General features: G+C 41.1%; 1 protein-coding gene and 1 long non-coding RNA gene across 2 annotated transcripts; both read left to right on the forward strand.

Annotated features, from left to right (window-relative positions):
* Nucleotides 1-232: 232 nt before the first annotated feature.
* Nucleotides 233-67,340, forward strand: LOC115186638 (zinc finger protein 135-like; the record flags this gene model as incomplete). The annotated part of the gene is made up of 3 exons (XM_029746207.1): nucleotides 233-797; nucleotides 25,112-25,132; nucleotides 66,643-67,340. Coding segments are annotated over 3 exons (1,284 nt in total), but the record flags the coding sequence as incomplete, so codon positions are not given.
* Nucleotides 67,341-141,053: 73,713 nt separating this feature from the next.
* Nucleotides 141,054-141,623, forward strand: LOC115186633 (uncharacterized). The gene is made up of 2 exons (XR_003875811.1): nucleotides 141,054-141,254; nucleotides 141,359-141,623. It is a non-coding gene; the product is annotated as an uncharacterized LOC115186633 (long non-coding RNA).
* The last annotated feature ends 2,556 nt before the right edge of the window (nucleotides 141,624-144,179 follow it).

Below are 144,179 nucleotides of genomic sequence, written 5' to 3' on the forward strand. Positions count from 1 at the left end.
CCGCTGTTGTGGGCCTTTAACCATCTGTCTGACTTTGTTGTTCACACAGGAGAGAGACAGGACTATCCTGGGTGCGCTGGAGAACCTCAACAACCTCATGATGCTGACGAGGCAGAGAAGGGTCTCTCCAGATCAGAACACCTCAAGAAACACCTGCAGAGATCCACAGGGAAGAGAACTCACTGCTGCTCTGACTGGGAAGAGATTCACCTCCTCAGCAGGCATTAAAATTCATCAGAGAATACACACAGGAGAGAAATCTTATAGCTGTAGTCAATGTGGGAAGAGTTTTACTCAGTCAACCAGCCTGATATCACACCAGATAACACACACAGGAGAGAAATCTTATAGCTGTGATCAATGTGGGAAGAGTTTTACTGAATCTAGCAATCTGACTCTACACCAGAGAACAGACACAGGAGAGATACCTTATAGCTGTGGTCAATGTGGGAAGTGTTTTGGTCAATCTAGCGATCTGACAGTGCACCAGAGAATACACACAGGAGAGAAACCTTATAGCTGTGATCAATGTGGGAAGAGTTTTATTACATCAAACATTCTGACTAGACACAGGAGAACACACACAGGAGAGAAACCTTATAGCTGTGACCAATGTGGGAAAAGTTTTACTGAATCTAACAATCTGACTCGACACCAGAGAACACACACAGGAGAGAAATCTTATAGCTGTGGTCAATGTGGGAAGTGTTTTGGTCAATCTAGCGATCTGACAGTGCACCAGAGAACACACACAGGAGAGAAACCTTATAGCTGTGGTCAATGTGGGAAGAGTTTTGGTCAATCTGGCCATCTGACAGTGCACCAGAGAAGACACACAGGAGAGAAATCTTATAGCTGTGACCAGAGATACTCTGATAAAAGATCTCTGATCAAATATCAGAAAATACATACATGAAGGAGTTGTTTCATGATATCAATGAAATAATGTCACAATGTAATAATGTCACAATGTAGAATGTTTTAACATTGTACTAGGAGTATTTTAATAATGTCACAATGTAGAAGCCTAAACGTTTGCCATTTATCAATTGATTTCAGCATGATATGGTTATTAGCCTCAGGGGGACAATCCAGGCTCTGAAATGGTAGAGTACTATTTATGTGATTTAACAAAAAGTGACGCCAAAATGTAGCTGACTGTCTTCTGCAGGTTGTCCTCTAACCAGTGAGGTAAAAGATATCTCCCATTTCCATGTGTTTTTTTAGTTGTGTTAGATTCAACATCACGTACAACCTGATTTCCCCCCTAATCGATATCAGTGATTTATTGCTACTTGTCAAAACAACAGTGTTTCTGGTGCTTTTGCAGTTTATAAGGTGATTGTTTAAAAAAATACAAGTAATATGATTATTGTGGCAGATGTTTGTGTACATAGCACATTTTATGTTTAGGTTTTTAATTTATCCCAAACTGTTTCTGCATATTGGTTATTGATTTGGACACTTAAAACTGTGTTTTGACACTGGGGCTATTTCATATTTACATTTCATGTAACATTTAGTAATGATAATTGTTTATGTAACCAACTGACAATTTTTATGTACAATTATATTGACATTGTTGCCCTGCTTTTAGAATATCAGGATTCATTCCCAGATGTGCCAACCCAAATGTACTAGAGCATGACATTGGGGACTGGGCCCCGATCCAACAACATGCCTATCAAGTTGGTTTCTGATTGTCTCAAGGGTGGGCAGTCAAAAAGTTTAGTGTTTTGTGTTTAGCCAGTGCGTTGCCATGGATCACAATTTATTTTTGACTGCACCTTTTTCCTGTATTGGAGATGAGTTTTGTTTGGGCTCGTTCCGGAAGCTAGTGAGTTTTAGGAAGACGAGAGTTCTTGAAGCTAGTGGGGAAAAAATACGTCTAGCTCGTTAGCACGTCTAGCTCGTTAGTACGTCTAGCTCGTTAGCCCGTCTAGCTCGTTAGCCCGTCTAGCTCGTTAGCACGTAGGACGCACTGATTGGTGTCACCTCGTTAGTCAGTATGTGTTACACCTGTGCTGGCTTGTCCATCTCGTTATGGTTGAATATTGCATCCAATTGTTAATATTTTAAATCAATGGATTTTCCTTAGGGTGCTCATTAGTCTTTCTGTTGTTGATCTTCAGTTTTTTATCCTCTTATGTTTGTTCTGTAGTAAATATTTCTGTTTATTTTCATAGTTTTTTATTCGTTTTTTCCTGTGAAGTCATTGTGTTGCATCCATGTCTGAAATGTGCTGTATAAATAAAGCTTGATTTGATTTGAACATATTGCAAAACAAATTAACCTCATGACTGACAGTCAACAGACTTAATTTGTGTTTGTATTTTATTTAACCTTTATTTAACTAGGCAAGTCAGTTAAGAACAAATTCTTATTTACAATGACAGCCTACCAGGGAACAGTGGGTTAACTGCCTTGTTCAGGGGCAGGACAACATATTTTTACCTTGTCAGCTCTAACCACTAGGCTACCTGCCGCCCTCTTGCATAACCAATGAACACATATTTTAGTCCATCTTAGTATGAAAAACAGTATCAATTCAGTGTATCTTCCACTATGTCAAAACAGTATCACTTTTCAACCAACCCAGTGCATTTGTTGAAACTGAAACATTTTAAAATCAACAATACATCAAAATCAGACGTTTCATTCAGACCCTGCAGGGCTTAGATTAAGCCAGGACTTGATAAACTAGGACAATTAAGTAGCTTTCCTGAACTTGGCTTAAATTTGCCTTAGTTAGTCGGAGACTGGAGTCCTGGAATCAGGTAAGTAAGCCTAAATGAGAACACCTGGGTTAATGCTGATTAGGTTCAGTATGAACACCTGGGTTAATCCTGATTAGGTTCAATATGAACACATGGGTTAATCCTGATTAGGTTCAGTATGAACACCTGGGTTAAGCCTGATTTAGGTTCAGTATGAACACCTGGGTTAATCCTGATTAGGTGCAGTATGAACACCTGGGTTAAGCCTGATTAGGTGCAGTATGAACACCTGGGTTAATCCTGATTAGGTTCAGTATGAACACCTGGGTTAATCCTGATTAGGTTCAGTATGAACACCTGGGTTAATCCTGATTAGGTTCAGTATGAACACCTGGGTTAATCCTGATTAGGTTCAGTATGAACACCTGGGTTAATCCTGATTAGGTTCAGTATGAACACCTGGGTTAATCCTGATTAGGTTCAGTATGAACACCTGGGTTAATCCTGATTAGGTTCAGTATGAACACCTGGGTTAATCCTGATTAGGTTCAGTATGAACACCTGGGTTAATCCTGATTAGGTTCAGTATGAACACCTGGGTTAATCCTGATTAGGTTCAGTATAAACACCTGGGTTAATCCTGATTAGGTTCAGTATAAACACCTGGGTTAATCCTGATTAGGTTCAGTATGAACACCTGGGTTAATCCTGATTAGGTTCAGTATGAACACCTGGGTTAATCCTGATTAGGTTCAGTATGAACACCTGGGTTAATCCTGATTAGGTTCAGTATGAACACCTGGGTTAATCCTGATTAGGTTCAGTATGAACACCTGGGTTAATCCTGATTAGGTTCAGTATGAACACCTGGGTTAATCCTGATTAGGTTCAGTATGAACACCTGGGTTAATCCTGATTAGGTTCAGTATGAACACCTGGGTTAATCCTGATTAGGTTCAGTATGAACACCTGGGTTAATCCTGATTAGGTTCAGTATGAACACCTGGGTTAATCCTGATTAGGTTCAGTATGAACACCTGGGTTAAGCCTGATTAGGTTCAGTATGAACACCTGGGTTAATCCTGATTAGGTTCAGTATGAACACCTGGGTTAATCCTGACTAGGTTCAGTATGAACACCTGGGTTAATCCTGACTAGGTTCAGTATGAACACCTGGGTTAATCCTGATTAGGTTCAGTATGAACACCTGGGTTAATCCTGACTAGGTTCAGTATGAACACCTGGGTTAATCCTGATTAGGTTCAGTATGAACACCTGGGTTAATCCTGATTAGGTTCAGTATGAACACCTGGGTTAATCCTGATTAGGTTCAGTATGAACACCTGGGTTAATCCTGATTAGGTTCAGTATGAACACATGCTGTTGGTCTAGTGGTGCTCATTAAAACCCGGAATAGAAAACACCAATACTGGTGTGAATCTGGAGACGAAACAATGGCAGAGGCAAAAATAATTTAGTGTGTATGAAAAAACCCTCCAAAACAAACGTTGTCAAACCATCCAGTTATTGAAGGTAAAAACCACACTGCTGCTACTGAGCAGTAGAACAAGTGGGTTGGGCTGCAATTTGCAGTGAATTCAATGGAAATGTAACCACAAGAAGAGTACAACAACTAGAGGTGAGATATCTGCATTATTATCAGGACTACAAGAAGAAACAACAACTAGAGGTGAGATATCTGCATTATTATCAGGATTACAAGAAGAAACAACAACTAGAGGTGAGATATCTGCATTATTATCAGGATTTCACATTTCTCAAATTCATATTTTTGTGACATCACTTTTATTATTAATTAAATTATATCTGCCTTTTATAGACTCTGTGGAAGAACCTTAAACTGGCTTTAAAAAGAGAGAAAGCAGAGATCAGAAGAGAGAGATTTACTACTGGTGGTGGACCACCAAAACAAGACAACACTGATGAATTGAGTGACTTCCTGTCAGGAATAATAGAGCAGCAGCAACCTCTGGATGGTATACCAGATGATGACCAACCTCTGGATGGTATACCAGATGATGACCAACCTCTGGATGGTATACCAGATGATGACCAACTTCTGGATGGTATACCAGACGATGACCAACCTCTGGATGGTATACCAGACGATGACCAACCTCTGGATGGTATACCAGACGATGACCAACCTCTGGATGGTATACCAGACGATGACCAACCTCTGGATGGTATACCAGACGATGACCAACCTCTGGATGGTATACCAGACGATGACCAACCTCTGGATGGTATACCAGACGATGACCAACCTCTGGATGGTATACCAGACGATGACAAACCTCTGGATGGTATACCAGACGATGACCAACCTCTGGATGGTATACCAGATGATGACCGACCTCTGGATGGTATACCAGACGATGACTGACCTCTGGATGGTATACCAGATGATGACCGACCTCTGGATGGTATACCAGATGATGACCGACCTCTGGATGGTATACCAGATGATGACCGACCTCTGGATGGTATACCAGATGATGACCGACCTCTGGATGGTATACCAGAAGATGACCATTTGGACAGTTCAGATGAAGAACTGAGCACTAATGGTACATAAACCAAAGACAGTAAATTGGTTACTTTCTTTGTTAAATATATTCCACTGTCTGAGTCAATCTTTATTCTTCTTCATTATAAGGACCACATGAGTTTATTTGTGCTTCTAACCATGTTCTTTTTCCAGAGGAAAGGAATGTGAACAGGTTGGATAAGCCAGTACACAGTGAGGGTGGAATGTGAACAGGTTGGAAGAGCCAGTACACAGTGAGGGTGGAATGTGAACAGGTTGGAAGAGCCAGTACACAGTGAGGGTGGAATGTGAACAGGTTGGAAGAGCCAGTATACAGTGAGGGTGGAATGTGAACAGGTTGGAAGAGCCAGTACACAGTGAGGGTGGAATGTGAACAGGTTGGAAGAGCCAGTACACAGTGAGGGTGGAATGTGAACAGGTTGGAAGAGCCAGTACACAGTGAGGGTGGAATGTGAACAGGTTGGAAGAGCCAGTACACAGTGAGGGTGGAATGTGAACAGGTTGGATAAGCCAGTACACAGTGAGGGTGTAATGTGAACAGGTTGGAAGAACCAGTACACAGTGAGGGTGGAATGTGAACAGGTTGGAAGAGCCAGTACACAGTGAGGGTGTAATGTGAACAGGTTGGAAGAGCCAGTACACAGTGAGGGTGGAATGTGAACAGGTTGGAAGAACCAGTACACAGTGAGGGTGGAATGTGAACAGGTTGGAAGAGCCAGTACACAGTGAGGGTGGAATGTGAACAGGTTGGAAGAGCCAGTACACAGTGAGGGTGGAATGTGAACAGGTTGGAAGAGCCAGTACACAGTGAGGGTGGAATGTGAACAGGTCGGAAGAGCCAGTACACAGTGAGGGTGTAATGTGAACAGGTTGGAAGAGCCAGTACACAGTGAGGGTGTAATGTGAACAGGTTGGAAGAGCCAGTACACAGTGAGGGTGTAATGTGAACAGGTTGGAAGAGCCAGTACACAGCGAGGGTGTAATGTGAACAGGTTGGAAGAGCCAGTACACAGTGAGGGTGGAATGTGAACAGGTTGGAAGAGCCAGTACACAGTGAGGGTGGAATGTGAACAGGTTGGAAGAGCCAGTACACAGTGAGGGTGGAATGTGAACAGGTTGGAAGAGCCAGTAAACAGTGAGGGTGTAATGTGAACAGGTTGGAAGAGCCAGTACACAGTGAGGGTGTAATGTGAACAGGTTGGAAGAGCCAGTACACAGTGAGGGTGTAATGTGAACAGGTTGGAAGAGCCAGTATACAGTGAGGGTGTAATGTGAACAGGTTGGAAGAGCCAGTACACAGTGAGGGTGGAATGTGAACAGGTTGGAAGAGCCAGTACACAGTGAGGGTGTACTGTGAACAGGTTGGAAGAGCCAGTACACAGTGAGGGTGGAATGTGAACAGGTTGGAAGAGCCAGTACACAGTGAGGGTGTAATGTGAACAGGTTGGAAGAGCCAGTACACAGTGAGGGTGTAATGTGAACAGGTTGGAAGAGCCAGTACACAGTGAGGGTGGAATGTGAACAGGTTGGAAGAACCAGTACACAGTGAGGGTGGAATGTGAACAGGTTGGAAGAGCCAGTACACAGTGAGGGTGGAATGTGAACAGGTTGGAAGAGCCAGTACACAGTGAGTGTGTAATGTGAACAGGTTGGAAGAGCCAGTACACAGTGAGGGTGGAATGTGAACAGGTCGGAAGAGCCAGTACACAGTGAGGGTGTAATGTGAACAGGTTGGAAGAGCCAGTACACAGTGAGGGTGTAATGTGAACAGGTTGGAAGAGCCAGTACACAGTGAGGGTGTAATGTGAACAGGTTGGAAGAGCCAGTACACAGCGAGGGTGTAATGTGAACAGGTTGGAAGAGCCAGTACACAGCGAGGGTGGAATGTGAACAGGTTGGAAGAGCCAGTACACAGTGAGGGTGGAATGTGAACAGGTTGGAAGAGCCAGTACACAGTGAGGGTGGAATGTGAACAGGTTGGAAGAGCCAGTACACAGTGAGGGTGTAATGTGAACAGGTTGGAAGAGCCAGTACACAGTGAGGGTGTAATGTGAACAGGTTGGAAGAGCCAGTACACAGTGAGGGTGGAATGTGAACAGGTTGGAAGAACCAGTACACAGTGAGGGTGGAATGTGAACAGGTTGGAAGAGCCAGTACACAGTGAGGGTGGAATGTGAACAGGTTGGAAGAGCCAGTACACAGTGAGTGTGTAATGTGAACAGGTTGGAAGAGCCAGTACACAGTGAGGGTGGAATGTGAACAGGTCGGAAGAGCCAGTACACAGTGAGGGTGTAATGTGAACAGGTTGGAAGAGCCAGTACACAGTGAGGGTGTAATGTGAACAGGTTGGAAGAGCCAGTACACAGTGAGGGTGTAATGTGAACAGGTTGGAAGAGCCAGTACACAGCGAGGGTGTAATGTGAACAGGTTGGAAGAGCCAGTACACAGTGAGGGTGGAATGTGAACAGGTTGGAAGAGCCAGTACACAGTGAGGGTGGAATGTGAACAGGTTGGAAGAGCCAGTACACAGTGAGGGTGGAATGTGAACAGGTTGGAAGAGCCAGTATCCAGTGAGGGTGTAATGTGAACAGGTTGGAAGAGCCAGTACACAGTGAGGGTGTAATGTGAACAGGTTGGAAGAGCCAGTACACAGTGAGGGTGGAATGTGAACAGGTTGGAAGAGCCAGTACACAGTGAGGGTGTACTGTGAACAGGTTGGAAGAGCCAGTACACAGTGAGGGTGGAATGTGAACAGGTTGGAAGAGCCAGTACACAGTGAGGGTGTAATGTGAACAGGTTGGAAGAGCCAGTACACAGTGAGGGTGTAATGTGAACAGGTTGGAAGAGCCAGTACACAGTGAGGGTGGAATGTGAACAGGTTGGAAGAGCCAGTACACAGTGAGGGTGTAATGTGAACAGGTTGGAAGAGCCAGTACACAGTGAGGGTGTGATGTGAACAGGTTGGAGGAGCCAGTACACAGTGAGGGTGTAATGTGAACAGGTTGGAAGAGCCAGTACACAGTGAGTGTGTTCCCTCCACATCTGCTATAACATCCCTGAGAGAAGATGCTGCCACCACCTTTCAGCAGAGAACAAAGTAGATGACCATGCATGAAACGTTAACCAGAGAATTCCATGAGCATAAAATGAAATATCTGAAGGAAGAACATGAAATGAGAATTGTCCAGGTTGAATTGGATATGAAGTTGGAAGAGAGAGGTATGATCCAACAAAGAGACAGTAATGAGACAATAGTGATGACCAGTCATGGTGTAACGTGGGTCGTACAAAGGGGACCAAGGCGCAGCGTGTAGAGTGCTCATCTTCTTTTATTAAAATAACATGAACACTTAAACAAAAATAACAAAACGACTCACGACAGTTCCGTAAGGCAAACACAGGCTATACAAGAAACAACCACCCACAAAACACAAGTGAAACAACATCAACTAAATATGGCCTCCAATTAGAGACAATGACAACCAGCTACCTCTAATTGGAGGTCATGCCAAAAAAAAACATAGAAATAGAAAAACTAGATTAAACCATAGATATAGAAAACATAGATCCTAAACCAAAAACACCAAAAACACAAAACAAACACCCCCTGCCACGCCCTGACCATACTATAATGACAAATAACCCCTTTTACTGGTCAGGACGTGACACATTGTGAACAATATGATATGTAAAAAATATAAATGTTTTGTCATTTGGATATTCATGAGAGAGACTATTTTAATCACCACAAACTACATTTTAAACCAGCCTTGGTTTAGTCACTCATTTCATTTTGCTGCACACCATTTGAATTGTGTACAGAACAAACATTATCAAAGCAAAAATAATCCATAATGAATACATTCCATATTTAAATGCATCTCATCTAGTCGAAGTGCTGCAATGTGAAGCATCTCCCTGTGCAAGTCCTCGTTGGTCATTGACTGCCTCAGTCATGAGCACATCTGCCTCAGCCAAGGACACATCTGCCTCAGTCACATCTGCCTCAGTCAAGGACACATCTGCCTCAGCCACATCTGCCTCAGTCACATCTGCCTCAGTCAAGGACACATCTGCCTCAGCCACATCTGCCTCAGTCACATCTGCCTCAGTCAAGGACACATCGGCCTCAGCCACATCGGCCTCAGTCAAGGACACATCGGCCTCAGCCACATCGGCCTCTGTCAAGGACACATCTGCCTCAGCCACGGGTACATCTGTTTCAGTCATGGGTGGGTTCAGTCATGTCATGGGTACAGCATCTGCTTGATGCTGATCATGATAAGATCAGGACAGTCATGCTGCTTCAGGTAGTTGTGCAGCACAGCTGTAGCAATGATCACCTTGCAGCATCTTCTTGGCTTGAAACCAAGTGTATTGTGAAAACACTGGAATCGATTTTTCCATTCTCCAAACATACTCTGGACCATCCCTCTCGTGTGGATATGAGCTCTGTTGTATCTTTGCTGCATGGCTGTTGTGGGATTTATGTCTGGAGTGAATAAAAAGTTATTCTGACCATGTTATTATGTAGTAACTATTAGTAGACCATATTACTATGTAGTAACTATTAGTAGACCATATTACTGTGTAGTAACTATTAGTAGACCATATTACTATGTAGTAACTATTAGACCATATTACTATGTAGTAACTATTAGTAGACCATATTACTATGTAGTAACTATTAGTAGACCATATTACTATGTAGTAACTATTAGTAGACCATATTACTATGTAGTAACTAGTAGACCATATTACTATGTAGTAACTATTAGTAGACCATATTACTATGTAGTAACTATTAGTAGACCATGTTACTATGTAGTAACTATTAGTAGACCATATTACTATGTAGTAACTATTAGTAGACCATATTACTATGTAGTAACTATTAGTAGACCATATTACTATGTAGTAACTAGTAGACCATATTACTATGTAGTAACTATTAGTAGACCATATTACTATGTAGTAACTATTAGACCATATTACTATGTAGTAACTATTAGTAGACCATGTTACTATGTAGTAACTATTAGTAGACCATATTACTATGTAGTAACTATTAGTAGACCATGTTACTATGTAGTAACTATTAGACCATGTTACTATGTAGTAACTATTAGTAGACCATATTACTATGTAGTAACTATTAGTAGACCATATTACTATGTAGTAACTATTAGTAGACCATATTATTATGTAGTAACTATTAGTAGACCATATTACTATGTAGTAACTATTAGTAGACCATGTTACTATGTAGTAACTATTAGTAGACCATATTATTATGTAGTAACTATTAGTAGACCATATTACTATGTAGTAACTATTAGACCATATTACTATGTAGTAACTATTAGTAGACCATATTACTATGTAGTAACTATTAGTAGACCATATTACTATGTAGTAACTATTAGTAGACCATATTACTATGTAGTAACTATTAGTAGACCATGTTACTATGTAGTAACTATTAGTAGACCATATTACTATGTAGTAACTATTAGTAGACCATATTACTATGTAGTAACTATTAGTAGACCATATTATTATGTAGTAACTATTAGTAGACCATATTACTATGTAGTAACTATTAGTAGACCATATTACTATGTAGTAACTATTAGTAGACCATGTTTCTCACCCTAATATCCACTGTCACCAAGTAGTAGTCCACTATGTTGTCCTCTCTGAAACTGAGACCAATGAAGTGTTGAGGGAAATCCTTCAATGGTGAGTTGCACCTTTCCAACAGGCAACAACGTTTGAGAACTCTAAATTAGGATTAGCATCCACCCTGAACATTGATGGAGAACCAGTTGTTATGGTTACGGTACTCCTCAGCATCAGGAGTTGATGGGAAACCAGTTGTTATGGTTACGGTACTCCTCAGCATCAGGAGTTGATGATAAACCAGTTGTTATGGTTACGGTACTCCTCAGCATCAGGAGTTTATGGTAAACCAGTTGTTATGGTTACGGTACTCCTCAGCATCAGGAGTTGATGGTAAACCAGTTGTTATGGTTACGGTACTCCTCAGCATCAGGAGTTGATGGTAAACCAGTTGTTATGGTTACGGTACCCCTCAGCATCAGGAGTTGATGGTAAACCAGTTGTTATGGTTACGGTACTCCTCAGCATCAGGAGTTGATGGTAAACCAGTTGTTATGGTTACGGTACTCCTCAGCATCAGGAGTTGATGGTAAACCAGTTGTTATGGTTACGGTACTCCTCAGCATCAGGAGTTGATGTAAAACCAGTTGTTATGGTTACGGTACTCCGCAGCATCAGGAGTTGATGGTAAACCAGTTGTTATGGTTACAGTACTCCTCAGCATCAGGAGTTGATGGTAAACCAGTTGTTATGGTTACGGTACTCCGCAGCATTAGGAGTTGATGTAAAACCAGTTGTTATGGTTACGGTACTCCTCAGTATCAGGAGTTGATGGTAAACCAGTTGTTAAGGTTACGGTACTCCTCAGCATCAGGAGTTGATGGACACTTGATGGGAACATGACATCCATCTAACCAGCCAATCACTCCTGGGAACTGCCCATATTCAGAGAATTGCACTTTATAGTTGGCTTGACCAGCAGCATCAGGAAACTAGATATAAAGACTCCTCCTGCAGACTTTATAGTTGGCTTGGCCAGCAGCATCAGGAAACTAGATGTAAAGACTCCTCCTGCAGACTTTATAGTTGGCTTGGCCAGCAGCATCAGGAAACTAGATGTAAAGACTCCTCCTGCAGACTTTATAGTTGGCTTGGCCAGCAGCATCAGGAAACTAGATGTAAAGACTCCTCCTGCAGACTTTATAGTTGGCTTGACCAGCAGCATCAGGAAACTAGATGTAAAGACTCCTCCTGCAGACTTTATAGTTGGCTTGGCCAGCAGCATCAGGAAACTAGATGTAAAGATTCCTCCTGCAGACTTTATAGTTGGCTTGACCAGCAGCATCAGGAAACTAGATGTAAAGATTCCTCCTGCAGACTTTATAGTTGGCTTGACCAGCAGCATCAGGAAACTAGATGTAAAGACTCCTCCTGCAGACTTTATAGTTGGCTTGGCCAGCAGCATCAGGAAACTAGATGTAAAGACTCCTCCTGCAGACTTTATAGTTGGCTTGGCCAGCAGCATCAGGAAACTAGATGTAAAGACTCCTCCTGCAGACTTTATAGTTGGCTTGACCAGCAGCATCAGGAAACTAGATGTAAAGACTCCTCCTGCAGACTTTATAGTTGGCTTGGCCAGCAGCATCAGGAAACTAGATGTAAAGACTCCTCCTGCAGACTTTATAGTTGGCTTGACCAGCAGCATCAGGAAACTAGATGTAAAGATTCCTCCTGCAGATTTTATAGTTGGCTTGACCAGCAGCATCAGGAAACTAGATGTAAAGACTCCTCCTGCAGACTTTATAGTTGGCTTGGCCAGCAGCATCAGGAAACTAGATGTAAAGACTCCTCCTGCAGACTTTATAGTTGGCTTGGCCAGCAGCATCAGGAAACTAGATGTAAAGACTCCTCCTGCAGACTTTATAGTTGGCTTGACCAGCAGCGTCAGGAAACTAGATATAAAGACTCCTCCTGCAGACTTTATAGTTGGCTTGGCCAGCAGCATCAGGAAACTAGATGTAAAGACTCCTCCTGCAGACTTTGTGAACAATTAAACACAGTTGCTTCACTGGCACCGACACAAATCACCAGTTTCACAATGAAAGATTCCAGATGCCAAAAACCTCAAGGATTTAACTCCTATCCAAAAGTTAAATCTACCACTATCTTTTAGTCTGGGACTAAGCTTAAGCCTTTAATGTGAAACCGGCCCTGAGTGTTTTATATGACTAAATGTGTTTCTGTGTTGCATAGATGCTCCATATCCATTACTTTGAATGTTTTATATAATATGACTAAATGTGTTTATTTCTGTGTTGCAGGGACAGTCAGTAAATGCAACAGCAAGGCCACAGAACATGACATAATCAGAGCTGTGGGAGACCACCTCAAGCCCCTGGTAGAGCCGGGGGTGGTCGACCACCCCACCACGCCTTCAGCAGGCTGGAAAAGTGGGATTGATCTGTTTGATCCATTTGTTTGTTTCAGTTTTCAGTAGTTGAATCCTTTGACATATTGATTTCAACAAATGAACTGGGTTGGTTGAAAAGTGAAACTAAACGTACAGTGGGGGAAAAAAGTATTTGATCCCCTGCTGATTTTGTACATTTGCCCACTTACAAAGAAATTATCAGTCTATAATTTTAATAGTAGGTTTTTGACATGCGTTTTTCTGGATATTTGTGTTGTTATTCTGTCTCTCACTGTTCAAATAAACCTACCATTAAAATTATAGACTGATCCTTTCTTTGTCAGTGGGCAAACGTACAAAGTCAGCAGGGGATCAAATACTTTTTTCCCCCACTGTACATATCATGCACTATTTTGACAGTGGAAGATATACTGAATTTATACTGTTTTTCATACTAAGATGGACCAAGATATGTGTTGTTTTTGCACATATCTGTTCATTGGTTTTGCAAGAGTCTGTTGATTGGTCAGTCATTGGGTTCATTTGTTTTACAACATGTTCAAATCAAATCAAGCTTTATTTATTTATACAGCACATTTCAGACATGGATGCAACACAATGGCTTCACAGGAAAAAACAAATATTTACCACAACAAACAAGATTAACAACTGAAAGACTAGAGAGCATTCTAAGGAAATTCCATTGATAAAAATATAATCAATTGGATGCAACATCCAACCCAAAATATAAGCTTGTTTTACTACATTGTTTGTTACGTTCCCCAGCAGTAAACCAGAAATGTCCCTTAAATAGAAGAGGGAACTAACAAAGAGTCACTGACAACAACCACAACTAAACAGGAGGGCCTCTGAATGACACTATGGGGGTGTCCACTGAAAGTTGACTAGTAACAACAACTGGGACCTAAAAGACACCCACCATGAGACCCACTAAATCTGCCCAAGAAGAGGCAAACAAAAGAAAAACCCACACCAAACTTAAAGACAGGAAGTAAACCAAAAAGGTGGAGCAACTAAAGGTGTTGACTCTCCACATGTATCAAGACAACTGGAGCACTGGACAAGACACTCTTAAATAGAACCTGGACCAGCTCAGGTGAAACACCTTCCCACTAACGAGATGGACAAGCCAGCACAGGTGTAACACATACTGACTAACGAGGTGACACCAATCAGTGCGTCCTACGTGCTAACGCGCTCGACGGGCTAAAGTCCAACCTCAAAACATAAATTGAAAAACCAAAGCCTGTAACACCTTCCCCATTAAGACAACAAATATATCCTATGTTTTTGTTGGACAAGTTTGCTCACCAACAACAGAAAACAACTTCCATTTCTTATTATAATCAACTACAATGCTTCACCTTCTACAATATAAACACGGTGTCTACTGGCTGTCAACAATTAAAAACAAAAAAAAACTTTTTTAAATAATAATATACAATAGTATTATTTTTTTCTCCTTTTTCTTTCTATAGAATCCTAAAACTCACTAGCTTCTAGAACTCTCGTCTTCCTAAAACTCATTAGCTTCTAGAACTCTCGTCTTCCTAAAACTCACTAGCTTCTAGAACTCTCGTCCCCCTTGGAACGAGCCCAAACAAAACTCATCTCCAATACGGAAAAACGTGCAGTTAAAATCAATTGTGATCCATGGTAACGCACTGGCTAAACACAAAACTTTTTGACTGCACACCCTTGAGACAATCAGAAACCAAGTTGTCCTTACCACAGACATGTCTGATTTCAAGAGGAAACTCCTGCAATATCCATAGTAACTTTCCACCTCACTGCAGAGCTTCTCTCTCTTTTCAGGGTTCACTAGATAGGCATGTTATTGGATCGGGGCCCAGTCCCCAATGTCATGCTCTAGTACATTTGGGTTGGCACATCTGAGAATGAACCCTGATATTCTAAAAGCAGGGTAACAATGTCAATATAATTGAACCCAAAAATTGTCAGTTGGTTGCATAAATAATTATGATTACTAAATGTTACATGAAATGTAAAAATGAAATATTTGGTTGCATAGTCCTTTTTTCAAAGTATTTTCAATGACATGTTGCTAGGTGTGATAGCCAAATGTTAAAACACAGTTTTAACGTGTACAAATCAATTACCAATATGCAGAAACAGTTTTGGATATATTGAAAACCTAAACATAAAATGGGTCATACTATATACACAAACATCTGCCACAATAATCATATTACTTGTATTTTTTTAAACAAGCACCTTATTAACTGCACAAGCACCAGAAACGCTGTTGTTTTGATAAGTAGCAATAAATTACTGATATCGATCAGGTTGTACGTGCTGTTGAAACTAACACAACTAAAAAAACACATGGAAATGGGAGATATCTTTTACCTCACTGATTAGAGGACAACATGCAGAAGACAGTCAGCTACATTTTGGAGTGATGCATTTAAATTTAGGGGTCGCTAAACAAAGGAACGCAACACTTATTTGTCATCACTCATCGATATCACGTTGAAATCAATTGTACCGAGAGGAGGGAGATGAGGTTGCACGTCCTGTTAAACTAACAGCTCAAAAACCACATGGAATCTGGGAATAATGTGTACATCACTGGTTAGAGGAACCTTTGTAGAAAACAGATCGCTACATTTTGAAGTGTTGCATTTTGATTCAAGTGGGTTGCCAATGCGGTAAGTGTAACACAACTCTTTTTCTGTTAGTCACTTTCTGTTAAATCACATAAATAGTACTTTTCCATTTCAGAGCCTGGATTTTCCCCCTGAGGCTAATATCCATATCATGTCGAAATCAATAGAACAGGGGACAAACGTTTAGGGTTCTACATTGTGACATCATTAAATTACTCCTACTACAATATTAAAACATTCTACATTGTGACATCATTAAATACTCCTTCTACAATGTTAAAACATTTGACATGAATTCATTGATTGAGGTATTTTATCAGATTATCTCTGGTCACACTGATCACAGCTGAGGTTTCTCCTGTATGTGTTATATGGTGTGTAGTCCGCTTGCTAGACGTAGTAAAACTCTTCCCACATTGAGCACAGCTATAAGATTTCTCTCCTGTGTGTGTTTTCTCTGGTGTGATATCAGGCTGGTTGACTGAATAAAACTCTTCCCACATTGATTACAGCTAAAAGGCTTCTCTCCTGTGTGTTTTCTCTGGTGTTTAGTCAGACAGCTAGACTCAGTAAAGCTCTTCCCACATTGAACACAGCTATATAGTTTCTCTCCTGTGTGTGTTCTCCGGTGTTTAGTCAGACTGTTAGATGTAACAAAACTCTTCCCACATTCATCACAGCTATAAGATGTCTCTCCTGTGTGTGTTCTCCGGTGTTTAGTCAGACTGTTAGATAAAACAAAACTCTTCCCACATTCATCACAGCTATAAGGTTTCTCTCCTGTGTGTGTTCTCTGGTGTTTAGTCAGACAGCTAGACTCAGTAAAGCTCTTCCCACATTGAGCACAGCTAAACTGTTTCTCTCCTGTGTGTGTTCTCCGGTGTTTAGTCAGACTGTTAGATGTAACATAACTCTTCCCACATTCATCACAGCTATAAGGTTTCTCTCCTGTGTGTGTTCTCTGGTGTGATATCAGGCCGGTTGACCTAGTAAAACTCTTCCCACATTGAGCACAGTTAAAAGGTTTCTCTCCTGTGTGTGTTCTCTGGTGTGATATCAGGCTGGGTGATTGAGTAAAACTCCTCCCACATTGAGTACAGCTATAAGGTTTCTCTCCTGTGTGTATTCTCTGGTGAAGAGTCAGATTACGTGATGTTGTAAAACTATTGCCACATTCATCACAGCTATAAGGTTTCTCTCCTGTGTGTGTTCTCTGGTGAAGCGTCAGATTGCTCGAAGTAGTAAAACTCTTCCCACATTGACCACAGCTATAAGGTTTCTCTCCTGTGTGTGTTCTCTGGTGTGATATCAGGCTGTTTGAATGACTAAAGCTCTTCCCACATTGAGTACAGCTATACGGTTTCTCTCCTGTGTGTGTTCTTTGGTGTACAATAAGATGGTTAGATGTATCAAAACTCTTCCCACATTGACCACAGCTATAAGGTTTCTCTCCTGTGTGGATTCTCTGATGAATTTTCATGCCTGATGAGGTGGTGAATCTTTTCCCACAGTCAGAGCAGCAGTGAGGTTTCTTCCCTGTGGATCTCTGCTGGTGTTTCTTGAGGTGTGCTAATGTGGAGAGACTCTTCTCTGCCTTGTCAGCATCATGAGGTTGTTGAGGCTCCCCAGAGGACCCACGGTAGGTCCGTCTCACTCCTGTGTGAACAACAAAGTCAGAAAGATGGTTAAAAGCCCACAACAGCGGAAATCCACTGTAAAAAAGTGATGCCAACAGCGTAGCCATGATGTTGTACAACAATTGACGTCTGTAATGAATGTAATGATTATTTGACATTTGTCTTAAAATGAGCAAGAACAGTCATATTTTGTCTTGTTTTCACATTAGTAGTAACATCTAAGACGATAAATGAGTTACTCATGTTGTTGAAACTCTAAGCAGTGTGCCAGACGACCTTTGGTCTCCAATATAGGCCCCTTTCTGTGTTTAATAAAATTGCGTCACGAGGGCGATGCACATGCAATTTGGTTGTAGAAACTCCTCCTTGCTAATGAGGAAACCGATAGTTATGGATGTAGTATATCTGCCAGGAGCAAAAATGGTGAGCAAAGATTTTAGTTTTTCACCATGTATTCTGAATGTGAATATGGGAAACCTCAGGGGAGTAACTTCCATTTACAGGTTGCTTATGAGTACATTTCACACTACTTTAGATTATAATTGTAAGGCTCGTTTGAATGTCCTGCTTAAGATAATGTTAGTGTCATCATTGCAAATCAAACGCTTTGTACTTAAAAAACACTTCAACCAGTAAAATGCTCTTTGGCTTTTCCATCAGCCTGACAATGAGGGTTTGCACACTGTTTGCCAAATTGGCCCATAACTTCACCTAACAACAAATATACCTATGTAATGAACGAAGAAGCACTTTGGTTGTTGTTGCATGACATACATAGTGTCCTCTAGGACCCATAACAATAACATAGACCTACTGTAGGACCCATAACAATAACATAGACCTACTGTAGGACCCATAACTTCACCTAACAATAACATAGACCTACTGTAGGACCCATAACTTCACCTAACAACATTGACCTACTGTAGGACCCATAACAATAACATAGACCTACTGTAGGACCCATAACTTCACCTAACAACAACAACATAGACCTACTGTAGATCCCATAACTTCACCTAACAACATAGACCTACTGTAGGACCCATAACTTCACATAACAACAACATAGACCTACTGTAGGACCCATAACTTCACCTAACAATAACATAGCCCTACTGTAGGACCCATAACTTCACCTAACAACAACAACATAGACCTACTGTAGGACCCATAACTTCACCTAACAATAACATAGCCCTACTGTAGGACCCATAACTTCACCTAACAATAACATAGCCCTACTGTAGGACCCATAACTTCACCTAACAATAACATAGACCTACTGTAGGACCCATAACTTCACCTAACAACATTGACCTACTGTAGGACCCATAACAATAACATAGACCTACTGTAGGACCCATAACTTCACCTAACAACAACATAGACCTACTGTAGGACCCATAACTTCACCTAACAACAACATAGACCTACTGTAGGACCCATAACTTCACCTAGCAACAACATAGACCTACTGTAGATCCCATAACAACAACATAGACCTACTGTAGGACCCATAACTTCACCTAACAATAACATAGCCCTACTATAGGACCCATAACTTCACCTAACAACAACATAGACCTACTGTAGGACCCATAACTTCACCTAACAACAAATAAAGGAAAATAGCTCTGTGTGTTGTACAATAGCCTGTCCATCAAGGAACACACTGAACTCTGTCTGAGAAGCAGTTGGTAAACCAGGCGAGTCAGTCATTTGAGAAACCAAGGCTGTTGAGTCTGCTGATAAGAATACGGTGATTGACAGAGTCGAAAGCCTTGGCCAGGTTGATGAAGACGGCTGCACAGTACTATCTTTTATCGATGGCGGTTATGATATCGTTTAGTACCTTGAGCGTGGCTGAGGTGCACCCGTGATCAGCTCGGAAACCGGATTGCACAGCGGAGAAGGTACGGTGGGATTCAAAATGGTCAGTGATTTGTTTGTTAACTTGGCTTTCGAAGACTTTCGAAAGGCAGGACAGGATGGATATAGGTCTGTAACAGTTTGGGTCTGGAGTGTCACCCCCTTTGAAGAGGGGGATGACCGCGGAAGCTTTCCAATCTTTAGGAATCTCAGACAATACGAAAGAGAGGTTGAACAGACTAGTAATAGGGGTTGCCACAATGGCGGCGGATAACTTTAGAAAGAGAGTGTCCAGATTGTTTAGCCCAGCTGATTTGTACGGGTCCAGGTTTTGCAACTCTTTCAGAACATCAGCTATCTGGATTTGGGTGAAGGAGAAGCTGGGGAGGCTTGGGCAAGTAGCTATGGGGGGTGGGGAGCTGTTGGCCGGGGTTGGGGTAGTCAGGAGAAAAGCATGGCCAGCTGTAGAGAAATGCTTATTGAAATTCTCGATTATCGTGGATTTATCGGTGGTGACAGTGTTTCCTATCCTCAGTGCAGTGGGCAGCTGGGAGGAGGTGCTCTTATTCTCCATGGACTTTACAGTGTCCCAAAACCTTTTGGAGTTAGAGCTACAGGATGCAAATTTCTGTTTGAAAAAGCTAGCTTTTGCTTTCCTAACTGACTGTGTGTATTGGTTCCCGACTTCTCTGAAAAGTTGCATATCGCGGATATTATTCAATGTTAGTGCAGTACGCCACAGGATGTTTTTGTGCTGGTCGAGGGCAGTCAGGTCTGGAGTGAACCAAGGGCTATATCTGTTCTTAGTTTTACAATTTTTGAAAGGGGCATGCTTATTTAAGGTGGTGAGGAAATTACTTTTAAAGAACAACCAGGCATCCCATTTTAGGTCACCTAACAGAACGAACTCTAAAGATAGATGGGGGAAATCAATTCACATATGGTGTCCAGGGCACAGCTGGGAGCTGAGGGGTGTCTGTAACAGGCGGCAACAGTGAGAGACTTATTTCTGGAGAGATTCATTTTTTTATTAGAAGCTCGAATTGTTTGTGCTTAGACCCGGAAAGTATGATAGAACTTTAAGGCCATCTCTGCAGTAGATTGCAACTCCTCCCCCTTTGGCAGTTCCATCTTGACGGAAAATGTTGTAGTTTGGGATGGAAATGTCAGAATTTTTGGTGGCCTTCCAAAGCCAGGATTCAGACATGGCAAGGACATCAAGATTGGTGGAGTGTGCTAAAGCAGTGAGTAAAACAAACTTAGGAAGGAGGCTTCTGATGTTAACATGCATAAAACCAAGGCTTTTACGGTTACAGAAGTCAACAAATGAGAGTGCCTGGGGACACACAGGACCTGGGTTAACCTCTACATCACCCGAGGAACAGAGGAGTAGGATGAGGGTACGGCTAAAGGATATCAGAACTGGTCGTCTAGTGCGTTGGGAACAGAGAATAAAAGGAGCAGATTTCTGGGCGTGGTAGGATAGATTCAAGGCATAATGTACAGACAGGGGTATGGTAGGGTGCGGGTACAGTGGAGGTAAACCTAGGCATTGAGTGACGATTAGATAGGTTGCATCTCTGGAGGCAACAGTTATGCTAGGTGAGGTGTCAGGGAAATTGCAAGATTATGTTATAATGCTTGTATTGCATTATAAGTCTTTGATATTAATTAATAGTCTGCAGCTAGAATAGTCTGCAGCTAGAAATTTGATATCATCGAACGCGAAGACCGACGAAACATCCATTCTATAACGACATTAATGAATGTCGCTTTGAAAGATCCATTCTAATCGAGAGATAGAGAGAGAATGCGGACAAAACTCTCCAACAGGACAAAAACTCTCCAACAAGGATCCCGACGACACACTGAGCGTAAATATGTATTGATTGCAATTGTTCCCGAATGAGTGAGCGTTCATGTGCAAAGGATTAGCATATCAATTGTTAATATTAATGAACTCTGTGTGCCTCCTCAGCTGCCCTTTATGACCCTTTGTTTATTAACAAGACACCAGCCATGCCGGTTTAGCCCACAAGGGCACATTACTCTACCAATTCTTTGTGACGATAATTACTGTTTGTATGTTTTCTGTGAATTACTTTGTTTAGTAAATAAATGACTTTAAGACAGTTGATGTATGGATGACTTAGTAAAGACTGGATTCGTGCAGATACAACAATTTACGACGTTTGTAATGAGACTGACGCGAGGTAAAATACACCATTTAAAACAGAAGATAAATCGGCCTGTACTATAATATAATATATAATGTTATAATATAGGAAAGTTATATTAGGAAAATTATAACTTTGTAATCTGAATATTTTCCTTGGTGCCCCGATCTCCTAGTTAAATACAGTTAAACGATTAATCAGTTGAATCGCGTAATAATAATTGCAGGGAGTTATTTTGATAAACATGTATTCAGTATAATGGTGCCCAAAGACACGACAATGGCGATGAATGGGCAGAGAGGGTCAGTTAACTACACACAGGGCCTGAGTTCGAGGCTGCGGCCGACAGATCAACAAAATAAACAAAATGGAGTACCGTGATTAATGAACAGTCCAGCAGGCATCAGCTATGTAGCCAAGTGATCATAGGGTCCAATGAACAGGAATATATGAAACAGGGAAGCCGTTAGGTAGTCGTTACTACGCTAGCCAGGAGATGCGCCTGGCTCGAGGCTAACTGGTGCTAGCTTCGGGACAAGGGCACCGACGTCTGGCAAAGGCTGGTTGAGGGCACATCAGACGGAATTACGTCGGCAGACCAGTCGTGATGGATTGGCGGGGCTCCATGTTGACAAAGGGTCCAGGCCAATTGGCAAGAGGTATTGTAGCTGGAGTAATTTTGTTTGCTAGCCGGGAGATGCACCTGGCTTGAGGCTAACTGGTGCTAGCTTCACGACAAGGGCGTTAGCCACTATAGCCAATCCGGTGCAAAGGTCCAGAGCTTACGGCAGGAATCCGGTGATGTAGTGGCTTCTAGTCATCTTAGTGAAGAGTCTGGGAGGCATCAGCTGTGTAGCCGAGTGATCATAGGGTCCACTGAGCAGGCCGGGAGATTGGCCAGGCTCAAGGCTAGCTTCGAGGCTGGGCCACTCGGTGGCAGCTAGCTAGCTGCAATTATCCGGTGTAATGGTCCAGAGCTTACGGCAGGAATACGGTGATGTAGTGGAGAAAAACAGTCCGATATGCTCAGGGTTGATATCGCGCTGTGCAGACTGGCAGGTATTATCCAGGCTAAAAGTGGCTGATGTCTGAGCTAAAAAGGTAAAGGCCGCTAGCAGTGGCTAACAATGACTAAATAGCTAGTAGCTAATTAGCTGGTTAGCTTCTGATGGAGGTTCTAGCTATAAGGTCTCACCGCCTCACATTGGGTGAGGCGGGTTGCTGGAAGGTATATTTAATTAAAAAATGGAACAAGAGATTGAAATATGTTGCAATATATACAAAAAAATACGAAAAAAACATAACATTTACAACAAACACGTCTTACTGCTACGCCATCTTGGACTACAAGATGACTCAGTTAAAAACCATTGGATTTAGCAAACTCTGAAATGATTTAGGATTTCTGTGCCCACGAAAACGGTTTTCCCAGCGTAACATAAGGAGCCACTAAATGATACATAGTTCGAGTGCATTTCAGAATACAAAAAAATTGTCCGACAGCAAGATCCAGTATTTAAGTTGAAGTTCATCATATGACAAGCGTAACGTTATGACCCTAACTACTGTTCCCTGAAGGAGGGAAACTAGGTACAACATACTATTAAATCCACGCCTCTCTGGAAGCCCTGCCTTCCACAGGTGATGAGAGTGAGGCTTGGATTTATTCCTTAAATTTAATAAGGCTCTTCACCGACCCAGGAAGGGGTGGGGCCAAATAGGTGTTGCACCTCGTTTCCCTCCTTCAGGGAACACTAATTATAGTGTTAGGTTCCATCCGCTTCCCTAAACCAATCCTGTGATCTCCTCCCGTCCACCCAGCACATTCCACAGCCACTCTGTCTTTCTACAGATCTCACTCCTTTATATACTCTGCCTCTGATCTATCATGTCTTTAATATCTCAATGTTCAAAGTTTAGCCCAAATCCAACGGTCATAAAGTTACACTCCCTTTCAGTCGGTCAACTTCGGTAAAACACTATGGGAAAATACAATCATTCCCCATGCCGACCCAAATGGATACTAAATGAAACGGCCCCTGGCAGACCACCCAGACCTGACCCAGCAAGATGCGTCAGTTTTGTCAATTTATTAATAGTCTTTTGTTTGAAACACTCCTGTCAATGTTGAATAAGGACACACACCTGATTACGCATATAGAAGTAGGACTAGTCTACCTGGCCTGTGTGCAAATGTAGGCCTATAAATGTGCCCATTTGGGGATGTCTGACAGTACTTCTGATTGTCTTAATGCACCACCACTAATGAGTTGCGGAGCTTCTCAAATATTTTTTTTTCACCTCAAACAGCAAGTAAACAAAGTCTAATAAAAAGAAAATAAAGTAATTTCACCTTTATTTAACCAGGAAGGCTAGTTGAGAACAAGTTCTCATTTGCAACTGCGACCTGGCCAAGATAAAGCATAGCAATTTGACACATACAACAACACAGAGTTACACATGGAATAAACAAAACATAGTTAATACAGTCAAAAAATCTATTGCAAATGACAATAGTTCCTCAAAGTATTTTTGTAAAATATTTCCAGCTCTCGCCCTTTTGATAACCACTCGGCATAAAAGGGAAAAATGTAATTCTCTGATCCAGTGGAAACATCATAAAATACCTGATTACTTCTTATCCTTTGCACAAATAGCCTACAGCTGTGTCTGTCCAGAACTCACTGGCAGGAAAACTGAGGGCCAGAATATTTTATACAATGTTGCAAGTTTCAGGGGGTCCAGTTGATAGTTGATACAATGTTTCAAGTTTGTTGTAGACAAGCCATGTGCAGCCAAAGTATTAATTTTTATCAGGATATTTTCTACCTGCAGAATGCAATGTTTTTATTTGTTGGCTTTATGTAGGCTATTTTTTTACATAGTAGATTTTTAGATTTTTTTTAGATTTGTATAATTTTCATTTAGATAGAATGTAGATTAATCAGACAATAATTTTGAGATAGTATTATAAATTAAATGAAACTGTTCCAGTAAAATGTGAATATGAAAATCATAACTGGCACCAGATCAGTAGAAATGGTCAGATACATTGGCACCAAATGGAAAAGGTTGCTGACTGCTGGTGTTGTCTATTTGTAGTCTATTAGTCTATCTGTAGTCTATTACTGAAAACTTCAGGAGCAGAACGGCAGAATTTACAAAGTCCAGCAGTGGGGGGGTGGGGGGGGGGGGGGGGCTTCTGGTTAGGGCAGCAGTGTAGCCTAGTGATTAGAGCGTTGGACTAGTAACCGAAAGGTTGCAAGATCGAATCCCCGAGCTGACAAGGTACAAATCTGTCATTCTGCCCCTGAACAAGGCAGTTAACCCACTGTTCCTAGGCCGTCATTGAAAGTAAGAATTTGTTCTTAACTGACTTGCCTAGTAAAAAAAAAAGGTTATGTTGATGACTGGCTCCCTTTAGTCATTTGTGAGTCTTATTTTATCAAACAGCGTGCTTAAAGCATCAGACAAGTTCAGTACATATAGATTTTATAAAAACACATGGTGTGATTGGTAGAAAGAACAGATGACTCTTGGTTGACCAAGATTTATTTTAGTTGGGGACAGCACTAGAAAATGATTTTGGGGCTCCCGAGAAGCGCAGCGGTCTAAGACACTGCATCTCAGTGCTTGAGGCGTCACTACAGACACCCTGGTTCAAATCCAGGCTGTATCACAATCGGCCATGATTGGGAGTCCCATAGGGTGGCGCACAATTGGCCCAGCGTCGTCCGGGGTAGGCAGTCATTGTAAATAAGAATTTGTTCTTAAGTGACTTGCCTAGTTAAATAAAGGTTACATTTAAATAAATAAAAAAAATGGTGTTTCATGACAAACCCTTTTTTACAAATCCGTCAAGGCACCAACTTTGAGAAGAGTTTAAAACAAAGGTTTCAAACCAATTCATGAATGTAATTGAATCATAGTATGTATTGCCTTTAATGTAATGGCATGGGAAAAAATTGGCTGAATATTATACAATGACTTATCAACAGCTCTAACAATTTGACCCACACAGGAAATCTACACTGGTAATTCTAGAATATACTATATAGCCTAGAAACCTGGTTAAACTATCATTATGACATCATTGATGAATTCTAGAATATACTATATAGCCTAGAAACCTGGTTAAACTATCATTATGACATCATGGATGAATTCTAGAATATACTATATAGCCTCGAAACCTGGTTAAACTATCATTATGACATCATGGATGAATTCCAGAATATACTATATATCCTAGAAACCTGGTTAAACTATCATTATGACATCATGGATGAATTCCAGAATATACTATATATCCTAGAAACCTGGTTAAACTATCATTATGACCTCATGGATGGCCAGTCCTTCTATTCATAGTGTAGTGAATTCATGGGGTAGCCCTGAGCTGAACTCAAACCTGGGTCCAGCGACTGTCAAGCCAACACCTACATTTACATTTAAGTCATTTAGCAGACGCTCTTATCCAGAGCGACTTACAAATTGGTGCATTCACCTTATGATATCCAGTGGAATATCACACCTTATAACTGTTACACCAAGATGTCTGAACTTCTTGAAGAGGTCGCTAGGTGTTGGGTTACGGTTGCTACAATAGCTTTCTCTATAAATTTGAGAGTGGTTACACTTCTCCTTCCCCCATCCCTCAGCTGTTTACCAAACCAAGCCTCTGGGCAGCCATTTTGTTGCTGTTTAAAAAACCCACACAACAAACCAATCTGCAGTTCAAACAATAACAAAGCTGTCATTCCTCCACTGTTTTGGTTATAAGATGATGATGGGGTTGGAGAAATGTAACTACAGACAGATAGACCTATGAATGCAAGGACTGACCATCCATGATATCAACATTATAGTTTTAACCATGTTGAGGCTATACAGTGTTGATTTACATTGTTTCTAAACATTGGAGTAAAAAAAGCTTATTTGGGGTTCTGATGGGGTACAACAGTTGAACTAAGCTCATGAGGCATGTGTTATATTCTTCAAGAATCAATGGCTATAAATAAATAATTTAAAAGTCACAATATGGATGTAGCAATTTCAGATTTCCGATTTAACACCAAACATCAGTTCAACAACTGCAGAGTTTGTGCCTCTGTATTTAAGACAGTACTTACTAGTGTTAATCAGGGAACGGTTTCTCAAAACCACCTTATGGCTAAGTTCACCGTTAGAACCATTGGACGCCTTAAGATGCGTTTGGGAAACCGGGCCCAGATGTCCAGTTTCCTCTTCTTCCTCCTCCTTTCTCGATGTAACAGTCGTCTCCCCCTCCTCCTTTTTCACTCCATAAACTGCATCCTCCTCTCCTTTTACTGTGACATCCTCCTCCTCTTTCTCTTCCTCCTCTCCTTTTACTGTAACATCCTCCTCCTCTTTCACTCTGAATGCGTCTTTTTCTTCTTTCACAGTAACGGCCTCACCCTCTACTTCTTGTTTTACTGTGATGTTCTCTTCTTTAACAGGAGGAGAATAGCTTAGTGAACTCATGGTCGGGGATGTTAGCGATGCTAATGCTAACTTAACCAGCCCGCTAGCTGACTAGTAACAACACCGTAAATATGAAATTAAATCTGATAACTAACTAGACGACAGAAGTGGTTTTAAAACACAGTTGCTAATATACTCGAAAACGTCTAAAGAGCTTTATTGTTTCGGCTATTTTGTCTAGCACGCTACCGAGGTGGCTGAATAACTGTAGCTGCTGTTGAAAGAAGAGTTCTGTCCACTAGATTATACGTCACACCAACAGCATTGCCGTAAATTCCCAGACCGCCATCTGCTGACTGGAGTGGGTAACGCAGTTGAGTAAAATGTATATTTTATTGTCAGACAAAAAGTTAAAGGGTAGGTATCAGGGACGTCGCTAGGCCTAAAATATTCATTAGCCCCCCCCCTAAATAAATCAAAATCAGTCAATATATATTTTCTGTGATTAATTTTTTTCGTCAACTGTTCCATCGCATCTTAAACTTCTTGCCCCACCGCACTAGGACCGGGGGAGGCTGCTGCTGCACTAGTGACTGTTAGACTTTCTTCAGCAAAGATGGCGGACAGAAATACTAGGAGAGAGGGGTACCCCTACACAGAACTGAACTGGATCAAAGATGGCGGACAGAAATACTAGGAGAGAGGGGTACCCCTACACAGAACTGAACTGGATCAAAGATGGAGGACAGAAATACTAGGAGAGACGGGTACCCCTACACAGAACTGATCTGGATCAAAGATGGCGGACAGAAATACTAGGAGAGGGGGGTACCCCTACACAGAACTGAACTGGATCAAAGATGGCTGACAGAAATACTAGGAGAGACGGGTACCCCTACACAGAACTGATCTGGATCAAAGATGGCGGACAGAAATACTAGGAGAGGGGGGTACCCCTACACAGAACTGAACTGGATCAAAGATGGCGGACAGAAATACTAGGAGAGAGGGGTACCCCTACACAGAACTGAACTGGATCAAAGATGGAGGACAGAAATACTAGGATGGAAGCAAATGTAAGGGATTATAATGTCATAACGAATCATGCAAAAACATGTACAGTTGACAGGAATGTTAGTTCATGTAGAGACAAACGATTATGCATTTTTTTATCATAAAGTTAATTTATGTAAATCGTGATTTAGCAAGCTAGCTGACTAGCTAACATTAACCAGCTAGCTGATTAGCTAACATTAACCAGCTAGCTGACTAGCTAACATTAGCCAGCTAGCTGACTAGCTAACATTAGCCAGCTAGCTGACTAGCTTTATGGGTGTTGTGACATGAGTATGAAATTGTACTTCTGGTTGTTTTAGGGACACCTGAAACAACCAGCAAACCAGGCTGTCGTTTTGTGAAACAGTGGATGTGTAGAATCTAGCTAGCTGAAGAATTTACTGCAAATTGAATGTACAATTTTGTAAGCTTGCCTTGCTGATATTTGCCATGTGTAACAGGGTTGGTTTTGTTTTGCCTCTAAAGAAATGTGTACTTAATGTTCAAGCATTCGTATTGGTTGGTTCAACTGATGACAATAAGGTGTGTTGTGATTGGCCCCGCTTGCAGACAGGGGAAATCGCAAACGTCAGGTCTTCCCAGTATGAAAATGTGATGCAAGGGGTCACGTTCTGAATACTGTTTTATATTTTATAATGTGTACAAGTTTGCTGTACGTTACTGATTTATACATGTGTGGGTATATGGTACCTGTTAGGGATTGAGGGGCTTTCTGGGATGTGCTTTGGCATATGATTGCTGTAGATAAGTGTGTTAGCTAGCATGCACCGATGTAATGGTCACATAAGCCCACTGCTAACACAGTTGTCTTCATGCTACAGCTTTTGCCATCGACAGCCATCAGTATCATTAAGCCCTGCACAACTACCGTGCTGTTTCCCATTTAACAACAGGAATAAATTATGCTCAACTGGGACCCTGGCTGATGTGATTTATTAGGAGAAAACACAACGCAAGGAGAGTACGATATACATCTGTTACACATGCAGATAGATGAAATAACGTAGCTAGCTATGTTCTTCCTTATTGTGCAGTGGATGATTAAAATACCTGTATGCCTATGGATGTGTAGCTAGCTATCTAGCCGATCTGTGTATGAACCCAAACGTTTGCTATACATATTAGTTCAGAACCTATGAACCTCAGCTATCATAGCCAGTTGTATCAACTTCAAAACAGCCTGAATGACATTAATGAAGCCTATGGACTGAGTAGAATATAATATCATGTTGTGCCAAGGATGCAAGTCGTATATACATGTAGTTGTTACCATGCATGAGATCCCCACATTGTAGCCTGTACATTTAATATATTCACTGATCATGTACTCTACCTTGGCAAATAAAGGTGCGGTTTAGGTATGAATGTCTTTGAGATTATTTTTCAGTCATATCCAATACCAGGAGTATCAAATTCCAGTCTTTGAATGACGCTGTGTCTGCATGTATGTTTTACAATTATACACTTCAACAGTGTTTACCAATCTTGGTCCTGGGACATCAATGGTTACACATTGTAACTAATAGACTAGAAACAGGATTTAACTAGTTAATTCATATATACAGAAATATAATGTTAAAAAACAGAACACTACACTTCCTATGCATCATGTAAATACTCTAACACTGGTTCATCTCAACATCTAATGCCCTTCATCTGCATTGATCTGATAAACACAGGATAGGTGGAGTATTTCATCACATTACACTTCATTTCAACCAGTAGAGAATGTGAAACGCTTTATTGAAAAGCTCATTATCCAAGTGTTATAAATACAAGTTTAATCTGTACTTCAATGCACATCTGTTGTGCATTATAAAAACAGAGGAAGAAAGAGGAGGTGGTGAGAGAGGTGTAAAAGACAGAAAGGGAAAGAGGTAAGCACATAGGAGCAGGGAAGGCAGCACATGATTAATGAAACACAGTGCTACATAAATATTCTCTCAGTTCATCACAATTACATAATAGTGTCTCTCGTTGGCCCAAAGGTTCTTAAAAGCAGGTGAGGTGGCGATGATGGGACTGGGGGTTGGCATCCTCTCACATCAAAACATACCTGCAGACGAGAGACAGATGGAGAGAGAGAGAGCATGTTTAAACCTTGCGTTTTTATTTTTTATTCTGACATTGTTAGTCATCAATCAGGAGGTGAAATGTAAAACTGACCTTGGATCATTAACTCTGGGACTACTGCATCTCTATCTGTATTTCAATGTAATGCATCTCTTTAATAACACTTCCTGTATAATATAAACTGACCTGGGATCATTAACTCTGGGACTACTGCATCTCTATCTGTATTTCAATGTAAAGCATCTCTTTAATAATACTTCCTGTATAATATAAACTGACCTGGGATCATTAACTCTGGGACTACTACATCTCTCTCTGTGTTTCAATGTAAAGCATCTCTTTTATAATACTTCCTGTTGACCTGACCAAGTGACCTCTCAGTGTGGTGTGGCCTCACCTGGTGTCCACACCACACTAAGTGGCTGCAGAGTACTTTATGCTGAAAAACATGAACGGACACACAAGGACAAACAATACAGCGTAGTTATAGAAATAATGAAGTGTCTTACTATTCTCCATGGTTGGCCCTCTTGCCTATTCTTTGAAGGTGGAAGGAGCCACAGTTATACACCTGAGCCTGTTTACTGCACAACACAATCCATCAATCAGATTGATACATGAGTGTGGAGGTGTGGGTTATAGGGTGTCTTATTGTTCTACATTTTTTCAATATGGGTGATTTAAAATAGTCTGTTTTGTTTTTGTACAGACATCACACCCTTACCTAAACAGCACCCTCACCTGAGAAGTAGAAATCAAAGGGAGAGAAACTGTGAATTGAATAACTGCAGTTGACATAGCTCAGTAAATGGAAGAATACTCTTATTGCAATGTGAATGGCTCTTAAAAGAGCCTTTGGTTGTGCATAGTGTAGTCTATGGTGTTGCCAGGGAACAGCACCCTCTTTGAAGAAGTAGGAGGTGAAGATCTCCTGCACACGGATTGGCTCTCTTGCTGCGTTGTTGGACCCCATCCTTGAAACATCCTGCAGAGCAGCAGACTCCTCCTCTGGCACACGGCGGCGAGCTGCAGATCCCCTCCTGGTCCTCGTGTCCATCCTCATGAAGTTACGCAGGACACAGGTAGCCTTCACACACCTGAATTCCTCCAGGAGGCAGTCCCAGATGACCCTGGTCACCCAATCTTGCAGTGCCCTACACGGTAACTGTAGGCAATAGTTTTGAAGGAATCTCCAGTGACAAGGTATCTGTAGGAATATGGAAGACAATGTAATTATTAGACTGTTACATCACCAGGTCATTGTGGATTACTAAAGTATAATATCCCTGATAACAAATCATGATAACATTGGATTGATAGATGCATGGGCACACATATGTACATGTGTAGCATGTGACAATAACAGGATCATATCAAGGACGGCATCCTTCTAGACCTATCTGCTGCCTTTGATACCGTGAACCATCAGATCCTCCTCTCCACCCTCTCCGAGCTGGGCATCTCCGGCGCGGCCCACGCTTAGATTGCGTCCAACCTGACAGGTCGCGTGGCGAGAATCTGTCTCCGCACCACGTGCTCTCACCACTGGTGTCCCCCAGGGCTCTGTTCTAGGCCCTCTCCTTTTCTCACTATACACCAAGTCACTTGGCTCGGTCATATCCTCACATGGTCTCTCCTATCATTGCTACGCAGACGACACACAATTAATCTTCTCCTTTCCCCGTTCTGATAACCAGGTGGCGAATCGCATCTCTGCATGTCTGGCAGACATATCAGTGTGGATGACGGCTCACCACCTCAAGCTGAACCTCGGCAAGACGGAGCTGCTCCTCCTCCCAGGGAAGGACTGCCCGTTCCATGATCTCGCCATCACGGTTGACAACTCCCTTGTGTCCTCCTCCCAGAGTGCTAAGAACCTTGGCGTGACCCTGGACAACACCCTGTCGTTCTCCACTAACATCAAGGCGGTGACCCGATCCTGTAGGTTCATGCTCTACAACATTCGCAGAGTACGACCCTGCCTCACACAGGAAGCGGCGCAGGTCCTAGTCCAGGCACTTGTCATCTCCCGTCTGGATTACTGCAACTCGCTGTTGGCTGGGCTCCCTGCCTGTGCCATTAAACCCCTACAACTCATCCAGAACGCCGCAGCCCGTCTGGTGTTCAACCTTCCCAAGTTCTCTCACGTCACCCCGCTCCTCCGCTCTCTCCACTGGCTTCCAGTTGAAGCTCGCATCCGCTACAAGTCCATGCTGCTTGCCTACGGAGCTGTGAGGGGAATGGCACCTCCGTACCTTCAGGCTCTGATCAGGCCCTACACCCAAAACAAGGGCACTGCGTTCATCCACCTCTGGCCTGCTCGCCTCCCTACCTCTGAGGAAGCACAGCTCCCGCTCAGCCCAGTCAAAACTGTTCGCTGCTCTGGCACCCCAATGATGGAACAAGCTCCCTCACGACGCCAGGACAGCGGAGTCAATCACCACCTTCCGGAGACACCTGAAACCCCACCTCTTTAAGGAATACCTGGGATAGGATAAAGTAATCCTTCTACCCCCCCCCCCCCAAAAGATTTAGATGCACTATTGTGAAGTGGTTGTTCCACTGGATATCTTAAGGTGAATGCACCAATTTGTAAGTCGCTCTGGATAAGAGCGTCTGCTAAATGACTTAAATGTAAATGTAAATGTAATGTACATGTGTAGCATGTGACAATAACAGGATCATATCAAGGATAGCATCACAAATGAAAACATAAATACCACTTGAAGCTTGATGATGAGTTGATCATTTGAATCAGCTGTGCAGTGTGAAGGCAAAAACAACAATGTGCCCCTCTGAGTCCCCAGGACTGAGAACCACTGCTCTTCATTGGGACCTCTTCATATGTAGACTGGCTTTCATAGAGCTCTTTATCTGAGGATCGAAAACCTCACAAGAAACAGACTTCATTATAGTCAAATTACACCACACTGAATATTATGTTACTATTATCTCCGTCCTCACTTCTAGGGACAGGAACTACACAAAAGTACCTGCCCTATCCAGAATAGCCTCCTCTGTCACTGACAGTTGGGGCTGCTATCCTTTCACCCTCCATGGCTGTTAGCTAGCTACCTACAAATGAATTTGGAGTTTGTTTTTTACAGTGATAAATACATCAAGATAGCTAGCTAAGTGAATTAAATATCAGCAACTACCTAACTTCATATTAGCTATCTAGCTATACAGTATTTGAAGTTGGTTAGATAGCTAGCAAGCCAACTAGCTAGCTCATTTAACAGCTCATTTGAGTTAGCCTGCACTGTAGCTAGTTAGCTAATAATACATTGTTGTTTTTTACATTTTCAAAATCTATTTACTTACTTAATTACTTGAATAGGTTCTCCCAGCCATGTGGACAACTGGAAACAGGGCAGTAAAGTTTGTCACCAGGGCGCTTTAGAGGATATTACTATTGAACTATGTACCCATTTAATAACCAGACCTTCATACAAACTTGCTCTGCTGAATTCTTGACGGAGTCACAATGGGCGGCCTAAGAGGCATCTAGTCCATCTGCTGACTGGACGCAGTTCAGTACACACAAACGACATCATATTAACATTAACTACATCACACCTTCCCAGACCCACTAGCACACATCTTCAGCGCACGCATCTCAACACTGACACACCCCCATCTCCAGCTCCTGCATCACTCTCCACCAGCGTGGCGGATGTGTTGCTACCTACCCTTAAAATACATGAGCTGGCGCACACCCAGAGAAATTGTTTGTGTGGAGGTGCTGACTAACGGCGAATAAACTATAAACTATCAAAATAAAGAAAGTCGCACACTCCATGTTTAAACTCCCAGTAATCTATTGGGTATTTACCAACGTTTCGGCATCACTGTGCCTTCCTCAGGGTGATGTCATGAATACTGGAACCAGGTTATGTAGACAAACAGTGCAATTAGTTTAACCAATGACAATAGTGAGGGGTGTGTCATAATGATTAAGTTAATTAAAATTAATTAGTGAAACTGTTAAATAGTATATGACATTAAATATTTTACTGTATTGTTATCATAGAAACATCATGGAATATTGTACATCATATTAAATATATTACTCTATTGTTATCATATAGAAACATCATGGAATATTGTACATCATATTAAATATATTACTCTATTGTTATCATATAGAAACATCATGGAATATTGTACATCATATTAAATATATTACTGTATTGTTATCATATAGAAACATCATGGAATATTGTACATCATATTAGCATCAACATACATTATTGTTTCATTCAATTTCACATAATAAGGATATTTAATATTTTCAAGTTCAGAAGTCAGAACCCATCACCTGCTATGTAAGAGACAGAAGAATGCACAATGGTCAATGCTATCTGGGATCCTTGGGACATCCCTACCCTAAACCCTAACCTTAACCCCTACCTTAACCTATTTAAATGTCAACTTCAACGGGCTAGGGACGTCCCAAGGATGTATCTCTACCTGAAAATACATGATCTAAGTGATTGATAGTTGGTTTTCAGCAGTCATAAAGCCTTATTTACTTTAATGAACTACTAAAATAGTGAATTTGTCAGACAGTATAGACAGCAGCTCTACACTTTATTGACTGACTGATCCATTCATCCTTCCATCCCTCCTCAGCCTTCCTCTCCTCTGAAGACCCAGTGAGGGTGGAGCTCAGTCAGAGAGCTGTTGAGGGACTGGTTAGGAAGAACACTTCTACAGCCAGAGAGGTCAGAGGTCACACATGGTTTAGATGGTAAATATTTATGTCCCCTTAGTGGTTCATCACGTCAGCTAAAGGGAATATGTTCCATTTATGTTTATTTACATTAGTGCAAATTGTCCACTGATATTGGTGTAATTTCTCACCCCTTTTGGCTGAATGAAAGTTAATTTCCCCTCAGGCACACACATATGTTCTTTGATATTATGAAGGTAATTTGTGTCAAATTTACCTTTCCCCACTCATTCACCCCATCTCTTTACATTGCTGATGCATATTTGGTGGCCTGACTGCATCCAGACGATGTCAAAGGCCCATCCTGGTAGATCTTAACCTAATGCAGCTTGGAGTGATCGGATGACAGAAGTCACATTTAAGTGCCAGGTGTAACTGAGGCCATAGATGCTCCATATCCATTACTTTGAGTGTTTTATATAATATGACTAAATGTGTTTCTGTGTTGCAGGGGCAGTCAATAAATGGAACAGCAAGGCCACAGAACATGACATAAGCAGAGCTGTGGGAGACCACCTCAAGCCCCTGGTAGAGCCGGGGGTGGTGTTTACCACTCCACCACGCCTTCACCAGGCTGGAAAAGTGGGATTGATACTGGTTTCATACTAAGAGGGACCAGGAGTCTGTTGATTGGTCAGTCATTGGGTTAATTTGTTGAAATCAAATCAAGCTTTATTTATACAGCACATTTCAGACATGGATGCAACACAATGGCTTCACAGGAAAAAAATGAAAATAAACAGAAATATTTAGTACACAAATATGAGGATAAAAAACAACAAACAGAAGATTAACAACTGAAAGACTAATGAACATTCTAAGGAAATGCCATTGATTAAAATATTAATTGGATGCAACATCCAACCCAAAATATAAGCATGTTTTTAGGAGGGGCTCTGAAAGACACTATGGGGGTGTCCACTGGAAGTTGACTAGTAACAACAACTGGGACCTAAAAGACACCCACCATGAGACCCACTAAATCTGCCCAAGAAGAGGCAAACAAAATAAAAACCCACACCAAACTTAAAGACAGGAAGCAAACCAAAAAGGTGGATCAACTAAAGGTGTTGACTCTCCACATGTATCAAGACAACTGGAGCACTGGGCCAGACACTCTTAAATAGAACCTGGACCAGCTCAGGTGAAACACCTTCCCACTAACGAGATGGACAAGCCAGCACAGGTGTAACACATACTGACTAACGAGGTGACACCAATCAGTGCGTCCTACGTGCTAACGAGCTAGACGGGCTAACGAGCTAGACGTGCTAACGAGCTAGACGTGCTAACGAGCTAGACGCGCTAACGAGCTAGATGCGCTAAAGTCCAACCTCAAAACATAAATGGAAAAACCAAAGCCTGTAACACCTTCCCCCTTAAGACAACAAATATTTCCTATATTTTTGATGGACAAGTTTGCTCACCACCAACAGAAAACAACTTCCATTTCACATTATAATCAACTACAATGATTCACCTTCACCAATACAAACATGGTGTCTACTGGCTGTCAACAATTAAAAACACGCATTTAAATAATAATATACAATCGTATTATTTTTTTCTCCTTTTTCTTTATATAGAATCCTAAAACTCACTAGCTTCTAGAACTCTCGTCCCCTTGGAAGGAACCCAAAAATAAACTCAAATCAAATTGTATTAGTCACGTGATAATAAGAGATAAAACTCATCTCCAACACGGAAAAACGTGTCAAAATAAATTGTGATCCATGGCAACGCACTGGCTAAACGCAAAACACAAATCTTTTTGACTGCCCACCCTTGAGACAAACCAAGAAACCAAGTTGTCCTTACCACGGACATGTCAGAGCTTCTCTCTCTTTTCAGGGTTCACTAGATAGGCATGTTGTTGGATCGGGGCCCAGTCCCCAATGTCATGCTCTAGTACATTTGGGTTGGCACATCTGAGAATGAACCCTGATATTCTAAAAGCAGGATAACAATGTCAATATAATTGTACCCAAAAATTGTCAGTTGGTTGCATGAATAAGTATTACATGAATTGTAAATATGAAATATCAAAACCAAATGTACACCCCTTTGTTAATACATATTGACAATAATGAACCTAATGGTGAGGCATGAAATAATAAAAAAAATCTGATTTTGTCAGGCTGAATGTTTTACATTTTTTACATTTTACATTTTAGTCATTTAGCAGACGCTCTTATCCAGAGCGACTTACAGTAGTGAATACATACATTTCATTTAAAAAAAATGTTTTACTTATTTTTAAATATGAGGTGATTTGAGTCATGCTTCTTCAGTAGTGGAATAAAGACAATTAGCATTTTAATGTTGTAAAGAAATACTGGAGTGATGTAGGATTGTTAATAAAATTGATTATAGACCAATTTATTATACTGTGTCCATGTGTATAGGCTGCAAGTACGTTGAAATGAAGTTGTTTTAAAGTCATTGAAAAAACGACCAGAAAAGACATCTTTTCAACTTTCACTTTCAACAACCGAACATATATTGGACATCGGGCATAGTCTTATTTTCAACGTCTTTTCAATGACATTTTGCTAAATGAGAATAGTGCAATGTCAAAACACAGTTTTAACGTGTCCAAATCAATAACCAATAAGCAGAAACAGTTGGCGATATATTGAAAACCTAAACATTTTGAAGTGTTGCATTTTGATTCAAGTTTTATTAAATCTCATAAATAGTACTCTCATAAATAGTAACTCTTCCATTTCAGAGCCTGGATTTTCCCCCTGAGGATAATATCCATATCATGTTGAAATCAATAGAACAGGGGACAAACGTTTAGGGTTCTACATTGTGACATCATTAAAATTCTCCTACTACAATGTTAAAACATTCTACATTGTGACATCATTAAATACTCCTACTACAATGTTAAAATATTCTACATTCTGACATTATTTCATCGATATCATGAAACAACTCCTTCATGTATTTTCTGATGTTTAATCAGAGATCTTTTATCAGAGTATATCTTCCCACATTGATCACAGCCATGAGGTTTCTCTCCTGTGTGTGTTCTCTGGTGAATAGTTAGATAGCAAGATGTAGAAAAACTCTTCCCACATTGATCACAGCTATAAGATTTCTCTCTTGTGTGTGTCCGCTGGTGTACTATCAGGCTGCTTGGGTGAGATAAACTCTTCCCACATTGATCACAGCTATAAGGTTTCTCTCCAGTGTGTATTCTCTGGTGTTTAGTTAGACAGCTAGATGTAGTAAAACTCTTCCCACATTGATCACAGCTAAAAGGTTTCTCTCCAGTGTGTATTCTCTGGTGTGATTTCAGGGTTTGTAGGCCAATAAAACTCTTCCCACATTGATCACAGCCATAAGGTTTCTCTCCTGTGTGTGTTCTCTGGTGTATAGTTAGACAGCTAGATGAAGTAAAACTCTTCCCACATTGATCACAGCTATAAGGTTTCTCTCCTGTGTGTCCCCGCTGGTGTACTATCAGGTTGCTTAGCTGAGTAAAACTCTTCCCATATTGATCACAGCCATAAGGTTTCTCTCCAGTGTGTGTTCTCTGGTGTGATTTCAGGGTTTGTAGCAGAATAAATCTCTCCCCACATTGATCACAGCCGTAAGGTTTCTCTCCTGTGTGTGTTCTCTGGTGTATTGTTAGATAGCTAGATGTAGTAAAACTCTTCCCACATTGATCACAGGTATATTGTTTCTCTCCTGTGTGTGTTCTCTGGTGTATAGTTAGATTGCTAGATGTAGTAAAACTCTTCCCACATTGATCACAGCCGTAAGGTTTCTCTCCTGTGTGAATTCTTTGATGTATTTTAAGGTTTGATGAAGAGTTGAATCTTTTCCCACAGTCAGAGCAGCAGTGAGATTTCTTCCCTGTGGGTCTCTGCTGGTGTTTCTTGAATAGTTCTGATCTGGAGAGACTCTTCTCTGCCTCTTCAGCATCATGAGGTTGTTGAGGCTCCCCAGAGGATCCACGATAGTCCCGTCTCTCTCCTGTGTGAACAACAAAGTCAGACAGATGGTTAAAGGCCCACAACAGTGGAAATCCACTGTTTATTTGAGGTAAAGGGTGATGCCCAGAGCATACCAATGAAGCTGTACAACAATTTGACATCTGTTAAATTTGAAAATTAAGACAGTCAAGATAGCAACAATAGTCAGATTTAGTCTTGTTTTCACAGAAGTAACATCGATGAATGTAGGCTAGAAATAAGTTATTCAAGTTGTTAAAATCCTAAAAAGTGTGCCAGACGACTTTTGGTCTCCAATAAAGGCCTTTTTCTGTGTTTGCTAAAATTGCAGCACGAGGGCAAAGCACACACAATATGGTTGCAGAAACTCCTTCCTGCTAATGAGGAAACCACTAGTTATGGATGTAGTATATCTGGTAATGAGGAAACCACTAGTTATGAATGTAGTATATCTGCTAATGAGGAAACCACTAGTTATGGATGTAGTATATCTGGTAATGAGGAAACCACTAGTTATGGATGTAGTATATCTGCCTGGAGCAAAAAATGGTGAGGAAAGATTTTAGTTTTTCACAATGTATTCTGAATATTACAGCGCAAGATCAGGAGTGCTACTCAAAGAAACTCACATTAAGCTCTGTGTCTATTCACTAATTCACCACCGTGGGGGAAAACTCAGGGGAGTTCTCATAGGTTGACAGCAAATATAGCCTCCATTTACAGGTTGCTTATGAGTGCATTTCACATTATTTTTGGATTATAATTGTAAGGCTCGCTTGAAACCCTGCTTAATTTCTGTGTGTTATTGTCGCAAATCAACTGCTTTATACTTAAAAAAACACTTCAACCAGTAAAATGCTCTTTGGCTAGCTTTTCCATCAGCCTGACAATGAGGGTTTGTACACTAAGTGTTTAACAAACAATAACATAGTAGAGGTCGACCGATTATGATTTTTCAACGCCAATACTGATTATTGGAGGACCTAAAAAAGGTCCTGCTCTTACCGATTAAATCGGCCGATTTTAAATATATATATATATTTGTAATAATGACAATTACAACAATACTGAATGAACACATTTATTTTAACTTAATATAATACATAAATAAAATCAATTTAGTCTCAAATAAATAATGAAACATGTTCCATTTAGTTTAAATAATGCAAAAACACAGTGTTGGAGAAGAAAGTAAAAGTGAAATATGTGCCATGTAAAAAAGCTAACGTTTAAGTTCCTTGCTCAGAACATGAGAACATATGAAAGCTGGTGGTTCCTTTTAACACGAGTCTTCAATATTCCCAGTGAATAAGTTTTAAGTTGTAGTTATTATAGGAATTATATTACTATTTCTGTCTATACCATTTGTATTTTATATACCTTTGACTATTGGATGTTCTTATAGGTACTATAGTATTGCCAGCCTAATCTTGGGAGTTGACAGGCTTGAAATCATAAACAGAGCTGTGCTTCAAGCATTGCAAAGAGCTACTGGCAAACGCAGGAAAGTGCTGTTTGAATGAATGTTTGAATGAATGCTTACAAGCCTGCTGCTGCCTACCACCACTCAGTCACAGCTCAGTCAGACTGCTCTATCAAATATCAATTCATAGACTTAATTATAATATAATAAACACAGAAATAGGAGCCTTAGGTCATATTCAATTTAATATCGCTCTTCACTGACCCAGGAAAGGGAGGGGCCAAACAGGTGTTGTACCTCGTTTCCCTCCTTCAGGGAAGAGTCATTACAGTCATAAAGTCACACTCCCTTTCAGTCGGTCAACTTCGGTACAACATACTATGGGGAAAGAGAATCATTCCCCATGCCAACCCAAACGGATACTAAATGAAATGGCCCCTGGCAGACCACCCAGACCTGACCCCGCAAGATGCGTCAGTTTTGTCAATTTATTTTCTGTCTTTTGTTTGAAACACTCCTGTCAATGTTGAGTAAGGACACACACCTGATTACGCATATAGAAGTGGGATTAGTCTAATAGCCTACAGCTGTGTCTGTCCCAAACTCACTGGCGCAGGAAACTCTGTGGGCCCAGAATATTTTATACAATGTTGCAAGCTTGCCTTCTTCAGTTTCAGGCGACCCAGTTGATAGTAGATACAATGTTTCAAAATCATTGTAGACAGGCCATGAGCAGCCAATGTGATTTATAAGGTATTTATTTTTATCAGGATATTTTCTAACTGCAGTCTGCAATGTTTTTATTTGTTGGCTTTATGTAGGCTATTTTTACATAGTTGGCAATGGCAATAAAAGTTACTATTAGATTTGTATAATTTTCAATTAGATTTAGATAGAATGTAGATTAATCACAGACAATGATTTTGAGATACTATTAGGAATTAAAATGAAACTGTTCCAGTAAAATGTGAATATGAAAATCATAACTGGCACCAGATCAGTAGAAATGGTCAGATAAATTGGCACCAAATGGAAAAGGTTGCTGACTGCTGGTGTAGCCCATTACCAGAAACTATAGGAGCATAACGACTGCTGGTGTAGTCTATTACCAGAAACTATAGGAGCATAAGAACTGCTGGTGTAGTCTATTACCAGAAACTATAGGAGCATAACGACTGCTGGTGTAGTCTATTACCATAAACTATAGGAGCATAACGACTGCTGGTGTAGCCTATTACCAGAAACTATAGGAGCATAACGACTGCTGGTGTAGTCTATTACCAGAAACTATAGGAGCATAACGACTGCTGGTGTAGCCTATTACCAGAAACTATAGGAGCATAACGACTGCTGGTGTAGCCTATTACCAGAAACTATAGGAGCATAACGACTGCTGGTCTAGCCTATTACCAGAAACTATAGGAGCATAACGACTGCTGGTGTAGCCTATTACCAGAAACTATAGGAGCATAACGACTGCTGGTGTAGCCTATTACCATAAACTATAGGAGCATAACGACTGCTGGTGTAGCCTATTACCAGAAACTATAGGAGCATAACGACTGCTAGTGTAGCCTATTACCAGAAACTATAGGAGCATAACGACTGCTGGTGTAGTCTATTACCAGAAACTATAGGAGCATAACGACTGCTGGTGTAGCCTATTACCAGAAACTATAGGAGCATAACGACTGCTGGTGTAGCCTATTACCAGAAACTATAGGAGCATAACGACTGCTGGTGTAGCCTATTACCAGAAACTATAGGAGCATAACGACTGCTGGTGTAGCCTATTACCAGAAACTATAGAAGCATAACGACTGCTGGTGTAGCCTATTACCAGAAACTATAGGAGCATAACGACTGCTGGTGTAGCCTATTACCAGAAACTATAGGAGCATAACGACTGCTGGTGTAGCCTATTACCAGAAACTATAGGAGCATAACAACTGCTGGTGTAGCCTATTACCAGAAACTATAGGAGCATAACGACTGCTGGTGTAGCCTATTACCAGAAACTATAGGAGCATAACGACTGCTGGTGTAGTCTATTACCAGAAACTATAGGAGCATAACGACTGCTGGTGTAGTCTATTACCAGAAACTATAGGAGCATAACGACTGCTAGTGTAGCCTATTACCAGAAAATATAGGAGCATAACGACTGCTGGTGTAGCCTATTACCAGAAACTATAGGAGCATAACGACTGCTGGTGTAGCCTATTACCAGAAACTATAGGAGCATAACGACTGCTGGTGTAGCCTATTACCAGAAACTATAGGAGCATAACGACTGCTGGTGTAGCCTATTACCAGAAACTATAGGAGCATAACGACTGCTGGTGTAGCCTATTACCAGAAACTATAGGAGCATAACGACTGCTGGTGTAGCCTATTACCAGAAACTATAGGAGCATAACGACTACTGGTGTAGCCTATTACCAGAAACTATAGGAGCATAACGACTGCTGGTGTAGCCTATTACCAGAAACTATAGGAGCATAACGACTGCTGGTGTAGCCTATTACCAGAAACTATAGGAGCATAACGACTGCTGGTGTAGTCTATTACCAGAAACTATAGGAGCATAACGACTGCTGGTGTAGCCTATTACCAGAAACTATAGGAGCATAACGACTGCTGGTGTAGTCTACTACCAGAAACTATAGGAGCATAACGACTGCTGGTGTAGCCTATTACCAGAAACTATAGGAGCATAACGACTGCTGGTGTAGCCTATTACCAGAAACTATAGGAGCATAACGACTGCTGGTGTAGCCTATTACCAGAAACTATAGGAGCATAACGACTGCTGGTGTAGCCTATTACCAGAAACTATAGGAGCATAACGACTGCTGGTGTAGTCTACTACCAGAAACTATAGGAGCATAACGACTGCTGGTGTAGCCTATTACCAGAAACTATAGGAGCATAACGACTGCTGGTGTAGCCTATTACCAGAAACTATAGGAGCATAACGACTGCTGGTGTAGCCTATTACCAGAAACTATAGGAGCATAACGACTGCTGGTGTAGCCTATTACCAGAAACTATAGGAGCATAACGACTGCTGGTGTAGCCTATTACCAGAAACTATAGGAGCATAACGACTGCTGGTGTAGCCTATTACCAGAAACTATAGGAGCATAACGACTGCTGGTGTAGCCTATTACCAGAAACTATAGCTTAACGACTGCTGGTGTAGCCTATTACCAGAGACTATAGGAGCAGAACGACTGCTTGTGTAGCCTATTACCAGAAACTATAGGAGCATAACAACTGCTGGTGTAGACTATTACCAGAAACTATAGGAGCATAACGACTGCTGGTGTAGCCTATTACCAGAAACTATAGCAGCATAACGACTGCTGGTGTAGTCTATTACCAGAAACTATAGGAGCATAACGACTGCTGGTGTAGCCTATTACCAGAAACTATAGGAGCATAACGACTGCTGGTGTAGCCTATTACCAGAAACTATAGGAGCATAACGACTGCTGGTGTAGTCTATTACCAGAAACTATAGGAGCATAACGACTGCTGGTGTAGCCTATTACCAGAAACTATAGCAGCATAACGACTGCTGGTGTAGTATATTACCAGAAACTATAGGAGCATAACGACTGCTGGTGTAGTCTACTACCAGAAACTATAGCAGCATAACGACTGCTGGTGTAGTCTATTACCAGAAACTATAGGAGCATAACGACTGCTGGTGTAGCCTATTACCAGAAACTATAGGAGCATAACGACTGCTGGTGTAGCCTATTACCAGAAACTATAGGAACATAACGACTGCTGGTGTAGTCTATTACCAGAAACTATAGGAGCATAACGACTGCTGGTGTAGTCTATTACCATAAACTATAGGAGCATAACGACTGCTGGTGTAGTCTATTACCAGAAACTATAGGAGCAGAACGACTGCTGGTGTAGTCTATTACCAGAAACTATAGAAGCATAACGACTGCTGGTGTAGCCTATTACCAGAAACTATAGGAGCATAACGACTGCTGGTGTAGCCTATTACCATAAACTATAGGAGCATAACAACTGCTGGTGTAGCCTATTACCAGAAACTATAGGAGCATAACGACTGCTGGTGTAGCCTATTACCAGAAACTATAGGAGCATAACATTTTACCTTACATTTTAGACATTTAGCAGACGCTCTTATCCAGAGCGACTTACAGTAGTGAATACATACATTTCATTTTTTTTTTTTTTTTTTTTTGTACTGGCCCACGACTGCTGGTGTAGTCTATTACCAGAAACTATAGGAGCATAACATCAGAATTTACGAAGGCCAGCAGCAGCGGGAGGAGTAGGCTAAGGAAGAGGTTTTTCTGATGGTTAGGCTATCTTGTTTCAGAGGGGTGTCATCAATAGCCCATAATGACAAAGCGAAAACAGGTAAATAAGGTAAAAAACAGAAATACCTTTTTTACATAAGTATTCAGACCATTTGCTGTGAGACTCAGGTGCATCTTGTTTCCATTAATCATCCTTGAGATGTTTCTACAACTTGTTTGGAGTCCACCTGTGGTAAATTCAATTGATTGGATATGATTTGGAAGGCACACACCTGTCTATATATGGTCCCACAGTTCACAGTGCATGTCAGAGCAAAAACCAAGCCATGAGGTCAAAGGTATTGTCCATAGAACGCTGAGACAGGATTGTTTTGAGGCACAGATCTGGGGAGGGGTTCCAAAAATGTCTGCAGCATTGGAGGTCCCCTAGAACGCAGTGGCCTCCATCATTCTGAAATGGAAGAAGTTTGGAACCACCAAGACTCTTCCTAGAGCTGGCCGCCCGGCCACACTAAGTAATCGGGGGAGAAGGGCCTTGGTCAGGGAGGTGACCAAGAATCCGATGGTCACTCTGACAGAGCTCCAGAGTTCCTCTGTGGAGATGGGAGAACCTTCCAGAAGGAACATCATCTCTGCAGCACTCCACCAATCAGGCGTTTATGGTAGAGAGGCCAGATGGAAGCAACTCCTCAGTAAAAGGCATATGACAGCCCACTTGGAGTTTGCCAAAAGGCACCTAAAGGACTCTCAGACCATGAGAAACAAGATTCTCTGGTCTGATTAAACTAAGATTGAACTCTTTGGCCTGAATGCCAAGTGTCACGTCTGGAGGAAAATTTGCACCATCCCTACGGTGAAGCATGGTGGTGGCAGCATCATGCTGTGGGGATGTGTTTCAGCAGCAGTTCAAATTGTCCACTGATATTGGTATAACTTCTCACCCCTTTTGGCTGTATGAAAGTTAATTTCCCCTCAGACACACATTTGTTCTTTGATATAATGAAGGTCATTTGTGTAGAATGTACTTTTCCCCACCTCTTTATTTTTTTCAAGAGAAAAACTGCTGATGAACATTTCTAAATGACACCTTGTCTATTCTTCTATTCTAACTCTCAACAGTAAGTTTAGACCCCGACTGATTTAAATATATATATATATATATTATTATTTATTACAAACAACACAAGGAAGGGGTAACATTAAAGTATTAGAACATGAAGGACAAACAATACAGCATCAAGACACTATCTAACATGTATCAGTCTGTCCACAACAGAGCCATCCTTATGTGTGAGGGTGCGTGTGCATTATAGTGATATAAAATATATGTCATAGTTTCCTTTTTCATGATCACAATCTAGTGAAACCCGAACCCTCCAAGATCCCCCCCACAGTTCCCCAATAGCTGTTCCTCAACCCTCCAAGATCCCCCCACAGTTCCCCAATAGCTGTCCCTCAACCCTCCATGATCCCCCCCACAGTTCCCCAATAGCTGGCCCTCAACCCTCCATGATCCCCCCCACAGTTCCCCAATAGCTGTTCCTCAACCCTCCAAGATCCCCCCACAGTTCCCCAATAGCTGTTCCTCAACCCTCCAAGATCCCCCCCACAGTTCCCCAATAGCTGTTCCTCAACCCTCCAAGATCCCCCCCACAGTTCCCCAATAGCTGTCCCTCAACCCTCCATGATCCCCCCCACAGTTCCCCAATTGCTGTCCCTCAACCCTCCAAGATCCCCCCACAGTTCCCCAATAGCTGTCCCTCAACCATTCGAGACCCCCCCCCACAGTTCCCCAATAGCTGTCCCTCACAACTCCAAGATCCCCCCCACAGTTCCCCAATAGCTGTTCCTCAACCCTCCAAGATCCCCCCACAGTTCCCCAATAGCTGTCCCTCAACCATTCGAGACCCCTCCCACAGTCCCCCCTAATAGAAAAATACAGTTAATTCCATTCCCCACCCCCAAGAACCTACCAATGCACCAACAACCAAGAGAATGAACTAAAGAGAAAAAAGGAAAAGACAGAAGAAAACAGCAAACAACAATGCAAAAAAATATAAAACAAAATAATACATTTAAAACAAAGGACATCAAGGACAACTAAAATCATAACAGCAATGCCAACTGTATATGTTTGTGTGCATGTCTGGCACTTTTACATGTATGTGTGTGTTCTTGTATGTGTTTGTTTGAATGAGAGTGTGTGAATATGCATGTGTTCCAACACCTGCACGGCATCAGCCTCAGGAAAACCGACATTAGTTGTAAAAACTCTACCACTTAGTGTCATTCAAATGTACTTTTATTATGTATTATTTAGACTTTTTTTTCAACTTTTACTTTTATCTACTATCATCTATATACCATGAGGTAGTCACCTGGAATGCATTTCAATTTACAGGTGTGCCTTGTTAAATGTTAATTTGTGGAATTTCTTTCTTTCTTAATGCATTTGAGCCAATCAGTTGTGTTGTGACAATGTAGGGGTGGTATACAGAAGATAGCCCTATTTGTCTATATTATGGCAAGAACAGCTCAAATAAGCAAAAAGAAATGACAGTCCGTCATTACTTTAACACATGAAGGTCAGTCAATACGGAAACTTTCAAAAACTTTGAATGAATCTTCAAGTGCAGTCACAAAAACCATCCATCGCTATGATGAAGCTGGCTCTCCTGAGGATTGCCACAGGAAAGGAAGACCCAGAATTACTTCTGCTGCAGAAGATAAGTTCATTAGAGTTAACTGTGAAGACAACAACTATGCCTATGAGATGGTTTGGGATGAATCGGACCGCAGAGTGAAGGAAATGCAGCCAACAATTGCTCAGCATATGTGGGAACTCCTTCAAGACTGTTGGAAAAGCATTCCAGGTGAAGCTGGTTGAGAGAATGCAAAGAGTGTGCAAAGCTGTCATCAAGGCAAAGGGTGGCTACTTTGAAGAATTTCAAATATAAAATATATTTTGATTTGTTTAACACTTTTTTGGTTACTACATGATTCCATATGAGTTACTTCATAGTTGTGTTGTCTTCACTATTATTGTACATTTTTTACATTTACATTTTAGTTATTTAGCAGAAGCTCTTATCCAGAGCAACTTACAGTAGTGAATGCATACATTTCATGCATATTTTTTTTTTTTGTACTGGCCCCCCGTGGGAATCTAACCCACAACCCTGGCGTTGCACACACCATGCTCTACCAACTGAGCCACAGGGAAGGCCAACTTAGACAACAGTTAAAATAAAGAAAAAACATTGAATTTGTAGGTGTGTCCAAACAATTGACCGGTACTGAATATGCATTGTGGAGGAGAACTGATCTTAGATCTGTACAAAGGCATAACATCTACAGCAGGAACAACTGTCTGTGTTAAAAAGGCCCAGCTGGATTGAATTGAGCTATTTAAAATGACATATTTGAATGTGAAATGATTTGTTCTGATTTGTCAATACAAGACAGGGTCTGTGGAGGCTTGGCCTATTAGTGGTAGATTTGGGGGAGAATTTGACATGTCAGTTGGAATAGTGATAGATTTTTGGAGGGACCCTTGTCACTACAGCCAATCAGCGAGCAGCTTCCCTTCCCCCACACCGTAGGCAGTTCTGTTACTCACAACACTTCCCCTGCTTTCCTCAACAATGGAAAAGCCCACTGAACTAAAGCCTTGCCATTTCAGATCTTTTTTAAAAGATTGGGGAATTTATTACAATTAGGAAATAATATGTCATGTTTTACTCGTACCTCAGCCAGCATTGTGAATGGTTAGGAAATAATATGTAATGTTTTACTCGTACCTCAGCCAGCATTGTGAATGGTTAGGAAATAATATGTCATGTTTTACTCGTACCTCAGCCAGCATTGTGAATGGTGTCTGAGGCGGTGACATACTAGACCATGGCAGTAAATCTAATACTTAGGTGTTTTTAGTCAGGCATGAAAGGTCTGGGGTGGTTCTGTGGTTATAAGTTACTGACCTTGGAATACATTTCTGGCCATGCTGGCAGGGTCTGAATCAAACCCAATGTCCACCTGGCATACTGGCAGGGTCTGAATCAAACCCAATGTCCACCTGGCACACTGGCAGGGTCTGAATCAAACCCAATGTCCACCTGGTACAATGGCAGGGCCTGAATCAAACCCAATGTCCACCTGGTACACTGGCAGGGTCTGAATCAAACCCAATGTCCACCTGGTACACTGGCAGGGTCTGAATTAAACCCAATGTCCACCTGGTACACTGACAGGGTCTGAATCAACCCAATGTCCACCTGGTACACTGACAGGGTCTGAATAAAACCCAATGTCCACCTGGTACACTGACAGGGTCTGAATCAACCCAATGTCCACTTGGTACACTGACAGGGTCTGAATCAACCCAATGTTAAGGGGAGGGAAGATTGGTCAAGAGGGTGATGATTATTGTTGTTCTACTGCCTGATTGTTATGCAACAACACTGTTTACAAAAGCTTTGTTAAATCAGCACAACAGTTTTCAGCTGTGCTAACATAATTGCAAAAGGGTTTTCTAATGATTAATTAGCCTTTTAAAATGATAAACTTGGATTAGCTAACACATTGTGGCATTGGAACACAGGAGTGATGGTTGCTGATAATGGGCCTCTGTACGCCTATGTAGATATTCCATAAACAATCAGCTGTTTCCAGCTACAATAGCCATTTACAACATTAACAATGTCTACACTGTATTTCAGATCAATTTGATGTTATTTTAATTGACAAAAAAAGTGTTTTTCTTTCAAAAACAAGAACATTTCTAAGTGACTCCAACCTTTTGAACGGTAGTGTTAATCATTTTAGAATAAGGCTGTAATGTAACAAAATGTGGAAAAAGTGAAGGGGTCTGAATACTTTCCGAATGCAGTGTATTGTTACACCATGTAGGAGCAGTATAGACCTAGTCTGTTCATTATATACATCTACATGATGTATTGTTACACCATGTAGCAGCAGTATAGACCTAGTCTGTTCATTATATACATCTACATGATGTATTGTTACACCATGTAGGAGCAGTATAGACCTAGTCTGTTCCTTATATACATCTACATGATGTATTGTTACACCATGTAGGAGCAGTATAGACCTAGTCTGTTCATTATATACATCTACATGATGTATTGTTACACCATGTAGGAGCAGTATAGACCTAGTCTGTTCCTTATATACATCTACATGATGTATTGTTACACCATGTAGGAGCAGTATAGACCTAGTCTGTTCATTATATACATCTACATGATGTATTGTTACACCATGTAGGAGCAGTATAGACCTAGTCTGTTCATTATATACATCTACATGATGTATTGTTACACCATGTAGGAGCAGTATAGACCTAGTCTGTTCATTATATACATCTACATGATGTATTGTTACACCATGTAGGAGCAGTATAGACCTAGTCTGTTCATTATATACATCTACATGATGTATTGTTACACCATGTAGGAGCAGTATAGACCTAGTCTGTTCATTATATACATCTACATGATGTATTGTTACACCATGTAGGAGCAGTATAGACCTAGTCTGTTCATTATATATATCTACATGATGTATTGTTACACCATGTAGGAGCAGTATAGACCTAGTCTGTTCATTATATACATCTACATGATGTATTGTTACACCATGTAGGAGCAGTATAGACCTAGTCTGTTCATTATAGACATCTACATGATGTATTGTTACACCATGTAGGAGCAGTATAGACCTAGTCTGTTCATTATAGACATCTACATGATGTATTGTTACACCATGTAGGATCAGTATAGACCTAGTCTGTTCATTATATACATCTACATGATGTATTGCTACATCATGTAGCAGCAGTATAGACCTAGTCTGTTCATTATATACATCTACATGATGTATTGTTACACCATGTAGCAGCAGTATATACCTAGTCTGTTCATTATATACATCTACATGATGTATTGTTACACCATGTAGGAGCAGTATAGACCTAGTCTGTTCATTATATACATCTACATGATGTATTGTTACACCATGTAGGAGCAGTATAGACCTAGTCTGTTCATTATATACATCTACATGATGTATTGTTACACCATGTAGGAGCAGTATAGACCTAGTCTGTTCATTATATACATCTACATGATGTATTGTTACACCATGTAGGAGCAGTATAGACCTAGTCTGTTCATTATATACATCTACATGATGTATTGTTACACCATGTAGGAGCAGTATAGACCTAGTCTGTTCATTATATACATCTACATGATGTATTGTTACACCATGTAGGAGCAGTATAGACCTAGTCTGTTCATTATATACATCTACATGATGTATTGTTACACCATGTAGGAGCAGTATAGACCTAGTCTGTTCATTATATACATCTACATGATGTATTGTTACACCATGTAGGAGCAGTATAGACCTAGTCTGTTCATTATATACATCTACATGATGTATTGTTACACCATGTAGGAGCAGTATAGACCTAGTCTGTTCATTATATACATCTACATGATGTATTGTTACACCATGTAGGAGCAGTATAGACCTAGTCTGTTCATTATATACATCTACATGATGTATTGTTACACCATGTAGGAGCAGTATAGACCTAGTCTGTTCATTATATACATCTACATGATGTATTGTTACACCATGTAGGAGCAGTATAGACCTAGTCTGTTCATTATATACATCTACATGATGTATTGTTACACCATGTAGGAGCAGTATAGACCTAGTCTGTTCATTATATACATCTACATGATGTATTGTTACACCATGTAGGAGCAGTATAGACCTAGTCTGTTCATTATATATATCTACATGATGTATTCTTACACCATGTAGGAGCAGTATAGACCTAGTCTGTTCATTATATACATCTACATGATGTATTGTTACACCATGTAGGAGCAGTATAGACCTAGTCTGTTCATTATATACATCTACATGATGTATTGTTACACCATGTAGGAGCAGTATAGACCTAGTCTGTTCATTATATACATCTACATGATGTATTGTTACACCATGTAGGAGCAGTATAGACCTAGTCTGTTCATTATATACATCTACATGATGTATTGTTACACCATGTAGGAGCAGTATAGACCTAGTCTGTTCATTATATACATCTACATGATGTATTGTTACATCATGTAGCAGCAGTATAGACCTAGTCTGTTCATTATATACATCTACATGATGTATTGTTACACCATGTAGCAGCAGTATATACCTAGTCTGTTCATTATATACATCTACATGATGTATTGTTACACCATGTAGGAGCAGTATAGACCTAGTCTGTTCATTATATACATCTACATGATGTATTGTTACACCATGTAGGAGCAGTATAGACCTAGTCTGTTCATTATATACATCTACATGATGTATTGTTACACCATGTAGGAGCAGTATAGACCTAGTCTGTTCATTATATACATCTACATGATGTATTGTTACACCATGTAGGAGCAGTATAGACCTAGTCTGTTCATTATATACATCTACATGATGTATTGTTACACCATGTAGGAGCAGTATAGACCTAGTCTGTTCATTATATACATCTACATGATGTATTGTTACACCATGTAGGAGCAGTATAGACCTAGTCTGTTCATTATATACATCTACATGATGTATTGTTACACCATGTAGGAGCAGTATAGACCTAGTCTGTTCATTATATACATCTACATGATGTATTGTTACACCATGTAGGAGCAGTATAGACCTAGTCTGTTCATTATATACATCTACATGATGTATTGTTACACCATGTAGGAGCAGTATAGACCTAGTCTATTCATTATATACATCTACATGATGTATTGTTACACCATGTAGGAGCAGTATAGACCTAGTCTGTTCATTATATACATCTACATGATGTATTGTTACACCATGTAGGAGCAGTATAGACCTAGTCTGTTCATTATATACATCTCCATGATGTATTGTTACACCATGTAGGAGCAGTATAGACCTAGTCTGTTCATTATATACATCTACATGATGTATTGTTACACCATGTAGGAGCAGTATAGGCCTAGTCTGTTCATTATATACATCTACATGATGTATTGTTACACCATGTAGGAGCAGTATAGACCTAGTCTGTTCATTATATACATCTACATTATGTATTGTTACACCATGTAGGAGCAGTATAGACCTAGTCTGTTCATTATATACATCTACATTATGTATTGTTACACCATGTAGGAGCAGTATAGACCTAGTCTGTTCATTATATACATCTACATGATGTATTGTTACACCATGTAGGAGCAGTATAGACCTAGTCTATTCATTATATACATCTACATGATGTATTGTTACACCATGTAAGAGCAGTATAGACCTAGTCTGTTCATTATATACATCTACATGATGTATTGTTACACCATGTTGGATCAGTATAGACCTAGTCTGTTCATTATATACATCTACATGATGTATTGCTACACCATGTAGGAGCAGTATAGACCTAGTCTGTTCATTATATACATCTACATGATGTATTGTTACACCATGTAGGAGCAGTATAGATCTAGTCTGTTCATTATATATATCTACATGATGTATTGTTACACCATGTTGGATCAGTATAGACCTAGTCTGTTCATTATATACATCTACATGATGTATTGTTACACCATGTAGGAGCAGTATAGACCTAGTCTGTTCATTATATACATCTACATGATGTATTGTTACACCATGTAGGAGCAGTATAGACCTAGTCTGTTCATTATATACATCTACATGATGTATTGTTACACCATGTAGGAGCAGTATAGACCTAGTCTGTTCATTATATACATCTACATGATGTATTGTTACACCATGTAGGAGCAGTATAGACCTAGTCTGTTCATTATATACATCTACATGATGTATTGTTACACCATGTAGGAGCAGTATAGGCCTAGTCTGTTCATTATATACATCTACATGATGTATTGTTACACCATGTAGGAGCAGTATAGACCTAGTCTGTTCATTATATACATCTACATGATGTATTGTTACACCATGTAGGAGCAGTATAGACCTAGTCTGTTCATTATATACATCTACATGATGTATTGTTACACCATGTAGGAGCAGTATAGACCTAGTCTGTTCATTATATACATCTACATGATGTATTGTTACACCATGTAGGAGCAGTATAGACGTAGTCTGTTCATTATATACATCTACATGATGTATTGTTACACCATGTAGGAGCAGTATAGACGTAGTCTGTTCATTATATACATCTACATGATGTGTTGTTACACCATGTAGGAGCAATATAGACCTAGTCTGTTCATTATATACATCTACATGATGTGTTGTTACACCATGTAGGAGCAGTATAGACCTAGTCTGTTCATTATATTTGTTGGCTCGTCAATACCTCTTCAACGGAAAAAACTGCATCCTCCTCTTTCTCATCCTCCTCTTCTTTTACTGTAACATCCTCCTCCTCTTTCACTCTGAACGCATCTTCCTCTTCTTTCACTGAAACGTCTTTCTCTTCTTCTTTCACGGTAACAGCCTCACCCTCTACTTGTTTTTGTATTGTAACAGCCTCCTCTTCCTCCTCCTCTTTCACCAGAGCTTCTTTCTCCGTCCAGCAGACCTCCTCTTCTTTAACAGGAGGAGAGTAGCTTAGTGAACTCATGGTCGGGGATGTTAGCTAGCTATGCTAATGCTAACTTAACCAGCCCGCTAGCTGATTAATAACAACACCATAAATATGATAAGACATCTGATAACTAACTGGACGACAGAAGTGGGTTTAAAACACAGTGGCTAATATACACTATCGCGTCTAAAGAGCTTTATTGGTTCGGCTATTTTGTCTAGCAAGCTACCGAGGTGTCTGACTAACTGTTGCTACTGTTGAAAGAAGAGTTCCGTCCACTAGATAATACGTCACACCAACAGCATTGCGTTAAATTCCCAGACCGCCATCTGCTGACTGGAGTGGGTAACGCAGTTTAGTAAAAGGTATATTTAATTTTCTGACAAAAAGTTAAAGGGTAGGTATCAGGGACGTCGCTAGGCATAAAATAATCATTACCCCCCCCCCCAAATAAATCAATATCAGTCAATACATTTTTTCTGTGATTTCTTTTTTTCGTCAACCGTTCTATCGTATCTTAAACTTCTTACCGGGCAGCACTAGGACCGGGGGAGGCTGCTGCTGCACTAGTGTCTGTTAGACTTTCTTCAGCAAAGATGGAGGACAGAAATACTAGGAGAGAGGGGTACCCCTACACAGAACTGAACTGGATCAAAGATGGAGGACAGAAACACTAGGAGAGAGGGGTACCCCTACACAGAACTGAACTGGGTCAAAGATGGCAGACAGAAATACTAGGAGAGAGGGGTACCCCTACACAGAACTGAACTGGATCAAAGATGGAGGACAGAAATACTAGGAGAGAGGGGTACCCCTACACAGAACTGATCTGGATCAAAGATGGCAGACAGAAATACTAGGAGAGAGGGGTACCCTACACAGAACTGAACTGGATCAAAGATGGCGGACAGAAATACTAGGAGAGAGGGGTACCCCTACACAGAACTGAACTGGATGAAAGATGGTGGACAGAAATACTAGGAGAGAGGGGTACCCCTACACAGAACTGAACTGGATCAAAGATGGCGGACAGAAATACTAGGAGAGAGGGGTACCCCTACACAGAACTGAACTGGATCAAAGATGGAGGACAGAAATACTAGGAGAGAGGGGTACCCCTACACAGAACTGAACTGGGTCAAAGATGGCGGACAGAAATACTAGGAGAGAGGGGTACCCCTACACAGAACTGAACTGGATCAAAGATGGTGGACAGAAATACTAGGAGGGAGGGGTACCCCTACACAGAACTGAACTGGATCAAAGATGGCGGACAGAAACACTAGGAGAGAGGGGTACCCCTACACAGAACTGAACTGGATCTAAGATGGAGGACAGAAACACTAGGAGAGAGGGGTATCCCTACACGGAACTGAACTGGATCAAAGATGGCGGACAGAAATACTAGGAGAGAGGGGTACCCCTACACAGAACTGAACTGGATCAAAGATGGCGGACAGAAATACTAGGAGAGAGGGGTACCCCTACACAGAACTGATCTGGATCAAAGATGGCAGACAGAAACACTAGGAGAGAGGGGTACCCCTACACAGAACTGAACTGGATCAAAGATGGCAGACAGAAATACTAGGAGAGAGGGGTACCCCTACACAGAACTGAACTGGATCAAAGATGGCGGACAAAAATACTAGGAGAGAGGGGTACCCCAACACAGAACTGAACTGGATCAAAGATGGCAGACAGAAATACTAGGAGAGAGGGGTACCCCAACACAGAACTGAACTGGATCAAAGATGGCGGACAGAAATACTAGGATGGAAGCAAATGTAAGGGATTATAACGTCATAACGAATCATGCAGAAACATGTACAGTTGACAGGAATGTTAGTTAGCTGGGCTAGCTTTATGGGTGTTGTGACATGAGTATGTAATTGTAATTCTGGTTGTTTTAGGGACTCCTGAAAGAACCAGCAAACCAGGCGGACGTTTTGTGAAACAGTGGATGTATAGAATCTAGCTAGCTGAAGAATTTACTGCAAATTGAATGTACAATTGTGTAAGCTTGCCTTGCTGAAATTTGCCATGCAGATAGATTAAATAACGTAGCTAGCTATGTTCTTGCATATTGTGCAGTGGATGATTATAATACCTGTATGCCTATGGATGTGTAGCTAGCTATCTAGCCGATCTGTGTATGGACCCAAACGTTTGGTATACATATTAGTTCAGAACTTGTAGTTATTACCATGCATGAGATCCCCACATTGTAGCCTGTACATTTAATATATTCACTGATCATGTACTCTACCTTGGCAAATAAAGGTGCAGTTTAGGTATGAATGTCTTTGAGATTATTTTTCAGTCATATCCAATACCAGGAGTATCAAATTCCAGTCTTTGAATGACGCTGTGTCTGCATGTATGTTTTACAATTATACACTTCAACAGTGTTTACCAATCTTGGTCCTGGGACATCAATGGTTACACATTGTAACTAATAGACTAGAAACAGGATTTAACTAGTTAATTCATATATACAGAAATATAATGTTAAAAAACAGAACACTACACTTCCTATGTATCATGTAAAGACTCTAACACTGGTTCATCTCAACATCTAATGTCCTTCATCTGCATTGATCTGATAAACACAGGATAGGTGGAGTATTTCATCACATTACACTTAATTTCAACCAGTAGAGAATGTGAAACGCTTTATTGAAAAGCTCATTATCCAAGTGTTATAAATACAAGTTTAATCTGTACTTCAATGCACATCTGTTGTGCATTTTAAAAACAGAGGAAGAAAGAGGAGGAGGTGAGAGAGGTGTAAAAGACAGAAAGGGAAAGAGGTAAGCACATAGGAGCAGGGAAGGCAGCACATGATTAATGAATCACAGTGCTACATAAATATTCTCTCAGTTCATCACAATTACATAATAGTGTCTCTCGTCGGCACAAAGGTTCTTAAAAGTAGGTGAGGTGGCGATGATGGGACTGGGGGTTGGCATCCTCTCACATCAAAACATATCTGCAGACGAGAGACAGATGGAGAGAGAGAGCATGTTTAAACCTTGTGTTTATATTTTTTATTCTAACATTGTTAGTCATCAATCAGGAGGTGAAATGCAAAACTGACCTGGGATCATTAACTCTGGGACTACTGCATCTCTATCTGTATTTCAATATGAAGCATCTCTTTAATAATACTTCCTGTTGACCTGACCAGGTGACCTCTCACCTCTGATCATGCTGTGCCCTCTATGTAGCCAGTTCAGATGCAGGAGGGGTTCACCGACACAGCTGATATAACCTAGAGCATTTAGGGAGAAGGGGAGAGAGGGATGAAGTAAAGGAGAGAGACTGTTATTGAGAAATTAAGGTAGTTAAAGCGACAGTGTTCAACAGGAATCTGTGTGTGGCCTCACCTGGTGTCCACACCACACTAAGTGGCTGCAGAGTACTTTATGCTGAAAAACATGAACGGACACACGAGGACAAACAATATAGCGTAGTTATAGAAATAATGAAGTGTCTTACTATTCTCCATGGTCGGCCCTCTTGCCTATTCTTTGAAGGTGGAAGGAGCCACAGTTATACACCTGAACCTGTTTACTGCACAACACAATCCATCAATCAGATCGATACATGAGTGTGTAGGTGTGGGTTATAGGGTGTCTAATTGTTCTACATTTTTTTCAATATGGGTGATTTAAAATAGCCTGTTTTGTTTTTGCACAGACATCACACCCTTACCTAAACAGCACCCTCACATGAGAAGTAGAAATCAAAGGGAGAGAAACTGGGAATTGAATAACTGCAGTTGACATAGCTAAGTAAATGGAAGAATACTCTTATTGCAATGTGAATGGCTCTTAAAAGAGCCTTTGGTTGTGCATAGTGTAGTCTATGGTGTTGCCAGGGAACAGCACCCTCTTTGAAGAAGTAGGAGGTGAAGATCTCCTGCACACGGATTGCCTCTCTTGCTGCGTTGTTGGACGCCATCCTTGAAACATCCTGCAGAGCAGCAGACTCCTCCTCTGGCACATGGCGGCGAGCTGCAGATCCCCTCCTGGTCCTCGTGTCTTCACACACCTGAATTCCTCCAGGAGGCAGTCCCAGATGACCCTGGTCACCCAACCTTGCAGTGCCCTACACGGTAACTGTAGGAAATCGTTCTGAAGGAATCTCCAGTTACAAGGTATCTGTAGGAATATGGAAGACAATGTAATTATTAGACTGTTACATCACCAGGTCATTGTGGATTACTGAAGTATAATATCCCTGATAACAAATCATGATAACATTGGATTGATAGATGCATGGGCACATATGTACATGTGTAGCATGTGACAATAACAGGATCATATCAAGCATGGCATCACAAATGAATACATAAATACCACTTGAAGCTTGATGATGAGTTGATCATTTGAATCAGCTGTGCAGTGTGACGGCAAAAACAACAATGTGCCCCTCTGAGTCCCCAGGACTGAGAACCACTGCTCTTCATTGGGACCTCTTCATATGTAGACTGGCTTTCATAGAGCTCTTTATCTGAGGACAGAAAACCTCACAAGAAACAGACTTCATTATAGTCAAATTACACCACACTGAATATTATGTTACTTTTATCTCCGTCCTCACTTCTAGGGACAGGAACTACACAAAAGTACCTGCCCTATCCAGAATAGACTCCTCTCTCACTGACAGTTGGGGCTGCAAACCTTTCACCCTCCTCCATGGCTGTTAGCTAGCTACCTACAAATGCATTTGGAGTTTGTTTTTTACAGTGACAACTAGATAGATAGCTAATATGTAGTTAGGTAGATGGTGATATTTAATTCACTTAGCTATCTATCTATACAGTATGTGAAGTTGGTTAGATAGCTCATTTAGCAGCTCATTTGAGTTAGCCTGCACTGTAGCTAGTTAGCTAATAATACGTCGTTTTTTTTTTTACATTTTCAAAATCTATTTACTTACTTACTTGAATAGGTTCTCCCAGCCATGTGGACAACTGGAAACAGGGGTAGGCCGTCAATGTAAATAAGAATTTATTCTTAATTGGCTTGCCGAGTTAAACTTCATTACACCGTTACACTCGGTAGCACATCCATATGACGTTGAGAAATAGTGCATTGTGGGTAGTTTAGAATATTTCCCGAAATCAGTTAATAAATATGTAATAACGCAAAAACATAACTGTTTGTACTCATCGGTAACCATATCGTGACTACAACTAGCTTAGTAAGTCTTTAACCACACTGTGTTGTCACACTGCTGAGTAAAAACTAATGCGTCCTACACTTTAACTTTTTGTCTGAAAATTAAATATTCATTTTACTCAACTGCGTCCAGTCAGCAGTGCAGCAGCAGCCTCCCCCGGTCCTAGTGCGGCTCGGAAAGAGGTTTAAGATGCGATGGAACGGTTGACGAAAAAAAGAAATCACAGAAAATATATATATTGACTGATATTGATTTATTTGGGGGGGGGGGGGGGGGTAACGAATATTTTAGGCCTAGCGACGTCCCTGATTCCTACCCTTTAACTTTTTGTCTGAAAATAAATAATAAAAATTTTACTCAACTGCGTCACTCCAGTCAGCAGATGGCGGTCTGGGAATTTAAGGTGATGCTGTTGGTGTGACGTATAATGTAGTGGACGGAACTCTTCTTTCAACAGCAGCTACAGTTATTCAGATACCTCGGTAGCTTGCTAGACAAAATAGCCGAACCAATAAAGCTCTTTAGACGCTGTAGTGTATATTAGCAACTGTGTTTAAAACCCACTACTGTCGTCTAGTTAGTTATCCGATTTAATTTCATATTTACGGTGTTGTTGTTATTATTCAGCTAGCGGGCTGGTTAAGTTAGCATTAGCCTAGCTAGCTAACATCCCCGACCATGAGTTCACTGAGCTACTCTCCTCCTGCTAAAGAAGAGGCTGTTAGCTCGACGGAGAAAGATGGACTGTGGCTGAACGTTGTCGTGAAAGAAGAGGAGGAAGAAGAGGATGTCACAGTAAAACATGAAGTAGAGGGTGAGGCTGTTACAGTGAAAGAAGAAGAGGAAGACGCGTTCAGAGTGAAAGAGGAGGAGGAAGAGAAAGAGGAGGCTGGGGAGATGACTGTCACATCCAAAAAGGAGGAAACTGGATTTCTGGGCTCGGTTTCTCAAACGCATCTTAAGACATCCAACGATGAACTTAGCCGTGAGATGGTTTTGAGAAACCGTTCCCTGATTAACACTAGTAAGTACTGTCTTAAATACAGAGGCACAAACTCTGCAGTTGTTGAACTGATGTGTGGTGTTAAAGGGGAAATATGCAATAGCTACATCCATTTTGTGACTTTTATATTAGTTATTTATAGCCATTGATTGTTGAAGAATATAACACATGCCTCATGAGCTTAGTTCAACTGTAGTACCCCAAATAAGCTTTTTTTACTCCAATGTTTAGAAACAATGTAAACCAACACTGTCTAGCCTCAAAATGGTTAAAACTATAATGTTGATGATATGGATTGTCAGTCCTTGCATCCATAGGTCTGTCTATGAATTTGAAAGTAGTTACATTTCTCCAACCCCATCATCTTATTACCAAAACAGTGTTTGAACTGCAGATTGGTTGATTGATGTGGTTTTTTTTTTAAACAGCAACAAAATGGCTGCCCAGAGACTTGGTTTGGTAAACAGCTGAGGGATGGGGGCTGGAGAAAAGTAACCACTCCCAAATTTATAGAGAAAGCTATTGTAGAAACCGTAACCCAACACCTAGCGACCTCGTCAAGAAGTTCAGACATCTTGGTGTAACAGTTATAAGGTGTTGGCTTGACAGTCGCTGGACCCAACTTTGAGTTAAGCTCAGGGCAACCCCCTGAATTCACTTCACCATAAATACAAAGACTGGCCATCCATGAGGTCAAAATTATTGTTTTAAACAGATTTCAAGGATATATAGTATATTCTAGAATTCATCCATGATGTCATAATGATAGTTTAACCAGGTTTCTAGGATATATAGTATATTCTAGAATTCATCCATGATGTCATAATGATAGTTTAACCAGGTTTCTAGGCGATATAGTATATTCTAAAATTCATCCATGATGTCATAATGATAGTTTAACCAGGTTTCTAGGGTATATAGTATATTCTAAAATTCATCCATGATGTCATAATGATAGTTTAACCAGGTTTCTAGGGTATATAGTATATTCTAGAATTCATCCATGATGTCATAATGATAGTTTAACCCGGTTTCTAGGCTATATAGTATCTTCTAGAATTCATCCATGATGTCATAATGATAGTTTAACTAGGTTTCTAGGCTATATAGTATCTTCTAGAATTCATCCATGATGTCATAATGATAGTTTAACCAGGTTTCTAGGCTATATAGTATATTCTAGAATTCATCCATGATGTCATAATGATAGTTTAACCAGGTTTCTAGGCTATATAGTATATTCTAGAATTCATTCATGATGTCATAATGATAGTTTAACCAGGTTTCTAGGCTATATAGTATATTGTAGAATTTATCCATAATGTTATAATGATAGTTTAACCAGGTTTCTAGGATATATAGTATATTCTAGAATTCATCCATGATGTCATAATGATAGTTTAACCAGGTTTCTAGGCTATATAGTATATTGTAGAATTCATCCATAATGTCATAATGATAGTTTAACCAGGTTTCTAGGCTATATAGTATATTGTAGAATTCATCCATGATGTCATAATGATAGTTTAATCAGGTTTCTAGGATATATAGTATATTCTAGAATTCATCCCTGATGTCATAATGATAGTTTAACCAGGTTTCTAGGCTATATAGTATATTCTAGAATTCATCCATGATGTCATAATGATAGTTTAACCAGGTTTCTAGGCTATATAGTATATTCTAGAATTCATCCCTGATGTCCTAATGATAGTTTAACCAGGTTTCTAGGCTATATGGTATATTCTATAATTACCCGTGTAGATTTCCTGTGGGGGGCAAATTATTACAGCTGTTGATAAGTCATTGTATAATATTCAGCCAATTTTTTTTCATGCCAATACACAAAAGGCGAAAAATACCTAGATTCAATAACATTCATGAATTGGTTTGAAACCTTTGTTTTAAACCCTTCTCAAAGTTGGTCCCGTGATGGATTTGTGAAAAACGGTTTGTCAAAAAACACTTATTTATTTAAATGTAACCTTTATTTAACTAGGCAAGTCAGTTAAGATTAAGAACAAATTCTTATTTCCAATGATGGCCTACCGCCGGACGACGCTGGGCCAATTGTGCACCACCCTATGGGACTCCCAATCACGGCCGGTTTTGATACAGCCTGTAGTGACGCCGCAAGCACAGAGATAAAATGTCTTAGACCGCTATGCCACTCGGGAGCCCCAAAATCATGTTCTAGTGCTGTCCCCAACTAAAATAAATCTTGGTCAACCAAGAGTCATCTGTTCTTTCTATCAATCGCTCCATGTGTTTTAATAAAATCAACTGTATGTACGTAACTTGTCTGATGCTTTAAGATAGGTGGGACGTTATTACATCCGGTGTAATGGCAGAGCGCCAAATTCAAATGAAATTACTATAAATATTAAACTTTCATGAAATCACAAGTGCAATACATCAAAATAAAGCTTAACTTGTTGTTAATCCAGCCAAGGTGTCAGATTTCAAAAAGGCTTTACGGCGAAAGCATACCATGCGATTATGTTAGGACACCGCCTAACCACAAAAAGACATACAGACATTTTCCAGCCAAGGAGAGGAGTCACAAAAATCAGAAATAGCTTTTAAATTAATCACTGACCTTTGATCTTCATCTGCACTCCCAGGACTCCATGTTACACAATACATGTTTGTTTTGTTCGATAAAGTTCATCTTTATATCCAAAAACCTCAGTTTAAATTGGCGCGTTATGTTCAGTAATGCATTGTCTCAAAAACATCCGGTCAAGTTGCAGAGAGCCAAATCAAATTACAGAAATACTCATCATAAACATTGAAAGATACAAGTGTTATATCAAATCAATTTTATTTATATAGCCCTTCGTATATCAGCTGAAATCTCAAAGTGCTGTACAGAAACCCAGCCTAAAACCCCAAACAGCAAGCAATGCATGTGAAAGAAGCACGGTGGCTAGGAAAAACTCCCTAGGAAAAACTCCCTAGAAAGGCCAAAAACCTAGGAAGAAACCTAGAGAGGAACAAGGCTATGAGGGGTGTCCAGTCCTCTTCTGGCTGTGCCGGGTGGATATTATAACAGAACATGGTCAAGTTGTTAAAATGTTCATAAATGACCAGCATGGTCAAATAATAATAATCATAGTAGTTGTCGAGGGTGCAACAAGCACGTCCGGTGAACAGGTCAGGGTTCCGTAGCCGCATGCAGAACAGTTGAAACTGGAGCAGCAGCATGGCCAGGTGGACTGGGGACAGCAAGGAGTCATCATGCCAGGTAGTCCCGAGGCATGGTCCTAGGGCTCAGGTCCTCCGAGAGAAAGAAAGAAAGAAAGAGAGAAAGAAAGAGAGAACTAGAGAGAGCATATTTAAATTCACACAGGACACCGGATAAGACAAGAGAATACTCCAGATGTAACAGACTGACCCTAGCCCCCCGACACATAAACTACTGCAGCATAAATACTGGAGGCTGAGACAGGAGGGATCAGAAGACACTGTGGCCCCATCCGATGATACCCCCGGACAGGGCCAAACAGGCAGGATATAACCCCACCCACTTTGCCAAAGCACAGCCCCCACACCACTAGAGGGATGTCTACAACCACCAACTTACCGTCCGAAGACAAGGCCGAGTATAGCCCACAAAAATCTCCGCCATGGCACAACCCAAGGGGGGGCGCCAACCCAGACAGGAAGACCACGTCAGTGACTCAACCCACTCAAGTGACGCACCCCTCCCATGGACGGCATGGAAGAACACCAGTAAGTCAGTGACTCAGCCCCTGTAATAGGGTTAGAGGCAGAGAATCCCAGTGGAAAGAGGGGAACCGGCAAGGCAGAGACAGCAAGGGCGGTTCGTTGCTCCAGCCTTTCCGTTCACCTTCACACTCCTGGGCCAGACTATACTTAATCATAGGACCTACTGAAGAGATAAGTCTTCAGTAAAGACTTAAAGGTTGAGACTGAGTCTGCGTCTCTCACATGGGTAGGCAGACCATTCCATAAAAATGAAGCTCTATAGGAGAAAGCCCTACCTCCAGCCGTTTGCTTAGAAATTCTAGGGACAATTAGGAGGCCTGCGTCTTGTGACCGTAGCGTACGTGTAGGTATGTACGGCAGTACCAAATCGGAAAGATAGGTAGGAGCAAGCCCATGTAATGCTTTGTAGGTTAGCAGTAAAACCTTGAAATCAGCCCTTGCCTTAACAGGAAGCCAGTGTAGGGAGGCTAGCACTGGAGTAATATGATCAAATTTTTTGGTTCTAGTCAGGATTCTAGCAGCTGTATTTAGCACTAACTGAAGTTTGTTTAGTGCTTTATCCGGGTAGCCGGAAAGTAGAGCATTGCAGTAGTCCAGCCTAGAAGTAACAAAAACATGGATTAATTTTTATGCGTCATTTTTGGACAGAAAGTTTCTGATTTTTGCAATGTTACGTAGATGGAAAAAAGCTGTCCTTGAAACAGTCTTGATATGTTCTTCAAAAGAGAGATCAGGGTCCAGAGTAACGCCGAGGTCCTTCACAGTTTTATTTGAGACGACTGTACAACCATCCAGATTAATTGTCAGATTGAACAATACATAGGCTTAAACTACAAACTTGAGAATTCCCACTTCCTGGTTGGATTTTTCTCAGGTTTTTGCCTGCCATACGAGTTCTGTTATACTCACAGACATTATTTTAACAGTTTTGGAAACTTTAGAGTGTTTTCGATCCATATCTACTAATAATATGCATATTCTAGTTCCTGGGCCCGAGTAGCAGGCCGTTTAATTTGGGTACGTTTTTCGTCCGGCCGTGAAAATACTGCCCCCTACCCAAGAGAGGTTAATGCAACTGCTGTGTCAGATTTCAAAAAAGCTTTACGGCTAAAGCAAATTTTGCAATAATCTGAGTACAGCGCTCAGATATCAAAACAAGCCTTACAGATACCCGGCATTTGAGTCAACAGAAATGACAAAAATTACATTATAAATATTCACTTACCTTTGATGATCTTCATCGGAATGCACTCCCAGAAATCCCAGTTCCAGAATAAATGTTCGTTTTGTTCGATAAAGTCCATTTATGTCCAAATACCTCCTTTTTGTTCTCGCGTTTAGTCCAGTACTCCAAATGCAGGAAGCGCGTGCAAAATGTCACGACGAAAAGTCAAAAAATGTTATATTTACGTTTGTAGAAACATGTCAAACAATGTATAGCATCAATCTTTAGGATGTTTTTAACATAAATCTTCAGTAATATTCCAACCGGACAATTCCAATGTCTTCAAAAAAGAAAAGGAACACAGCTGACTCTCACGGGAGTCATGAACTCATGTCATTCTCTCACTCATCTACTTCCAGGAGCTCTTATTCTCTCCCTATTCACAGTAGAAGCATGAAACAATGTTCTAAAGACTGTTGACATCTAGTGGAAGCCTTAGGAAGTGCAAAATGAACCCTAAGTCACTGTATACTGTATAGGCAATCACTTGAAAAACTACAAACCTCAGATTTTCACACTTCCTAGTTGGATTTTTCTCAGGTTTTTGCCTGGCATATGAGTTCTGTTATACTCACAGACATCATTCAAACAGTTCTAGAAACTGCAGAGTGTTTTCTATCCAGATCTACTAATAATATGCATATCCTACCTTCTGAGCCTGAGTAGCAGGCAGTTTACTACGGGCATGCCTTTCATCCGGACGTCAAAATACTGCCCCCTGCCCATAAGAAGTTAAGACAATTGTCAAATAATTTTAACATTCATTACAGACGTCAATTGTTGTATAACATCATGGCTAGCTGTTGGCATCACCTTTTACAGTGGATTACCGCTGTTGTGGGCCTTTAATCATCTGTCTGACTTTGTTGTTCACACAGGAGAGATACTTAACTATCGTGGATCCTCTGGGGAGCCTCAACAACCTCATGATGCTGACAAGGCAGAGAAGAGTGTCTCCAGACCAGAACACCTCAAGAAAAACCTGCAGAGATCCACAGGGAAGAGAAGTCACTGCTGCTCTGACTGTGGGAAAAGATTCACCTCATCAGGCATTAAAATTCATCAGAGAACACACACAGGAGAGAAATCTTATAGCTGTGATCAATGTGGGAAGAGTTTTGGTCGATCTGAAAAGCTGACAGTGCACCAGAGAATACACACAGGAGAGAAACCTTATAGCTGTGATCAATGTGGGAAGAGTTTTGGTCAATCTGGCTCTCTGACTCAACACCAGAGAATACATACAGAAGAGAAACCTTATAGCTGTGATCAATGTGGGAAGAGTTTTGGTCAATCTGGCTCTCTGACTCGACACCAGAGAACACACACAGGAGAGAAATCTTATAGCTGTGGTCAATGTGGGAAGAGTTTTGGTCGATCTGGCTCTCTGACTCTACACAAGAGAACACACACAGGAGAGAAACCTTATAGCTGTGGTCAATGTGGGAAGAGTTTTACTACATCTAGCACTCTGACTCTACACCAGAGAACACACACAGGAGAGAAACCTTATAGCTGTGATCAATGTGGGAAGAGTTTTGGTCAATCTGGCCATCTGGTATCACACCAGAGAACACACACAGGAGAGAGAACTTACAGCTGTGATCGATGTGGGAAGAGTTTTGGTCGATCTGGAGAGCTGACTGTGCACCAGAGAACACACACAGGAGAGAAACCTTATAGCTGTGGTCAATGTGGGAAGAGTTTTGGTCAATCTGGAGAGCTGACAGTGCACCAGAGAACACACACAGGAGAGAAACCTTATAGCTGTGGTCAATGTGGGAAGAGTTTTTCTCGATCTGGCTCTCTGACTCTACACAAGAGAGCACACACAGGAGAGAAACCTTATAGCTGTGATCAGTGTGACAAGAGATACTTTGATAAAAGATCTCTGATCAAACATCAGAAAATACATGGAGTTATTTCATGATATCAATGAAAAAATTTCACAATAAAGAATGTTTTTAACATTGTAGCAGGAGTATTTTAAGGAATTTCACAATGTAGAACCCTAAAGGTTTGCCCCATTCAATTGATTTCAGCGTGATGTGGATATTAGCCTCAGGGGAAAAATCCAGGCTCTGAATTGAAAGAGAACTATTTATGTGATTTAACAAAAAGTGACAAACAAAAAAAGAGTTGTGTTTCACTTACCACGTTGGTGACCCACTGGAATCACAATGTGACACTTCAAAATGTAGTGATCTGTTTTCTACAAATTGTCCTCTAACCAGTGATGTACACATTATTCCCAGATTCCGTGTGGTTTATGAGCTGTTAGTTTTAACAGGACGTTCAACCTCATCTCCCTCCTCTCGCTCAACTTGATTTCTCCCCTAATTGATATCAGTGATTTATTGCTACTTGTCAAAACAACAGCGTTTCTGGTGCTTGTGCAGTTTATAAGGTGCTTGTTTAAAAAAATACAAGTAATATGATTATTGTGGCAGATGTTTGTGTATATAGCACATTTTATGTTTAGATTTGGACATGTTAAAACTGTGTTTTGACATTAGGGCTATCCTACCTAGCAAAATGTCATTGAAAAGACATTGAAAATAAGACTATGCAATCAAATATTTCATATTTGCAATTCATGTAACATTTAGCAATGATAATTATTGATGCAACCAACTGACAATTTTTGGTACAATTATATTGACATTGTTGCCCTGCTTTTAGAATATCAGGGTTCATTCTCAGATGTGCCAACCCAAATGTACTAGAGCATAACATTGGGGACTGGGCCCCGATCCAACAACATGCCTATCTAGTGAACCCTGAAAAGAGTGAGAAGCTCTGCAGTGAGGTGGAAAGTTACTACGGATATTGCCAGAGTTTCCTCTTGAAATCAGACATGTCCGTGGTAAGGACAACTTGGTTTCTGATTGTCTCAAGGTTGGGCAGTTAAAAAGTTTTGTGTTTAGCCATTGCTTTGTTATGGATCACAATTTGTATTGGAGATGAGTTTTGTTTGGGCTCGTTTCAAGGGGACGAGAGTTCTAGAAGCTAGTGAGTTTTAGGAATCTATAGAAAGAAAAAGGAGAGAAATTATACTATTGTATATTATTATTTAAAAATGTTTTTTTCTTGTTTTTAATTGTAGACAGCCAGTAGACACCATGTTTATATTGTAGAAGGTGAAGCTTTGTAGTTGATTATAATATGAAATGGAAGTTTTCTGTTGGTGGTGAGCAAACTTGTCCAACAAAAGCATAGGATATATTTGTTGTCTTAAGGGGGAAGGTGTTACAGGCTTTGTTTTTCCATTTTATGTTTTGAGGTTGGACTTTAGCACGTATAGCTTGTTAGCATGTATAGCTCGTTAGCACGTAGGACGCACTGATTGGTGTCACCTCGTTAGTCAGTATGTGTTACACCTGTGCTGGCTTGTCCATCTCGTTAGTGGGAAGGTGTTTCACCTGAGCTGGTCCAGGTTCTATTTAAGAGTGTCTGGCCCAGTGCTCCAGTTGTCTTGATACATGTGGAGTGTCAACACCTTTAGTTGCTCCACCTTTTTGGTTTGCTTCCTGTCTTTAAGTTTGGTGTGGGTTTTTCTTTTGTTTGCCTCTTCTTGGGCAGATTTAGTGGGTCTCATGGTGGGTGTCTTTTAGGTCCCAGTTGTTGTTACTAGTCAACTTTCAGTGGACACCCCCATAGTGTCTTTCAGAGACCCTCCTAAAAAACAAGTTATATTGTGGGTTGGATATAGCATCATATTGTTGATATTTTAATCAATGGCGTTTCCTTACAATGCTCATTAGTCTTTCAGTTGTTATTCTTCTGTTTTTTATCCTCTTATGTTTGTGTACTAAATATTTTTAGTATGAAAAACAGTATCAATCCCACTTTTCCAGCCTGCTGAAGGCGTGGTGGAGTGGTAAACACCACCCCCGGCTCTACCAGGGGCTTGAGGTGGTCTCCCACAGCTCTGCTTATGTCATGTTCTGTGGCCTTGCTGTTCCATTTATTGACTGCCCCTGCAACACAGAAACACATTTAGTCATATTATATAAAACACTCAAAGTAATGGATATGGAGCATCTATGGCCTCAGTTACACCTGGCATCTAAATGTGACTTCTGTCATCCGATCACTCCAAGCTGCATTAGGTTCAGATCTACCAGGATGGGCCTTTGACATAGGCCACCGAATATGCATCAGAATGAGTGGGGAAAAGAACATTTGACACAAATTACCTTCATATTATCAAAGAACAAATGTGTGTGCCTGAAGGGAAATTAACTTTCATACAGCCAAAAGGGGTGAGAAATTACACCAATATCAGTGGACAATTTGCACTAATGTAACAGTGTAGGTTCCGTCCCTCTCTTCGCCTCAACCCTGGCTCGAACCAGGGACCCTTGCACACATCAACAACTGACACCCACCGAAGCATCGTTACCCATCGCGCCACAAAAGCCGCGGCCCTTGCAACGCAAGGGGAAACCCTGCTTCAAGTCTCAGAGCGAGTGACGTCACCGATTGAAACGCTATTAGCTCGCACCACCGCTAACTAACTAGCCATTTCACATCGGTTACACTAATGTAAATAAACATAGATGATGGAACATATTCCCTTTTGCTGACGTGATGAACCACTAAAGGGACATAAATATTTACCATCTAAACCATGTGTGACCTCTCACCTCTCTGGCTGTAGAAGTGTTCTTCCTAACCAGTCCCTCAACAGCTCTCTGACTGAGCTCCATCCTCACTGGGTCTTCAGAGGAGAGGAAGGCTGAGGAGGAATGGAAGGATGAATGGATCAGTCAGTCAATAAAGTGTAGAGCTGCTGTCTATACTGTCTGACAAAATCACTTTTTTAGTAGTTCATTAAAGTAAATAAGGCTTTATGACTGCTGAATACCAACTATCAATCACTTAGATCATGTATTGTTAGGTAGAGATACATCCTTGGGACGTCCCTAGCCCATTGAAGTTGACATTTAAAATGGTTAAGGTAGGGGTTAAGGTTAGGGTTTAGGGTAGGGATGTCCCAAGGATCCCAGATAGCATTGACCATTGTGCATTCTTCTGTCTCTTTTACATAGCAGGTGATGGGTTCTGACTTCTGAACTTGGAAATATTAAATATCCTTATTAGGTGAAATTGAATGAAACAATAATGTATGTTGATGCTAATATGATGTACAATATTCCATGATGTTTCTATATGATAACAATAGAGTAATATATTTAACATGACATATACAATTTTTTTTAACAGCTTCACTAATTCATTTTAATTAACTTAATCATGATGATTCAACATCAGTTCACCGTCTCACCTCATACTGTATTGGAGCAGCAGCAGCTGACTGCCCGGTTCAACATCAGTTCACCGTCTCACCTCATACTGTATTGGAGCAGCAGCAGCTGACTTGATCGTTGATGCTAATCATCATGTTTGAATCTGAGAGTAAATAGAGCCGACTACAACTCTAAAAATGAAGGGTTCAACTGGAGTTGTTCTCAGATCCCCTAAGAACCGTAGGGTTCTTGGTCAATGAAAAACAGCCCCAAAAGGTTCTTCAAAGAACTTGTTAGAAGGTGGGTTCATCGAGGAACCTCCGTTGTTGCTGGACTTCTTCCGGGAACTTCGCAATTACAACTGAAAACGATGGTGACAAGTTTGGATGCGACAACAGTTAAAAAGGTTAAGTTGGGTTGATGTTTGGCTCTGAATATGTATCGAAATCATTTATTATAATAATATAACATACTAATAATGAATAACGAAGACAATGATGGTTTTCTGTGAATATCTTCCATAACGTTACTATAGCTAATTAACGTAAATATTAGAAAGCCGGGTTTGACCGTCGGCGTTGTATGAGCTACAGTACAGTACCGTTAGCTAGCTAGCTAATGTTATGTCCTAACAAGGCACAACTAGGTTTGGATTATTTCCTCAACTATATTCTTTCCCATATATTGTATATCGTTTCCATGAAGACAACATGGCTTTACACTCATTAATGTAAGTTTCCAATCTAGAGCAGTTCTCACTTTTGTGATAATGACCTGGCTAACGTTAGCTTCGTTAGCTTCGTTAACTAACTAACTAACTAACTAACTAACTAACTAACTAAGGACGGTGACCTGTCCAGACGAGATGTTACAACGAACTGAATCGTCAATGGAGGTCTTCCTCTTTATATAGCCTGCTACAGCATGCAATACTATTAACTCACAAGGGGGCAAAACGTTACATGGACAATATTATCCCATTTTGGAAACGTTACATGTACAATACTACCCCATTTTGGAAACGTTACATGTACAATACTATCCCATTTTGGAAACGTTACATGTACAATACTATCCAATTTTGGAAACGTTACATGTCCGCCCCCTTGTGGAGGGAAATTAATATCTTAGATGGTAGCTGTTGATGGGATTCAAATGGATAATGGTACTAATACAGTGTCTAGACTACCTCTTTTGTATAAATGCCCTTCAGAATCCCAACACAGTATTGCCACGCAGCAAAATGTTGCATATAATCTTTCAAGTCAGCCTGAGAAATTATTGAACAATTTGTGTACAAAGATATCTTGAAATGTGATATTAGGCCTGTATGGCAGTACTGTTACTGTATGGCAGTACTGTATTGGCTACTGCTTTCTCCAATATGTTCTTCTATTTTACATTGAATGTCGATGCCATTTATCTTTCAATATTTATTTAATATATATATATATTAATGCTTGTAAGACTATTCTTTGACACATTTTCTCTTCCTTTGAAATTCTTATAGGACAGAACATGGACACAATGCAATTGGGATCAAGAAGAAGGTACAGATATGTTGTAGGACAGCTGCATTTGAAGTGTACATTTAACCTACATAGCAGTCAATACAAACTGACATCTATTAGTGTACAAATGTGTGCAAATGATCTTGTCAGAAATGAATCAAGTCCATGGAATGGATATAGACAAGATAATCCAAGGACTATCAGAGGTAGAGAGGCGAGGCAGGGGTGAGGACATCATCCTGCTATTTTGACAGTCCCTGAAGGACAATACAGAAGAGGGATCTGCTCTTATTCCTTCCCTTTCTCTAATGTATTTTGTAATAAAATTAGCAAGTGTAGTAAGATCATTGCTTTACTTTACTAGGACTGGAGACCACAGCAGCGATTCTGCTCTTGCCCAAACTCTTCAATGAGGACCCGATTGGCATTTATGTCCATGACAAGGTATGCCTATGCACCAATCATCTGTTTCTTCATAAACATAGGTGTACATGCTTATATAAAACTACAGCTGAACATTTGTTATGTTCTTTGTTAAGTGTTTGTGTATTAATCTTTTCTTACTTTTGTTGACACAGATTTCACCGCTCTTCACTCCTTTACTGCACATCGGTGGAAATCCATTTCACCATGAGAGTGAAATCCCGCTGGCCTTTAATGGGGAGAACATCCAGGCCCTCGAGGACGTCCCCATGGGACTTGGGGCTCTGCTAAGGCTGTATTTTTATTTTCCCTTCAATTTCCCAAAAATGTCAGAAGAACACTTATGTTGTTAAGTTACTGTGTTCTGGGGATCAGAGAAGTTGGGGTGAAGTTACCAGGGCCGGTCATAAAGATGGAGAACTTCCTAACATAACTAAGTGGATACAATATACACACTAAAGCTGAAACATCTGTATTTAGCATCAAGTCTACAATATTGTTAGTTTACCTGTGATTCATTTTTAATGTTGTTTTTATTGTACATCATTATTTGTATATTTTAAATGTCATGAAAAGCATTATACAAAGTAAATGTATTATTTATTATGGTCTGACATGTCTGCAGAAATGTTGTAATTGTGTAATGTGTTTTGTTTGGTAAATGGTTTTGTAAATATTAATTCACATTTGTGGTGCCACTAAATAAACAATGAATTATTTAAATCAATATTGTCAATATTGTTATTAAAATATTTTTTTATCGGAGGGAGCGTGGACAGGGAGTTTAAAAAATGAAACCCAAAAGGTTCTTCGAAGAACTTATAGGGGTTCTCACAAAATGTTCTTCAAATAACTTTTAGGGGTTCCACCACAGTTTCAATTTGAAGAACCCCTACAGGATACTCCAGGAACCTTTACTTGTTAGAGTGTATATTGATAAAAGTCACCTTGTCCAAGAGACATTTACGTACTTATACATTATTATGCCCAATTTGGGATAACTATTTTAGGGCGAAATAGCGGCCACAACAGACAGACCTGATATCGACCATAATTCGACGTCCTTGGACGTCACGGTGCTGAGTGGGTATGACCAAAGTTATTCTATTTAGCTACACTTTGAAGTACATTTTTACACTATAATAAATGTTTCTGATGCCACATCGCCCGTTTTCAAAGGGAGTCGTTGGTTTTTCGGGGCAGTCCCTTTTGAGCTTTTTGTCTGAAAGTATTTTCTCAACTGCGATACCAACTCCAGTCAGCAGATGGCGATGTGCGTCTTTCAGGTGATTCTGCCAATGTGACGTATAATCTAGTGGACTAGACGCTTCTTCAACATCAACAGCTAGTCAGCCACCTTGGTTCACTCTAACTTTATGGAAAAAGGTTTATTCAATAAATCTAGCAACTCCTCTCATACTGGGAACAACCTCCCCAGGCCTTAAGGGCAGTTTTATTTCAAATGTAGAACCTGGAAGGAGAATAGTTTCATAAGTCCAAAAAGCGTTTTATAGTTTCATCCTTAGAGTAACCTAACCTAAAGTGGACACACTCCCATCAGTTTCAGACTTTGTAGACTGTTTAATTAATAATGCTTAAACCTCATCTTTATCAAATGATCCATTAAAGATACCAACTCAAAACCTACGTTCGTCTACATATGGGTTGTTTAAATTGTATCTAATTATATTCCCAGTATTACTTCATCAAATCTCTAGTAATCATTATACACACATATAATTCATCATATTTTCATATATTCACAGAATCCATATAAAACGTAAGAAATTCTCAGGTAGTCACGACAACCATTCCATTTGCTTTTTCAAGGACTCTCCACAGCTACGAAGCAGCTCTCCAAACATCCTCCCAGCAGAACAAAAAATAAACGTTTGTTTCCAGGACAATGACCATGGGATCATCAACGGTTCTCTAACCTCCCAGAGACCACGGCAAAATCAAGCCTCCCAGGAACTATAGACCTTCTGCTGCTTTCTAAAATATCATCCCGCTTATTATCCACATTTCAATCATCTGATTAAGCAAATTTCTATATGTTACTATCCAGACGACAGATTAAGACTCATTTCCACAACTCTCATACCACAGTCACACAACTCTCATATCACAGTCACACAACTCTCATATCACAGTCACACAACTCTCATATCACAGTCACACAATGCTATTCTCAAACATACCTAATCAATTAGTTGTTTTTCAACAATATTTTAAACTGCAGGAACATTTTCACATTTCTATTTCATGGTTTGTTCCTAGGATAATGTAACTCATTCATTTACATCTTTCAATACTTCTAAAATGGTGTCCAAGTTTAAAACAATTACAGGGGCACCTTACTATCTTATACTCTATAATAAATGGTCTTAACTAGTAAACACAGATTCTACTGTTCATCCAGATAGCTGACTGGGCCCTGTTTACACCTCCACACATGAATGCACACTCAGAGCCTCCTGACTGGGCCCTGTTTACACCTCCAAGGTGCCCCCTTCACACAGGAAAACACACTCAGAGCCTACGAGGCTTTTCTAAAAACTCCACTTTGCGTGTTTCGCTCACCTCTTTCTTTTAAAAACTATGTTTGAGAAGTGGTATCCACTCGGCTCGCTGCCTCTCAGGTCAAAAGTGGGTCCATTTGCTCTGATCCTGAAGTGTGGTCTCCCTGAGATCCCAAGTTTGAGGGATCCCTCGTGCACGATTTACCCAGGTCATCAGGAGCGGACACCAAGTCAAGATTCACATCCCCATCGTCAAATGTGGTGATTAATTTTTTATAATATCAATTGAGGAGACAAACTTATCACACAAGTCTGAGTTAATCTTAAACTAAATCTTTATTCACTTATTAATAAGGGAGCAAGTCAATACAATGCATAAATACAGGGTGAATCAATTGAGTGCCCTATGATAATGATGGCTGGTGGACCCACCGGACAAAAGTACAAAGGTTTTTTACAGCCAAGATACCAACACCCCTTTGTCTTTTATAGCCCTTTCAACCTACAGGACAAACAATAGATGTATAGAACGGGTCACAAGGTTAAGATTTGTATGAAAGATACTTATAATTCTCAGCAGAGAGTATCTGCTGTAAAAACAGTACTCTTTGTGTAGAGACCAGGGTCTGGCCCTGGGGTCATCTCTCCCTGGTACCATATAGAACAGAAACATTAACTCATACTCTGGAATGCGGTCTCTCTAGGTTTTATAACCCAAAAGACATTGTAAATCTCCTGTCAGTGTTTTCTCCCAGAGGCCCATCCTCAGTAGAACACTCAGACACAATAGTTCTAAGAACCCTCTATTCTGTTAATAAAACAACCATTTGATGCAATAAAAGTATTATAATATAATGTTGCAGTTTTGCTCTCTCAGTGTCCACTGAAAGTTGACTAATAACAACAACTGGGACCTAAAAGACACCCACCATGAGATCCACTAAATCTGCCCAAGAAGAGGCAAACAAAAGAAAAACCCACACCAAACTTAAAGACAGGAAGCAAACCAAAAAGGTGGAGCAACTAAAGGTGTTGACTCTCCACATGTATCAAGACAACTGGAGCACTGGGCCAGACACTCTTAAATAGAACCTGGACCAGCTCAGGTGAAACACCTTCCCACTAACGAGATGGACAAGCCAGCACAGGTGTAACACATACAGACTAACGAGGTGACACCAATCAGTGCGTCCTACGTGCTAACGAGCTAGACGTGCTGAAGAGCTAGACGTGCTGCCGAGCTAGACGTGCTGACGAGCTAGACGTGCTGACGAGCTAGACGTGCTAAAGTCCAACCTCAAAATTAAAGATTGAAACACCTTCCCCTTAGGACAACAAATATATTGTATATTTATGACTCAATTTATTATGATTGTTAATAAAACTGATTATAGACGTCCATGTGTATAAGCTGCAAGTACATTGAAATTAAATAGTTTTCTTTTCAACTAAAACCAAACTTGTATTGTATGTCGGGCATAGTCTTAGTTTCAACGACATTTTGCTAGGTGGGATATCCCCAATGTCACAGTTTTAACGTGTCCTAATCAATAGTCCAAATGCAGAAACAGTTTGTGATAAATTGAAAACCTAAACGTAAAATGTACTATATCCAAAAACATCTGCCACAATAATCATATTACTTGTATTTTTTTTTAAACAAGCACGTTATAAACTGCACAAGCACCAGAAACGCTGTTGTTTTGACAAGTAGCAATAAATCACTGATATCAATTAGGGGGAAATCAGGTTGTAAGTGATGTTGAAACTAACACAACTAAAAAAACACATGGAAATGGGGGATATATTTTACCTCACTGGTTAGAGGACAACCTGCAGAAGATAGTCAGCTACATTTTGGAGTGATGCATTTAAATGTAGGGGTCGCTAAACAAAGGAACAACACTTATTTGTCATAACTCATCAATATCACGCTAAAATCAATTGTGCTGAGAGGAGGGAGATGAGGTTGCACGTCCTGTTAAAACTAACAGCTCAAAAACCACACAGAATCTGGGAATAATGTGTACATCCCTGTTTAGAGGACAATTTGGAGAAAACAGCCAGATACATTTTGATTCAAGTGGGTCACCAACGTGGTAAGTGTAACACAACTCTTTTTTTGTTAGTCACTTTTTGTTAATTCACATAAATAGTACTCTTCCATTTCAGAGCCTGGATTTTCCTAGAGAGTCAGATGGCTAGATGAAGTAAAACTCTTCCCACATTGAGTACAGCTAAAAGGTTTCTCTCCTGTGTGGATTCTCTGGTGTGATATGAGGCTGGTTGACCTAGTAAAACTCTTCCCACATTGAGTACAGCTAAAAGATTTCTCTCCTGTGTGGATTCTCTGATGAATTTTACTGCCTGATGAAGAGGTGAATCTCTTCCCACAGTCAGAGGAGCAGTGAGTTCTCTTCCCTGTGGATCTCTGCAGGAGTTTCTTGAGGTGTTTTGATCTGGAGAGACAGCCAGATGTAGTAAAACTCTTCCCACATTGACCACAGCTATAAGGTTTCTCTCCTGTGTGTGTTCTCTGGTGTAGAGTCAGAGAGCCAGATGCAGCAAAACTCTTCCCACATTGATCACAGCTATAAAGTTTCTCTCCTGTGTGTGTTCTTTGGTGTAGAGTAAGATAGCCAGATGTAGTAAAACTCTTCCCACATTGATTACAGCTATAAGATTTCTCTCCTGTGTGTACTCGCTGGTGTCTAGTCAGATGGCAAGATGAAATAAAAGTCTTCCCACATTGATCACAGCTATAAGGTTTCTCTCCTGTGTGTGTTCTCTGGTGTACAGTCAGGTAACTAGATGAAATAAAACTTTTCACACATTGATTACAACTAAAAGATTTCTCTCCTGTGTGTATCCTCTGGTGTGATAACAGGTTGCTTGACTGAGTAAATCTCCTCCCACATTGATCACAGCTGTAAGATTTCTCTCCAGTGTGAATTCTCAGGTGTACTTTTAGTGTTTTTAATCTTAAGTAACTCTTCCCACAATCAAAACAGTGGTGAGATTTCTCTCCTGTGTGTGTTCGCTGGTGTATTTTAAGTTCTGATGAAGATTTGCAATGTTTTCCACAGTCAGAGCAGCAGATAGATTTCTTCCCTGTGGGTCTCTGCTGGTGTTTCTTGAGGTGATAGAATCTGGACAGACTCTTCTCTGACTCGTTAGCATCATGATGTTGAGGCTCCCCAGAGGATCCATGATAGTCACGTCTCTCTCCTGTGTGAACAAGTCAGACAGATAGTTAAAGGCTCACAACAGCAGAAATCCACTGAAAAAGGTGATGCCAACAGTGTAGCCATGATACTGTACAACAATTGACGTCTGTAATGAATGTTAAAATTACTTGACAATTGTCTTAAGACAGTCAAGTGAGCAACAATAGTCATATTTAGTCTTGTTTTCACATTAGTAGTAACTAGAAATAAGTAAAAGGTGTTGAACTCCTAAGCAGTGTGCTAGGCGACTTTTGTTCTCAAATATAGGCACCTTTCTGTGTTTGCTAAAATTGCGACAAGGGCGATGCGCACACAATTTGATTGCAGAAACACCTCCCTGCTAATGCAGAAACCGCTAGTTATGGATGTAGTATATCTGCCTGGAGCAAAAATGGTGAGCAAGTGGCCTAAGCTGTGCCATTAGAGATTCTGAGTTGGGTTGTGTTTCAGAGGACGCATGGCTCTCGACCTTCGCCTCTCCAGAGTCCGTATGGGAGTTGTAGCGATGAGACAAGACTGTAAGTACCAATTGGGGAGAAAAAAGGGGTGAAAAAAAAATATATATTTAAAAAATGGTGAGCAAAGATTAGTTTTCACAATGTATTCTGAATATTACAGCACTAGATCAGGAGCGCTACTCAAGGAAACTCACATTAAGCTCTGTGTCTATTCATTAATTCACCACCGTGGGGGAAAACTCAGGGGAGTTCTCATAGGCTGACAGCAAATAAAGCCTCCATTTCCAGGTTGATTATGATTATTATTATCATCATTCGACACTACTTTGGATTATAATTGTAAGGCTCGTTTGAATGTCCTGATTTAATATAATGTTTGTGTTATTGTCTAAAATGTACTACTTTATATTTAAAAACGACTTCAACCAGTAAAATGATCATTGGCTAGTTTTCCATCAGCCTGACAATGAGGTTTTGTCCACTAAGTGTATGTGGTCTATAATCTCACCTAACAATAACATAGACCTACTGTAGGACCCATAACTTCACCTAACAATAACATAGACCTACTGTAGGACCCATAACTTCACCTAACAATAACATAGACCTACTGTAGGACCCATAACTTCACCTAAAATTTACATTTACATTTAAGTCATTTAGCAGACGCTCTTATCCAGAGCGACTTACAAATTGGTGCATTCACCTTAAGATATCCAGTGGAACAACCACTTTACAATAGTGCATCTAAATCTTTCGGGGGCGGGGGGGGATAGAAGGATTACTTTATCCTATCCCAGGTATTCCTTAAAGACGTGGTGTTTCAGGTGTCTCCGGAAGGTGGTGATTGACTCCGCTGTCCTGGCGTCGTGAGGGAGCTTGTTCCACCATTGGGGTGCCAGAGCAGCGAACAGTTTTGACTGGGCTGAGCGGGAGCTGTGCTTCGTCAGAGGTAGGGAGGCGAGCAGGCCAGAGGTGGATGAACGCAGTGCCCTTGTTTGGGTGTAGGGCCTGATCAGAGCCTGAAGGTACGGAGGTGCCGTTCCGCTCACAGCTCCGTAGGCAAGCAGCATGGACTTGTAGCGGATGCGAGCTTCAACTGGAAGCCAGTGGAGAGAGCGGAGGAGCGGGGTGACGTGAGAATAACAATAACATAGACCTACTGTAGGACCCATAACTTCACCTAACAATAACACAGACCTACTGTAGGACCCATAACTTCACCAAACAATAACATAGACATACTGTAGGACCCATAACTTCACCTAACAATAAAATAGACCTACTGTCGGACCCATAACTTCACCTAACAATAAAATAGACCTACTGTCGGTCCCATAACTTCACCTAACAATAACATAGACCTACTGTCGGACCCATAACTTCACCAAACAATAACATAGACCTACTGTAGGACCCATAACTTCACCTAACAACAAAATAGACCTACTGTCGGACCCATAACTTCACCAAACAATAACATAGACATACTGTAGGACCCATAACTTCACCTAACAATAACATAGACCTACTGTAGGACCCATAACTTCACCTAACAATAACATAGACCTACTGTAGGACCCATAACATCACCTAACAATAACATAGACCTACTGTAGGACCCATAACATCACCTAACAATAACATAGACCTACTGTAGGACCCATAACTTCACCTAACAATAACATAGACCTACTGTAGGACCCATAACATCACCTAACAATAACATAGACCTACTGTAGGACCCATAACTTCACCTAACAACAACATAGACCTACTGTAGGACCCATAACTTCACCTAACAACAACATAGACCTATTGTAGGACCCATAACTTCACCTAAATAGTAACTCTTCCATTTCAGAGCCTGGATTTTCCCGCTGAGGCTAATATCCATATCACGCTGAAATCAATTGAATGGGGCAAACGTTTAGGGTTCTACATTGTGAAATTCCTTAAAATACTCCTACTACAATGTTAAAAACATTCTACATTGTGACATTTCATTGATATCATGAAACAACTCCTTCATGTATGTATTTTCTAATATTTGATTAGATCTTTAAATCAGATTATCTCTGGTCACAGCTATAACGTTTATCTCCTGTGTATGTTCTCTGGTGTGTATTCAGAGAGTCAGATTGAGAAAAACTCTTCCCAATGACCACAACTATAAGATATTTTGTTGTAACACAACACTTTTTTGGTTAGTCACTTTTTGTTAAAACTCATAAATAGTAACTATTCCAATTCAGAGCCTGGATTTTCCCCCTGAGGCTAATATCCATATCATGTTGAAATCAATAGAACAGGGGACAAACTTTTAGGGTTCTACAATGTGACATCATTAAAATATTCCTACTACAATGTTAAAACATTCTACATTGTGACATTAATTCATTGATATCATGAAACAACTCCTTCATGTATTTACTGATGTTTAATCAGATATCTTTTATTAGAGTATGTCTTGTCACATTGATCACAGCTATAATGTTTCTCTCCTGTGTGTGTTGTCTGGTGTTGAGTCAGATCTCCAGATTGACCAAAACTCTTCCCACATTGACCACAGCTAAAAGGTTTCTCTCCTGTGTGTCTTCTGTGGTGTACAGTCAGAATGCTTGATGTAGTGAAACTCTTCCCACATTGATCACAGCCATTAGGTTTCTCTAATGTGTGTGTCCACTGGTGTGATATCAAGCTGTTTGGCTGAGTAAAACTCTTCCCACATTGATTACAGCTATGAGGTTTCTCTACTGTGTGTTCTTTGGTGTGATTTCAGGCTGCTTGACTGAGTAAAACTCTTCCCACATTGATTACAGCTATAAGGTTTCTCTCCTGTGTGTATTCTCTGGTGTATCTTCAGATAGACAGATGTAGCAAAACTCTTCCCACATTGATCACATCTATAAGGTTTCTCTCCTGTGTGTATTCTCTGGTGTATCTTCAGATAGACAGATGTAGCAAAAGTCTTCCCACATTGAGTACAGCTATAAGATTTCTCTCCTGTGTGTGTTATCTGGTGTGATTTCAGGCCGCTTGACTGAGTAAAACTCTTCCCACATTGATCACAGCCATAAGGTTTCTCTCCAGTGTGTATTCGCTGGTGTGATTTCAGGTTGCTTGGCTTAGTAAAACTCTTCCCACATTGATCACAGCTATAAGGTTTCTCTCCAGTGTGACTTCTCTGATGTATTTTAAGGTCTACTGAAGAGGTGAATCTCTTCCCACAGTCAGAGCAGCAGTGAAGTTTCTCTCCAGTGTGAATTCTCAGGTGTAGTTTCAGTGAATCTGATTTTAAGTAACTCTTCCCACAGTCAAAACAGTGGTGAGGTTTCTCTCCTGTGTGTACTCGCTGGTGTATTCTCTTGTGTACTTTTAGTGAATCTGATGTTGAGTAACTCTTCCCACAGTCAGAGCAGCAGTGAGTTCTCTTCCCTGTGGGTGTCTGCTGGTGTTTCTTGAGGAGTTCTGATCTGGAGAGACTCTTCTCTGCCTTGTCAGCTTCATGATGTTGTTGAGGCTCCCCAGAGGATCCACGATAGTCATGTCTCTCTCCTGTGTGAACGACAAAGTCAGACAGATGATTAAAGGTCCACAACAGCAGAAATCCACTGTTTATTTGAGGTAAAAGGTGATGCCCAGATCGTACCCATGAAGTTGTACAACAATTGACGTCTGTTAATTTATTTGACAATTGTCTTAATACAGTCAAGTTAGTAACAATTTTGTATTGTTTTCACATTAGTCGTAAAATCGATGATTGCAGGCTAGAAATAAGTTAAGACGACTTTTGGTCTCCAATTTTGGCCCCTTTCTGTGTTTGCTAAAATTGCGTCACGAGGGCAAAGCACACACAAAAATGACACAATTTGGTTGCAGAAACTCCTCCCTGCTAATGAGGAAACCACTAGTTATGGATGTAGTATATCTGGTAATGAGGAAACCACTAGTTATGGATGTAGTATATCTGGTAATGAGGAAACCACTAGTTATGGATGTAGTATATCTGGTAATGAGGAAACCACTAGTTATGGATGTAGTATATCTGGTAATGAGGAACCCACTAGTTATGGATGTAGTATATCTGGTAATGAGGAACCACTAGTTATGGATGTAGTATATCTGGTAATGAGGAAACCACTAGTTATGGATGTAGTATATCTGCCTGGAACAAAAATGGTGAGCGAAGATTTAAGTTTTCCACAACGTTTTCTGAATATTACAGCTCAATGTCAGGACTAGATCAGGATGCTACTCAAGGAAACTCACATTAAGCTCTGTGTCTATTCACTAATTCACCACCGTGGGGAAAACTCAGGGGAGTTCTCATAGGTTGACAGCAAATATAGCCTCCATTTCCAGGTTGCTTATGAGTGGGTTCGATTCCCACTGAAGGCCAGTACAAAAATAAAAAAATGTATGAAATGTATGCATTCACTACTTTAAGTCGCTCTAGATAAGAGCGTCTGCTAAATGACTAAAATGTAAAAAAATTATGTTTGTGTTATTGTTGCAAATCAACTGCTACTTAAAATGCTATTTGGCTAGCTTTGCCATCAGCCTGACAATGAGGGTTTGTCCACTAAGTGTTTAACATAACTTCACCTAACAATAACATAGACCTACTGTAGGACCCATAACTTCACCTAACAATAACATAGACCTACTGTAGGACCCATAACTTCCCCTAACAATAACATAGACCTACTGTAGGACCCATAACTTCACCTAACAATAACATAGACCTACTGTAGAACCCATAACTTCACCTAACAATAACATAGACCTACTGTAGGACCCATAACTTCTAACAACAACAGACCTACTGTAGGACCCATAACTTCACCTAACAACAACATAGACCTACTGTAGGACCCATAACTTCACACACCAATAACATAGACCTACTGTAGGACCCATAACTTCACCTAACAATAACATAGACCTACTGTAGGACCCATAACTTCTAACAACAACATAGACCTACTGTAGGACCCATAACTTCACCTAACAACAACATAGACCTACTGTAGGACCCATAATTTAACCAAACAACATAGACCTACTCTAGGACCCATAACTATAACATAGACCTACTGAAGGACCCATAACTTCCCCTAACAATAACATAGACCTACTGTAGGATCCATAACTTCACCTAACAATAACATAGACCTACTGTAGGACCCATAACTTCACCTAACAATATAGACCTAGGACTATAAATCATTAAATATTTCAGGTGAAACATGGAAACTAAAATGTCTTTGTCATGACATTTCATAACCTGATCACCAGATAATTTTGTGAATAATCCCACTAGGCTACTCTGTAATGTGTTGTCATTCTAAATGTCCTGAATAAAGGAAAAAATCTCTGTGTGTTGTACAATAGCCTATCCATCAAGGAACAGTTCTGTACACATTATGAGCTAAGTATCTCTGTGTCCAGACAGACTAATGAGACCCTACTGTAAATCAACCAGACAATAACACTTTATAAACATCAACTTGTTAAGGATGTTGGATCCAACGTGGAGCACGGCATAACTGTCTTTACCAGAGTAATGAATGAAGAAGCACTTTGGTTGTTGTTGCATGTTGTGATGTTTGTCATGTGACTGTCATTCAGAAAATGATTTCCTGGATCAGCTGATGATAGTTGAACATGTGACTGTAACTAAACAGCTACAGTATTATGTGAAATTATTGAAGAGCCACGTTAATGACAGTATCCATTTGGGTGTCAATAAAGTTAAGGTGACTCTCGGTTTTTACCATTGGATTTAGCAAACTCTGAAATGATTTTGGATTTCTGTTCCCATGAAAACTGTTTTCCCAGCTTAACATAAGGAGACACTAAATGTTACGTAGGTAGAGAGCATTTCAGAGATCTGAATACAAAAAAACTGTCCGAACAGGACAATAACCTGAACCACAAGGCCAAATCTACACTGGAGGAGCTTACCAAGATGACATTGAATGTTCCTGAGTGGCCTAGTTACAGTTTGGACTTAAATCGTCTTGAAAGTCAATGCAAGACTTGAAAATGGCTTTCTAGCAATGATCAACAACCAACTTGACAGAGCAGGAAGGATTTTAAAAGAATAATGAATATTCACATGAAGATCAGTCGCCTATTGGATGACATCACGACTTCCCATCAAGCCAACTCCTTGAAGGCCTTACTATGACATCACTCACTCCTTCTAGTTTGCAGTTGTCTAAAAAAACACTATTTTGCTCAAAACATTTATTTGTTTCCTTTTAGTGTGTTTATACTTCACTGTATTTATCACTTTTCAACAGGAAAAGTTTTTAAAAAAATCACTGTAGGACGTCATGAACAATTCCGACTGTACAAAAACATATTCAAGTGTAGAATGTCCTTTTAAAAATCACACATTAGTTCAACAACTGCAGAGTTTGTGTCCCTGTTTTATAAGATAGTACTCACTGTATTTACTGGTGTTAATCAGATCAATGTCCCTGTTTTATTAGATAGTACTCACTGTATTTACTGGTGGTAATCAGATCAATGTCCCTGTTTTATTAGATAGTACTCACTGTATTTACTGGTGTTAATCAGATCAATGTCCCTGTTTTATTAGATAGTACTCACTGTATTTACTGGTGTTAATCAGATCAATGTCCCTGTTTTATTACATAGTACTCACTGTATTTACTGGTGTTAATCAGATCAATGTCCCTGTTTTATTAGATAGTACTCACTGTATTTACTGGTGTTAACCAGATCAATGTCCCTGTTTTATAAGATAGTACTCACTGTATTTACTGGTGTTAATCAGATCAATGTCCCTGTTTTATTAGATAGTACTCACTGTATTTACTGGTGTTAATCAGATCAATGCCCCTGTTTTATAAGATAGTACTCACTGCATTTACTGGTGTTAACCAGTTCTCCAGTCTTCTCTTCTTCGTCCTCCTCTAATGTGACAGTAATCTCCCCCTCTTCATCCTTCATTCCAAAAACGTCTTCATCTTCTTTCACTTCATCCTCCACTCCAAAAACTGCATCTTCCTCCTCTTCTTTCACAGTAACATCCTCCTCCTCTTTCACTCTGAACTCGTCTTCCTCTTCTTTCACTGAAACGTATTTCTCTTCTTCTTTGACGGTAACAGCCTCACCCTCTACTTGTTTTTGTATTGTAACAGCCTCCTCTTCCTCCTCCTCTTTCACCAGAGCTTCTTTCTCCGTCCAGCAGGCCTCCTCTTTAGCAGGAGGAGAGTAGCTTAGTGAACTCATGGTCGGGGATAATAGCTAGTTAGCATTAGCGACTAGACTAGTTCTAACTTAACCAGCCAGCTAGTTGACTTACAACGTAAATATGAAATTAAATGGGGTAGCTAGTTGTTTACACATAAGTATGTTTAAATCACAGTTACAATTAAACCAGGAAAGTGTCTAAAGAACTTGAATGTTCAGACTTTGTCGGCTAGCGAGCTACCGACGTGGCTGCAGTTGTTGAAGAAGCGTTCCGTCCACTAGATTATACGTCACACTAGAAACATCGCCTGAAAGACACATATCGCCATCTGCTGTCTGGAGGGAGGAAACGCAGTTGAGGAGGGAAAACTATTTTTATTCTTCATTGAATTATAATATTATAAAGCAGTTTAGGGAAACGGTTTTTTCTCTCCATTAAATATTAATATTATATCAGCACGTACAAAGAGCAACAAGTGTTGTTTGATTAGTTCAGATTTTTTATGAGATTTTAAAACAAACTCTACATCTACTCCACATCTGTATTTCTGATTCAGTCAAATAACTAGATATCAAAATAAGCACCTAGTTATTGATACCCTAGATAAAGATGAGCAAAAATTACTGTATAAAATAAATAAATAAACTTTACCCACTACCAGGATATTTTAGCCCAAAACCTGGTTACCTCTCTGCTAGGAGGCTGAAACTTGGCCATAAGTGGATCTTCCAGCAAGACACATCAACATCCACAAACAAAAGGTTAATTGGGCACAAAAATCAACATTTTCAATGGCCATCTCAGTCTTCGGACTTGAACTCCATTGAAAACGTGTGGTTTGAATTGAACAGGGCAGTCCATAAGACAGACTAAAGAAATCAAGGACATGAAGAGATTCTGTATGGAGGATTGGTCTAAGATCCCACCCAATGTGTTCTCTAATCTCATAAAACATTTCAGTGTCGTTATCCTCCCAAGGGGAGGGTGCTGGAGTATTGAAAACATGGGTGACAATAATTCAGACCCCTACCTTTTGAGAATTACATGTTACACTAAATCTCTTTCTCTGAGCAATTGTATTAGTATAAAATAATATAATTTCCCTTTATTTTTTATACAATATAGCTCAGTATTTTAATTCTTTATTTTATAGAGTCGTTTTTGCTCATCTTTATCAAGGGTGTCAACAATTTTGTCCCCCACTGACCTCCATACTGCTGCTACATGGTGTAACAATACATCATGTAGATGTATATAATGAACAGACTAGGTCTATACTGCTCCTACATGGTGTAACAATACATCATGTAGATGTATATAATGAACAGACTAGGTCTGTACTGCTGCTACATGGTGTAACAATACATCATGTAGATGTATATAATGAACAGACTAGGTCTATACTGCTCCTACATGGTGTAACAATATATCATGTGGATGTATATAATGAACAGACTAGGTCTATACTGCTCCTACATGGTGTAACAATACATCATGTAGATGTATATAATGAACAGACTAGGTCTATACTGCTGCTACATGGTGTAACAATACATCATGTAGATGTATATAATGAACAGACTAGGTCTATACTGCTCCTACATGGTGTAACAATACATCATGTAGATGTATATAATAAACAGACTAGGTCTATACTGCTCCTACATGGTGTAACAATACATCATGTAGATGTATATAATGAACAGACTAGGTCTATACTGATCCTACATGGTGTAACAATACACCACTACCGTTCAAGTTTGGGGTCACTTAGAAATGTCCTTTTTTAAAAAAAAGCACATTATTTGTAAACAGTGTTTTTGCATGCAGCAATTCAACCATGAAGGCCTGATTCACGCAGTCTCTGACTAAATCACAGACCGTGTCACCAGCAAAGCACCCCCACACCATCACATCTCCATGTTTCACGGTGGGAACCGCACACGCGGAGATCATCCGTTCACATACTCTGCATCTCACAAAGACACGGCGGTTAGAATCAAAGATCTCAAATTTGGACTCATCAGACCAAAGGACAAATTTCCCTGGTCTAATGTCTATTTCTTGTGTTTCTTGGCCCAAGCAAGTCTCTTCTTCTCATTGATGTCCTTTAGTAGTGGTTTCTTTGCAGCAATTCGACCATGAAGGTCTGATTCACACAGTCTCCTCTGAACAGTTGATGTTGACATGTGTCTTACTTGAACTCTGAAGCATTTATTTGAGCTGCAATCTGAGGTGCAGTTAACTCTAAGGAACATATCTTCTGCAGCAGAGGTAACTCTGGGTCTTCATTTCCTGTGGCAATCCTCATGAGAGCCACCCATACCTTGTCACAACACAACTGATTGGCTCAAACGCATTAAGAAGGAAAGAAATTCCTCAAATTAACATTTCACTAGGCACACCTGTTAACTGAAATTAATTCCAGGTGACTACCTCATGAAACTGGTTGAGAGAATGCCAAGAGTGTGCAAAGCTGTCATCAAGGCAAGGAGTGACTGCTTTGAAATATCTGAAATATAAAATGTATTTTGATTTGTTTAACCCTTTTGTCACAAATAATGTCGTGCTGTTGCAGGGAAGACCAAAATGCAGCAGAGTTGTGGATACTCATTCTTTTAATTCACAAAAACAAGAGTAAAGCATCCACAGAAGAAGAAAAAACCGATACTCACGACACCAACAGTTTTGCATGCTATACTAACGCAGTGCAAAAACAATTCCCCACAAACACACAGACAAACACACCCAACTAATATAGGACTTCTAATCAAAGGCAACACCACACAGCTGCCTTCAATTGGAAGTCCACCCCAATTAACTCTACATAGAAACACCCAACCTAGACAGAACATAGAAAACACAACTTCTTCTGCCACGCCCTGACCAAAACTATACACCTACTCCACCTGCTGGTCAGGACGTGACACCTTTTTTGGTTACTACATGATTCCATGTGTTTTTTCATAGTTTTGATGTCTTCAATGTTATTCTACAATGTAGAAAATAGTCAAAATAAAGAAAAACCATTGAATGAGTAGATGTGTATAAACTTTTGACTGGTACTGTATGTAAATGTGATATTTCAGTTGTTGTTTTTGTTACATTTGCAAACATTTCTAAAAAACGGTTTTTGCTTTGTCATTATGGGGTATTGTGATGTTATTATGGGCTATTGTGATGTCGTTATGGGGTATTGTGAAGTCATTATGGAGTATTGTGTGTAGATGGATTAAATCAATGTTTTCCTCATAAATGTTTGAATAATGTAACAAAATGTGTAAAAAGTGAAGGGGTCTGAATACTTTCCGACAGCACTGTATATATAGGGGCAGTACCTAGTGACATCACTTCCTGAAACAGGAGGTGCAAATATATAACATAGGTTCACAATATCAACATTCAATGTATCAAAATATATGACCATATATGAGTTTTGCATTTCACCTCCTGATTGATGACTAACAATGTTAGAATAAAAAATAAAAACACAAGGTTTAAACATGTTCTCTCTCTCTCCATCTGTCTCTCGTCTGCAGGTATGTTTTGATGTGAGAGGATGCCAACCCCCAGTCCCATCATCGCCACCTCACCTGCTTTTAAGAACCTTTGGGCCGACGAGAGACACTATTATGTAATTGTGATGAACTGAGAGAATATTTAGGTAGCACTGTGATTCATTAATCATGTGCTGCCTTCCCTGCTCCTATGTGCTTACCTCTTTCCCTTTCTGTCTTTTACACCTCTCTCACCACCTCCTCTTTCTTCCTCTGTTTTTATAATGCACAACAGATGTGCATTGAAGGACAGATTGAACTTGTATTTATAACACTTGGATAATGAGCTTTTCAATAAAGCGTTTCACATTCTCTACTGGTTGAAATGAAGTGTAATGTGATGAAATACTCCACCTATCCTGTGTTTATCAGATCAACGCAGATGAAGGGCATTAGATGTTGAGATGAACCAGTGTTAGAGTATTTACATGATGCATAGGAAGTGTAGTGTTCTGTTTTTAACGTTATATTTCTGTATATATGAATTAACTAGTTAAATCCTGTTTCTAGTCTATTAGTTACAATGTGTAACCATTGATGTCCCAGGACCAAGATTGGTAAACACTGTTGAAGTGTATAATTGTAATACATACATGCAGACACAGCATCATTCAAAGACTGGAATTTGGGCCTCCTGGTATTGGATATGACTGAAAAATAATTTCAAAGACATTCATACCTAAACTGCACCTTTCTTTGCCAAGGTAGAGTACATGATCAGCAAGGCAAGCTTACACAATTGTACATTCAATTTGCAGTGAATTCTTCAGCTAGCTAGATTCTCTACATCCACTGTTACACAAAACGACAGCCTGGTTTGCTGGTTGTTTCAGGAGTCCCTAAAACAACCAGAATGACAATTTCATACTCATGTCACAACACCCATAAAGCTAGCCAGCTAGCTGGCTAATGTAAGCTAGTCAGCTAGCTGGCTAATGTTAGCTAGTCAGCTAGTTGGTTAATGTTAGCTAGTCAGCTAGCTGGCTAATGTTAGCTAGCTGGCTATTGTTAGCTAGTCAGCTAGCTGGCTAAAGTTAGCTAGTCAGCTAGCTGGCTAATGTTAGCTAGCTGGCTATTGTTAGCTAGTCAGCTAGCTGGATAATAGTAGCTAGTCAGCTAGTTGGTTAATGTTAGCTAACTGGCTATTGTTAGCTAGTCAGCTAGCTGGATAATGTTAGCTAGTCAATTAGCTGGCTAATGTTTGCTAGTCAGATAGTTGGTTAATGTTAGCTAATCAGCTAGCTGGCTAATGTTAGCTAGTCAGCTAGCTGGCTAATGTTAGCTAGTCAGCTAGCTGGTTAATGTTAGCTAGTCAGCAAGCTGGCTAATTTTAGCTAGTCAGCTAGTTGGCTAATGTTAGCTAGTCATCTAGCTGGTTAATGTTAGCTAGTCAGCTAGCTTGCTAAATCGCGATTTTCGTAAATGAACTTTACGATAAAAAAAAAGCATAATCGTTTGTCTCTACATTAACTAACATTCCTGTCAACTGTACATGTTTTTGCATGATTCGTTATGAAGTTATAATCCCTTACATTTGCTTCCATCCTAGTATTTCTGTCCGCCATCTTTGATCCAGTTCAGTTCTGTGTAGGGGTACCCCTCTCTCCTAGTATTTCTGTCCGCCATCTTTGATCCAGTTCAGTTCTGTGTAGGGGTACCCCTCTCTCCTAGTATTTCTGTCCGCCATCTTCGATCCAGTTCAGTTCTGTGTAGGGGTACCCCTCTCTCCTAGTATTTCTGTCCTCCATCTTTGATCCAGTTCAGTTCTGTGTAGGGGTACCCCTCTCTCCTAGTATTTCTGTCCTCCATCTTTGATCCAGTTCAGTTCTGTGTAGGTACCCCTCTCTCCTAGTATTTCTGTCCGCCATCTTTGATCCAGTTCAGTTCTGTGTAGGGGTACCCCTCTCTCCTAGTATTTCTGTCCTCCATCTTTGATCCAGTTCAGTTCTGTGTAGGGGTACCCCTCTCTCCTAGTATTTCTGTCTGCCATCTTTGCTGAAGAAAGTCTCACAGTCACTAGTGCAGCAGCAGCCTCCCCCGGTCCTAGTGTCGGCCTGATAGGAAGTTTAAGATGCGACGTTAACGAAAAAAAGAAATCACAGAAAACATATATTGACTGATATTGATTTATTTAGGGGGGGGGGCTAATGAACATTTTAGGACCAGCGATGTCCCTTATTCCTACCCTTTAACTTTTTGTCTGACAAAATAAACATTTTACTCAACTGCGTTACCCACTCCAGTCAGCAGATGGCGGTGTGGGAATTTAAGGTAATGCTGTTAGTGTGACGTATAATGTAGTGGACGGAACTCTTCTTTCAACAGTAGCACCAGTTAGTCAGACACCACGGTAGCTTGCTAGACAAAATAGCCGAATAATAAAGCTCTTTAGACGCGTTAGTGTATATTAGCCTCTGTGTTTTAAACCCACTTCTGTCGTCTAGTTAGTTATCAGATTTAATTTCATATTTACGGTGTTGTTGTTATTAGTCAGCTAGCGGGCTGGTTAAGTTAGCATTAGCCTAGCTAGCTAACATTCCCAACCATGCGGCCACTGAGCTACTCTCCTCCTGCTAAAGAAGAGAATATCACAGTAAAACAAGAAGTAGAGGGTGAGGCCGTTACTGTGAAAGAAGAAAAAGACGCGTTCAGAGTGAAAGAGGAGGAAGTCACAGTAAAACAAGAAGTAGATGGTGAGGCCGTTACTGTGAAAGAAGAAAAAGACGCGTTCAGACTGAAAGAGGAGGAGGATGTTACAGTAAAAGAAGAGGAGGATGCAGTTTATGGAGTGAAAGAGGAAGAGGGGGAGATGACTGTTACATCGATAAAGGAGGAGGAAGAAGAGGAGGAAACTGGACATCTGGGCCCTGTTTCCCAAACGCATCTTAAGGCATCCAATGGTTCTAACGGTGAACTCAGCCATAAGATGGTTTTCAGAAACCGTTCCCTGATTAACACTAGTAAGTACTGTCTTAAATACAGAGGCACAAACTCTGCAGTTGTTGAACTGATGTTTGGTGTTAAAGCAGAAATATGCAATAGCTACATCCATATTGTGACTTTTAAATTATTAATTTATAGCCATTGATTGTTGAAGAATATAACACATGCCTCATGAGCTTAGTTCAACTGTTGTACCCCATCAGAACCCCAAATAAGCTTTTTTTTACTCCAATGTTTAGAAATGTAAACCAACACTGTATAGCCTCAACATGGTTAAAACTATATTGTTGATATCATGGATGGTCAGTCCTTGCATCCATAGGTCTGTCTATGAATTTGAAAGTAGTTACATTTCCCCAACCCCATAATCATCTTATAACCAAAACAGTGGTGGAATGACTGCTTTGTTATTGTATGATCTGCAGATTGCTGGGTTGTGTGGGTATTTTCAACAGTAACAAAATGGCTGCCAGAGGCTTGGTTTGGTAAACAGCTGAGGGATGGGGGAAGGAGGAGTGTAACCACTCAGATTTATTCATCCACGATGTCATAATGATAGTTTAACCAGTTTTCTAGGATATATAGTATATTCTAGAATTCATCCATGATGTCATAATGATAGTTTAACCAGATTTCTAGGATGTATAGTATATTCTAGAATTCATCCATGATGTCATAATGATAGTTTAACCAGGTTTCTAGGCTATATAGTATATTCTAGAATTCATCCATGATGTCATAATGATAGTTTAACCAGGTTTCTAGGCTATATAGTATATTCTAGAATTGATCCAGGATGTCATAATGATAGTTTAACCAGGTTTCTAGGCTATATAGTATATTCTAGAATTCATCCAGGATGTCATAATGATAGTTTAACCAGGTTTCTAGGCTATATAGTATATTCTATAACTGCCAGTGTAGATTTCCGGTGGAGGCAAATTATTAGAGCTGTTGATAAGTCATTGTATAATATTCAGCCAATTGTTTTTCATGCCATTACATTAAAGGCAAGACATACCTAGATTCAATTACATTCATGAATTGGTTTGAAACCTTTGTTTTAAACCCTTCTCAAAATTGGTGCCTTGCCGGATTTGTAAAAAATGGATTGTCATGAAACTCAATTTTTTAAATGTATTTAAATGTAACCTTTATTTAACTAGGCAAGTCAGTTAAGAACAAATTCTTATTTACAATGACTGCCTACCCCGGACAACGCTGGGCCAATTGTGCGCCGCCCTATGGGACTCCAAATCACGGCCGGTTGTGATACAGCCGCGCCACTCGGGAGCCCCAAAATCATGTTCTAGTGCTGTCCCCAACTAAAATAAATCTTAGTCAACCAAGAGTCATCTGTTCTTTCTACAAATCGCCCCATGTGTTTTTATACAATCAACTATATGTACTGAACTTGTCTGATGCTTTAAGCATGCTATTTGATTAAATAATTAAAACACACAAATGACTGGAGGGAGCCAGTCATCACTATAACCTGACTAGAGGGAGCCAGTCATCAACGTAACCTGACTGGAGGGAGCCAGTCGTCAACGTAACCTGACAGGAGGGAGCCAGTCGTCAACGTAACCTGACAGGAGGGAGCCAGTCGTCAACGTAACCTGACAGGAGGGAGCCAGTCGTCAACGTAACCTGACCGGAGGGAGCCAGTCGTCAACGTAACCTGACCGGAGGGAGCCAGTCGTCAACGTAACCTGACCGGAGGGAGCCAGTCGTCAACGTAACCTGACCGGAGGGAGCCAGTCGTCAACGTAACCTGACCGGAGGGAGCCAGTCGTCAACGTAACCTGACCGGAGGGAGCCAGTCGTCAACGTAACCTGACCGGAGGGAGCCAGTCGTCAACGTAACCTGACCGGAGGGAGCCAGTCGTCAACGTAACCTGACCGGAGGGAGCCAGTCGTCAACGTAACCTGACCGGACGGAGCCAGTCGTCAACGTAACCTGACCGGAGGGAGCCAGTCGTCAACGTAACCTGACCGGAGGGAGCCAGTCGTCAACGTAACCTGACCGGAGGGAGCCAGTCGTCAACGTAACCTGACCGGAGGGAGCCAGTCGTCAACGTAACCTGACCGGACGGAGCCAGTCGTCAACGTAACCTGACCGGACGGAGCCAGTCGTCAGCATAACCTGACAGGAGGGAGCCAGTCGCCAACGTAACCTGACCGGAGGGAGCCAGTCGTCAACGTGACCTGACCGGAGAGAGCCAGTCGTCAACGTGACCTGACCGGAGGGAGCCAGTCGTCAACGTAACCTGACCGGAGGGAGCCAGTCGTCAACGTAACCTGACTGGAGGGAGCCGACCAGTTCTGAAAGCCTTTAGCCGTACCCTCATCCTACTCCTCTGGTGATGTAGAGGTTATCCCAGGCCCTGTGTGTCCCCAGGCGCTCTCATTTGTTGACTTCTGTAACCGTAAAAGCCTTGGTTTCATGCATGTTAACATCAGAAGCCTCCTCCCTAAGTTTGTTTTACTCACTGCTTTAGCACACTCCGCCAACCTTGATGTCCTTGCCGTGTCTCAATCCTGGCTTTGGAAGGTCACCAAAAATTATGAAATTTCCATCCTCAAATACAACATTTTCCATCAAAATGAGAGGAGTTGCAAAGTTCTATCATACTTTCCAGGTCTAAGCCCAAACAGTTTGAGCTTCTATTTTAAAAAATGAATCTCTCCAGAAATAAGTCTCTCACTGTTGCCGCCTGTTATAGACCCCCCTCAGCTCCCAGCTGTGCCCTGGACACCATATGTGAATTGATTGGCCCCCATCTATCTTCAGAGTTCGTTCTGTTAGGTGACCTAAACTGGGATATGCTTAACCTCTCTAGGGGGTGTGGGATGCTACCGTCCCACATGGCAAACATCCAGTGAAATTGCAGAGCGCCAAATTCAAAAACAGAAATACTCATTATAAGAATTCATAAAACATACAAGTGTTATACATCGGTTTAAAGATTAACTTCTTGTTAATCAAACCACGGTGTCAGATTTCAAAAAGGCTTTACCGTGAAAGCATACCATGCGATTATCTGAGAACAGCGCCCAGCAGACAAATCATTACAAACAGTTACCAGCCAAGTAGAGGAGTTACACAAGTCAGAAATAGCGATAAAATGAATCACTTACTTTTGATGATCTTCATATCGTTGCACTCGCAAGACTCCTATTTACTCAATAAATGTTCGTTGTGTTCGATAAAGTCTCTCTTTATATCCAAAAACCTCAGTTTTGTTCATGCGTTTTGTTCAGTAATCCACAGGCTCAAAGGCAATCACAACAGCCAGACGAAAAATCAGAAAAGTATCAGTAAAGTTCATAGAAACATGTCAAACAATGTTTATAATCAATCCTCAGGTTGTTTTTAGCCTAAATAATAGATAACATTTCAACCGGACAATAACGTCTTCAGTATAAAAGGTAAACAAGAAAGGCGCGCTGTCGATCTCGAGCATGAAAAATCTATGGGACACTGAATGGTCTACTCATTCAGAGTGGTCTTACACTCTCATTTTTCAGAATACAAGCCTGAAACCAATTCTAAAGACTGTTGACATCTAGTGGAAGCCATAGGAAGTGCAATTTGAGACCTAAGTCAATGGAATCTGTAAAGGCAGTCAATGGAAAACTACAACAACAACAACAACAAATCCCACTTCCTGGATGGATTTTTCTCAGGTTTTCGCCGTCATATCAGTTCTGTTATACTCACAGACATTATTTTAACAGTTTTGGAAACTGTAGAGTGTTTTCTATCCAAATCTACCAAGTTTACTTTGGCACGCTTTTCATCCGGAGGTGAAAATAGTGCCCCCTACCCTAGTGAGGTTAACACCCCGGCTGTCCTACAATTCAAGCTAGATGCCCTCAATCTCACACAAATTATCAAGGAACCCACCAGGTACAACCCTAAATCTGTAAACATGAGCACCCTCATAGATATTATCCTGACCAACTTGCCCTCCAAATACCTCTGCTGTTTTCAATCAGGATCTCAGCGATTACTGTCTCATTACCTGCATCCGTTATGGGTTTGCGGTCAAACGACCACCCCTCATCACTGTCAAACGCTCCCTAAAACACTTCTGCAAGCAGGCCTTTCTAATCGACCTGGCCCGGGTATCCTGGAAGGATAATGACCTCATCCCGTCAGTAGGGGATGCCTGGTTGTTCTTTAATTGTAATTTCCTCACCACCTCAAATAAGCATGCCCCTTTCAAAAAATGTAGAACTAAGAACAGATATAGCCCTTCGTTCACTCCAGACCTGACTGCCCTCGACCAGCACAAAAACATAGAATAGTCTCCGCGATATGCAACTTTCAGAGAGTCAGGAATCAATACACATAGTCAGTTAGGAAAGCAAAGGCTAGCTTTTTCAAACAGAAATTTGCATCCTGTAGCTCTAACTCCAAAAAGTTTTGGGACACTGTAAAGTCCATGGAGAATAAGAGCACCTCTTCCCAGCTGCCCACTGCACTGAGGCTAGGAAACACTGTCACCACCAATAACTCCACGATAATCGAGAATTTCAAGAAGCAATTCTCTACGGCTGGCCATGCTTTCCTCCTGGCTACCCCAACCCCGGCCAACAGCTCCCCGCAGTTACTTCCCCAAGCCTCCCCATCTTCTCCTTCACCCAAATCCAGATAGCTGATGTTCTGAAAGAGTTGCAAAACCTGGACCCGTACAAATCAGCTGGGCTAGACAATCTGGACCCTCTCTTTCTAAAATTATCCGCCACCATTGTGGCAACCCCATTACTAGTCTGTTCAACCTCTCTTTAGTATCGTCCAAGATTCCTAAAGATTGGAACGCTTCCGCGGTCATCCCCCTCTTCAAAGGGGCTGACACTCTAGACCCAAACTATTACAGACCTATATCCATCCTGCCCTGCCGTTCTAAAGTCTTCGAAAGTCAAGTTAACAAACAGATCACTGACCATTTTGAATCCGTACCTTCTCTGCTGTGCAATCCACTTTCCTAGCTGGTCACAGGTGCACCTCAGCCACGCTCAAGGTACTAAATGATATCATAACCGCCATCGATAAAAGACAGTACTGTGCAGCTGTCTTCATCAACCTGGCCAAGGCTTTCGACTTTGTCAATCACCGTATTCTTATTGGCAGACTCAACAGCCTTTGTTTCTCAAATGACTGACTCGCCTGGTTCACCAACTACTTCTCAGACAGAGTTCAGTGTGTCAAATCGGAGGGCCTGTTGTCCGGACCTCTGGCAGTCTCTATGGAGGTACCACAGTGTTCAATTCTCGGACCGACTCTTTTCTCTGTTCAACGATGTTGCTCTTGCTGTGTGTGATTCCTTGATCCACCTCTACGCAGATGACACCATTCTGTATACATCTGGCCCTTTGGACACTGTTAACAATCCTCCAAACGAGCTTCAATGCCATACAACACTCCACCCGTGGCCTCCAACTGCTCTTAAACGCTAGTAAAACTAAATGTATGCTCTTCAACCGATCACTACCCGCCCGTCCAGCATCGCTACTCTGGACGTTTCTGACTTAGAATATGTGGACAACAAAAAATACCTAGGTGTCTGGTTAGACTGCAAACTCTCCTTCCAGACTAATATTAAGCATCTCCAATCCAAAATTAAATCTAGAATCGGCTTCCTATTTCGCAAACAAAGCCTCTTTCACTCACGTTGCCAAACATACTCTCGTAAAACTGACTATCCTACCGATCCTTGACTTCGGCGATGTCATTTTTAAAATAGCCTCCAACACTCGACTCAGCAAACTGGATGCAGTCTATCACAGTTCCATCCGTTTTGTCACCAAAGCCCCATATACCACCCACCACTGTGACCTGTATGCTCTCATCGGCTGGCCCTCGCTACATATTCGTCGCCAAACCCACTGGCTCCAGGTCATCTATAAGTCTTTGCTAGGCCGCCTTCACTCACTGGTCACCATAGCAACACCCACCCATAGCACGCGCTCCAGGAGGTATATCTCACTGGTCATCCCCAAAGCCAATACCTACTTTGGCTGCATTTCCTTCCAGTTCTCTGCTGCCAATCACTGGAACGAATTGCAAAAATCAAGTTGGAGACTTATATCTCCCTCACTAACTTTAAGCATCAGCTATCTGAGCAGCTTACCGATCGCTGCAGCTGTACACAGCCCATCTGTAAACTTAACTTTATTGACAACACCCAAATGGATACTGTCATTAACACGGTTCTTCAATAATTACACATAATTCATAATACTGTAGCAAACATTATATTAAGCAGGACATTCAAATGAGCCTTACAATTATAATCCAAAGTAGTGTGAAATGCACTCATAACCAACCTGGAAATGGAGGTTACTCCCCTGAGTTTCCCCATTCACATTCAGAATACATTGTGAAAAACTAAAATCTTTGCTCACCATTTTTGCTCCAGGCAGATATAGTACATCCATAACTTTCGGTTTCCTCATTAGCAGGGAGGAGTTTCTGCAATCAAATTGCCCTCGTGCCGCAATTTTAGCAAACACAGAAAGGGGCCGATATTGGAGACCAAAAGTCGTCTGGCACACTGCTTAGGATTTCAACAACATGAATATCTTATTTATAGCCTACAATCATCGATGTTACTACTAATGTGAAAAGAAGTCATTTTAAGACAATTGTCAAATAATTTTAACATTCATTACAGACGTCAATTGTTGTACAACATCATGGCTACGCTGTTGGCATCACCTTTTACAGTGGATTACCGCTGTTGTGGGCCTTTAATCATCTGTCTGACTTTGTTGTTCACACAGGAGAGATACTTACCTATCGTGGATCCTCTGGGGAGCCTCAACAACCTCGTGATGCTGAAGAGGCAGAGGAGAGTCTCTCCAGATCAGAACACCTCAATAAACACCTGCAGAGATCCACAGTGAAGAGAACTCACTGCTGCTCTGACTGTGGGAAGAGATTCACCTCCCCAGCAGGCATTAAAATTCATCAGAGAACGCACACAGGAGAGAAACCTTATATCTGTGGTCAATGTGGGAAGAGTTTTAGTCAATCTAGCTATCTGACAATGCACCAGAGAACGCACACAGGAGAGAAATCTTATATCTGTGGTCAATGTGGGAAGAGTTTTAGTCAATCTAGCTATCTGACAATGCACCAGAGAACGCACACAGGAGAGAAACCTTATAGCTGTGGTCAATGTGGGAGGAGTTTTACTCAGTCAGGCAGCCTGAAATCACACCAGAGAACACACACAGGAGAGAAATCTTATAGCTGTGATCAATGTGGGAAGAGTTTTACTACATCTAGCTCTCTGACTCTACACCAGAGAATACACACAGGAGAGAAACCTTATAGCTGTGGTCAATGTGGGAAGAGTTTTGGTCAATCTGGAGAGCTGACAGTGCACCAGAGAACACACACAGGAGAGAAACCTTTTAGCTGTGGTCAATGTGGGAAGAGTTTTGGTCAATCTGGCCAGCTGACTATACACCAGAGAATACATTCAGGAGAGAAACGTTATAGCTGTGATCAATGTGGGAAGAGTTTTGGTCAATCTGGAAATCTGACAGTGCACCAGAGAACACACACAGGAGAGAAACCTTATAGCTGTGGTAAATGTGGGAAGAGTTTTGGTCAATCTGGAGATCTGACAGTGCACCAGAGAACACACACAGGAGAGAAACCTTATAGCTGTGGTAAATGTGGGAAGAGTTTTGGTCGATCTGCACATCTGACTCAACACAAGAGAACACACACAGGAGAGAATTATTTTGGCTGTGGTCAATGTGACAAGAGATACTCTGATAAAAGATCTCTGATTAAACATCAGAAAATACATGAAGGAATTGTTTCATGATATCAATGATATAATGTCACAATGTAGAATGTTTTAACATTGTAGTAGGAGTATTTTAATGATGTCACAATGTAGAACCCTAAACGTTTGTCCCCTGTTCTATTGATTTCAACATGATATGGATATTAGCCTCAGGGGGAAAATCCAGGCTCTGAATTGGAAGAGTTACTATTTATGAGATTTAACAAAAAGTAACTAACAAAAAGAGTTGTTACACTTACCATGTTGGTGACCCACTTGAATCAAAATGCAACACTTCAAAATGTAGCTAGCTGTTTTCTACAAATTGTCTAACCAGTGATGTACACATTATTCCCAGATTCCGTGTGGTTTTTGAGCTGTTAGTTTTAACAGGACGTGCAACCTCATCTCCCTCCTCTCACGCAATTGATTTCAACATGATATCAATGAGTGATGACAAATAAGTGTTGTGTTCCTTTGTTTAGTGACCCCTACATTTAAATGCATCACTCCAAAATGTAGCTGACTGTCTTCTGCAGGTTGTCCTCTAACCAGTGAGGTGAAATATATCTCCCATTTCCATGTGTTTTTTTAGTTGTGCTAGTTTCAACAGCACGTACAACCTAATTTCCCCCCTAATCGATATCAGTGATTTATTGCTACTTGTCAAAACAACTGCGTTTTTTGGTGCTTGTGTCCATGGTGAGGACAATTTAGTTTCTGATTGTCTCAAGGTTGGACAGTCAAAAAGATTTGTGTTTTGCGTTTAGCCAGTGAGTTGCCATGGATCTTATTGTGACTGCACGTTTTTCCGTATTAAAGATGAGTTTTGTTCGGGCTCGTTCCAAGGGGACGAGAGTTCTAGAAGCTAGTGGGGAAAAAATACGTTTTTTTCTTGTTTTTAATTGTTGACAGCCAGTAGACACCATGTTTATATTGGTGAAGGTGAAGCATTGTAGTTGATTATAATGTGAAATAGAAGTTATTTTCTGTTGGTGGTGAGCAAACTTGTCCAACAAAAATATAGGATATATTTGTTGTCTTAAGGTGTTACAGGCTTTGGTTTTTCCATTTATGTTTTGAGGTTTGGATTTTTGCACGTCTAGCTCGTTAGCACGTAGGACGCACTGATTGGTGTCACCTCGTTAGTCAGTATGTGTTACACCTGTGCTGGCTTGTCCATCTCGTTAGTGGGAAGGTGTTTCACCTGAGCTGGTCCAGATTCTATTTAAGAGTGTCTGGCCCAGTGCTCCAGTTGTCTTGATACATGTGGAGAGTCAACACCTTTTAGTTGCTCCACCTTTTTGGTTTGCTTCCTGTCTTTAAGTTTGGTGTGGGTTTTTCTTTTGTTTGCCTCTTCTTGGGCAGATTTAGTGGGTCTCATGGTGGGTGTCTTTTAGGTCCCAGTTGTTGAGACCTAAAAGACACCCACCATGAGCATTCCAGAGCATGAGTTAATGTTTCTGTTCTATATGGTACCAGGGAGAGATGACCCCAGGGCCAGACCCTGGTCTCTACACAAAGAGTACTGTTTTTATAGCAGATACTGTCTGCTGAGAATTATAAGTATCTTTCATACAAATCTTAACCTTGTGACCCGTTCTATACATCTGTTCGTTATGTAGGTTGAAAGGGCTATAAAAGACCTTTGTACTTTTGTCCCCTGGGTCCACCAGCCATCATTATCGTAGGGCACTCAATTGATTCACTTTATATGTGTACGTTGTATTGCCCTGCTCCCTTATAAGTGAATAAAGATTTAGTTTAAGAATAACTCTGACTTGTGTGATAAGTTTGTCTCCTCAATTGATATTAAAACCTGTTGGGGATAGGGGGCAGTATTTGCACGGCCGGATAAAAAACGTACCCGATTTAATCTGGTTAATACTCCTGCACAGTAACTAGAATATGCATATAATTAGTCGATTTGGATAGAAAACACTAAAGTTTCTAAAACTGTTTGAATGGTGTGGAACAGGAAGTGGAAATCTGATGTGTGGAATCACTTTCAAGCCTTTGCCATTGAAACACACAGGGACTTATTAATCATTTAGCACTTCCTAAGGCTTCCACTAGATGTCAACAGTCTTTACAAAGTGGTTTGAGTCTTCTATGGTAGAAACTGACCCAAAGAGAGGCTTGGGAAGTTGGTCACAGGGGGAGGTTCATTACTACTATGACGCGGGCGCCCATGGGAACCCTTTTGTTCCGAAACGTTTAGTAAGACAATGCAATCGTCCGCCTTGAATATTATTGAAGCTCTGGTTGAAAAAGGACCTAAAGATTTCTGTTATACAATGTTTGACATGTTTGAACGAACGTAAATATATATTTTTTGCACATTCATGACGACAAGTCCCGCGCGCTTCAGTACATTATGAGTAGCCTTCGGAACGCGCTAAGAAGAAGGAACTATTGGGATATAAATTAACTTTTTCAAACAAAACTACATTTGTTGTGGACCTGGGATTCCTGGAAGTGCCTTCTGATGAAGATAATCAAAGGTAAGGGAATATTTACAATAGTATATTTGATTTTAGATGGCTCCAAGATGGCGCTAACATGTATCGCCTAGCCTATTTTTCTGAGCATACCACGTCGTTTATTGCAAAGTGTGATTTCCCAGTAAAATTATTTTTAAATCTGGCAATACGGTTGCATTCAGGAGATGTTAATCTATAATTCTTTGAATGACAATATTACATTTTAACAATGTTTTCGAATAGTAATTTTGTAAATTGTAGCTCTCATTCACCGGAAGCATTTGAGGGAAAATATTTTCTGAACGTCACGCGCCGATGTAAAATGCTGTTTTTATATATAAATATGAACTTTATCGAACAATAAATGCATGTATTGTGTAACATGATGTTCTAGGAGTGTCATCTGATAAAGATTGTCAAAGGTTAGTGCTGCATTTAGCTGTGTTTTGGGTATTTGTGATGCATGCTAGTTGCTTTGAAAATGGCAGTCTGATTTTTTTTGGCAGGGTACTCTCCTAACATAATCTAATGTTTTGCTTTTGCTGTAAAGCCTTTTTGAAATCGGACAACGTGGTTCGATTCAGGAGAGGTGTATCTATAAAATGGTGTAAAATAGTCATATGTTTGAGAAATTGAAGTTATAGCATATATTTGTATTTCGCGCAATGCGATTCCACTGGCTGTTGACTAGGGTGGGACGCAAGCGTCCCACATTCCCAGACAGGTTAAAGAAATGAACCACCACATTTGGCGATGGGGATGTGAATCTTCACTTGGTGACTGACGACCTGGGTAAATTACCTGGCTCCTGATGACCTGGGTAAATGGTGCACGAGGGATCCCTCAAACTTGCTTCACACACGTTGTCTTTGGGGTAGTCTCAGTCCTGTCTGATGCTGTCTGGTCAGTGAAATAGTCTGTCTCAGTCCTGTCTGATAAGTGAAACAGTTTGTCTCAGTCCTGTCTGGTCAGTGAAACAGTCTGTCTCAGTCCTGTCTGATGCTGTCCGGTCAGTGAAACAGTCTGTCTCAGTCCTGTCTGATGCTGTCTGGTCATAAAGAGTATAACATTGTTGCTGCCCGTAGCGTTGAAGGCAAGGGAAGCCAGTGAGCATTTGGCTTCCTTTGATTGTGTTGGCTGTGCTATCTGTGTTAGCTGTGTTAGCTGTGCTAGCTGTGTTAGCTGTGTTAGCTGTGCTAGCTGCGTTAGCTGTGCTAGCTGTGCTAGCTGTGTTAGCTGTGCTAGCTGTGTTAGCTGTGCTAATCCAAATTTATGGTTTTAAAAAAGGGCAAAATTAAAGACAGATCGTAACTGTAGGTGCTGAACTCTGTGTGTCGTTTTAAAGCAATAGTCGTTTTGTCGTCCCTAAAACGTCTGAAATATATTTTGCTTTGACCGTGCTGCAGGTCACCTAACTGTTTGGTTACATGCAATACGCTTTGTGTGGACTTCACCGGACAGCGGTTGCTCTCTGGTTTTGAGATGAAAACAAATGTCTAGTTTAATTTATTCTGCCGCTGTGTCTAGTAGTAGTACCATCAACAGACAGCAGGGGGCAGTAGAACCTGTCTTCACAGTGGAAAGGCAGACACAGTGGATTCATTTGTCTTTAATAAGATCAAACTGAACTAACTGCTATCTTGAAATGTTGAAAAGGTGTTTTTTAATAGGCATCCTATCATTTGAAAATTAGTTGAAAGGCTAAGTGATTCTCCTCCTGAGAAGAAGCTGACAGCCTTCAAACATAGCAAAGAAAGTGGTCCCAAACAATATGTCAAAATGAATAAAAAAATGATACAGCTGTCTTTAATAAGATCAAACTGAACTAACTGCTATCTTGAAATGTTGAAAAAGTGTTTTTAAATAGGCATCCTATCATTTGAAAATAAGTTGAAAGGCTAAGTGATTCTCCTCCTGACAAGAAGTTGACAGCCTTCAAACATAGTGCAAAAAAAGTGGGCGTGAACATAGAATATTTTTGGGTCAAAAAAAAGAATATACAGCTGTCTTTAATAAGATCAAACTGAACTAACTGCTATCTTGAAATGTTGAAAAAGTGTTTTTAAATAGCTCAATCTTATCACTCAATATGAGTCAAAATCTGTCACTTCCAGGACTGCTCATTTTGTCAAAAATGAAAAAATGAAAAAATTAACAACACACAGCTGTGTTAATAGACCCAACTCAAACATCTGCTATCTTGAAATGTCCAAAAAAGGTATTTAAATGGGCCTACCAGACATCTTCTTGAGAGAAGATAAGGTCAGGGACTCCTGACTGACTCTCTGTCATGTTGAAATAGGTTCTCCTGTCTTACTTTCTGTCATGTTGAGATTGGTTTCCCTGTCTTACTTTCTGTCATGTTGAGATTGGTTAGTTCTTCTTGAGAGAACTAACCCAAAATTAGTCCAACTAACCCAAAATTAGTCGAAAGGCTAAGGGATTTTCTAAATTGCTCAGTCTTATCACTCAATATGAGTCAAAATCTGTCACTTCCAGGACTGCTCATTTTGTCAAAAATGAAAAAATGAAAAAAATAACAACTCACAGCTGTGTTAATAGACCCAACTCAAACATCTGCTATCTTGAAATGTCCAAAAAAAGGTATTTAAATGGGCCTACCAGACATCTTCTTGAGAGAAGACAAGGTCAGTGACTCCTGACTGACTTTACTCTCCGTCATGTTGAAATATGACAAAAGCTCTAGGCTGTTTTTAACCACTTCCGGTTGTCACAGAAAGTTCTTACTCAACACACGTTGTCTTTGGGGTAGACATAAACAGAATCCTGAATAAGAAGTCTCTACCTTAATAATTGACTGAATGACACATGGTTGAGTTGAGTAATTTTCACTATCTGCAGGTGGCCATATGACAATAGCTCTAGGCTGTTTTTAACAACTTCCGGTTGTCACAGGAAGCTCTTGCTTCACACACGTTGTATTTGGGATAGTCTCAGTCCTGTCTGATGCTGTCTGGTCAGTGAAATAGTCTGTCTCAGTCCTGTCTGATAAGTGAAACAGTTTGTCTCAGTCCTGTCTGGTCAGTGAAACAGTCTGTCTCAGTCCTGTCTGATGCTGTCTGGTCAGTGAAACAGTCTGTCTCAGTCCTGTCTGATGCTGTCCGGTCAGTGAAACAGTCTGTCTCAGTCCTGTCTGATGCTGTCTGGACAGTGAAACAGTCTGTCTCAGTCCTGTCTGATGCTGTCTGGTCATAAAGAGTATAACATTGTTGCTGCCCGTAGCGTTGAAGGCAAGGGAAGCCAGTGAGCATTTGGCTTCCTTTGATTGTGTTGGCTGTGCTAGCTGTGTTAGCTGTGCTAGCTGTGTTAGCTGTGTTAGCTGTGCTAGCTGTGTTAGCTGTGCTAGCTGTGTTAGCTGTGCTAATCCAAATTTATGGTTTTAAAAAAGGGCAAAATTAAAGACAGATCGTAACTGTAGGTGCTGAACTCTCTGTGTCGTTTTAAAGCAATAGTCGTTTTGTCGTCCCTAAAACGTCTGAAACATATATTTTGCTTTGACCGTGCTGCAGGTCACCTAACTGTTTGGTTACCTGCAATACGCTTTGTGTGGACTTCACCGGACAGCGGTTGCTCTCTGGTTTTGAGATGAAAACAAATGTCTAGTTTAATTTATTCTGCCGCTGTGTCTAGTAGTAGTACCATCAACAGACAGCAGGGGGCAGTAGAACCTGTCTTCACAGTGGAAAGGCAGACACAGTGGATTCATTTGTCTTTAATAAGATCAAACTGAACTAACTGCTATCTTGAAATGTTGAAAAGGTGTTTTTAAATAGGCATCCTATCATTTGAAAATTAGTTGAAAGGCTAAGTGATTCTCCTCCTGAGAAGAAGCTGACAGCCTTCAAACATAGCAAAGAAAGTGGTCCCAAACAATATGTCAAAATGAATAAAAAAATGATACAGCTGTCTTTAATAAGATCAAACTGAACTAACTGCTATCTTGAAATGTTGAAAAAGTGTTTTTAAATAGGCATCCTATCATTTGAAAATTAGTTGAAAGGCTAAGTGATTCTCCTCCTGAGAAGAAGCTGACAGCCTTCAAACAGAGCAAAAAAAGTGGTCCCAAACAATATGTCAAAATGAATAAAAAAATGATACAGCTGTCTTTAATAAGATCAAACTGAACTAACTGCTATCTTGAAATGTTGAAAAAGTGTTTTTAAATAGCTCAATCTTATCACTCAATATGAGTCAAAATCTGTCACTTCCAGGAGTGCTCATTTTGTCAAAAATGAAAAAATGAAAAAATTAACAACACACAGCTGTGTTAATAGACCCAACTCAAACATCTGCTATCTTGAAATGTCCAAAAAAGGTATTTAAATGGGCCTACCAGACATCTTCTTGAGAGAAGATAAGGTCAGGGACTCCTGACTGACTCTCTGTCATGTTGAAATAGGTTCTCCTGTCTTACTTTCTGTCATGTTGAGATTGGTTTCCCTGTCTTACTTTCTGTCATGTTGAGATTGGTTAGTTCTTCTTGAGAGAACTAACCCAAAATTAGTCCAACTAACCCAAAATTAGTCGAAAGGCTAAGGGATTTTCTAAATTGCTCAGTCTTATCACTCAATATGAGTCAAAATCTGTCACTTCCAGGACTGCTCATTTTGTCAAAAATGAAAAAATGAAAAAAATAACAACTCACAGCTGTGTTAATAGACCCAACTCAAACATCTGCTATCTTGAAATGTCCAAAAAAGGTATTTAAATGGGCCTACCAGACATCTTCTTGAGAGAAGACAAGGTCAGTGACTCCTGACTGACTTTACTCTCCGTCATGTTGAAATATGACAAAAGCTCTAGGCTGTTTTTAACCACTTCCGGTTGTCACAGGAAGTTCTTACTCAACACACGTTGTCTTTGGGGTAGACATAAACAGAATCCTGAATAAGAAGTCTCTACCTTAATAATTGATTGAATGACACATGGTTGAGTTGCGTAATTTTCACTATCTGCAGGTGGCCATATGACAATAGCTCTAGGCTGTTTTTAACAACTTCCGGTTGTCACAGGAAGCTCTTGCTTCACACACGTTGTCTTTGGGGTAGTCTCAGTCCTGTCTGATGCTGTCTGGTCAGTGAAACAGTCTGTCTCAGTCCTGTCTGATAAGTGAAACAGTTTGTCTCAGTCCTGTCTGATGCTGTCTGGACAGTGAAACAGTCTGTCTCAGTCCTGTCTGATGCTGTCTGGTCATAAAGAGTATAACATTGTTGCTGCCCGTAGCGTTGAAGGCAAGGGAAGCCAGTGAGCATTTGGCTTCCTTTGATTGTGTTGGCTGTGCTAGCTGTTCTAGCTGTGTTAGCTGTGCTAGCTGTGCTAGCTGTGCTAGCTGTGTTAGCTGTGCTAGCTGTGTTAGCTGTGCTAGCTGCGCTAGCTGTGTTAGCTGCGCTAGCTGTGCTAGCTGTGTTAGCTGTGCTAACTGTGTTAGCGGTGTTAGCTGTGTTAGCTGTGCTAGCTGTGCTAGCTGTGTTAGCGGTGTTAGCTGTGTTAGCTGTGTAAGCCGTTTTAGCTTTGCTAACTGTGTTAGCCGTGTTAGCTGTGCTAACTGTGTTAGCTGTGCTAGCTGTGTTAGCTGTGCTAATCCAAGTTTATGGTTTTAAGAAAGGGCAAAATTAAAGACAGATCGTAACTGTAGGTGCTGAACTCTCTGTGTCGTTTTAAAGCAATAGTCGTTTTGTCGTCCCTAAAACGTCTGAAACATATATTTTGCTTTGACCGTGCTGCAGGTCACCTAACTGTTTGGTTACATGCAATACGCTTTGTGTGGACTTCACCGGACAGCGGTTGCTCTCTGGTTTTGAGATGAAAACAAATGTCTAGTTTAATTTATTCTGCCGCTGTGTCTAGTAGTAGTAGTACCATCAACAGACAGCAGGGGGCAGTAGAACCTGTCTTCACAGTGGAAAGGCAGACACAGTGGATTCATTTGTCTTTAATAAGATCAAACTGAACTAACTGCTATCTTGAAATGTTGAAAAAGTGTTTTTAAATAGGCATCCTATCATTTGAAAATTAGTTGAAAGGCTAAGTGATTCTCCTCCTGAGAAGAAGCTGACAGCCTTCAAACAGAGCAAAAAAACTTGTCCCAAACAATATGTCAAAATGAATAAAAAAATGATACAGCTGTCTTTAATAAGATCAAACTGAACTAACTGCTATCTTGAAATGTTGAAAAAGTGTTTTTAAATAGGCATCCTATCATTTGAAAATAAGTTGAAAGGCTAAGTGATTCTCCTCCTGAGAAGAAGCTGACAGCCTGACAAACAGAGCAAAAAAACTGGTCCCAAACAATATGTCAAAATGAATAGAAAAATGATACAGCTGTCTTTAATAAGATCAAACTGAACTAACTGCTATCTTGAAATGTTGAAAAAGTTTTTTTAAATAGGCATCCTATCATTTGAAAATTAGTTGAAAGGCTAAGTGATTCTCCTCCTGACAAGAAGTTGACAGCCTTCAAACATAGTGCAAAAAAAGTGGGCGTGAACATAGAATATTTTTGGGTCAAAAAAAAGAATATACAGCTGTCTTTAATAAGATCAAACTGAACTAACTGCTATCTTGAAATGTTGAAAAAGTGTTTTTAATTAAATAGCTCAGTCTTATCACTCAATATGAGTCAAAATCTGTCACTTCCAGGACTGCTCATTTTGTCAAAAATGAAAAGATGAAAAAAATAACTCACAGCTGTGTTAAAACCTCTTGGGGATAGGGGGCAGTATTGAGAATTTTGAAAAAAATATGTGCCCATTTTTAACTGCCTCCTACACCAACTCAGAAGCTAGAATATGCATATTATTGTTCAGGTTTGGATAGAAAACACTGAATTTTCTAAAACTGTTTGAATGGTGTCTGTAAGTATAACAGAACTCATATGGCAGTCAAAACCCTGAGACAAATTCTGACAGGAAGTGGATACCTGATGTGTTTAATTACCTTTAAGCCTATGCCATTGAAACACACAGGGGCTTATTAATCGTTGAGCACTTCCTATGGCTTCCACTAGATGTCACCAGTCTTTACAAAGTGGTTTGAATCTTCTACTGTGAGATCTGACCGAACAAGAGCCTTGGAACGGTGGTGGCCGATTAGACTCTGGCGCGCGAGTTCATGTTGGGTACTCTCGTTCCAATACGTTTTAAAAGAGAATGCAATCGTCCGCCTTGAATATTATTCATGTTCTGGTTAAAAAAGGCACTAATGATTTATGCTATACAACGTTTGACATGTTTGAACGAACGTAAATATATTTTTTCCCTCTTTCATGAAGACAAGTCCGGCGGGCGTAGTTCATGTGCTAACAACACGGAGCTTTTTGGACATAAATTACATTTACATTTTACATTTAAGTCATTTAGCAGACGCTCTTATCCAGAGCGACTTACAAATTGGTGCATTCACCTATAATATCCAGTAGAACAACCACTTTACAATAGTGCATCTAAATCTTTTAAGGGGGGGGGGTAGAAGGATTACTTTATCCTATCCCAGGTATTCCTTAAAGAGGTGGGGTTTCAGGTGTCTCCGGAAGGTGGTGATTGACTCCGCTGTCCTGGCATCGTGAGGGAGCTTGTTCCACCATTGGGGTGCCAGAGCAGCGAACAGTTTTGACTGGGCTGAGCGGGAACTGTGCTTCCTCAGAGGTAGGGAGGCGAGCAGGCCAGAGGTGGATGAACGCAGTGCCCTTGTTTGGGTGTAGGGCCTGATCAGAGCCTGAAGGTACGGAGGTGCCGTTCCCCTCACAGCTCCGTAGGCAAGCACCATGGTCTTGTAGCGGATGCGAGCTTCAACTGGAAGCCAGTGGAGAGAGCGGAGGAGCGGGGTGACGTGAGAGAACTTGGGAAGGTTGAACACCAGACGGGCTGCGGCGTTCTGGATGAGTTGTAGGGGTTTAATGGCACAGGCAGGGAGCCCAGCCAACAGCGAGTTGCAGTAATCCAGACGGGAGATGACAAGTGCCTGGATTAGGACCTGCGCCGCTTCCTGTGTGAGGCAGGGTCGTACTCTGCGAATGTTGTAGAGCATGAACCTACAGGATCGGGTCACCGCCTTGATGTTAGTGGAGAACGACAGGGTGTTGTCCAGGATCACGCCAAGGTTCTTAGCACTCTGGGAGGAGGACACAAGGGAGTTGTCAACCGTGATGGCGAGATCATGGAACGGGCAGTCCTTCCCCGTGACGAAGAGCAGCTCCGTCCTTCCGAGGTTCAGCTTGAGGTGGTGATCCGTCATCCACACTGATATGTCTGCCAGACATGCAGAGATGCGATTCGCCACCTGGTTGTCAGAAGGGGGAAAGGAGAAGATTAAATGTGTGTCGTCTGCATAGCAATGATAGGAGAGACCGTGTGAGGATATGACAGGGCCAAGTGACTTGGTGTATAGCGAGAATAGGAGAGGGCCTAGAACAGAGCCCTGGGGGACACCAGTGGTGAGAGCACGTGGTGCGGAGACAGATTCTTGCCACGCCACCTGGTAGGAGCGACCTGTCAGGTAGGACGCAATCCAAGCGTGGGCCGCGCCGGAGATGCCCAGCTCGGAGAGGGTGGAGAGGAGGATCTGATGGTTCACAGTATCAAAGGCAGCAGATAGGTCTAGAAGGATGAGAGCAGAGGAGAGAGAGTTAGCTTTAGCAGTGCGGAGAGCCTCCGTGACACAGAGAAGAGCAGTCTCAGTTGAATGCCCAGTCTTGAAACCTGACTGATTAGGATCAAGAAGGTCGTTCTGAGAGAGATAGCAGGAGAGCTGGCCAAGGACGGCACGTTCAAGAGTTTTGGAGAGAAAAGAAAGAAGGGATACTGGTCTGTAGTTGTTGACATCGGAGGGATCGAGTGTAGGTTTCTTCAGAAGGGGTGCAACTCTCGCTCTCTTGAAGACGGAAGGGACGTAGCCAGCGGTCAAGGATGAGTTGATGAGCGAGGTGAGGTAGGGGAGAAGGTCTCCGGAAATGGTCTGGAGAAGAGAGGAGGGGATAGGGTCAAGTGGGCAGGTTGTTGGGCGGCCGGCCGTCACAAGACGCAAGATTTCATCTGGAGAGAGAGGGGAGAAAGAGGTCAAAGCACAGGGTAGGGCAGTGTGAGCAGGACCAGCGGTGTCGCTTGACTTAGCAAACGAGGATCGGATGTCGTCAACCTTCTTTTCAAAATGGTTGACGAAGTCGTCCGCAGTGAGGGAGGAGGGGGAGGAGGATTCAGGGAGGAGAAGGTAGCAAAAAGCTTCCTAGGGTTAGAGGCAGATGCTTGGAATTTAGAGTGGTAGAAAGTGGCTTTAGCAGCAGAGACAGAAGAGGAAAATGTAGAGAGGAGGGTGTGAAAGGATGCCAGGTCCGTAGGGAGGCGAGTTTTCCTCCATTTCCGCTCGGCTGCCCGGAGCCCTGTTCTTAAATTATGAGCTTTTTCGAACAAAACTACATTTGTTATGGACCTGGGATTCCTGGAAGTGACATCTGATGAAGAGAATCAAAGGTAATGGATTATTTACATAGTATTTTCGATTTTAGATCTCTCCAACATGGCGGTTAGTCTGTATCGCAAAGCGTATTTTTCTGGGCGCAGTGCTCAGATTATTGCAAAGTGTGATTTCCCAGTAAGGTTATTTTTAAATCTGGCAATCCAGTTTCGTTCAAGAGATGTAAATCTATAATTCTTTGAATGACAATATAATATTTTACCAATGTTTTCGAATAGTAATTATTTAATTTGTTGTGCTGATTGACTGGCGGTATTGGAGGGAAAATATTTCCTCAACATCAACGCCATAGTAAAATGCTGTTTTTGGATATAAATATGAACTTGATAGAACAAAAAATGCATGTATTGTCTAACATAATGTCCTAGGAGTGTCATCTGATGGAGATTGTCAAAGGTTAGTGCATAATTTTAGCTGGTTTTCTGCTTTTGGTAACGCATGTCTTTGCATTGACAAAACATTACACACAGCTATTTTCAATGTACTGTCCTAACATAATCTAACTTTATGCTTTCGCCGTAAAGCCTTTTTGAAATCGGACAACGTGGTTAGATTAAGGAGATGTTTATCTTTCAAAGGGTGTAAGATAGTTGTATGTTTGAGAAATTTGAATTATGACATTTAATTGTTTTCAAATTTGGCGCTCTTGATATTTCACCTGTTGTTGATAGGGTGTACCAGGGGGGGGACGCTTGCGTCCCACATAGCCCATAGAGGAAATACAAGTAAAACTAAATGCATGCTCTTCATCCGATCGCTGCCTGCACCTGCCAGCCTGTCCAGCATCACTACTCTGGACGGTTCTGACTTAGAATATGTGGACAACTACAAATACCTGGGTGTCTGGTTAGACTGTAAACTCTCCTTCCAGACTCACTATAAGCATCTCCAATCCAAAGTTAAATCTAGAATTGGCTTCCTATTTCGCAACATAGCATCCTTCACTCATGCTGCCAAACATACCCTTATAAAACTGACCATCCTACCGATCCTCGACTTCGACGATGTCATGTACAAAATAGCCTCCAACACCCTACTCAATAAATTGGATGCAGTCTATCACAGTGCCATCCGTTTTGTCACCAAAGCCCCATATACAGTGGGTGAAAAAAGTATTTGATCCCCTGCTGATTTTGTACGTTTGCCCACTGACAAAGAAAGGATCAGTCTATATTTTTAATGGCAGGTTTATTTGAACAGTTAGAGACAGAATAACAACAAAAACATCCAGAAAAACTAATGTCAGAAATTTTATAAATTGATTTGCATTTTAATGAGGGAAATGGGCTACAAAGGCTGGAATGGGCTACACGACCATCGCCAAGCAGCTTGGTGTGAAGGTGACAACATTTGGTGCGATTATTCAAAATGATTATACAAAATCAGCAGGGGATCAAATACTTTTCCCCCCCACTGTACTACCCACCACTGCGACCTGTACGCTCTCGTTGTCTGGCCCTATCTTCATACTTGTCGCTAAATCCACTGGCTCCAGGTCATCTACAAGACCCTGCTAGGTAAAGTCCCCCCTTATCTCCGCTCACTGGTCACCATAGCAGCACCCACCTGTAGCACGCGCTCCATTAGGTATATCTCCCTGGTCACCCCCAAAGCCAATTCCTCCTTCGGCCGCCTCTTCTTCCAGTTCTCTGCTGCCAATGACTGGAACGAACTACAAAAATCTCTAAAACTGGAAACACTTATCTCCCTCACTAGCTTTAAGCACCAGCTGTCAGAGCAGCTCACAGATCACTGCACCTGTATATAGCCCATCTATAATTTAGCCCAACTACCTCTTCCCCTAGTGTATTTATTTATTTAGCTCCTTTGCACCCCATTATTTCTACTTTGCACTTTCTTCCACTGCATATCTACCATTCCAGTGTTTTACTTGCTATATTGTACTTACTTTGCCACCATGGCCTTTTTTTGCCTTTACCTCCCTTATTTCACTTCATTTGCTCACATTGTATATAGACTTATTTTTCTACTGTATTATTGACTGTATGTTTGTGTAATACCCTTGTTTGAACCAAGTATTGAGTTTATTTGTTATAATTGATTTGTATTTTATTTAAAAGATGATTGAATTGCTCCTAAACTGTAATGTTGTTAATTAATGCATTATGCTTTTTGAAGAAATATGTATTTAATGTATAAGTGAATAGTTTGTTTTACTTTGAAGTTTTGACCAATATGGTCGCTTGTTAAGTTGTGGCCAATGGGAGTTGACCTGGTTAACGGGAGGGAAAAAGACTTTGATGAAAGGATGGACGTTTTTACCTCAGGACGGTTGGTGAAGAAAAATTATAAAAGAAGACGACAGAACTAGAACAAAACCCATAGCTACTAAGACATGAAGGGAAATACATGTTTTATTTAATAAAAGAGTTGTTATAATTTAGTTAAAACTTAGTAAAGACTGAAGCTACCGTCTCGTCGTGGAGGTATTAGCCAGCCTAGAGGTTAGCCTAGCATCGTGTGACACCGGGAGATAATTGCTTGGGAAGCTTAACGAGTTCGTGTTGCCATGGGGATATCGGTTACTAAGGAGGACTGTCTGCATGGGTAGCTGTGCTGCCATGGGGATATCGGTTACTAAGGAGGACTGTCTGCATGGGTAGCTGTGTTGCCATGGGGATATCGGTTACTAAGGAGGACTGTCTGCATGGGTAGCTGTGCTGCCTTGGACTTGGTGAGGAAACTTGCATGGAACTGCCATATTCCAGTGTTTTACTTGCTATATTGTATTTACTTTGCCACCATGGTCTTTTATTGCCTTTACCTCCCTTATTTCACTTCATTTGCTCACATTGTATGTAGATTTATTTTTCTACTGTATTATTGACTGTATGTTTGTGTAATACCCTTGTTTGAACCAAGTATTGAGTTTATTTGTTATAATTAATTGGTATTATATTTAAAAGATGATTGAATTGCTCCTAAACTGTAATGTTGTTAATGCATTATTCTTTTTGAAGAAATATTTATTTAATGTATAAGTGAATAGTTTGTTTTACTTTGAAGTTGAAGTTTTGACCAATAAGGTCGCTTGTTAAGTTGTGGCCAATGGGAGTTGGCCTGGTTAACGGGAGGGAAAAAGACTTTGATGAAAGGATGGACGTTTTTACCTCAGGACGGTTGGTGAAGAAAAATTATAAAAGAAGACGACAGAACTACAACAAAACCCATAGCTACTAAGACATGAATGGAAATACATGTTTTATTTAATAAAATAGTTGTTAATAATTTAGTTAAAACTTAGTAAAGACTGAAGCTACCGTCTCGTCGTGGAGGTTTTAGCCAGCCTAGAGGTTAGCCTAGCATCGTGTGACACCGGGAGATAATTGCTTGGGAAGCTTAACGAGTTCGTGTTGCCATGGGGATATCGGTTACTAAGGAGGACTGTCTGCATGGGTAGCTGTGTTGCCATGGGGATATCGGTTACTAAGGAGGACTGTCTGCATGGGTAGCTGTGCTGCCATGGGGATATCGGTTACTAAGGAGGACTGTCTGCATGGGGAGCTGTGCTGCCTTGGACTTGGTGAGGAAACCTGCATGGAACTGCCATACTTCGCTGAGGGAATATCTGCCAAGTCGTGAGTAACCACAATGTGAGGTGCTTAATTTGGACACGGGTTGTGCACGACTCATTGGGGTTTATTATTTTATTATTTCTTTTAAAATAAAGGTGAAATAAATAAATAAATTGGTAATGGTGAGAGGTTAGCATGTTTTGTTGTAGCCTCTGTTATTGGTAATGGTGAGAGGTTAGCATGTTTTGTTGTAGCCTCTGTTATTGGTAATGGTGAGAGGTTAGCATGTTTTGTTGTAGCTTCTGTAACTTTCTCACTCATTATTATTCATGATTCATTCATGATTTTTCTTAATCATGGCATCATCAGGATGCTTTTAGTAGTGTTTAGAAACATGTTATCTACTCACTGGTAAATAAAATGACTCCAGTCACCATCTGTAATGAACACGATGGGAGACAGAGAGCTGGTTTCAAGCGCAGGGCTCAGCAGATGTTTATTGTAAAGGACCACAGGAGAAGGCAGGTAGCTGGGTCCAGGGGCAGGCAGAAGGTCATACACAGGGGGTCCAAAAAGGCAACAGTACAGGCAGGGAAACGGCAAAAGGCATCATTAGTGAGGCAGGCAAAAACTATCATTCACGGGAGGAGTAAATTACGGGAAATGCAGCACTCCGAATAGCCTTGTGTCACAAAACAAACAACACTTCACAATGATGGGGGTGCAAAGAACTGAACTAAATAGAGTTTGATAATGACATACAGGTGATCAGAATTCAGGTGGCTGGGATCTGGAGAGTGAGCTGCGTTCAGGGGATCTACGTGTTTGAGAGTGTGAGCTGGAAGCAGACGTTACACCATCCACCATTTTAATATTGGGCAAAACACAAACCAAAACACAACCAAAACAAACTGCAAAATCAATCAACGAGTTTGAGTCACAATCTTGATGTAGTCGCTGCGTTCAAGGAATATCGGATCAAATCCTCAACTTGTGACTACTTTAAGCCACTATGAGTGAATTGGTCAGAAAACATATGACTTCTTCAAATAGGGGGACTAGCTACATAAAGTGCTTTCATTTCTAAACGGTGAAACAGAAATGTATGAAAATATCCTCAAATAAAAGGTGACATTATATACTGTCACCTCATATGAAACATTTGATCTGAAATCCAAAATGTTGGAGTTTAGAGCCACATTTAAAATGTTATCTTCACTGTCAAAATAGATATGGTGTGGACTGTATACTCAATACAATCTAAATCTGATACCTCACTGTCTGTCTTTTGACTGATACTGATTTTAAACTGGTCTGGTCAGTCTACTCAAATATTTGTACTATACATGTTTCTATCTGCAGGCAAAACTTTGATAATTTGTAATTTATATTATGATTCATTAATTTCTGAGTAGATATAGAAGGTTTCAGGACACTGATATATCTAAATATGTTGAAGAAATATACTGCCACTATTTTCACCACCAAAGAATAGCAGTGTGGTTTTAATATGATTTGACTCTTTGCAGGCTGTCAGGCTGTGGAGTCACAGAGGAAGGCTGTGATTCTCTGGTCTCAGCTCTGAGGTCAAACCCAACACATTTTTTGTAAACGGGTAACAGCGTAAACAGAGAAAGCTAAGCATATCATTTTAATACAACCTGTCTGTCATTGTATTTCTTCTGTGTTGGCAGACTCACTGGCTGTAAACTCACAGACACATCCTGTAAAGTGTTGGCCTCAGTTCTCAGTTCAAACCCCTCACACCTGAGAGAGCTGGACCTGAGTAACAATGACCTGAAGGATTCAGGAGTGAAGCTGCTCTCTGCTGTACTGGGGAATCCCCACTGTAAACTGGAGACTCTGAGGTCAGTATTCCTGTAGTTGGTCAACAAGTGTTTTGTTGTAGCCTCTGTTATTGGTAATGGTGAGAGGTTAGCATGTTTTGTTGTATCCTCTGTTATTGGTAATGGTGAGAGGTTAGCATGTTTTGTTGTAGCCTCTGTTATTGGTAATGGTGAGAGTTTAGCATGTTTTGTTGTAGCCTCTGTTATTGGTAATGGAGAGGTTAGCATGTTTTGTTGTAGCCTCTGTTATTGGTGATGGTGAGAGGTTAGCATGTTTTGTTGTAGCCTCTGATATTGGTAATGGTGAGAGGTTAGCATGTTTTGTTGTAGCCTCTGTTATTGGTAATGGTGAGAGGTTAGCTTGTTTTGTTTTAGCCTCTGTTATTGGTAATGGTGAGAGGTTAGCATGTTTTGTTGTAGCCTCTGTTATTGGTAATGGAGAGAGGTTAGCATGTTTTGTTGTAGTCTCTGTTATTGGTAATGGTGAGAGGTTAGCATGTTTTGTTGTAGCCTCTGTTATTGGTAATGGTGAGAGGTTAGCATGTTTTGTTGTAGCCTCTGTTATTGGTAATGGTGAGAGGTTAGCATGTTTTGTTGTAGCCTCTGTTATTGGTAATGGAGAGAGGTTAGCATGTTTTGTTGTAGCCTCTGTTATTGGTAATGGTGAGAGGTTAGCATGTTTTGTTGTAGCCTCTGTTATTGGTAATGGTGAGTGGTTAGCATGTTTTGTTGTAGGCTCTGTTATTGGTAATGGTGAGAGGTTAGCATGTTTTGTTGTAGCCTCTGTTATTGGTAATGGTGAGTGGTTAGGATGTTTTGTTGTAGCCTCTGTTATTGGTAATGGTGAGGGATTATCATGTTTTGTTGTATCCTCTGTTATTGGTAATGGTGAGAGGTTAGCATGTTTTGTTGTATCCTCTGCTATTGGTAATGGTGAGAGGTTAGCATGTTTTGTTGTAGCCTCTGTTATTGGTAATGGTGAGAGGTTAGCATGTTTTGTTGTAGCCTCTGTTATTGGTAATGGTGAGAGGTTAGCATGTTTTGTTGTATCCTCTGTTATTGGTAATGGTGAGAGATTAGCATGTTTTGTTGTAGCCTCTGTAACTCTCACTCATTATTATTAATGATCTTTCTCAATCATGGCAGTCACAGGCTTGATGTAGTCATAGCAGTCAAAGAATATGGGACCAAATACTAAACTTTTGACTAATTTAACACAATTTAAGGGATTTGGTCAGAATACTTATGACTTATTCAAATCGGGGGACTAGCTACATAAAGTGCTTTTATTTTTCTAAATGGTGAAACAGATATGTATGAAAATATCCTCATATAAAAGGTGACATTATATACTGTCACCTCATATGAAACATTTGATCTGAAATCCAAAATGCTGGAGTTTAGAGCCACATTTAAAATGTTATCTTCACTGTCAAAATAGATATGGTGTGGACTGTATACTCAATACAATCTAAATCTGATACCTCACTGTCTGTCTTTTGACTGATACTGCTTTTAAACTGGTCTGGTCAGTCTACTCAAATATTTGTACTGTTCATATTTCTCTACAAGTAATATGATCATTTAAAATAAAGATTCATTAATTGATGAATAGATTTGGCAGGTTTCAGGACACTGATTTCTGAAAATGTAGAAACAAATATGCTGCCACTATTTTCACCACCAAAGAATAGCAGTGTGATTTTAATATGATTTGACTCTTTGCAGGCTGTCAGGCTGTCTAGTCACAGAGGAAGGCTGTGCTTCTCTGGTCTCAGCTCTGAGGTCAAACCCCTCACACCTGAGAGAGCTGGACCTGAGCTACAATCACCCAGGAGACTCAGGAGTCAGACTGCTCTCTGCTGGACTGGAGGATCCACACTGCAGACTGGAGAAACTCAAGTATGTAGAGGGTTTATGTCAATGTTCATATCAGACATGTTTGACTTTTCAGGCTAGTTAAGACAAACATTCTGACCACCACTTGGACAAAGGTGTGTGTGTGTGTGTGTGTGTGTGTGTGTGTGTGTGTGTGTGTGTGTGTGTGTGTGTGTGTGTGTGAGTTCAGGTGTATCCCTCAATGACTGTCTGTTCTTCTGCTTACCGCTACAGTGTGGAACATGGTGGAGAGAACAGAATGAAACCTGGGATTAGAAAATGTGAGTGTTGACTGCTGTGAAGAATATGACTAAGAATAAGTCTTAATTCAAGTTAAGTCAAAGACCATCATCATTACTGACTTGGTCATATTAAATATCAGCTGTAGTTCTACAGAAGCACAAATCAGGGACACCAACGTTTACAAAGAGTTGATGTGTGTGTGTGTGTGTGTGTGTGTGTGTGTGTGTGTGTGTGTGTGTGTGTGTGTGTGTGTGTGTGTGTGTGTGTGTGTGTGTGTGTGTGTGTGTGTGTGTGTGTGTGTGTGTGTGTGTGTGTGTGTAATTATTGTGAATAAGTGTGTATTATATTACCATACAGTATAACATGTGATCATTCAACAAGTCTCAAGTTACCTTAACTTCTCCTTTTGATACCTAGAAACATCTACATTAAATGAATTAGTGAAAAGTGAGTTAACATTCTAATGTGAATGATGATGATTTCTAATATTGTGTCTGGTTTCATCCATCAGATGTCTGTGATCTCACACTGGACCTAAACACAGTAGACAGACGCCTCTCTCTGTCTGAGAAGAACAGAAAGGTGACATGGAGGACAGAGAATCAGCCGTATCCTGATCACCCAGAGAGATTTGAGGACTGTGTCCAGGTGCTGTGTAGAGAGGGTCTGACTGGGCGCTGTTACTGGGAGGTAGAGTGGAGTGGGGGGGCTGTTATAGGAGTGACATATAAAGGAATCAGCAGGAGAGGAAGGGTTAAGGACTGTTGTCTTGGACAGAATGACAAGTCCTGGAGTCTGTTCTGCTATAACAACAGATACTCTGCCAGGCACAATAATAATCCCACTACCATAGACGTCCCCTCCTCCAGCTCCCACAGAGTAGGAGTGTATCTGGACTGGTCAGCCGGCACTCTGTCCTTCTATAGAGCCTCCTCTGACACACTGACCCACCTGATCACATTCACCTCCACATTCACTGAGCCCCTCTATCCAGGGTTTAGGGTTTGGGACTCAGTGTCCCTGAAATAATAACTGGACACAGACACACTGGATACACACACACACACACACGGACACGGACACACACACACGGACACACACACACACACATACACACACACTGGATACACACACACTGGAAACAAAATGGACACACACGCAACACACACACACTGAACACGTACACTGGACACACAAACACATTCTGGACACACACATACACACACACACACACTGGACACACACACACTGGACACACACACACTGGACACACACACACTGGAAACAAATTGGACACACACTCAACACACACTGGACACACACACTCAACACACACTGGACACACACACACACACACACACACACACTGAACACGTACACTGGACACACACACACACACACTGGACACAAACTGGACACACACTGAACACACACACACTGAACACACACACACTCAACACACACACACTCAACACACACACACACTGGACACACACACACTGGACACACACACACAGACACAAACACTGAACACACACACACACTGAAAACACACACACACACTGAAAACACACACACACACTGAAAACACACACACACACACACACACACACTGGACACACACACACACTGGACACACACACACACACACACACACACACACTGGACACACACACACACACACACACACACACACACTGAACACATACTCACACACACACACACTGGACACACACACACACACACTGAACACACACACACTGGGCACACACACTCTGGACATACACACACACACTGAACACACACACACACACTAAACACAGACACTGAACACACACACACACACTGAACACACACACACACTGAACACACACACACACACTGGACACACACTGAACACACACACACACAGACATTGGACACACACACACTGAACACACACACACACTGAACACACACACTGAACACACACACACACACTGAACACACACACTGAACACACACACTGAACAGACACACTGAACACACACACTGAACACACACACACACACTGGACACATACACACTGAACACACACACACTGGACACACTCTGAACACACACAAACACACACACACACACACTGAACACTGAAACACACACACACACACTCACTGGACACACACACACACACACTGAATACACACACACTGGACACAGACACACAAACTAGGCACACACACACACGCTGGCCACCCACTCAAACTGGACAAACACACACACTGGACACACACTCACTGGACACACACACACACTCACTGGACACACACACACGCTTGATACACACATGCTTGACAAACACACTGGATACACACACACACACACACACACACTGGATACACACACACACTGGATACACTGGATACACACACACTGAACACACACACACTGGACACACTCTGAACAAACACACACACACACACACACTGAACACTGAAACACACACACACACACTCACTGGACACACACACACACACACTCACTGGACACACACGCACACACACACACTCACTGGACAAACACACACACACTGAATACACACACACTGGACACAGACACACAAACTAGGCACACACACACACGCTGGCCACCCACTCAAACTGGACAAACACACACACTGGACACACACTCACTGGACACACACACACACACTCACTGGACACACACACACGCTTGATACACACATGCTTGACAAACACACTGGATACACACACACACACACACACACACACTGGATACACACACACACTGGATACACTGGATACACACTCACACACACACACACACTGGATACACACACACACACACACACACACACACTGGATATATACACACACACACACACACACACACACTGGATACACACACACACACACACACACACACACACACACACACACACACACTGGATACACACAAAAACACTGACCCACACACACACTGAAACAATTGACAAACACACACTGGACACTGGACACTCACATGTGTTAAATCAGTTTCTGGACCACAGGTTCTAGAACAGCTTCTATCCCAGTTCTATCTGCCTGTTAAATCAGTTTCTGGACCACAGGTTCTAGAACAGCTTCTATCCCAGTTCTATCTGCCTGTTAAATCAGTTTCTGGACCACAGGTTCTAGAACAGCTTCTATCCCAGTTCTATCTGCCTGTTAAATCAGTTTCTGGACCACAGGTTCTAGAACAGCTTCTATACAAGTTATATCTGCCTGTTAAATCAGTTTCTGGACCACAGGTTCTAGAACAGCTTCTATCCCAGTTCTATCTGCCTGTTAAATCAGTTTCTGGACCACAGGTTCTAGAACAGCTTCTATCCCAGTTCTATCTGCCTGTTAAATCAGTTTCTGGATCACAGGTTCTAGAACAGCTTCTATCCCAGTTCTATCTGCCTGTTAAATCAGTTTCTGGACCACAGGTTCTAGAACAGCTTCTATCCCAGTTCTATCTGCCTGTTAAATCAGTTTCTGGACCACAGGTTCTAGAACAGCTTCTATCCCAGTTCTATCTGCCTGTTAAACCAGTTTCTGGACCACAGGTTCTAGAACAGCTTCTATCCCAGTTCTATCTGCCTGTTAAATCAGTTGCTGGACCACAGGTTCTAGAACAGCTTCTATCCCAGTTCTATCTGCCTGTTAAATCAGTTTCTGGACCACAGGTTCTAGAACAGCTTCTATCCCAGTTCTATCTGCCTGTTAAATCAGTTTCTGGACCACAGGTTCTAGAACAGCTTCTATCCCAGTTCTATCTGCCTGTTAAATCAGTTTCTGGCACACAGGTTCTAGAACAGCTTCTATCCCAGTTCTATCTGCCTGTTAAATCAGTTTCTGGACCACAGGTTCTAGAACAGCATCTATCCCAGTTCTATCTGCCTGTTAAATCAGTTTCTGGACCACAGGTTCTAGAACAGCTTCTATCCCAGTTCTATCTGCCTGTTAAATTAGTTTCTGGACCACAGGTTCTAGAACAGCTTCTATCCCAGTTCTATCTGCCTGTTAAATCAGTTTCTGGACCACAGGTTCTAGAACAGCTTCTATCCCAGTTCTATCTGCCTGTTAAATCAGTTTCTGGACCACAGGTTCTAGAACAGCTTCTATCCCAGTTCTATCTGCCTGTTAAATCAGTTTCTGGACCACAGGTTCTAGAACAGCTTCTATCCCAGTTCTATCTGCCCGTTAAATCAGTTTCTGGACCACAGGTTCTAGAACAGCTTCTATCCCAGTTCTATCTGCCCGTTAAATCAGTTTCTGGATCACAGGTTCTAGAACAGCTTCTATCCCAGTTCTATCTGCCCGTTAAATCAGTTTCTGGACCACAGGTTCTAGAACAGCTTCTATCCCAGTTCTATCTGCCCGTTAAATCAGTTTCTGGACCACAGGTTCTAGAACAGCTTCTATCCCAGTTCTATATGTCTGTTAAATCAGTTTCTGGACCACAGGTTCTAGAACAGCTTCTATCCCAGTTCTATCTGCCTGTTAAATCAGTTTCTGGACCACAGGTTCTAGAACAAATTCTATCCCAGTTCTATCTGCCTGTTAAATCAGTTTCTGGACCACAGGTTCTAGAACAGCTTCTATCCCAGTTCTATCTGCCTGTTAAATCAGTTTCTGGCACACAGGTTCTAGAACAGCTTCTATCCCAGTTCTATCTGCCTGTTAAATCAGTTTCTGGACCACAGGTTCTAGAACAGCTTCTATCCCAGTTTATCTGCCTGTTAAATCAGTTTCTGGACCACAGGTTCTAGAACAGCTTCTATCCCAGATCTATCTGCCTGTTAAATCATAAACCTAAACTGTTTTCATCAGACTATTACAACATGACTGAACTTTTTGGTTCCTTTTCTTATCTTTTACCACTTTGCATTTTTTATGATATATATTTAATGTTTGTGTTTGTACCACAGGAGGTTGGTGGGACCTTATTTAGGGAGGACAGGCTTGTAATGGCTGGAGTGGAATAAGTGGAATGGTATCAAACATGTGGTTTCCATGTGTTCCATTTCATTCACTCTGTTCCAGACATTATTATGAGCCGTCCTCCCCTCAGCAGCCTCCTCTGGTATGTACTGTCCTGTATGTGAGAGAGATCCAACAAGTAATTACAATGTATGTATTACTTTTAATACCTGCAAATGGCAAATAAACTACTGGAACTCCTTATGAATGTCTGCAGCTGACAAGAGGTGAAAATATTACCGGAATATTCTGCAAAATGTTGATGAAGACGTCACTCAAATCCACCCAAAACAACATGCAGTCTTTCCACAAGACTCCCATGAAGTTATAGTGTGACGTTATGAGTCGACGTTAAAGTAACATTCTCACAACATACCGCACTTGTTTTATCCTGTTTTAGATGTATCCTCTGTTTAAACATTTAAACTCTTACAATAACACTGTTAAAATACCAATGTGATCATTTCTTGTCTTTTATGTTGGAAAAACTAATTGTACAATTATATGTGGACATACGCTCCATAGTTGTACAAGTATACATGGTTATATTGTACTTTTCATAATAAAACATACTTGAAACAAGAAAAAGCATGTTAATTGTGAAAACAATTTCGTTATTGATTTTTACATTGCTTCTCCCTGTCTCATGTTGACGTTTGTCATGAATCTTGACCTGGAGGCAGAACTGTGCGATTTCCTCTAGATATGTCAGCTGCAAAGTCAGAATTGGCTGTGGAAAATGTTGTTTTATGGTCTTAATTTAAGGGAAGGATTAGCAGTGTGGTTAGGGTGGAGGTTAGGATTAAAATCGGATTGTATTACTTTGTGCCTGTGCCAGCTAGGGAATGCTTTGCTGAACTGCCTCCAGGGCAAGATTCATGACGACAAATGCCAACCTGCCTCCAGGGCAAGATTCATGACAATAAATGCCAACCTGCCTCCAGGGCAAGATTCATGACAATAAATGCCAACCTGCCTCCAGAACAAGATTCATGACAATAAATGCCAACCTGCCTCCCAGTCGTCCCCTCCTTATCTTTACAAGGCTGCAGAACATGCAAGCTGGTGATGTGGGGGTTCTCTCATAACCCTCAGTCCCCAGGTGGGTAGATGGCAGGTTGAATAAAGAGAAGCTAGTGATGTGGGGGTTCTCTCATAACCCTCAGTCCCCAGGTGGGTAGATGGCAGGTTGAATAAAGAGAAGCTAGTGATGTGGGGGTTCTCTCATAACCCTCAGTCCCCAGGTGGGTAGATGGCAGGTTGAATAAAGAGAAGCTAGTGATGTGGGGGTTCTCTCATAACCCTCAGTCCCCAGGTGGGTAGATGGCAGGTTGAATAAAGAGAAGCTAGTGATGTGGGGGTTCTCTCATAACCCTCAGTCCCCAGGTGGGTAGATGGCAGGTTGAATAAAGAGAAGCTAGTGATGTGGGGGTTCTCTCATAACCCTCAGTCCCCAGGTGGGTAGATGGCAGGTTGAATAAAGAGAAGCTAGTGATGTGGGGGTTCTCTCATAACCCTCAGTCCCCAGGTGGGTAGATGGCAGGTTGAATAAAGAGAAGCTAGTGATGTGGGGGTTCTCTCATAACCCTCAGTCCCCAGGTGGGTAGATGGCAGGTTGAATAAAGAGAAGCTAGTGATGTGGGGGTTCTCTCATAACCCTCAGTCCCCAGGTGGGTAGATGGCAGGTTGAATAAAGAGAAGCTAGTGATGTGGGGGTTCTCTCATAACCCTCAGTCCCCAGGTGGGTAGATGGCAGGTTGAATAAAGAGAAGCTAGTGATGTGGGGGTTCTCTCATAACCCTCAGTCCCCAGGTGGGTAGATGGCAGGTTGAATAAAGAGAAGCTAGTGATGTGGGGGTTCTCTCATAACCCTCAGTCCCCAGGTGGGTAGATGGCAGGTTGAATAAAGAGAAGCTAGTGATGTGGGGGTTCTCTCATAACCCTCAGTCCCCAGGTGGGTAGATGGCAGGTTGAATATAGAGAAGCTAGTGATGTGGGGGTTCTCTCATAACCCTCAGTCCCCAGGTGGGTAGATGGCAGGTTGAATAAAGATAAGCTAGTGATGTGTTGGTTCTCTCATAACCCTCAGTCCCCAGGTGGGTAGATGGCAGGTTGAATAAAGAGAAGCTAGTGATGTGGGGGTTCTCTCATAACCCTCAGTCCCCAGGTGGGTAGATGGCAGGTTGAATAAAGAGAAGCTAGTGATGTGGGGGTTCTCTCATAACCCTCAGTCCCCAGGTGGGTAGATGGCAGGTTGAATAAAGAGAAGCTTGTGATGTGGGGGTTCTCTCATAACCCTCAGTCCCCAGGTGGGTAGATGGCAGGTTGAATAAAGAGAAGCTAGTGATGTGGGGGTTCTCTCATAACCCTCAGTCCCCAGGTGGGTAGATGGCAGGTTGAATAAAGAGAAGCTAGTGATGTGGGGGTTCTCTCATAACCCTCAGTCCCCAGGTGGGTAGATGGCAGGTTGAATAAAGAGAAGCTAGTGATGTGGGGGTTCTCTCATAACCCTCAGTCCCCAGGTGGGTAGATGACAGGTTGAATAAAGAGAAGCTAGTGATGTGGGGGTTCTCTCATAACCCTCAGTCCCCAGGTGGGTAGATGGCAGGTTGAATAAAGAGAAGCTAGTGATGTGGGGGTTCTCTCATAACCCTCAGTCCCCAGGTGGGTAGATGGCAGGTTGAATAAAGATAAGCTAGTGATGTGGGGGTTTTCTCATAACCCTCAGTCCCCAGGTGGGTAGATGGCAGGTTGAATAAAGAGAAAACAATAGGCTACATTAAAAAATCCATAAATGTCTAATTATTGTGCATTTTACACAAAACATTAAGGAAACCTTTCTTTCCATGACAAACTGACCAGGTGTAACTCAATATTAGGAAGGTATCCTTAATATTTTGTCCACTCAGTGGCTCTGACCCTTTACGTAACAGTCAATCCTCTTTACCAGGAAACCTTCTTTAAATTTCCCCAAATGCTTCCACACTGCTGCTCTCTCACAGCTGTTCCAGGGCCTCTTGGGTTCACCCCAGTTCATAAGGGAGCCAGTGGGTCTGCCAGGCCCTACCACGACACTCTGCTGTGACCCCAGTTCATAAAGGGGCCAGTGGGTCTGCCAGGCCCTACCACGACACTATGCTGTGACCCCAGTTCATAAGGGGGCCAGTGGGTCCCTACCACGACATTCAGCGGTGACCCCAGTTCATAAGGGAGCCAGTGGGGCACTGGAAGTGCTCAGCAAAGTCTGGCGAGTTGGAGAGGGTGCCGATAAGGCTGCATTTTGGGGGGGGTTGTGGGGTCACGAGTCCCTCGTGGGCGCTCTCCAGGGTTCGCACGGCACACCACAACTGAGAGAAGAGGAAACGGTCCACCGATAAATAAGACAGGCAGTAGCTAGATCCTTCACCTCGCTGTCTTCCTGACTGTATTATACTAATTCTGTTTCTACTGAGTAACTAGATCACCTCTCTGTCTTCCTGACTGTATTATACTAATTCTGTTTCTACTGAGTGTACAAAAAATTAACAATACCTTCCTAATATTGAGTTACCCCCGCCCCCCCTTTTGCACTCAGAACAGTCTCAATTCGTTGGGTCATGGACACTACAAGGTGTGGAAAGCGTTCCATAGGGATGCTGCGCCCATGTTGACTCCAATGCTTCCCCACAGTTGTGTCCAGTTGGCTGGATGTCCTTTGGGTGGTGGACCATTCTTGATACACACGGGGAAACTGTTGAGTGTGAAAAAACCCAGCAGCGTTGCAGTTCTTGACACAAACCAGTGCGCCTGGCACCTATTACCATACCCCCGTTTAAAGGAACTTAAATACACTATATATACAAAAGTATGTGAACACACCTTCAAATTTGTGGATTTAGCAATTTCAGACACCTGTTGCCGACAGGTCTATAAAATTGAGCACGCAGCCATGCAATCTCCATAGACAAACATTGGCAGTAGAAAGGGCTTACTGAAGAGCTCAGTGATTTTCAACGTTGGCACTGTCATAGGATGCCACCTTTCCAACAAGTCATTTAATGAAATTTCTGCCCTGCTAGAGCTACCCCCCCCACCTACCGATCAACTGTAAGTGCTGTTATTGTGAAGTGGAAACGTCTAGGAGCAACAACGGCAGAGATCGATGTGGAAGAACTTGACTGGCCTGCAAACCTCAACCCACCTCAACCCATCGAACACCTTCGTGATGAATCGTAACGCCGACTGTGAGCCAAGACCTAATCGCCCCAACATCAGTGACCCGACCTCAATAATGCTCTTGTGGCTGAATGGAAGCAAGTCCCCCTGCAGGAATGTACCAACATCTAGCAGCAAAGTGGGGGACCAACTCCATGTCAATGCCCATGATTTTGTAATGAGATGTTCGATGAGCACGTGTCCACATACTTTTGCAGTGTATTTTGATCTTGCCCATTCACACTCTGAATGACACACACACACACAATCCATGTCTCAATTGTCACAAGCATTTTTTTTATTACCTGTCTCCTCCTCTTCATCTACACTGATTGAAGTGGATTTAACAAGTGACATCAATAAGGGAACGTAGCTTTCACCTGGATTCACCTGGTCTGTCTAATGTCATGGAAAGAGAAGGAGTTCTTAATGTTTTGTACATTCAGTGACAATAACCAAGCAGTTGGATAAAACAAATATTGGTGATGTAAACTGGGTGTACAAAACATTAAGAACACCTACATAATATTGCGTTGCCCCCCTTTTTGCCCTCAGAATGGCTTCAATTCGTCAGGGCATGGATTAGGTGTTCCATGGGGATGCTGGGGCCATGTTGACCCCAATGCTTCCCCACAGTTGTGTCAAGTTGGCTGGATGTCCTTTGGGTGGTGGACCAGTCTTGATACACACTTGGAAACTGTTGAGAGTGAAAAACCCAGCAGCGTTGCAGTTCTTGACACTCAAACCAATCTTTTGTGTTGCCCATTTACCCTCTGAATGGCACACATACACAATCCATTGTCTCAATTGTCTCAAGGCTTTAAAAAAAATCCTTCTTTAACTCTTCTCCTTCATCTACACTGATTGAAGTGGATTTAACAAGTGACATCAATAAAGGATCAAAGCTTTAACCTGGTCAGTCTGTCATGGAAAGAGGTGTTCATAATGTTTTGTCCACTCAGTGTATGACAGGATTGGATGTTTATATATTTTTTAAAATGATTTTAGTCATTTAGCAGATGCTCTTATTCAGAGTGACTTACAGGAGAAATTACGGTTAAGTGCCTTGCTTAAGATGATTTTCCTTAAGGAAATTATACAGTCATCTCTCATGGCGGACCTTGTGGATCTGCGGCCATAAGGTTTGGGTTTTCCGTCTAACAAAAGTTCTCAGTGGAGGGGAAGCCTGGACATTTAGAATCCTGTATACAAAACATGCGTCAGTGTATTGCCTAAGATATTTTCTTTCAATTGAGAAGTTCATGCTTTTTGAGAATGTAACAGTGATGATGGCCATGAGGCTTCCTATCAAGCACTTTGAGAGACTGTTTACAGACTGAATGGGTTTACATGTTGTAAAGCAAGCGTGGGTCAAATTATTCACGTAGTATATTAAGTAAGGGAGGTTCATAGATTTGAAGTACAGTGAAACTATCATCATTATTAGGTTTTGTTTGTAGTCAACTTTTGGGTTTCTGAATCGGTGCAGTATAATGAAATGCTTTTTTTGGGAAAAGGAGCGCTTCATTGTCTCTCTGTGGAATGTTTCCTAGAAGCCACAATTCCTTAAAGGGGTATACACACATATGGAATCTTAGAAGTTACACACACACATGGAATCGTTGAAGTTTTATTTTCTGAGTTTTAATTAAATATGTGATAAGGGAATGGTCTGGGAACCTGGGATCCAACATGTATAAAATGTCTGATGGTTTTTCTTTAATTTGTTTAATATAATAAGAAACACCGTTTTGAAAGGGTGGTATGACTTTTGACCTCTATCATGGCACCCCTTTGTGGTCTGATCAGCCTCATGGGAGGGCCATTTGGATGATGAATTTAAGGTAATTTGTAATACTGGTTTTAAGGAAATTTGTATAACTGATAATGATGATGGAGTTTAAAGTTCTTAGACACATTGGTAATTTGAACCAATGAGAAGACAGAATGACGATAAGGGTACAATAATTTTTCTTTGTGGAGTAGTTCAGATTAGTGAATTTGATCTGATTATGTTATTTGAATATCTTTTGACCAGTAGTGGTATTTTTATACATTATAAAGCTAAGTTTAGCTGTGGTTGGATGCAGTGTAAGGAATTTAACACAACAAGGTTGTGAAATTGCCATAATATTATTATTATATTTAGCCAGAATAAGCGTAATAACGGTAGACTTAGGTTAAGTATATAGGATATATTCTAAGCCAACAGGACAGGGATATATGACATCTGTGCTGATCATGAAGAGTATGGAGATACATTTAAGTAGCTATGGAATCATCTCAGGGATTACTATTATAAGACATGTGGATTTTTCTAAAATACATGAGAGCCTTGTGTCGAAAGGGTGGGCCAGGAAGAGAGCAAGATAGAGAGCAGAAGGTAAGAATCCCATAATAAGTCAGGATTGAGAGAAGTTAGAAGTGATACAGAATTGGTAGATAACAGTTACTGAGTGGAGAGCAGCATAGTTAAGTTTTAGGCAGGTATAGATGAAAACTGAATTGTAGAAGTGAGAACTTAACCTGGGGTCCACTTAGACGTGGGGCCCGATTAATGTCAGGATGATTTGTTTTTAACTTAGGAACAGGAAGAAGAGTTAAAAGCGGTACCCTCCGTGTTAGGGTCCCAAGGACCCATTGATGTGGGGTTAATTAAAGGAGTTATTTTAGTGTAAGTAGTCCTGAAGTCAGATTATAGATTTTATTAAAAGTAATTATGAGTAATTTAGGAAAATTTGAGCCCCGAGGGAAGCTAAATTTTGATTTATGAAAATTATATTTTACGAATCCTTCTCAGGAGGGCTGTAAGGCAGACTGTTAGTATTCTTAGCAGAACAAGGTCATAAAGTCAGCAAGAGGAAGTTGCAACTCTGGCAGGAGGAAGTTATCTATTTTGGGCACACTTTAACTCAAGAAGGGAGAACACTTAATTCTACCAGAAAGACAGCCATCCTAGAAGCACCTAAACCACTCAATAAGAAACAAATGATGAGTTTTCTTGGAATGATTAACTATTGCCGTGCGTGGATACCCCATTTTGCATTACATACAAGGAAGCTTAGTGAGTTGATATATTGTAAAGCTATGGCAGCAAAAGATAAGATCAAGTGGACAGATGAGGCTGAAAATCAGTTTGTAAACATTAAAAAGTTATTAACATCTAGCTCAGTACTGGCATTTCCCAGATATGATCGCCCCTTTACACAGACAGTAGACTGTAGGGAGGGGTTCATGACATCAGTACTGACCCAGAGACATGGGGGAAAAAATAGGCCTATTGCTTACTATTCCTCCCGATTAGATGAAGTAGCCCAAGCCATGCCACCATGTTTGCAGTCTGTGGTGGCAGCAGCTCAGGCAGTTGAGGACTCGGCATCTGTTGTGCTCTATCATGATTTGACTTTAAAAGTTCCTCATGCCGTATCCATACTGTTGTTAGAACATAAGATGGCTTACATGTCACCAGCTAGACATTTGTCTCGTATGATAATTATTTTGAACATGCCTAATTTGACAATAGGATGTTGTACTACTCTGAACCCCTCAACATTAGTTCATATTGCAACAGATGGCAGCCCACATGATTGTGTAACAGAAACTGAGAAAGTTGTCCTACCAAGACCCGATTTGACTTATCTAGCTTTACCTGATGGGGAACTGACTATGTTTGTAGATGGATCATCAAGAAAGAACCATGATGGCACTAATGCGACAGGATATGCTATAGTTACAGACACAGAAGTCTTGGAAGCAGAGCCGTTACCGAGAAACTATTCAGCACAATAAGCAGAAATAGTAGCACTTACCCGTGCGTGTCAGTTAGGGACAGGAAAACGTATTACTATTTACACAGACAGTGCCTATGCATTTAACACAGTACACATATTTGCAGCCCAATGGAGAAACAGGGGAATGGTAACCACTTCTGGGAAACCTATTACACACGCTCAGTTGATTTTGAATCTATTAGATGCTGTACTTTTGCCAGAAAAGTTAGCTATTTGTAAATGTGAGGCCCACATTAGAGGGACAGATAGTGTCAGTAACAACAACAGAAAAGCAGATGCAGAAATGAAAAAGGCAGGTCTTAAACCACAGCCGTCGACACAGCAGTTCTTAAAAGAGGAAGTAAACATAGACAAAGCTATATTAAAATTGTCAGTCTAGAGCACCAGTGAAAGGGATTTCGAAATGGGAGAAGTTAGGAGGAATTTATATAAGGACGGTATTTGGTATCATGATAAGTTACCAATACTACATAAGTCATTGTTTAGAGATGCGGCAAGATTGACACATGGGCAGAGCCATGTGTCAACAGGGGGATAGTAGAGCAGGTTCGGAAACACTTTGTGGCCTATTGGATAACGAACTACTTAAAAAAACATTTTATTATAATAGATAAGTATATTAAATGGGAAGAAGCGGTCCCAACTTACTGGGTGGACACGATTAGGGTAGTTGGTTTACTAGGATCTATCTCTTTAAATAATGGATTACATTTTAGCTGATCAGGTAAACCATATAGAATGCCAGAGTTAGGGAGGCCAGAACAGGTAGACATAGAAGTTGAAGATATATTAACAGAACACATGGTTAACCAAACCCGTATGTCCGAGACTTTGTGTCCAACAGGTGAATTACAGGAGAAGATGATTCACTCAATCCAACCAGGAGACTGGGTGTGGATCCAGTCCCTGAGGAGAAAAGAACTGGAAGCAGCCACGGTGGGAGGGCCCATACCAAGTGTTCCTGGTAATAGCCTTCATGGTGAGAATAGCTGAAAGAGCTACCTGGGTTCATATCACACATTGCGGGAGGGTAAGACACACTGACACTGTTGAACAATCACAGAGTTAGGAGAAGAACCGAATACCAATAAGGTTCGGGGGTTACCTCTCTAACGAAGATTCCCTAACCCGCCCAATCCTCACTATGTGCGTTCATAGAAGTGAAAGTGTGGGTTGGCCTCTAGCCAGTGATATATTCTCCGGGAGGGGGTGGGGCTTTTACAGGGGTACTGGTCAGTCTGAGCTGTCTGATTGTGGGAGTCATATTCCTAATACACCATGAACCACTCGAGAAGTCAGAAAGTGGTAACTTGACCCATAGTGTAGAAGATGAGGAGTTTTTATGGCCTAGGTACAAAAGGTCACTCGATCTGGATAAAAAGGAAGTGAGAGTAGAGTTAGGGAAGGATGTCTCAATAGAGTTCTATGCAGACCAAATGGGGTCCCTAACCTCCTGGCAGTCTAGGACTCGGACTTCATGGGGAAGATATCTGTGTAGATCCCGGTGTAACTCATGGAATCAGGTCATAGCTCACACAGAGAGAGAAGGCTATGTCAATCCACACACCCAATATAGAAACAGATGGAGTATAGTAAAGGCCAGGGTTTTTGACTGCAATCCAGAGCAAGGGAAGTATTGCTTGAAGGTAGGAATGACCATTAAAAGCATAAAGAAAGAGGATTTAAGGTTATGGTATGTTGGCCTTGACCAGACCATTGTCGACACTGCGGTACCATTCTGAGTAGTAGAGGTTAGGACAGGAGATAGTTCTACCGCCAGCCAGAATACCAGTAGTACCCCTGATAAAACGGACATTACCCGTGTAGTCATCCAGAGCCAAGGACCGGTGAGGATAGTTCAGACGAAAGATCTTGACCTCTCTGGGCTAGGTGGGACGTTTGCGTCCCACCCTAGTCAACAGCCAGTGGAATTCCGTGGCGCGATATTCAAATACCTTAGAAATGCTGTTACTTCAATTTCTCAAACATATGACTATTTTACACCATTTTAAAGACAAGACTCTCGTTAATCTAACCACACTGTCTGATTTCAAAAAGGCTTTACAACGAAAGCAAAACATTAGATTATGTCAGCAGAGTACCCAGCCAGAAATAATCACACACGCATTTTTCAAGCTAGCATATAATGTCACAAAAACCGAAAACCACAGCTAAATGCAGCACTAACCTTTGATGATCTTCATCAGATGACACTCCTAGGACATTATGTTATACAATACATGCATCTTTTGTTCAATCAAGTTCATATTTATATCAAAAACAAGCTTTTTACATTAGCATGTGACTAGCATGTGACTAGCATTCCCACCGAACACTTCCGGTGAATTTACTAAATTACTCACGATAAACGTTCACAAAAAACATAACAATTATTTTAAGAATTATAGATACAGAACTCCTTTATGCAATCGCTATGTCCGATTTTAATGGAGTTATTTTAGTGTAAGTAGTCCTGAAGTCAAATTATAGATTTTATTAAAAGTAATTATTAGTAATTTAGGAAAATTTGAGCCCCGAGGGAAGCTACATTTTTATTTATGAAAATGATATTTTACGAATCCTTCTCAGGAGGGCTGTAAGGCAGACTGTTAGTATTCTTAGCAGAACAAGGTCATAAAGTCAGCAAGAGGAAGTTGCAACTCTGGCAGGAGGAAGTTATCTATTTGGGGCACACTATAACTCAAGAAGGGAGAACACTTAATTCTACCAGAAAGACAGCCATCCTAGAAGCACCTAAACCACTCAATAAGAAACAAATGATCAGTTTTCTTGGAATGATTAACTATTGCCGTGCGTGGATACCCCATTTTGCATTACATACAGGGAAGCTTAGTGAGTTGATATATGGTAAAGCTATGGCAGCAAAAGATAAGATCAAGTGGACAGATGAGGCTGAAAATAAGTTTGTAAACATTAAAAAGTTATTAACATCTAGCTCAGTACTGGTGTTTCCCAGATATGATCGCCCCTTTACCCAGACAGTAGACTGTAGGGAGGGGTTCATGACATCAGTACTGACCCAGAGACACGGGGGAAAAATAGGCCTATTGCTTACTATTCCTCCCGATTAGATGAAGTAGCCCAAGCCATACCACTATGTTTGCAGTCTGTGGTGGCAGCAGCTCAGGCAGTTGAGGACTCGGCATCTGTTGTGCTCTATCATGATTTGACTTTAAAAGTTCCTCATGCCGTATCCATACTGTTGTTAGAACATAAGATGGCTTACATGTCACCAGCTAGACATTTGTCTCATATGATCATTCTTTTGAACATGCCTAATTTGACAATAGGATGTTGTACTACTCTGAACCCCTCAACATTAGTTCCTATTGCAACAGATGGCAGCCCACATGATTGTGTAACAGAAACTGAGAAAGTTGTGCTACCAAGACCCGATTTGACTTATCTAGCTTTACCTGATGGGGAACTGACTATGTTTGTAGATGGATCATCAAGAAAGAACCATGATGGCACTAATGCAACAGGATATGCTATAGTTACAGACACAGAGGTCTTGGAAGCAGAGCCGTTACCGAGAAACTATTCAGCACAATAAGCAGAAATAGTAGCCCTTACCCGTGCGTGTCAGTTAGGGACAGGAAAACGTATTACTATTTACACAGACAGTGCCTATGCATTTAACACAGTACACATATTTGCAGCCCAATGGAGAAACAGGGGAATGGTAACCACTTCTGGGAAACCTATTACACACGCTCAGTTGATTTAGAATCTATTAGATGCTGTACTTTTGCCAGAAAAGTTAGCTATTTGTAAATGTGAGGCCCACATTAGAGGGACAGATAGTGTCAGTAACAACAACAGAAAAGCAGAAGCGGGAAACGAAAAATGCAGGTCTTAAACCTCAGCCGTCGACACAGCAGTTCTTAAAAGAGGAAGTAAACATAGACAAAGCTATATTAAAATTGTCAGTCTAGAGCACCAGTGAAAGGGATTTCGAAATGGGAGAAGTTAGGAGGAATTTATATAAGGACGGTATTTGGTATCATGATAAGTTACCAATACTACATAAGTCATTGTTTAGAGATGCGGCAAGATTGACACATGGGCAGAGCCATGTGTCAACAGGGGATAGTAGAGCAGGTTCAGAAACACTTTGTGGCCTATTGGATAACGAACTACTTAAAAAAACATTTTTTATAATAGATAAGTATATTAAATGGGAAGAAGCGGTCCCAACTTACTGGGTGGACACGATTAGGGTAGTTGATTTACTAGGATCTATCTCTTTAACCTGTTATGGCTAGGTGGCAGTATTTTCACGGCTGGATAAAAAACGTACCCGATTTAATCTGATTATTAGTCCTGCCCAGAAACTAGAATATGCATATAATTATTAGCTTTGGATAGAAACCACTCCAAAGTTTCTAAAACTGTTTGAATGGTGTCTGTGAGTATAACAGAACTCATTTGGCAGGCCAAAACCTGAGAACATTCCATACAGGAAGTACCCTGTCTGACCAATTCTTGAACTTCTTTGCCATCTCTATCCATTACAAATGATCTCTGCTCTAACGTGACACTTCCCACATCTTCCATAGGCTGTCAGAGCCCGGGAAAAACGTGAATGTCGTCATTCCAGCCCCAGGCTGAAACACATTATTGCCTTTGTCAAGTGGCTCATCAGGGGACCTTGGGCTTTAGGCGAGTGCACTGGTCGCCCCCGTCTTTGTGTTTTTCTCTCTTTTTACCAAAACGTACATTCCCGGTTGGAATATTATCGCTTTTTTACGAGAAAAATGGCATAAAAATTGATTTTATTAAACAGCGGTTGACATGCTTCGAAGTACGGTAATGGAATATTTAGAATTTTTTCGTCACAAAATGCGCCATGCGTGCGACCGTGATTTACCATTCGGATAGTTTCTGGAACGCATGAACAAAACGACGCTATTCGGATATAACGATGGATTATTTGGGACCAAACCTACATTTGTTATTGAAGTAGAAGTCCTGGGAGTGCATTCTGACGAAGAACAGGAAAGGTAAGACCATTTTTCTTATAGTAAATGTGATGTTGGTGAAGGCTAAACTTGCCGGGTGTCTAAATAGCTAGCCCGTGATGGCTGGGCTATGTACTTAGAATATTGCAAAATGTGCTTCATCCGAAAAGCTATTTTAAAATCGGACATATCGAGTGCATAGAGGAGTTCTGTATCTATAATTCTTAAAATAGTTGTTATGCTTTTTGTGAACGTTTATCGTGAGTAATTTAGTAAATTGTTAGTAAATTCCCCGGAAGTTTGCGGGGGGAATGCTAGTTCTGAACGTCACATGCTAATGTAAAAAGCTGTTTTTTGATATAAATATGAACTTGATTGAACAAAACATGCATGTATTGTATAACATAATGTCCTAGGGTTGTCATCTGATGAAGATCATCAAAGGTTAGTGCTGCATTTAGCTGTGGTTTGGATTTATATGACATTATATGCTAGCTTGAAAAATGGGTGTCTGATTATTTCTGGATGGGTACTCTGCTGACATAATCTAATGTTTTGCTTTCGCTGTAAAGCCTTTTTGAAATCGGACAGTGTGGTTAGATAAAGGAGAGTCTTGTCTTTAAAATGGTGTAAAATAGTCATATGTTTAAAAAATGGAAGTTCTGCAATTTCACCGGATGTTGTCGTAGGTGTTTTGCTAGCGGTCCGCGAGCCCTAAGAGTTATTAAAACCATGTGCCCTGATTTAGTTAAAACTGGCTCCATCAGAGCCCTTACAAAACCTTTTACAACTGATTCATCACTGTCATACCTTATAGGGTCCAGAGTTTTCCTGGTTAGGTCAACAGATAAGGACAAACCCTGGGCTCCAGGGCAAAAAAAATTGCCCCCCCCACTCTGGGACCTATGGTTGCCACCAGTCTGCTTGCCGTTCTCAGTTATCGTCAGGTTCTGTATGTGGATGATCAGGGCTTTATTCAGAAAAAGTTTATTGGGCTACTTTGATTTGCCAAGTGGGCGAGATGTGAATTCCGTGTTTATCTTCATGGACAAACTTGTTGTTCTAACCTACAATGGCTCAGCTTCAAGGGAACGTATCTGCTATTTGTATTTCCAGCTGAGTCCCCTCGTGTTCCATGATTTAACAAGCGATGACCACTCCACTACCATTGTCAACTACCTCCTCACATGAACTGGAAGCCACGTCTCATGTGGCCCACTCATCCACTGGCACATTGAATGTTTCCTCTCCAAGCACGGTGAGGGAACCCCTGTCAATTTTTCTCTCATAACTTTATGTAGAGTCAATCACAATCACAATCACATTATTACACATCTATGATTTGACTCCTTGCTTGGACTAACTCATTCTTAGCTCTTTTGTCTCACTGTGTAGTGTTTTTGTGTTATTGTCTTCCCAGTCAAATCCTGTCCTGCACTGGTCAAGCCTCTGAACACCTCAACTCATGCCTCATACCCTCATTCAATCACTGCTGTGATCCCTTCCCAAAATGTTGTAAGTAGCCCTCTCATTCCTATTCCCCATAATATTGTACAATAAGTGTCTTTATTAAATGCTTTAGGTTAAAATAAGGACTCTTTGACAATTTTAGAAACACATTTTGACGTCTCTGTGGGTCTCCCATCGTCCTCAACAACAGAAATGTCTAATAACGTCTAATACAATTCATCATTAATAAATTTGCAAGTTTTCTTTGTTCAGAAGCCTGATTCTACTCACTGTGGTAGTGTGGAAGTGTTGAGCTGTATTATTTGGCCTGTGGTCCTGTTGTCCCCAGTCCCAGTGGAGAAGATAATGTCTTAATTGAGCTTCTTGTCTGTGACTGAGATACGTAATCTGCACATTTACTAAAACGTCAGCTCTCATCTCTCCCAATGTTCTCAATGTCAAACGATGAAGGCCGGGTAGTTTTTTTTCATGATTGCAACTCAGGTCATTTTAGTCGGCTGGCCCTCGCTACATATTCGTCGTCAGACCCACTGGCTCCAGGTCATTTATAAGTCTATGCTAGGTAAAGCTCCGCCTTAGCTCAGCTCACTGGTCTCGATAACAACACCCACCCGTAGCACGCGCTCCAGCAGGTATATCTCACTGGTCATTCCCCAAAGCCAACACCTCCTTTGGCCGCCTTTCCTTCCAGTTCTCTGCTGCCAGTGACTGGAACGAATTGCAAAAATTGCTGAAGCTGGAGACTTATATTTCCCTCACTGACTTTAAACATCAGCTATCTGAGCATCTAACCGATCTCTGCAGCTGTACATAGTCCATCTGTAAATAGCCCATCCAATCTACCTACCTCATCCCCATATTGTTTTTATTTACTTTCTGCTCTTTTGCACACCAGTATTTCTACTTACACATCATCATCTGCTCATCTATCACTCCAGTGTTAATCTGCTAAATTGTGATTACTTTGCTACTACGGCCTATTTATTGCCATACCTCCTCACGCCATTTGCACACACTGTATATAGACTTTCTTTTTTATTTTGTGTTGACTGTACGCTTGTTTATTCCATGTAACTCTGTGTTGTTGTTTCTGTCGCACTGCTTTGCTTTATCTTGGCCAGGTCGCAGTTGTAAATGAGAACTTGTTCTCAACTGGCCACCTGGTTAAATAAAGGTGAAATAATATGAATAAAAGATCCTAGATCATAATGAATCAGATTACATGGAGAGGGGGGACCTGATCCTATATCATAATGAATCAGATTACATGGAGAGGGGGGACCTGATCCTATATCATAATGAATCAGATTACATGGAGAGGAGGACCTGATCCTAGATCATAATGAATCAGATTACATGGAGAGGGGGGACCTGATCCTATATCATAATGAATCAGATTACATGGAGAGGAGGACCTGATCCTAGATCATAATGAGTCAGATTACATGGAGAGGAGGGACCTGATCCTAGATCATAATGAATCAGATTACATGGAGAGGGGGGACCTGATCCTAGATCATAATGAATCAGATTACATGGAGAGGGGGGACCTGATCCTATATCATAATGAATCAGATTACATGGAGAGGGGGGACCTGATCCTATATCATAATGAATCAGATTACATGGAGAGGAGGACCTGATCCTAGATCATAATGAATCAGATTACATGGAGAGCCGGATATATATAATATACTCTACTATTTTTTAATATTTAATATGCCATAAACTATTGTTTTTTTTAACAGTTTCATTAATTCATTGTAATTAACTTCATCATTATGACACACCCCTCTCTATTGTCATTGGTTGCACTAATTGCACTGTTCGTCTACATAACCTGGTTCAAGTATTGATGACATCACCCTGAAGAAGGCACAGTGATGCTGAAAAATTGGTAAATACCCAATAAATTACTGGGTTTATATATGGAGTGTGGGATTCACTTTATGTTGATAGTTTATAACTCTTATGTATGTGCCATCTTTTTGTGTTTTTCAGGCAGCCTGGGAAAGAACTGAAAAAACTCACTAAAGAGTCAAGACAGAGACACCAGAAAGACCCAAGAAGACTTGGACGCAGCATCAGAGGACAGAGAGGGATGTTCAGAACTCACTCAGTCTGGTCAGTTGGTGAGGGTAGACTTGGAGGCTGCTTACCTGACATGGAGGAAGTCCCCCCTACTCTCCCCTACCTTCCCTATACCCCCTCCTATTATGTTGGACCATCATGTTTATTTGTTTGAATGTTGTCTTTGTTTGTGATATAAATGAAGAGAATGACTCCTCAACCCAAGAGGCCCTGGTGCAGCTGTGATCAGGTTAGAAGAGAATGACTCCTCAACCCAAGAGGCCCTGGTGCAGCTGTGATCAGGTTAGAAGAGAATGACTCCTCAACCCAAGAGGCCCTGGAGCAGCTGTGATCAGATTAGAAGAGAATGACTCCTCAACCCAAGTGGCCCTGGAGCAGCTGTGAGAGAGCAGCAGTGTTGGAAACATTTGGGGAAATTTAAAAAAGGTTTCCTGAAAAAGAGGATTGACTGTTACGTAAAGGTTCAGAGCCACTGAGTGGACAAAATATTAAGGATACCTTCCTAATATTGAGTTACGCCTGGTCAGTTTGTCATGGAAAGAAAAGGTGTCCTTAATGTTTTGTGTAAATTACATAAGAATTATACATTTATGGATTGTTTTATGTTGCCTTTTGTTTTCTATTTATTCAACCTGCCATCTCCCCACCTGGGGACTGAGGGTTATGAGAGAACCCCCACATCACTAGCTTCTCTTTATTCAACCTGCCATCTACCCACCTGGGGACTGAGGGTTATGAGAGAACCCCCACATCACTAGCTTCTCTTTATTCAACCTGCCATCTACCCACCTGGGGACTGAGGGTTATGAGAGAACCCCCACATCACTAGCTTCTCTTTATACAACCTGCCATCTACCCACCTGGGGACTGAGGGTTATGAGAGAACCCCCACATCACTAGCTTCTCTTAATTCAACCTGCCATCTACCCACCTGGGGACTGAGGGTTATGAGAGAACCCCCACATCACTAGCTTCTCTTTATTCAACCTGCCATCTACCCACCTGGGGACTGAGGGTTATGAGAGAACCCCCACATCACTAGCTTCTCTTTATTCAACCTGCCATCTACCCACCTGGGGACTGAGGGTTATGAGAGAACCCCCACATCACTAGCTTCTCTTTATTCAACCTGCCATCTACCCACCTGGGGACTGAGGGTTATGAGAGAACCCCCACATCACTAGCTTCTCTTTATTCAACCTGCCATCTACCCACCTGGGGACTGAGGGTTATGAGAGAACCCCCACATCACTAGCTTCTCTTTATTCAACCTGCCATCTACCCACCTGGGGACTGAGGGTTATGAGAGAACCCCCACATCACTAGCTTCTCTTTATTCAACCTGCCATCTACCCACCTGGGGACGGAGGGTTATGAGAGAACCCCCACATCACTAGCTTCTCTTTATTCAACCTGCCACCTACCCACCTGGGGACTGAGGGTTATGAGAGAACCCCCACATCACTTGCTTCTCTTTATTCAACCTGCCATCTACCCACCTGGGGACCGAGGGTTATGAGAACCCCACATCACTAGCTTCTCTTTATTCAACCTGCCATCTACCCACCTTGGGACTGAGGGTTATGAGAGAACCCCCACATCACTAGCTTCTCTTTATTCAACCTGCCATCTACCCACCTGGGGACTGAGGGTTATGAGAGAACCCCCACAGCACTAGCTTCTCTTTATTCAACCTGCCATCTACCCACCTGGGGACTGAGGGTTATGAGAGAACCCCCACATCACTAGCTTGCATGTTCTGCAGCCTTGTAAAGATAAGGAGGGGACGACTGGGAGGCAGGTTGTCATTTATTGCCATGAATCTTGCCCTGGAGGCAGGTTGGCATTTATTGTCATGAATCTTGCCCTGGAGACAGGTTGGCATTTATTGTCATGAATTTTGTTCTGGAGGCAGGTTGGCATTTATTGTCATGAATCTTGCCCTGGAGGCAGTTCAGCAAAGTATTCCCTCGCTGGCACAGGCACAAAGTAATACAATCCGATTTTAATCCTAACCTCAACCCTAACCACACTGCTAATCCTTCCCTTAAATTAAGACCATAAAACAACATAAAACAACAATATTTTCCACAGCCAATTCTGACTTTGCAGCTAACATATCTAGAGGAAATCGCACAGTTCTGCCTCCAGGTCAAGATTCATGACAAACGTCAACATGAGACAGGGAGAAGCAATGTAAAAATCAATAACGAAATTGTTTTCACAATTAACATGCTTTTTCTTGTTTCAAGTATATTTTATTATGAAAAGTGCAATATAACCATGTATACTTGTACAACTATGGAGCGTATGTCCACATATAATTGTACAATTTGTTTTTCCAACATAAAAGACAAGAAATTATCACATTGGTATTTTAACAGTGTTATTGTAAGAGTTTAAATGTTTAAACAGAGGATACATCTAAAACAGGATAAAACAAGTGCAGTATGTTGTGAGAATGTTACTTTAACGTCGACTCATAACGTCACACTATAACTTCATGGGAGTCTTCTGGAAAGACTGCATGTTGTTTTGGGTGCATTGAGTGACGTCTTCATCAACATTTTGCAGAATATTCCGGTAATATTTTCACCTCTTGACGGCTGCAGACATTGATAAGGAGTTCCAGTAGTTTATTTGTCATTTGCAGGTATTAAAAGTAATACATACATTGTAATTCCTTGTTGGAGCTCTCTCACATACAGGACAGTACATACCAGTGGAGGCT

The sequence above is a fragment of the Salmo trutta genome, unplaced genomic scaffold, assembly GCF_901001165.1.
Source record: "Salmo trutta unplaced genomic scaffold, fSalTru1.1, whole genome shotgun sequence".
Taxonomy (NCBI): domain Eukaryota; kingdom Metazoa; phylum Chordata; class Actinopteri; order Salmoniformes; family Salmonidae; genus Salmo; species Salmo trutta.